The sequence below is a fragment of the Heterocephalus glaber genome, unplaced genomic scaffold, assembly GCF_053883595.1.
Source record: "Heterocephalus glaber isolate CG9 unplaced genomic scaffold, H.glaber_assembly_v1.0 deba00000546, whole genome shotgun sequence".
Taxonomy (NCBI): Eukaryota; Metazoa; Chordata; class Mammalia; order Rodentia; family Bathyergidae; genus Heterocephalus; species Heterocephalus glaber.
This window is the reverse complement of record NW_028258147.1, coordinates 9,530-153,708: the sequence shown is the minus strand read 5'-3', so window position 1 is coordinate 153,708 and position 144,179 is coordinate 9,530. Positions and strand designations below refer to the sequence as shown.

At 43.8% G+C, this 144,179-nt stretch overlaps 1 protein-coding gene and 1 long non-coding RNA gene across 4 annotated transcripts; both read right to left on the bottom strand.

Moving 5' to 3' along the window:
- Positions 1-2,306: 2,306 nt before the first annotated feature.
- Positions 2,307-7,465, bottom strand: Inmt (indolethylamine N-methyltransferase). 2 transcript variants are annotated; one of them, XM_004856283.4, is made up of 3 exons: positions 7,264-7,465; positions 5,809-6,016; positions 2,307-4,793 (listed from the first exon to the last, which is right to left on the bottom strand). In XM_004856283.4, exons 1-3 carry the CDS (start codon positions 7,415-7,417, stop codon positions 4,364-4,366), a joined length of 792 nt encoding a protein of 263 aa, XP_004856340.1. In that variant the 5' UTR covers positions 7,418-7,465; the 3' UTR covers positions 2,307-4,363. The 2 variants fall into 2 exon arrangements, with proteins under 2 accessions (XP_004856340.1, XP_021093283.1); XM_021237624.2 differs by having other exon boundaries at positions 2,307-4,790.
- Positions 7,466-31,372: 23,907 nt separating this feature from the next.
- Positions 31,373-114,267, bottom strand: LOC147829590 (uncharacterized). Of its 2 annotated transcripts, XR_015448677.1 has the most exons (16): positions 112,980-114,267; positions 112,669-112,763; positions 111,881-111,980; positions 111,388-111,450; positions 108,229-108,754; positions 106,810-107,789; positions 106,092-106,156; positions 39,825-39,925; positions 38,647-38,722; positions 38,336-38,430; positions 37,548-37,612; positions 37,055-37,117; positions 34,257-34,416; positions 33,916-33,975; positions 32,511-33,490; positions 31,379-31,857 (listed from the first exon to the last, which is right to left on the bottom strand). It is a non-coding gene; the product is annotated as an uncharacterized LOC147829590 (long non-coding RNA). The 2 variants fall into 2 exon arrangements; XR_015448678.1 differs by lacking the exons at positions 34,257-34,416; positions 106,092-106,156; positions 106,810-107,789; ... (3 more) ...; positions 112,669-112,763; positions 112,980-114,267 and having other exon boundaries at positions 31,373-31,857; positions 39,825-41,294.
- Between the last annotated feature and the right edge of the window lie 29,912 nt (positions 114,268-144,179).

Below are 144,179 nucleotides of genomic sequence, written 5' to 3'. Positions count from 1 at the left end.
GTGGAGTATGTACAGCCGCCACAGACTGCCCCAGTTCTCTCACCCTGGTGTTCTGGAGGCAGCTGTCCCATGGGATGGGGGTAGTGCATACTGGAGCTGGAGGTAGAGAGACTAGGTACACAGCTCTGAGAACAGGCTCTCACCCAGCTCTCACAGTTCCCACCAGGGATCACCTGGGAGAGGCCTGGGGTATGCAGGTGAGTACAGAACAGCCCTTGTGTCCAGCTTAGTCCTATGGGACCGGCTAGGACATCCTCCATTGGACATGGACTCCATCTGCAGAGAAAGGTGCTGCCTCCTCCCTGGGGCACTCAGGCTGAGGAAGAAATCCATCAGGAGGCTGGTGACCTTGATACAGAGGGTCCTGGTTTCTTGTTCCTGTCAGGCCTATGGTTCTCCTAGTTCTGGCATGGGAATGGCATGGATGAGGCAATGGGCCCTAGAAAAGTAGGCTTGGGGAGAAGCAACAAAGCCAGGGCCAGTCATACTTAACACAAAAAGAACATGGCCCAGACTGGCAGCTAGCCAGCCAGTTTATATCTAGACATCATAGATGACTTTTCATTAGAAAGTGGGGTCTGATCAGAAGAGTCCAGCCACTAGGGGCATGATGTGGAAAGATGGATCTCCCTGGCAACTCTTCCCTTCTCAGTCTGCTTCCTGGCTGCCTTGATGTGAGCAGATTTCCTCTGCCAGGGCCCTTGGCCAGGCTGAGTCTGCCCTGGAGCCAGACAATCGAGGACTATAAATGTGAGCCAAAATAAACATGTCCTCCTTTAAGTTGTAAGTGTCAACCATTGTGTCCCAGCAATGTGAAAGTGACTAAGACAGATTGTGCTACCAGAGGAGTGGGGTTGTTGCTGTGCCACTACCTGACTATATGGTTCAGAACCTTTTAGAAATTATTCACTGGATGAGTTTGGAAAGGTTTGGAAATGCTGGGTACAGAAGCAGCCTTAGACTGGTGTAAGACAAATCTCACAGCTTTTAAAGAGATTTGTAGAGAAATATGAGCAAAAAGATCATTTTAAAAGTTTTCAGTTGCACCACAAATGAAACAATGTGTAAAGCTTGAGCAGAGGAGAGCTTGGTTATTGAAAAGGTTAGTCTTAAAAGACTCCAAGTACTTCTCCTCAGAACAATAGGAAGGATGACTTGAGAGCATATGAGGAATCACTAAGACCTCACGCTTAAAGACTAAGAACCACAAAAGTAGGACTTTGTTTTGAGAACGCTGCCCCAGGGCACCCTACCCAAGAAGGCCAAGAGAGCCATCTAAGGATTTGGTTCTTTAGGATTCAGTTCACAGTGCTCAGCCATCCAGGCACTAAGAGCCTTGTGGGGCCATAAACCAAGGGGACCTGGCTACTACTGGAGCTGGCACCAGGTCTTGGTGTCATCCACATGGTGCTGGGTTTACAGACTTGCAGAATGCAAGCGTTACAGGGTCATGAAGGCTTCCACCCAGATTTCAGAAGAAGGTCTGGGAGGTAAGAGTGTGTGTCCTGAGAGCCCAGTGTGTGAAATTGTGAGAGTGAAGCCAAACATGTTGAGAGACACCAGTTGGAGATGCCAGGAACATGAGAGATCAGCTGAGGAAAGCAGCAGGCCGTGAGTAAAGCCACTGCAAGAGAGAGGCCACTGGGGCTTCAACAGGAAGTGCCATAGGGCCTCTGCAGGTGGTGTCATAGGGGCAGGGCCACGCAAGCCATTTGGAGTTCAAATGTCCCCACACTTCACCCCAGATGTTGGATAGTATAGAGGGCATACTTCCTTTCCTAACCTACAGTGCAGCTGGCGGGGCAGAAGAAGTGGCACAAGAGGTAGCACATGACAAAACTAAAGTCTGCAAGGTTTCTGGACTAACTGCGGCTTTCCTCTTAAGGACAAAGATCAAGAATTAAGTCTCTTTCCTCCATTTTACCACCTTAAATGTATGCATACTGCCTGGAGCTAGAACAGCCATTTTGTGACTATGAGGAAAAACTATGTTAATCACAGAGATGCTAGCTCTGTTGTCATTGAGTTACTAAATCACTACTTGACTATTATAAGAGAAGTTAATGGGGGAAAAAAACCAATGAAAGCATTAGAGATAAATCGTGTATTACATTCCGATGGCAGGAAACATCCTAGGAGGGTAGCAATTTAGTGAATTACTATACACAAGAGTCATGACACACAAATCTAAGTCCCCTACCTTGAAAATGAAAGCCACAATGGGACTATGTCCTTTTAAAGACTCTTGCACCCCCCACTCCCACCTCAACCCCATAGTTTCAACAGCATATTACAGATTCTGCTAGTACTTGGGGTGATCAATGTGCTTTATTAATGTGTGCAGAGAGTACAGGTTATCTTCATGTGGCCACAGGGCAGGCACACAGCACAGTCCCCATCCAGCCTGGCCACTTTAACATGCCAGCAGCTTCCACCAGCCCCTGGAGTCCTCCTCACAGCCTTCCACCCCCCTCTACTCTGCACATCAAGCTACCACAGGAGCCAGCACCCATGTTTGCTACTCTGTGTCTTTTGCCCATGCTTAGGTCAGCTCGTCCTCCACGGGAGGTCCCCACCCAGAAAGAAGGGCACACTTGTCCCTTCTTTTCCTTGACAGCCCCTCCCCGGGCATTGCCTGTCTGCAGCCTTGCAGAATCCAACCTGTATTGGAGAGAGAAACTTCATGTGTGCTCAGAATTCCATACCACAGCTCATTTCTGCACCTCTCTCCCCTGTTCCTGGACATGGGTTCTCAGGGTCACCATGTCTGCTGGTCCACTCTTTCTCTGCCTGTTGACCATTCTTCCATAAGTGTGCCTGGAGCCACCCTACCCCATGCCTCTCCAGACAAGTCCAGAGAGGTCTGCTGAGACCAGTTCTGAGCTGGGGTCTGTGTGATTCTGGGAGTGAAGCATGAGCAGGGAAGAAAGGAAGGCAGAGAGGGTGCTGGTTCAGGACCAAGCCTGTGCTAGGAGAGCTGCGGATGAGGGGACTCCCTGCCCTGCCAAGCCCTGGACATCTGGTACATGGGGTGGACCAGGAGTGGGGACACCTGGCTCCTCACTCCAACCCTGTATGTCTCTAGGTGAGTCCCCTGGCTTGCTTACTGGGCTATAAAAATGTGGAGAGGCCTTGGTAATTCTCAAAAGCTATTCCAGCTCTGACCCTTTGGAAAATTTGTGCCAATGTATCAATTTGTACAAAATCTTTTTCTTCTCCAAGCACTTTTGCATCTATGCCTGCCCCTAAAACTTTCCTGTAAGTTATTAGACCTTCTTCCTCCTACCCCACAGGTAGGGAACATGAGGTCCAGAGAAATGGCAGCACTGAGACTAGAACCCTAGCTCCATGACTCTTCTGAGGATGGCTGTGTCCAGCTCATCAGGGTGGATCCTACAGAGGTGAAGGTTGAGGGGGAAAGGGGAAGGTCTGGCAACAGGGAGTCAGGGGAGAGGACCAAGGAAGGGACTTCTTCCTCCAATTGTTCTGCCCAGGAGAAAGGGATACAGGGCACCTGTGGACAATTCATCACCCCAAGGGACACCTTTTGGCAATGTGTCCCAGCAGGAGACCCTTTCTGACTTGCACAAAGAGTCCTGTGTGCTAGGCACAGTCCTGAACCCTGGGCAGGACCTCTTTTACCTCTGGAGCTGGAAGTAGGGCTACAGAGGGTTTGCCAGATGACATACAGGACACCCGGGTAAATGTAAATTGCAGATGAGCAACAAAGAATATTAGAAGAAGTCTGTCCCACACAGTTTGGAGGACATACTTATCCTTAAAAAATGGTATTTCATTCATCTAAAATTCTATTAGCTCAACATCCTATATTTTTATTTGCTAGATCTCCCAGCCCTTATGTGGAGGCTGTGTTGTGTTTAGGCTGATGCAATCGGTTCATGAGAGCTGATGCTAAGATTTTTAGGAGTTTTATGAGCCAGAAGTTAAAATACTGGTAGCTTGAGGTCAACCACGGTGGGAGCATTTGCATCGCAGAAGTTGGCATCGCTGCAAAATCAGGGCTTTTGTCTATTAGACCTAGTTTTGAAACCCTCCCCAACATACTACTGTCAACAGGCCACTGCCCCTGTCTTTGCCATTCTGGGTAAAGATTGAGACTGTGTCTTGGGGGCTCTAGAGTTACACAGAGCCAGAGAGCTCAGGATATTAGAAGTGGAATATTCTACTCCTAGGATCCAAGGACAAGGTGTGTTAGAAACTTAGATATCTAGACAAGGATGTTAGAATCTCAGACCTGAGAGCGTAGAATGTGAGTGCTGAAAGCAGAGGCTGTTAGATGTGATCCATTTCCCACCTCTCTCATCACAGCTCAGGGCCTGGGACCCCTGGCTGACCCCTCAGCTCAGGGCCCGGGCCGCTTTCGGGCCACAATGAAGCAGATCCCCTTGTTGGGAGCTACACTGGCAGAGTAGGCCTGGGCACTGTGCAGGAGCTGCTTGATGTCAAAGCCGGCATCCTGGACAGCCTGCTCCACCTCCTCCTTCGTCATGGCCAGGCAGGAGAACTGATGCTTCCCCACCATGTAGGAGGAGATTTCGAGCGTGACGGTGGTCACCAGGTGGCCGCCTGGCTTGAGTAGAGAGGAAAGGTTGCACAGCGCGGCGCGGTAGGCAGCAAGGTTACAGCAGGCACACTCCATGGCCAGCAGGGTGACCACACAGTCAGCTGGTGGCAGCTCCACTGGGACCAGGGGGTTGCCCAAGTTGACATCACACTTGAGCACCCTTTTCACTGTGGCCCGGAGTTTCTCAGCCTTCTCCTGCCAACGGCTGCTGCAGAGAGAGCAAAAGTTTCAAAGGCCACATGTGGAAGCTGCCAGGAAGCCCCATCCATGTGACCAGCAGGTGGGAAACCTCTGCATCCCCACAGGATTGCTGTCCCTGAGTCCCTGAGTGACTTGAGAGCCAGCACTTCCTCGGTCTAGACCTCAGTTTCCCCAGTGCGAAAAGGTCAGGGACAGTGGACCACACACCTAGGAAGCTTCTCTCTAGTTCCTTGTGAGCCCTCTTCCCTTGATCCCCATGAGGGACAAAGAGCCCTAAGTGTGGTCAGGACATCAAAAACATCATTGGATGGATAGATGAATGAAAGAATTTGCCACTGATAATTTATGGATACAGTTATTTTAAAAATATAATATTGAGTGAAGAACAGCAAATCCTAGAAGATAACAGAGCAAGTTACCCTGGTAGAAAGTTCAAAGGTACCATTTAGACATACATAGACAAGTAATTCAAATTATTTTCAGAAAGCAAGGGAATGAGAAATGTATAATTCACATTAGTGATTTCCTGGGTAGGGGAGGAAGGGAGCAAGGGACACAAGAGAAACAAAAGTAAGTTCCAGTCTCTTGTGTCTGGGTGTCAGGTTGGATGCTGGGCACATGCGTCATATTGTCACAACAGGTAGAGATGATAAGGAGGAAGCAAGGCAAGGAAGAAGGGAGTGAGGGAGGAAGGAAGGAAGGAAGGACAGGAGAGGGAGGGAGGGAAGGAGGGAGGGAAGAAGAGAAGAAGGGAGAGGAGGAAAGTGAAGGAAAAAAAGGAGAGAGAGGGGAAGGATGGGCCCAATCACTAGTCTTCAGTGGCCATACCTGACTATACCACATCTCAGCATCACGCTGACTCCAACAAGGGGAGCTCATCTACTGTGTCCCCACCCCAAAACATTTGGTGCATCCTTGAGGATCCAGCTGTCTGGGAAATGTCAGGGACAGCTGAGAGCCCAGAGAGCCCTTTGAGGAAGGAGGATCCAGCACAAAGGGATTTCCCAAGCCCTGTCCCATACCTGTTCCCTTCCAGCTCACAGGCGAATTTCAGCACTGGGGTCCAGTCAAAGGCCCCCACATCCTTCCTCAGCCACTTCTGCAGCTCCTCCCTGTTGCGGTCCGTGAAGTCAGAGAGGGTGATGTCGCTGAAGGCCTCACAGGCAGCCAGCACTTGGTAGATGGTAGGGCCTGAGCCCACGTCGATCAGCGTTTCCCCTCGGAGGCCCCCTGTGATAATGAGAGGTCCCTGAGGCTGGTGCAGGCAGGCAAGAGAGATGACACCCAAGACAGTCTGAGGGGTGAGAAGGACATGCACCCTGATTTTACCCAAGGAGACACAGCTACAAGCATGATGGCCGTCACTGCCTGGCAGCTTCCTGTAGGCCAAGCCCATGCTCAATATCCTATTGCATTAATTTCCTTTCACAACCCAGAGCTACCCTACAGAGTGACTATTCTTCTTATTTCTGTGTTATGGATTAGGAAACCCAGTCTGGGAAAGGTTAAACAATTTGCTCAATATCTTTCAGCCAACAGATAAGCACTCATCTCTCCTGGACAGGAGCAGGAGCCCTGGGCCCTGTTTGGGAGCAGATCCATGGTAGAGCATTCTGAGCACTGCCTGGGGTAGTGGCCTTTCAGTTCCAGGCTGACTGGGGCTGGGCCTCTCTTGGATGTTCTGCCTGAATGGACTCCAGCAGCAGGGTGGAGGAAGAGGACCTGGGAAGACCCCAGGGGTGAGCAGAGGATCTTCTGGATGCTGGAATGAAGCTTGGCTTCCAGCACTTCATCAGGAGCCTGGGCTCAGGGCCATTGCTGCTCTCTGATTCTGCCTCCCTTCCTGCCTGTCCACTAGGCTCGCAGCCTCTCAGCACTCTCTTGCCCCAGGCTGCTGTTCCCCAGCCTAGTGCCCTGAGTGAGGATGTGGCTGCCCAAGTCAGAGGTACATGAGCTAACCCTGGGTTCCTGAGAGGAGGTAATTATCATCAGTCCACTAGAGATGGTTCAGCCAAGGCCTCTGGTGCTGAGGACCAGGCTTGTGGTTTATGTCGGGGCTGACACCCCATCCAGAATTCTTGTACCCCGCTCCTCCAGGCCCTCGTCACCACCATATCCAAGATACACAATGCAGATAAGCTGTGATCCAAAACCCACTGCAATCCACTGCTTGCCCTTGGCTCTCTCAGGTGGCAGAACAAGGCTGCACTTGCTGATGACCAGAAAGCCATCCCCATTTAACCCCAGCATGCGGGGCTTATGGAGAGCAGTTTTGGAACTGTGTGATGTTTTCTCTTCCTCTGCACATCCTGACTCCTGGACTGCACACAACTCCAAAGTAACTAGGAGACAGACCTGACTTCCAGAACCCCAAAGCCCCTGGAGGGGACCTGGCTCACCCAGGACATCTTTTTTCTGTCCCTCATGCAGCATCCCGGAAGAGAGGCTTAGAGTGGGGAAAGGCAATCTCTGCTCACCTGGGCCAAAGGTCTTGTGGAGACACTGCAGATTAAACTTGATCATCTCAGTCTCGGGCGAGGGGCCATGCTCAAATCTATAGTAGGTGTCTAGGTAGTCCTTGGGTAAGAAGTACTTCTGGTACTTATCGGGACCAGTGAAGCTGCCCTCCATGGTGGCCCTGAGTTCACTCTCCCTTCGGCTTCCCTTATAAATGTTCCGAGCTCCAGACTCCACCTCCCGGAATTTGGCACCTCCCGGAATTTGGCTCCTCCCTTGCTCCTCCCTTGCCAGACTGACCTTGAGCGTCCAGTTCTGGCAGGAGCAGAAGGGATATGAATACCCTCATCCCACTACCACACTGGCACGTCTTATCTGAAACAACTCCTCCAAAGCCAGGGCCATGGTGGCGACTGCAGACACGATGACCCTGCTTGCACTAGGGACTGGCACATGCCCATCTCAGGTAACTGGTAGTGCATACCAGCATGTGACCTGGGGCAGCTGTCAGAGTTCCCCACCTGCATTCCTGCTCCTCTGGGGAGCAAAGTCACTCTGGGGTCTCTGGGGGACCAAAGTCACTCCCTGGGTCACAGGTGCCATGGGTCTGAATGTACAGGGAGGTCCCCACCATGCTCTGGTGGTCAGCAGAGCCCAGTGACTCTCCTCAGTCCAGTCGGTGGACATAGCTCCATGGCCCCAGTCATGCAGGAGATAGATCAGAGTTCAGATTCAGGGTTGAGGAAGGGACAGGGCAGGATAGCTGGCTCCACATCAATGGGGAGGTGACTGTGAGGGCAAATACCAACTTGCAGGGCCTGGGGGTGTAGTTCAGTGGTGAAGTGGCTTCCTACCATGTGCAAGGCCACGGGTTTAATTCCCAGGAGTGCCAAAAAAAAGAAAAGAAAAAAAAGAAACTTTCAGGCTCCATGAACAAGAACAAGCGTGTCCAATCATAAGTTATGAACTGTCAGAGGGGCCATGGCTTCTGGCCAGTGACTCAACATGTGACTTTGGCTAAGTTACCGCCTGGGTTAACCTTAGTGTTGGCCTCTTCAGAATGGGAGTGTTTTGTAAAACTTTCAAGGCAGAGAAAAGCTCAGCCTCCATTTTTGGCACTAAAAATAGCTCTGACTTGGCCACAAACCAGACAGAAATGGATCTGCCACACTGGTGTTCAGGCCCACTGCCCTAGTAGTGGGTGGGACAAGAATGTTTAACCTAGCTTTAAGTAAACAGATGGTTCTGACTCCCTAGAGCCCAGCAACCAGCAGCCTTCACAGGGGTGGGATCACCCAGCAGTCGCTTGCCTGATTTCCAAGAGGTGGGCCAGGGACCATGGCTTCCAAGCAGGCAGGAACCTACAATGTTCATGTTACAAACTTCAAGAAGTAGCTTTCCTTCTCCCTTCCTTCCTTCTTTCCTTCCTTCCTTCCTTCCTTCCTTCCCTCCCTCCTTCTCTTTCTCCTCTCTCTCTTTCTCTCTTTCCCTCTCCCTCTATCTCTATCTCTCCCTCTTTCTATCTTTCCTGTGTGGCAATGTCTTCCTATGTAGCACAGGATGGCCTCAAATACAACATTCTCCTGCCTCAACCCTCCTGAGTCCTGGGGTTACAGGTATGCACCCAGCATGGCACAAGGAGTATTTAATAAAGGGACAGAGATGGATACTGAGGGAAGTCACAAGGTACCTGTATCACTCAGGGCTCTCCAGAAAAGCAAAACCATAGGAAATGAACATAGAAAGATATTTGTTTTAAGAAATTGGCTCATGTGTTTATGGAGGCTGAAAGATCAAACCTGCAGGGTGGGCCTGCGGACTGGAGGCCCAGAGCAGAGTCAATGTTAAGTACAAAGGCTATCTGTGCAGAATTCCCTCCTGCACTGGGAAAGTCATTCTCTAGCTCTGTTCAGGCCTTCACCTGAGTGGATGAGGCCCACACACATTAGAGAAGGCACCTGCTTTACTCAAAGTCCACTAATTCAAATGGAATCTCTTCAAAAGCATCCTCATAGAAAGGTCCAGAACAATGAATGACCACACATCTGGACACTGTGGCCCAGCCAGGTTGACACATAAATGAACCTTCACAGTAAACCAGGGCTATGGGCAGGGAAACCATTATCTTACTAGGACCAAGATAGAGCTGCATAGGGAGGGCCTCAGGCAACAACCGACAGCAAAGGAGCTGAAGAATAAATACCCAGCCCTGCCTCTCCTCCCTCCCCTATCCTGCCCAATATAGCTGAAACTTGGAATGGAGCCCACTGAGATGGCCTCCTGGGGCTCGCAGCAGCTGGAGAAGGATGGAGAGAGGATGCCCAGAGGGCACAGTGAAGCATCTCTTTTGCATATGAAATTGAACTGTGCACATGATTATGCCATCCAGGAAGCACCCAGAGACCCTGCAGTGGGTGGAGGCATCTAGGGTTCTGTGCAGAGGTGGGGAGATCATCTGTCCAGGATGATGCACCCTGCTGCAGCTGGATGCCCTTGGAAGGACGGGGACACCCTCCCCAGTCAAGGCCTGCAGCACCTCCTGCTGCCAAGTTCCTCCCCTGGACTCCATCCTACCTTCCTACCTGGCTGCACCCTACCTTCCTTACCCACCCTCACCTCCCTTTTCCATCCCAGCCCACATCTGAGTTCGGCCTGGCCAGAGGTCCCTCACTGCACTAGGATAATCTACCCAAAGCAAGTCTCTTAAGCATATATTCTAAAAAGATAGTTGTCAGCTTCAGGAGCATTGATGCTTTGAACCAGATAATTCTTTGGTGGGATGGGGATACTGAAGTCTTCACTATAGGAGTTTTAGCAACCCTGGCATCTACCCACTAAGTGCCACTGGATCCCAGTTGGCACTTGGGGCAACCCAAAATATCTCCAGGCATTGCCATATGCCCCCTGAGTGGCAAAATTGCCATTAGTTGAGGACCACTGTCCTACTGTTTGCCTTCATCAAGTTGACACATTCCATTCATACCAGGATGGCTTCAGTCCATTTGAAGAGTTTGTGCATCATTTGAGCCATCTTTCTACAGTGTGATCCTTTAACATCTTAAAGAAATTTCTAGCCAAGGGAACTTCTGCCATAATTTTCAACAAATATAAAACTACCTATCAAGAAAATGAGGCATTTGAAAAGTCAACAAGATATGAAAAGAATCAGTGTTCTATTCTGGAAAAACAATCATCACAGCACACCATGCTCTGTGTGACCTCTGTTATCTGTCATCCTGTTGATTTTGTGGGATGAAGAAACCAGCCCAGAAGAGGGAAACTGAAAATCTAAACAACATAGAGTTTAAATATGAACTCTGGTGAGTTGCCAACTTCATCTCACACCAAAGCCCAACAAAGTCAACACAGATGCAATCACTGCTGCAGCGCTACAAAGTCTCTCAGAGGAGAGAAATTCCTAAGCTTAGATATAAAAATATGAAAGAGAAAAAGAACAGATTCATCTTATCCTATCGTAGTGTCATGGGGAAGTGACTTCCAATTTGTTAGAGGTCAGATGTGCCAAGTTCATGACTGGATAACTGAAGAGTGGATATAAGGACAAAGGAGTTTAAGAGCAGGAGAAGTTTGTTGAAAGAAAGCTCTAGAGAGACAGAAGGGGTACCCAAAGTGAGCTGCTGAAGCTCTTTTTCTGGGTGTTTTATGCACAAAAAAGATCACTTATCAGGCCACTCTGTGCCAACTGAGGCCAACCTAAGGGGTTAGCTTAGCTAATATCGAAGCTTAGCTAATATTGATCCTATAGGGAGGTGAGGCATGTAGCAAAGGTATGTGGTGGACACCACTTACTTCAGCTTATCTATAACTTCTAATGTAGAATGATCAAGGGGTTTCTAATGCCTTGTGCATCTGATGCCCTATCTAAGATCACTGGACCAAGTGGTGCTGATTGGCATCCAGTCTATCTCTAGGGAGGCCTGCAGGCCTGGTTTTCTTCTAATTCATCTCCAGCCACAGTTTTGATGTGTCTTTTGCACTGACTCCTTTGAAAGCCTGATCCCTCTCCGACTGCCTGTTAATTTCTATCTAACTTTGCTGTCTATAATATTCCCCCCTCTGAAGAAGTGTTGCTATCTGCCATTAGGGAAGATGGGTGAAGATTATTGTAGCTTCTACATGCTGGAGGGGGTTGATGTAGTAGGTGAGAGTAACTATGCTTTTAACCCTCCCTCTGTCAAACCTGTTCTCCTTCTCAAATAGTCCTAGCCTGAGCCGATCACTCACCACTCATACCTCCCCCACTTTATAACTCTGTTGATAGGAAAAAGTTTTAAAGCTTAATAGATTAGCTATCAAAGTAGTTGTGGAAGCAAACTAGGTAGTGTATCCCTTTAAAAACTTGCCTTAGCCCATTGCTTCTGCTGTTTAAAGTAAAGGTCATATAGCTTCTTTGATTTGTAGCTCCACTATAGATAACATCCTAACTGAAGAACAAAGTGAGAATCCTTGAACAAACTTGTGAGACAGGTGCCTTAACTGTCATGTGTTTAGGGCTGTCATCAGTGGCAGAAACCATCTGTGTCTAACCATTAAACAGGAATTGGAACTTTATTTACTTAACAAAGACCACTAGGGATGAGATAATGATGGACAAAAGTATAAAATGTTTATAGTGAGTCGGAGACCAAATATTTAAAAAGCTATCAGTAAAAGACATATTTTTGATATAAAAGGATTTTATATGCTTGTCTTGTTAGAAGGACAAGACCAAAAGGCCTAGGTACATGAAGAAGGTGTGTGGAAGTGATTTATGAAGGAAATATATATGTTTACTTGTTGGTTTCCAGTTTGTTATAAAAGGTTTACAGGAATAGAGGTTTCATTCCTTCTGATTTTAATTCTACAAGACATCTCTGTTAATTGACTTACAAAAAGTTTTAAATAGTCTTATTTATAATTATAAACCTAAAATTATAAAGAGATTATAATTCCTTTGGGCTAAATATATTTGAGTGCACCCTAGTTTTAGAAATTGTCTTATATCTTTGTTTTTTGTCCAATTGTACAGCTGTTGTGTTTATAGATAAAGGTTATTAAGTTCAAGGCATGCTCCCCTTGGTGAACAAAGGAGCGGCCGCATGGAAATATTTTCCAGTCTTTGTTCACTAGGGGGACCTCAACAGTTTTCGTCTTACAACAGACTGACCCAATAGTTTTCATAGCCTTATAAAAGACTTACAGGAATAAATATTATTTAAATATATTACTATACTGTTTATATCAATTGTCATCAAAGGGATAAATTCTAAATATGTTATTATGGTGTGCTTACACTGGTCATTTTCAAAGGACTAAATATCCTGTTAAAAACAACAATAACAAGGTTTTATTTTTTCTAGTGTACTAAATGTATTTGTACTTTCTGACTGTACAGGTTTTCTAATATTTGTTTATGATAATAAGCTCTTTTCGGTTCAGGTATTTGCCTTTCCATACACTCTAGCTATTTATGATAACCGATACATATATGGGTTATTTTCTTTAGATGGTATCCTATCAAAAGATTATTTATTTATTTGTTTGTTTTTTAAAGATAATAATTTAGGTAAAAACTTTTGGTGTTTTTAAAAAATGAGTACGTTTAACAATGGCTATTTTATATCAAGATGGACATTTAAATGTGTTAAAAAGGTAAAGTCATCATAATTGTCATGTTAAAATATTATTTGTGGCTCTTTTTCTGTTAATATTCTACAGGAATTCAACAACTAAAAAACAACCATGACTGATAACAGTAAGAGCTCTCTATATTTTAAATTCCAAAATGCTTGCTATTCCGGTAAAACTATAATAGTTAAGTTCATTATTCTTGTTACGATGCTAATGCTATTGACCTTCTTTTCTGGATGTTCAACAACTAAAATTTGGAGACCAGAACTAAAAGGTAACTGGGCTATGAGGACAGCCGATATGTCAACAACATTCCAGGACATGAGGGAACCTTCTCTACAGGGTCCTACATCTTTGGTAAGTCACTCAACCTCCTAAACTGGGAGAGTGCTGGACACCAGAGGACAATATACTGTGTGCCAAAGGAGGGTCACCAAGAAAAATATCTCCAATGCTTTCACTGAAAGCAACTTGGTCAAGCAAGGCCATGACCCATCCAGACGGCTGACACTGACAGAGGAGCAGAGAGGCACTATGCATGGTTCCAAAGTAATGGCCTGGGGAGACTTAACTGATGTTAATAGATAACAAGAGGTTCATATTGATTGACATAGGTCTCACTTTAACTTGGTCTTAAACACCCAGCAGAAAAAATAACCAAAAGAGGTATAAAACAATGACATAATAATAAAGCTAGGCTTCAGAAAAATTAAGACATAGCCCACCCATTAAAATCTTTTGCTTCACTCATGACACAGCCATTTCAAAAAGACAAAACTTTGGGTACTAAATAGAAGCAAAAATCATTAATTAGCTACAAGTGTGTACAGATTCTTTTCAAAAAAATTAAAAGAAGTTCTTTATGGATACCCAATCCTAGAAACCACTGGTCTCCAGATCTCTCCTTTTAGATAAGTGTTTTTCTGATTCTGTGATACCTAATTAACTATTGTGTCGGGATCAAAAAAACCCAAAAAACCCCAAAAAACCATTAAGTAAGAGTATTGGGAAAAAAATCACCTGCTTGTCCGCCACAGTCAGGATAAGTTCTATACCAAGCAGCTACAAGATTTATTCCTTTTAAAATAATGTACATCCTTGTTCTCTGTTTATGATGGCGCTTCTCATTGTGCTCATATTTCCTGGATACCTACCCCTGTCTAAAAAGATCAAGCCTTTTATGTTACACTTGATCGCCTCAAGTTGGCCAGGGTCCTTGTGGAGGTTATCAGTTCTCTTTATTTTTAAATATATCTAGGAGGCTTCCAAAAACTGAGAGATACAGGAAGCAAACTGTCCTGGCCTTGAATTTAAAGAAGAAGTCAGGTTCATAGTAACACTACACTCATCGGTAGGTTGGCGTCCAAAAGACATTTGCTCAGTTACATACACCTTTTATATTCCAAACAAAGGATTATAAAGATTATATAAATTGTGTTTATCACTTTCCCACTCATTCTCTAAGAGCAAGGACATGACACAGAGGCCCTTAGATCAGGAGATATGATCTCTTCCATAACAGTCTCTTACTTCTATAACAAATGGGGCCCTAAACATCCAGCTGTCTCTGTAAAACCTATGTAAATAATAAATAAAAAATTACATGTCAAATGAAAAAAATTAAAACTCAATGGGCCAGATAGATATGCCCCCCAAGGTACTAATCAATGGCGGGGTATGTTTGGTTCCTGGAGCTCATGGCTCACCTGGCTATTACTACTCTTGGGACCCCTCAGTATTATCTGTTTAATTCTATGTTTTGGACTGTGCCTGGTTTGCTGTTTTCAAAATTTCTTGCAGGAATGATTGAGGATATTCACCAGCCAGACAGTCACAGAGTTCATCATGGCAGGGTGCCAGCCAGTACGGCAAAAGGAAGAGGTCCCCACTTGCCACCGGCCTCATGAGATCCAGGTCTAGCCCTGATCTTTGCCCCTGGTCAGCAGGAAGCAGCTCCAGAAGAAGAGACCTTCGCCCAACTATCATACAACAAAAGCCTGGAATGATAGGTCTCCCACCACCTCAGCAGCTGTTATGTATTGTAGCTGCCCTCTTCCTATGGTGCCTTGCCCCCTCCCCTGTGTGACGTCATGCCAAGATGGTTGCTCCCACCAAAGAATAAACCCTTCTTCCCAGCATGCCCCTGTTCCCACCTAGAAAGTAACCTAATACTCACTCACCTTCTACAACCTAGTGACATCACTGGCTCCTCCATTCCCTAGTCACTACCTCACTCAACCCCACCTCAGCCCCTACAAACCCCACCCCAGTCTCTATAAAAGACTCTCCCTGCCCTGGCCATATTGCTTTTGTCTCTCCTTTGTTCAGAGACAGCCCGGCAGATCTATTCCCCTAATAAAGGCTTGCTGTGGCCTCTTCTGGTCTTGGTCTTTGGCCCTTTTACCTGACACCATCTTAATTGTATATAAATCTAAAACTCGTAATATATACAAACTGTACTATGAGTCTTTTTTTTTTGGTTTTTCTTTCTTTTGGTACCGGGGATTGAACTCAGGACCTTGTGCTTATGAGGCAGGCATGGTGCCACTGAGCTAAATCCCCAGCCCTTCAAGCTCTGTTATGTACACGTAGCCACTCCTCAAATGATTGTGAACTGCACAATAAAAATGAACAACAATGTAAACTGCAGGCCTAATTTCTAACACTGACTCTCCCACCCTCAGCCATGATAGAACCCTAAATGTATTCCTAAACCTCAACCAAATCCCAACAAAAACCGCAACCCAAACTGCACCTTGCCCCTTTGTCCTAAGCCACTTCCTCACCCTAAATGTAGCGGAACTTTGAGGATGCAACCTCACTTCCTTGGTATTAGAACCCAACGAAGCTGGGTGCACTTCTGAAGCTGTCTCTCGTCCTGACCCCTTGGAGGGAGACAGTGGAGAGGGGAGGTTGAGATATGGCCATTTTCCCACTTTCCAAAGTTCTAGCCACAGAAAGGACCACAATCCGAGCCTTTTCCGACCTTGGCTCGGCTCTGGCTGCAGATGCGTCCAGCTAATGTTCAGGAGGAACCCACATGTGAGAGAGGCAGCCCAGTGCCTGTCCTGGCCATCAGCGCCAGCTGTGGCCTCTCATGGGAGGTGCTTCCCCTAGCACTCAGGGTATGTAAGGGACCTGCTTGGACAGGGGCAGGCTGTGAGGTGTCAGAGCTCTGTCCCACCGCCCCACCCCCCCACAGCCCCCACTTCATGGCTGGAAGTACAGCAAACATTGTGGACTGCTAGGATATGGATTGTTTTGGACTACTTTGCTTGGAGCCCAGCCCTGAGCACTCAGGTGCACGGAGTTTTGTGCCTGCCTCGCTCAGAAAGGATCATCAGTGTGAAGTGGAAAACCATGTTAGCATTAGCCTAGTGGGACAAAGTCAGCCAAGGCTAGGACAGTCACAGAGGGCTTGGGGTGGGGTCAGCTTTCCTCTACACCGAGGCACGGAGGACCACACAAGACACGACACTGTCTCAGAGAGGCAGGGTGGAAGAAAAGCCCGGGCCTCTGACTCTGCTGCTCACTCATCTCTTCCCAGCACCACTTCTCCCATTTTGGAAACCTGGTCCGAATGGCACCATCTACTGGACATTCCCCAAATCAAGATCAAAAGGGCCGGCTTGCAAGTGAACTCACCTGGAGCAGACATGAAGCCTCCCTTGTGCCTTTCCCTTGCTCAGGTGGAATATCTAGAGCCCCACAAGGCCGAAACAGATGGTGAGGGCCACAGCATTCTGGAAGGTTTCATGGCTTGTGGTTGGGCATTGGAATCCCCCAAATGGCCAGGATGTCTTTTCTATGTTCTGCAGGGAACTGGCAAGTGACTAACACTGCTGAGCTTTCCTCCTCCTAGCTCCGGCTCCACGTCCAGAACACCATGGGCCTGCTCTGCAGCCAGAGCCAGCACCAGAGAAGGAGCCTCCTCTGGAGACAGGAGAGAAGCAGAAGCCAGCTCCACAGCACTCCTGCCTCTCTGCTGCCGCTGATGAGGACAGGTCCTTGCAGAAGGTGCTCTTAGCCTTCTCTCCCAAGCTGCTGGCGGAGCAGCTGAACTTGATGGATGTGGTGAGCAGCTGAGCTCTGTGGGGTGGGGTGGGGTGGGGTGAGGGCCAGCCTTCCTTCTTGCACTGATCTCCTCAGGCTTGACATTCCCAGTTTACCAGATCAAAGTTCCTTCTTCTACCAACTGTATCACCTATACTTGTCTCTCAGCCCCAAGCCACTCCTGTCCTTGGGTGGAGGTCGACAGTAGAGGCAGGGCATTCACATGCCCACTTCACACAGTGACTATGATGTCAATTGAGATTGGACAATTGGGAAAAAGGGTGGGGACTCAGACCAACTAGCAGAGGAGGGTGTGCACTGAGGTGCATGCAGGACCATGTGTCACCTTGTCATCATTCCAGGAGACCTGGCCAGCCTTATCACTTTGTAGGCATTTTAGATTCATGGGTTCTACAGCAGACACCCACACAGAGCCCCCAGTCATAGCTGTCCCAGGAAATGTGCCACTGACCTGGGCAAAGGAGCAGAGGGCAGGTGAGGTTGGAAAGAAGACAATACCTCAGAATGAGCAGGACTGAGATGTCTGCTCATGCTGGAGGTGTGGGAGGATGGGCATGGGGAAAATGCCACTGATTTTCACATCAGTGCTAGGTCCTAGGTCATAAGTTGGACATCACTAGTGGGCAGCAGAGGAAAACTGGCTATTTGCAGAAGTCTCTGTCCATATCTGCAGCTTCCTGATCTCCAGCTCAGGCCATGGCCACCTGCCTGTGGATGGCTGAAGCCATTGACTATCTGGGGTGGCTTCTGCCCGTGTGATGCTGTCTTCCTCCACAGGAGCTGTTTAAGAATGTGGTGCCCTGGGACTGCCTGGGCTCCATCTGGACCTGGAGAAACAAAAAGGGCAAAGAACCGCTGGCGTCCACTGTTCAGGCCACTATCACACATTTTAATCACATGGCCAACTGCACGATCACCTCCTGCTTTGGGGGTCCCAGCACGAGGGCTGGAGACAGGGCCAGGGTGGTGGAGCACTGGATCCGAGTGGCCAAGCTAAGTGGTAAGAGAGTGCTGTCAATTTCCTCTGGACATCTACAATCTGCCTCTTTTCCTCCATCAGCTCTTGGGACTGTAGGCTCTTTTCTAAGATGTTCCATGATCCCTAGTGCCTCCTTGTCATGGGGACCCTGACCTCGACTCCTAGGTCATGTGGTGTGGTGGGTGCTGTCATGTGATCTAAGCTTCTTTGAGTTTCACTAAAATCCTCCTCCCTGAAAGATAGCCTGTTTAATAAATGGTGTTGGAACAACTGGATTTCAACCTGCCAAAGATTCAAACTAGACCCATACCTATCACCATGCACTAAACGAGCACCAGCTCCGGGCTCGTGGGTGTCCACACTCACGTGGCCGCAAGGCGGAAAGGGGCTCCTCTGCAGGCATGACCCGTTGCTTCCTGGGGCCCAGCCAGGCCGGGCTGGAACCACCCACACAGCCTCGGACCCAGCAACTCAGGGACCAAGGTCACCGCACGGTCTCGGTGTGTGCTCTGCCCTTCGGCACCCAGGGGAGCAAAGAGCTTCTGGAGTGCAGAAGCCCAGCAGAGGCGGCCCCCCTACAGCCCTCCTCCCTGATCAGGACAGCCGGGACACTGCCATGCAGAGGACCATGTGGAAGTCAGGAGAGCGGCTCAAAGTGCAGGCGAACAGGAAGAGAGGAAGCCAGGACCAGCGCGGCCCAGAATTCACTCTCCCTGTCAGATCAGGACAGCCACCGGTGTCCCTGAGAGGCCTTCGGGACAAGGAAGGAAGCACCTCTCACAGGACGCCGAAGGCCCTGGGCCACAGGAAGGCAGAGCGCCAGGGCAGCAAACAACTTACTTGAGACCCCCCCTGTGCCACTGCGGAGCTCAGCTGAGGCCCCCAGCAGAGCCCTCAGGGCAAGGATCCCAGTGGAGCATCACTGTGGCCCCAGGAACAAACCATCAGATAACAGGGAAAGGGCAGGGTCCTCCTATGCAGAGGAGTAAGGAGTGCTTGTTGGAGATGCTCTGCCCTCTGGGAAGCCTAGGTCCCCACCCTCACTCTGAGCTGTGCCAGCCCGGCATTCTCTTAGTTTTCCTGGAAGCTAAACTTCTTCCAAAAAAAAGTTAATCAAGAAATTTAAAGACCTAAATTTTACAAGCAAAAGTTCAGGGTGTGATATCTAAGGTCACTAGGGAAAAACCAGAAACCAGATACATCACTCCTAACTGCAAGAGAAAAGGAAAAGTCAGGTGTGGTGTTGCTTCCCACCAATCTCAGATCTCGGACACTGAGCAAGACCTACTCTCTCTCTCTCTCTGAAAAAGAAACAGTGAGGTGAATTACTTCTGAAGAAATAACTAAAAGCTTCAAGCCTACTTAGAGGAAGCAAGACAGAGAGGAAGACAGAATAAGGTGGTAGAAATAAGCACGAATATACGAACATATTCTCTTTATGTTACACATCCTCATACAATACTGGCAGAGCTGGGACCCCTGGCAACCTCAGCGTGTGATCTCAGCGCAGGGCTCTGCTGCCCTCTGGTGGCCGCTCGGTGTCACTGCACGCCCCGCCTGCTCTGGTCCCAGGAAGAGAGAGCTCCAGCTTGGGAAGCTGACCTGCAGGGATGCTTGCTCCTCCTCCTGCCCCCAAGGTCACCCTCCAATCCCTCTCCCTCGGGGACAGTTTAGAGCTACCTGTCCGCAGAGCCTCACGCACTCACAAGCCACCTCTGGGAGGTGATTGCCTCATGGGCATGGTACACCTGGGTTGTCAGGAGGTGGGATCTGGGCTGAGACAAATCACCTGGTTCAGGGCCTGGAAGCCTTCACCTCGCTGCCTCTGCTCCCTAGACTCTGCTTTCTGTCTGCCAGGCCCCTCTGCCATGCCGCGCTGCCTTTGAGCTGCTGACTAGGGACTGAAACCTCTACCAAGTGCGAGCCGAGATAAACCTCTCCTCGGTTAACTTGTGTGTGTCTGGTAGTGTGTCTCGGTGACCAAGTCACTAACCTCGAGGGCCTGCCCTTGACCCCTGCATGGCACGTGAGTGACACCTCTCAGGGGCAGGTCCAACCTTGGCTCTTGGGGAGGTTCTGGAGACGAGGTGGGGCAGTCCCCGGTGAGTCCTGGACGGGTCTAGGCCCCTGCCCCAGGTGTGTGGTCAAAAACAGTATGGTGTGTGGGTGCAGAAGTGGCTCTGCCTGTGTCCGACGCTCTCCACAATGCCCCGGCAGCTTCCCGGCTGGACCTGTGCCCACCTCAGCCTGAGGGTGTGGGCCCACCTGAGCCAAACTAGAGCTCCTGACCTGGCAAGACCCGTGGGGTCCTGATCCTTCCACGAGCTCTAGAAAGGCTCAATCGGTCTCTGGGAGGGCCTGACTCCCCTGCTGCTCAGCCACCACACAGCGCCCAGTCATGTCCTGTCCTCGTGGGATTTCTTCCACAGCTAGCAAGTGCGGTCCATTGTGACCTCACTGGTGTGTAGGGCTGTCTTAGTCTGCAAGCTGCAGTCCTTCTGCCCCAAGACCTCTGCTGCTTTGCTGATCTCAAGACACTGACAATATTGCTTGCTGTCTGCTCAGGGCCTGGTCGTCTCCATGGCAAAAGTCTTTGGCCATTCATACCCGTGTCCATCCGTTGCCTCAGCCTTTCTCTTCAGCCATGGCAAGTGTCCTAGCAGAGGTTCTTCAGCCTTAGTAAGTCCACTTTAGCTTGCTCCTTTTCTTCCTCATAGGCACAACAGGCATTGGGCTCTCCCATCCCAATAGCAGCATATGCATCCTTTTCAACTGGAATAAATTTTAAAGTGATTTTTTAAATAATGTCACCCGTAATTCATTCATTCATCTGTTATGGCCGAATTTGGGACCCATATCATTTAACCATATTTCAGGCTAAAAGTAAGAAATAAATTTGAAAGCCTTAAGTAACAAAAAGCTGGTTTGTTTGTTCAATTCTGACATCTGACTACAGGAAGGATTAAAAAACTTCCAGCATTCACTGTGTTGTTCTCCTTCCTCAGACCTGGCTCCACTTCTGGGTTCTTAGGCATACCTTCTCTTATCTATTCCAGGCTTCCCTCGGGCCGTAGCAGCTCTCAGATGATTTCCCAAGATGAGAAGACTCTCATTCCCATCATTTCAAATAACATTCTTCACGTTTGTTCTGATTGGGTTTGTGTAAAGGATTTATTCATAACCAACCTGTATAACCATGGAAATGACTATCCTCATTGGGTTTAATCCAAACAAAATCCCCTCCCAAATGTACACAATGGAGGCCTTGGGTTGAAGGTGGAGGTGTTCTCCCAAAATAAGCTGCGATGTTCCTACAACTGTGCATGACAAAAAGTGTCTGTTACAGGGTTCCAACTGTCCCTGGGTATAAACGTACACATCCCATCCTCTTCCTCAGACATTACGTTGCCTCAATCCTCACCCAATATAGTCCCAGCTTCCATTCTTTGTTGCATTTGTAATTCAAACATTTAGGTGTGAAACACATGTCATGTACACCCATCCTTGACATCCACACCTGATTCAGTCTGAGATCACCTAAGCTGAAATAGCCCTGATAGCCACACTATTCTTGATTATCACTATTAAATGCTTCTGTGAAATTAATATCTTCTGCTGATGCAGGTACAAGTGACCAAAAGAGAAATGAGGAAAGAAACACAGTTCAGAAACCCATCTGTGCACTCATTCCACAGTTATAAATACTTCAAGGACCAAACTACTACTGCAAACAAAACAGGGTATTGGAGCAAAACATTAAAATAAAGACTCATCATCAGTACTAACTCCCATTCTGCCCATCATAATGTGCATTACTGAAAAGAAAATTGTCTTCAATAAATTGTAAGGTTTTATGCTCTAAATATTTCATAGATTTCTTATAACACTTCTAGATCACTTATCAGAAATTCCATCCTTTTATGGAAACTACAGGTTATGGATTCTATCTGGATGTCACCCTCAAGCCCCTTGTACCCAGAGGTGAGGGCTTCCAGAGGGTGACTGGGTGATGAGGGTGCTACGCCAGGCTTGGTGTCAGGATGTGGGCCTGGTCGGAAGAGGTGGGTCAACGCAGGTGTGACCTGGGAGGGTGTATCTTGCTCCCTGGCCCACACTTTACCATGTGCCTCCTAGCCTCCACCAGGCAAGCAGCATTTCTATCAATGTGCACCTCTGACATGCCATCCTGCCATCCTGGAACTAGCTAACTATGAACTGAAATGTGAGCTGAAACAAACCTCTCTTCCCTTAATGTGTAGTGCTCAGTATTGTGTTCAGGGACAAGAAAGTGGGTGATACAGATGTTGGTACAAGAAGTCTGGTCACTGCAGCGACTGTACCTCACCAGGTGGTTCAGAGGCCTGTGGAAGTGGTCCACAGCAGTTTGGAAAGGTTTGGAGTTGCCAGCTGGAGAAGCAGCCCTAGAATGCTAGCATCTGAGCTTGATGGAAGATTCTGGCTGGAGCTCAGAAGACCAGAGTGCAGACAGATTGCAGATGAGAAAGGCCAGACTTAGGAGGTTTCAGTTGAGAAGAAAGATGCCAGTGGCAGTTGGATCCAGGCCATGTGTGTTGTGCTCCAGCAGAAAATATGACTGTATTGTGTTCATGTCCTGAGATTTGTGTGAGACTGATACTAAGGGTGGAAGAATCATTCATCTGATGGAGAAAATATCAAGGTAGCCTAAATATCAGGCTGTAGCATGGATGCTGCTTGCTACTTTGAGCCAGGTTTGTGCTGAAAATGAGGAGAAAAAGCCCATTTAAAAACATTTCAGTCCCCCCACCCCCCGCAAAGAAAGGCCTGTAAAGATGGAGCAATGGACAGCCTGGTGGATCAAAGATTAGCACTAAAAAAAATCCAAGTAATTTACAATAGGACTATGGAAAAGATGCCCTGAAGACATATAAGGAACCCACAAGGCCCAACCTTTCCAAGGCTCACAGTTGCAAAAGAGAAAGACTTTGTTTTGAGAGGAGAGCCCCAGGGCACCCAGCTTGAGAAGGGCCATCTCAGCGGGTTCCCTGGGATTCACTCAGTTCACGGTGCTCAGCCATCCAGGCCCATGGATGCTTCTGCAGCCATGATGCACAAACGCCTAAGGACTGCTTGGAGTCAGTGGTAGAACTTTGTGTCATCTACAGGGTGCTGTTTTCACAGGTATGCAGAACACAAGAGTTGAGTCAGGAAGGCTTCCACCCAAATTTCAAAAGAAGGCCTGGCAGGCCAGGCTGGGTGTCCCTGAGAGGGCAGTGCATGCAGCTGTGAGAGTTAAGCCAAAGGTGCACTGGAGAATCCAGGATGAGGGTGCAGTCAGGAATATGGAACACCTGCAGAAAGCCACACACCCAAACATGTAACCCTCATCTAATCAGGAAGGAAACATCAGGAAAACTTAAATTTAGGGACATTCTATAAGATATCAGCTCAGTCATCCTCAAAACTGTCAACTCATACAAAACGGAAAAAGGAAAAATTGTGAAAATATCAGTCAAGAGACATCTGAGGGAGGCAACAATGAAATGCAATGTGGCAGCCCGGACGGGACTGCAGATTGTTGTGGAGAGCAAGTGGTGAAGGTGGATCTTAGTTAGTAATTATACATCAATATTTGCTCACTCCTTGTACAGGATGTACTAGACTAATGGATGACATTAATAACAGGAAATGGAAGAACTGGGTGGCCATCTTAAATGCATATAAATCTAAAACTCATAATATATATGAGCTGTACTATGAGTTGTTGTTGTTTTGGCATTTTTGTTTTTTCTTACTTTTGGTACCAGGGATTGAACTCAGGACCTTGTGCTGGTGAGGCAGGCATGGTGCCACTGAGCTACATCCCCAGCCCTTCAAGCTCTGTTATGTACATGTGGCCAACTGCACGATCACCTCCTGTTTGGGGGTTCCAGCATGAGGGCTAGAGACAGGGCCAGGGTGATGGAGCACTGGAACCAAGTGGCCAAGCTAAGTAGTAAGAGGGTGCTGGCAATTTCCTCTGGATGTCTACAACTACCTCTTTTCCTCCGTCAGCTCTTGGGACTCTAGGCTTTTTTCTAAGATGTTGCATGATCCCTAGTGATACCTTGTCATGGGGACCATGGTTACCAGACCACTGTATGGCCGCTCCCAGGTAATGGGATGCTTCTGAAATGGCTCAGAACTGCTCACAGGAAAAGAGAAATGTGTTCCATCCACTTCACCACATGTGCTGCCAGGGTGGAGGATTCTGGCCTGGGAACACACTGCTCCCAAAGAAGAGTCAGTTTTGAGGACACCGTACATTCACTCCCAGCTAATGGGATGCTACCGAAATGGCTCAGAATCACTCACAGGCAAAAAGAGAATGGGTTCCACCCACCTTACTGCATCTCTCGCCAAGGGAGAATATTTTGGTATGTCGCAATGCCACTCTCGATGTGGAGGCTGCTTGCTGGCGACTGTACAGCCACTCCAAGCTAGTAGGATGCTTTGAAATGGCTCAGGATCTCTCACAGGAAAAAAGAGATTGCATTTAATCTGTGATACCACATCTCCTGCCACAGGGGATGTTCCTGGCCTGGCACTACACTGCTCCTGTAAAGGAAGTGCCTTTCGGTTTGACATAAGCCCGGTCTCAGCTAACAGGAAGCGTCCGAATTGATTCAGAACCTCTCAAAGTAAAAAAGAAATTGCATTTTATCTATCTTCCCACATCTCCTGGCCAGGGGAATATTGTGGGATGGTATCATGCTGCTACCTTAGTGGAGGCTGTTTCTGGGCCACATTATAGACACTCCCATTTAATGGGATGCTTCTGAAATGGATCAGAACCAATCACAGGAAAAAAGAGAATGTGTTCCTTCCACATTTCCACATCTCCTGCCATGGGGGAATATTTTGGGATGGCAGAATGAGACTCTCCAAGTGGGGGCATCTTCCTGGACAACATACTACCACTCCCAGCTAATGGGTTGCTTCTGAAATGGCTCAGAACTCCTCACAGGATAAAAAAGAATGTGTTCAATCTACCTTACCAAATTTCCTGTAATTGGGGAGGATTCTGGCATGGCTCCATGCTGCTCCCAAATTGAAGGCAGACACCTGGCCACAGTACTGAAGGTCACAGCTAACAGGATGCTTCTGAAATGGCTCAGAACAGCTCACAGGAAAAAAGAGAATGCGTTCCACCCACCTTACAACATCTCCTGCCACAGGGGAATATTTGGGGATGGCCAAATTGCGCTACTGCCATGGAGGCATCTTCCTGGCCAACATCTGCCACTCCCATCTAATAGGTTGCTTCCAAAATGGCTCAGAACCACTCACAGGAAAAATCAGAATGTGTTCAATCTATGTTACCAAATTTCTTGCAAAGGAGGAGGATTCTGACATGGCACCATGCTGCTCCCAGAGTGGAGGCAGACTCCGGGCCACCCTACTGATGATCACAGTTTATGGGATGCTACTGTAAAGGCTCAGAAACACTCACAGGAAAAAAGAGAAATCTTTTGACCTGCTATACCCCACCTCCTGGTATGGCAGAGTATTCTGGTCTGGCAATACCATGCTCCAGTAGTCAAGGCAGCTTGCTGTCCACAGTATGTCCAATGCCACCTAAAGGGATGCTTCCAGAATGGCTCAGAACAGCTCATGATAAAAAGCAGAATGCACTTGATCTACTTTACACATCTCCTGCCACAGTGGAGGATTATGGCATGGGCCCACTACACTACCAAAGTGGAGGTGGCTTCCTGGCCACCATATGGTCACTCCCAGAAATGGGATGCTTCCAAAATGGCTCAGAACTGCTCACAGGAAAAGAAAAAGAATGTGTTCCATCAACCTATTCACATCTCCTGCCACGGGAGAGGATTCCAGCATGGCACCATGCCACTCTCAAAGTGGAGGGAGCTCAACACCCCTCTGTCACAAATAGATCAACTAGACAAAAAATAAGCAATGAAATACTAGAACTCAATCAAACTCTTGAACAAATGAACTTAACAGATGCTTACAGAGTCTTCCACCCCACAAAATCAGAATACACGTTCTTCTCAGCTGCACATGGTTCATTCACAAAAATAGACCACACACTCACACATAGAACATGCTTAAGTAAATGCAAAGGAGTTGAAGTTGTCCCCTGTATATTATCAGACCATAGTGTGATGAAATTGGAGATCCACAGCAACAGAAACTCAAAAGGTTCATATCCACGTGGAAATTGAACAACACACTTCTGAATAACCAGTGGGTCACAGAGGAAATTAAAGAAGAAATCAGACAGTTCCTTCAATTAAATGACAATGACAATACAACATATTGTAATCTATGGGACACAATGAAAGCAGTCTTATGAGGGACAGCCATAGCAGTGAATACACATATTAGGAAAACAGAACAAGCCCAATATAACAACCTGATGCTGAACCTCAAGCTTCTAGAAAAAGAAGAACAGGACAATGCCAGAGCTCATAAAAGGGAGGAAATTTTAAAGAGCAGAGGAGAAATTAATACAAAGGAGACTAAGAGAATGATAAAAAAAATCATTGAAGCCAAGAGTTGGTTCTTCAAAAGAATCAACAAAATTGACAAACCCTTAGCCAACCTTGTAAGAGAAAGGAAAGAAAAGGCCCAAATGCATGCAATTAGGAATGAAAAGGGTGAAATTACAACAGACCCAGCAGAAATCCAGAGGATCATCAATACCTACTTCCAGAACCTATATGCCAATAAGATGAACAACACAGAAGAAATGGACAGATTCCTAGACACATATGAATTACCAAAGTTGAAAGAAGAAGACCTAAAAATTCTGAACAACCCAATATCAACCAATGAAATTGAAAATGTCATTAAAAACTTATCAACTAAGAAAAGCCCAGGCCCTGATGGCTTCACTGCTGAATTTTACAAGACATATAGAGAGGAACTGCTCCCACTACTGTTTAAACTCTTCAATGAAATTGAAAGGGAAGCAATACTCCCAAATTCATTCTTAGAAGCAAGCATCACCTTGATCCCCAAAGCAGAGAAAGACCCAACTGAAAAAGAGAACTATAGGCCAATCTCACTAATGAACATAGATGCAAAAATGCTTAAAAAGATACTGGCAAACAGAATGCAGAAGATCACCAAGAAGATCATACACCCTGATCAAGTGGGATTCATCCCAGGGATGCAGGGATGGTTCAATATATGCAAATCAATCAATGTAATACACTGTATCAATAGAGCCAAGGACAAAACCATATGATTATCTCCATAGACACAAAAAAGCATTTGACAAAATCCAACATGCATTTATGATAAAAACCCTACAAAAAATTGGAATAGATGGTCTCTACCTCAAACTGATGGACGCCATCTATGAAAAACCAACAGCCAATATCATACTAAATGGTCAAAAACTGAAATCCTTCACACTCAAATCAGGAACAAGACAAGGATGTCCACTATCACCACTCTTGTTCAATATAGTTCTGGAAACATTAGCCATGGCAATTAGACAAGAGAAAGAAATAAAAGGAATAAAGATAGGTAGTGAAGAAGTCAAATTGTCATTATTTACAGATGACATGATACTCTATATAGAAGACCCCAAGAACTCCACCAAAAGTCTTCTAGACTTAATAACCAAATTCAGTCAAGTAGCTGGTTACAAGGTCAACACACAAAAATCAATAGCTTTCCTCTACACCAATGACAGACTCACTGAGAGAGAAATAGGGCAAATAATTCCTTTCACAATACCATCCAAAATACTGAAACACCTAGGAATGAACCTAACGAAAGAAATCAAAGACCTCTTGTGTGAAAACTATGGCACTCTGAAAAAAGAGATTGAAGATGCTATCAGAAAATAGACAGACATCCCCTGCTCCTGGGTAGGAAGGGTTAATATAGTGAAAATGGCCATACTTCCAAAACTGCTATATAGATTTAATGCAATTCCAATTGAGATCCCAGCAGCATACTTCATGGACCTTGAGAAAACAATCCAAAAATTCATTTGGAACAAGAAGAGACCCAGAATGGCAAAAGCAATCCTAGGTAACAGAGACATGGCAGGGGGTATCACAATCACCAACCTTCAACTACATTATAAAGCTACTGTGATGAAAACAGCATGGTACAGGCAAAGAAACAGACCTGAGGACCAGTGGAACAGATCAGAAGATGCACAAACAATGCCGGACACCCTCAGCCATCTCATCTTTGATAAAGGAGCCAAACACCCTCACTGGAGGAAAGATAGCCTTTTTAATAAATGGTGCTGGAAAAACTGGGCTTCAATTTGCCAAAGATTAAAACTAGACCTATATCTTTTGCCATGCACTAAACTTAAATCAAAATTTGTTAAATATCTAAATACTAAAATAGAAACTCAACGACTTGGAACAGAGGTTAGGTAGAAACCTTGAAGACATCGGTGTAGGAAAAGATTTTATGAACAAAACCTCAGTTGCCTGTGAACTAGCACAAACAATCAACAAGTGGGATCTCTTCTTATTAAAAAGCTTCTGCACAGCAAGAGAAACCACCAGCAGTGTGAAGAGACAACCCACAATGTGGGGAAAAATCTTCACCCTCTCTTCCTCAGACAGAGGTCTACTATCTCGAATCTATAAAGAACTTAAAAAGATCAGACCTCCCAAATTTAAAGACCCAATCCAAAAATGGGCATCTGAAATGGACAGACATTTCTCAGACAAAGAAGTAGAAATAGCAAATAAATACATGAAAAAATGTTCAACATCACTGGTCATTTGAGAGATGCAAATGAAAACAATGCTGAGATTCCACTTCACTCCAGAAAGAATGGCTGCTATCATGAAATCAACCAATAACAAATGCTGGCGGGGCTGTGGGGAAAGAGGAACCCTTCTCCACTGCTGGTGGGAGTGTAGACTGGTGCAACCACTGTGGAAATCAGTATGGAGATACCTCAAAGAACTAGGACGGGAAGTCCCATTTGACCCCACTATTCCACTGCTGAGGATATCCCCCAAAGAATTTAAAGAATCATACCACAGTGATATATGTGCACCCATGTTCATAGCAGCACAGTTTGTAATAGCTAAAACTTGGAAACAGCCCAAATGCCCATCAACTGGAGACTGGATTAAGAAAATGTGGTTTTTTAATAAAATGGAGTACTACTCAGCCATAAAAAATGAGAAATTAGATACATTTATAGCTAAGTGGATGCACATTGAGGTGATAATCCTAAGTGAAATAAATAGGACACCCATGAATAAATACCGAATAGTTTCTCTGGTGTGAGAAACTGAAAGTGTAAATAAGGACTAAATGTATAATAGGTAATGTGAAATAGGAAGAAAAGGGGCAAAGGGGAAGGAAGTGGGAGGGATTGGGGAAAGGATAGAAGAGAATGGGATTAATATGAGAACATGGAAAAATAGGAACAAAATCTTTGTAAATAGGGAGGACTGGAGGGGTTGAAGGGAGGGCTGAGCAAGGGTGAAAAATAAGAACCAAGAGAGACTATGTAAAGGTGCAAATTTCCAATGATGAATGTCATTATATTGTATACCTAAAATGTACCAACAATTAGAATGAATAACTGACAACGCAAAATAGGAAGAAAAGCTCCAAAGTGGTAAGAGTAGTGGGAGGGTCAGGGGAATGGAAAGAAGGGAAAGGAAAAATGATGAGAAATGGAAAAAATGGAAATAAAGTCTTTGTAAATAGGGAAGGGTTGAGGGGGTGAAGGGAGGGCTAGGAATGGGGAAAAATAAGAACCAAGATGCATCATGTAAAGGTACAATTCCCAATAAGAAATGTAATTGTGTTGTATACCTACAATGTACCAATAAAAGAGTTTAATAAATAAATAAAAGAAGACCCAAAAAACTCAGCCAAAAGACTTCGAGAGTTAATTGACAGATTCCATAGAGTAGCTGGATACAAGGTCAACACTCAAAAAACAATAGCCTTCGTGTACACAAATAACAGACTCACTGAGAGAGAAATTAGGGAAACAATTCCTTTCACAATAGCATCCAAAAAATGAAATATCTAGGAGTCAATCTAACAAATGAAGCAAAAGACCTCTACACTGAAAATTACAGCACTCTGATAAAAGAGATTGAAGAGGATACAAGAAAATGGAAAGATATCCCTTGCTCCTGGGTAGGAAGAACCAATATAGTGAAAATGGCCATACTTCCAAAACTGCTATATAAATTCAATGCAATGTCCATCGATATTCCAACAATATACTTCACAGAACTAGAGAAAACAATCCAAAAATTCATTTGGAACCAGAAGAGACCCAGAATAGCTAAAGCAATTCTAGGCAACAGAGACATGGCTGGGGATATCACAATCCCCAACTTGAAACTCTACTACAAAGCTACTGTGATCAAATCAGCATGGTATTGGCAAAGGAACAGACCCGAGGATCAGTGGAATAGATTAGAAGATGCAGAAACCACTCCAGACATGCTCAGGCACCTCATCTTTGACAAAGGAGCCAATCACCATCATTGGAGGAAAGATAGTCTGTTCAATAAATGGTGTTGGAAAAACTGGATTTCAACCTGCCAAAGATTAAAACTAGACCCACACCTATCACCATGCACTAAACTAAGATTGAAGTGGATTAAAGATATAAATATTAAGACAGAAACACTAAACTTGCTGGAAGATGAGTTAGGTAGAACTCTTGAAGACATTGGCATAGGAAAAGACTTCATGAACAAAACCTCAGTAGCACGGGAACTAGTAGAAAGAATCAACAACTGGGATCTCATCTTATTAAAAAGCTTCTGCACTGCAAAAGAAACCACCAACAGAGCTAACAGACAACCTACAATATGGGAAAAAATTTTTTGCAGCTGTACCTCAGACAAAGGACTACTATCTAGAATTATATAAAGAAGTGAAAAAAATCAGACCCCCCAATTTGAAAGACCCAGTTCAAAAATGGGCATCTGAAATGAACAGACATTTCTCAGACAAGGAAGTAAAAGCAGCAAACAAATATATGAAAAACTGGTCAACATCACTCATCGTTTGAGAGGTGCAGATGAAAACAACACTGAGATTCCACTTCACCCCAGAAAGAATGGCTGCTATCAAGAAATCAACCAATAACAAATGCTGGCAGGGGTGTGGAGAGAAAGGAACCCTTCTCCATTGTTGGTGGGAGTGCAGACTGGTGCAACCGCTGTGTAAGTCAGTATGGAGATACCTCAAAGAACTAGGACTAGAGGTCCCATTGGACCCAGCTAGTCCCCTGCTGGATATCTTCCCCAAAGAATTCAAAGAATCATACCACAGTGATATATGTGCACCCATGTATATTGTGGCACAGTTTGTAATAGCTAAAGCTTGGAAGCAGCCCAAGTGCCCATCAACTGGAAACTGGATAAAGAAAATGTGGTTTATTCATAAAATGGAGTACTACTCAGACATAAAGAATGACAAACTAGAGTCATTGATAGCTAAATGGATGCATATCAAGGCCATACTCTTAAGTGAAATAAATAGAACACACATGTGTAAATGCCAAATAGTTTCACTAGTGTGAGAAACTGAGAGTGTAAACAAGGGTTAAAATGATTAAAATGAATAATTGATAATTTGAAATAGGAAAAAAGGTCCAAAGACGAAGGAGTGAAAGGAGGGGAAGGGGAAAGGAAAAGAGGGAAAGGAAAGACTATGAGAAAAGAAAAAAAAATGGAAATGAAATCTATGTAAATATGGAAGGGTGGAGGGTGTGAAGGGTGCACAGGTAATGAGGAAAAAATAAGAACCAAGATACATCATGTACAGGTACAAACACCCAATGATAAATGTAAATGAATTGTATACCTAAAATGTACCAATAAAAGAACTTAAAAAAAACTACTTCCTTGCTTAAAGACATGGGTCTTTCCAGAACTCCAAGGATAAAGCCTGCTAAGAGAATTCTTTCTCCCTTAAATGAAAATATGAAGAAGTTCTGAGGGTCAATAACTATAGTGATGAATATTTGGATACTATCAATAATTTCTACCTTCCTCTCTCTGACTGTGAGCATGAAAAGCACATTTGGCCATGAAGAATGGTCCAGCAATTCTACATGACAATGGGATGCAGCCTCATAGCCATTGAGAAGTCTCTACTGTTTTACCTCCACTGACATACATGTCAAACAGCAGGGAAAAGAAAAGTCCCTTCTCCAAATTTCATCAGAAAAAACTAAGATATTCCATGGCTGAAGATCTCACAAGACCTGATCATGACTCTGGCCCTCAGCAGCATTCATGGTGAAAAAACATCACATGGCCAGGTTGCACAGAGGCTCATTTTTTACCTTTCTAAGGAATATCATGCCCTGTAGCCAGGCTACATGCACAGAGGTCTCATCTATCATCAACAATCTCACCACAACAAACATTTTTTCATCACTGCAGATATCTGAAAGGAAGGCAAACCACACCGTGCTAAAACCTTATCCTTTGCTTTGCAAGAACACTGTGCTGTGCTCTGGCATCACCACTGGCACAAAGGCTTTCTCTTCACTCTGATACCAGAAGCAATTCGAGTGCAAAGCTCTCATCCTGAGACTCATTATCATCAACTACTGACCTGCAAAGAATTCTGTGCTTTCTCCTGGGCAGGGTGGTCCATCACAACACCACTGGACCAAAGAATAAGCACTCCAAGGATGTAGAGAACATCAACATTCATTTTACTTCACTATACATGAAGGAAAAATTCAGGGTCAGTGGATTGGCTCAGTTCTTCCTTCATTGCTCTCCTGGGCTCCAGAACCTAAAGCAAAGTCACAGCAACACCACTACACCACGACTCCACATCAGGGACCCCAATATCACTTAGTGAAGGCCATGGATATTCCCTGCCTATGCTGCAGTGAAGGTCCATGGCTGTCCTTATACAGATCCTGGTGATGTTCAGGGCTCACCATGAGCTGTGGACTCCCTCACTGGAAAAGAAGCACAAGAGATTCTACCCTTTGTGGTCTCCTCCGTGTCTACCTGTACAACTCTCATGTCATCCTATCATTCAGGTTCCATCACCACCACCGTGCTCCTCCCTCCTTCTTGTCAACAAACTAGCCATGCCATGGTAATGGATGCCTTTGAGGAGATACCTCCCAATTCACTCCAATCCCCATCTCAGGGACCCACTCTGTCACAGTGAGCTCATGCCCTGCTTACTCCCCTAGTGGGACAAGTATGAAATACACATCATCTCTCCTGGAAGGGAACCAATAGCATCTGATGCTTCCTCGTGACAGCAAGAAGGCACAGAGAACCACACTTGTCGATGAAGAGGGCAGAATCAGAGGTTCACCATCAATAGCCAATCTGTCACAGAAAAAAAGGCTACGATGCTGAATGTGGCACAAACTCTGAACCACTCAGTAGTCAAGACCTTAGAGGGTGCATGTCTAGGAAACATGCGAATACCTCATGCACACCCTCTTCACATCCATCTGAATACAGACCATCACTTGGTGCCCAATGAGGTACCGGCATGCTGATTCTCACCTGACACCTGCATGCAGTTCCAGCCATAGTCTGCTCATCTTCCCTTGAAGGAACCTGCAGAAAACATGGAGAAGACAAAGTCAGTGTTGAGTCAATGAGCATTTCAATTCCCACAAAAACCACTGACTCACACTGGAAATGTACCTGGCTGCTGGGATAACTGCATGAAAACAATCCTGTCCCCACAGTCAAACCTCTCCTAAGTGTACCCCTGCAGACTCTCCCGTGCTAGAGCCCCCCGGCTGGGACACAGCAAGCACCCAAACCTAGACACCATGTCTTCTTAAGTGCTCACTCTTTTACCATCCTTTTCACATAAGCTGTGCCAAGGGTCCCCTCCCAGAGAGTGGCATTGCTGTGGATTCCATCCTTCCTTACTTGAGCAACTTCAAATCAAGCAGTGGGTTACAAATGCCAAGCCACACCTTTGTCACTTACTCACACATGTGGAGGTGGCCTGGGCACAAGCCCACACTTACCTGGATGTCTGTATGCATCCACCTGATTATACTGTGCTGCTCACTGTGACAAGACTGTCCCTGTGAAAATGACACCAGAGAATACTGATTTAGTCCATGTGAGGATTGTGGAGGTCATTGTGTTAGACTGTGGCCCCTTTGCTTTAACACCTCAGTCTCAGGGGTGTTTCCTAGAAAAAATATGGTAAGAGAATTCTTTCTCACTTGAAGGTAACCTGCAGAAGTTCTAAGGCTCAATATTCATGGTGGATGTTAGCAAGAATCCTGGCCTCCCCATCCACCTAGCCAACATGAAAACTACATTATGGGTCAGTTCCCCTACATGAAAATGGGACACTTACCAGCAGCCACTGGGAAGATTTCACCTTCACTGGCACACAGGTGAATCAGTGGGGAAAAGCAAAGTGTGCCCAAGTGCCCTCCCACAATGTACATCAGTAAAGAAGAAGGTGTTGCATGGCTGAGGGTAGCAGCATCTCCCAAGACCTTTTGGCAGGATACCTGGTGATGAAACATGTTAATACCAGGTTAGCCAGAGGCTCCTTCTGACCTGGATACAGACATCTGGCCTAGTGATCAGCTTGTACCCATGGTGGTATTTCCCTGGCCTTCCGTAAGTGTACATCAGCCAACTTCTTGATCACTCTGTATCCATGAAGGGAAAAGGAACAAGACCATGCTAAAAGGATACAGCATGTTCTGCAAGCATACAATGTGCTCGATTCATTGACAACCACCACTAGTGTGGGAGGTTTCCACTCCACCGCATACCAGATTGAAACTGAGGGAAGACTATCATCCCAAGGCTCTGATCCTCATCAAGTGGGTGCCTGCAAGTTACCTGTGCTTCTTTCTCAGCAGTCTGGTACTCAAGCATGTCACTGCATATAGTAAGCAAGCAATCCCAGGACACAGGGACCTTGAACAGTACTTTCCCCGCCCTATACAAAAAGAAAACTCACACAGACTAGATTTCTGATTTGTTAGTCTTTTATACTTGAATTTATTCACACAAAATATGGTATCGGTTACACTCAGGGCCCCAACATGCTCCACTGAAGCCTAGGAAGATCCATTCCCTGTGCTGTGATGGAGGCCATACTTGCTGCTATCTGGATCCTGGTGAGGTTCCAGGGTCTGGCCTTTCCTGGCTGTGAGGTCTGGACCCGTCACTAGAAAACACACCTGAAAGACCCCATCCTGTACTTTATCCTATGCCCTTCTTTTTCTCCATCTGCACAATCCGCACATCATGGGATTACTCAGGTGTCCATCACCACTACAAGGGCCCTCATTTATGCACACTGAAAGCCAGAGAAGAGAAAATGGACACTCCTGAGTAGACACCGGACAAACTGTTACAATCTGTATCTCAGGGAACTACTCTAGGATAATTATCTGAATCCTTGCTTTTTCTCTACAATGCCTAGTTTGTTGTTGTTCTTCTTCTTTTTTTTGAAGCAAAAAATTTATTAGTACATTTCAGGTAAACATAATGATAGCATTTATCACAGGGAATTTGTACCTGTTCATGATGTATCTTCTTCTTTTTTTCCCATTCTCCTCCCCTCCCTCTACCTCTCTCCTTCTCCTTTATTAACAAAAGCTTTGTTTCCATTTTTTCTTCTATTTTCTTTTCTTTCTTTCTTCTTTCCTCTCCCCCTCCACCCTCTTTGGTTCCCCTTTACCATGCCCAGTTTAAAGGCACACTTTCGGCCTGGATTCAGTAGCACCTGACTCTACACCCTGATAGGAATGAGCCCCTTAACCTCACACTTGCCAAATAAAGGAGACTACCTCAGAGTTTCACTATCAACAATGAAAATCACATCTGAAAATAAGGTCTCTGATGTGTGAATGTGGGGTCAGCTCAGAACTCGACAGTCACAGTGACCTTCCCAGCATAAGAATCCAGTACATGACAACATCTCATTGGGCTGTTACCCTTATGCTAGCCACCTGGATATTGAAGATTGGATGGGTGCCAATGGGCTGTAATTTATACTTTTGTTTTTCCTTGGTTTGTTCAAGGTTTTTTCAACACACTCATTCAATTGATCACTTCCATTAACTTGAAAGCACCTACAGAAAACTGTCATTTAGCTCTCATCTTGCTCTTCCATGTCACTGACTCTTTCTGCCCCTCACCCAGAAACAGAAAGGCATCCTTCAGCTATGTGTTAATAGAGTCCTTAATTCTATGTAAATTGTATTCTCTGGCATGTCCAAATGTGTAATAGAGCCATCTGTAAATTTTTCAACGTTCACTGTTGTGTTGTAACACCACCATGTCTACATCCAACCATGATGCGGTGGATCCCTGAAATTGTACACGTTCAATATTCATTTCTGTCTCATACAAAATGCAGTATTGCATTCACTAGATATTTTCATCATGTCTCTCATTTCATCCATTAGTACTTGTAGCAAAACCTCAGTAACAAGGGTCAAGGACATCCTCATCACTCATCCCTGTATATGAAGATCTGATTTCCTGTGATGTGGTGAATGCCCACGTTAGCACTTATAGAGAGATCAGTCGTGTTCTACTTTACAAACTTATTTTGCTTGCTGTGATGTATTCACCCATCTATGGACTCTTGTCATAGACTTCTGATTTGGTATATGTCTCATTTGCACTTATACAACTCCAAATTCCCTATGTCACTTCATCATTTTAGCATCCACTTACGTTATCTAGATACTTGAAGGTGTCCATGGATAAAGCCTTGTAAGAGAGTGTTGTCTGTCTTCAGTGATACATGCAAACCTTCCAAGGACAATATTTCAGAGATGGACTCCGTGAAAATTACATAAATCTCTTCTCCACCAGTAGCAATACAAGCATATTACATCTATTACATTCCAGAAAAGATGCAATGACATTTGATGTATCCTTGTAATATTAAGATGATAATATGTTTTGAAAACATGTATCACCAGAAGTGGGGGAATCTAATAAAACCTAACACAGTCATAAAATGAATTGCTGAAAATGAGATGTCACTAGTGAGTGACTATATCATCCCAGACCAATACACTAGCCAAGACCTTAACATCTGAGCACCTAGTTAGGAACTTGCCAGGATTATAGAAGATCAAACAGCCTTCACTGGACTATGACCATTTTATCATTTACCTTGTTACTAGGGTGACTGCAACAACCATCTTTTCTGGATCACTGTGTTCTCTTGAAGGGCATCTGAATAAATACAAAGCCAGTTTAGCATAGAAGGTGCTGTGTCAGAACATGAGCCCACTCCCTTTTTAATGCCCATTGCTAAAGGACAGCTAAACTCCTCAGGATACTTGGATTCACCAAACAAAAAGAGTATTGTCAGAGAGCCCATACTTTGTCATCTCCACACCCTGGAAATTAACCTATGCTTACTGCAGTCCTAGAGTTCCACGATAATTTCTATTAACCAGTTCATAATCACTCCCTCAGCAGTCCTTGCTAAAACACCAATTTTCCCTATGGCATATAAAGGATAAACTCATATTTACTAGAACTGTGAAGGACAAAATTATTTCTTATAGGAGCAGTGACCACTAACTCTAGTAATAGTCAGGACACCCTCATCCCTTTCCTCTATGGATGAAGATCTGGTTTAGGGTACCTCAGCACTTACCTCATAACCCTCTATGTACTTTACTCACTCCCGTGGGTAGGATAATCACAGTGTCTTCAGAGGAACTTGAAAATCAAATCATAAAAAAAGATTTTGGAACCTATGTTATTCAAGGAAGACATTGACACATTCCCTTGGTCATGGCATTCAACATGACAAATCATATTCTTATCACAATTACATGGCTAAAGCTGAACACTGAGGTAAAAGCCTACTAAGAAATATCATCTTGTTTGGAAGAAACACTAGCAAAATTCCCATGGTCAATACTAGGGGATAGGAAATATGGTCAATTACCTGCATCCCTATACAATAACCTATCACAATCTCTAAATAAGTCCATAGTACAATCTCATATTTACAAAAAGCGTTACCAACAAATCCTATTTTGAACTGTGTTCTAAGCAGAGCTTACCACAGGAGTTCAAAAGCATCATTCATGATATAAATACCAAAAAATAAGAAATGCCTCTAATGATTTCAAGCCAACAAACCTGTACACTAGGATAAAACTTAATGGAATACCTGCCAAAAAGCCAGGGTAACTTTGTGTTAGATATCCCATCCACTTTACCAAGAAATCTGAAGGTTATTTGTTGGCATCTTGGTAGGGACAATTTCTTAATTACCAGGTTAGTCATAACATCTCATAAATTACCATTCTTAAGCTCAATCACTATAATTTAATAACTGTTGGAATCTTAGATAACACTTTGAGATGTGCGTTTAGGATGCAGCATCTTTCTCCTGAGGGGAGAAAAACAGGACAACTTTAAAATTTTGGTCACCTCCATCATCAGGGAAACCAACTGAAGTACTTAGATCTTTAGAACTTCAAGGTCAGAGATGTTGTTCTTCACACCATTTTCTCTTGGCTGGCTACCTGTAGAAAAAATTATGGTCAATACTGTGATGTGGATCAGTTGAATAACTTACATGGATCCCTACATATGCCTCCACACCTCCTAGGATTAAATTCAGAGTTTATCAAAACTGTATATAATAAGCTACTTGTTACTAGCAGTGGTAAACAGAATCATTCCTTTACTAAGTATGTACAGGAAACATGCTAAAATAAATGTAAGAACCCCACACTTACAATATCCCTCTTGATCATCATGGTCATGGGTTCAACAAACTGCCAGTGTTGGTCATCATGAGACTTACCACTGTATCTGCATGAAAATGTAAAAACACGGGTGACAAGTATATGTATGGTAAGACTTTTCTACTGGGACCCTTCAAATAACTTTCTTTATTGTCATTATTGCAAGATTTCATTTCTACCTGGACTCATCAACTCTACTTGTATTCTTGATTATTTTATGATGAACATCATTGTTCCAAACCTCATTATCTCATGACTGCTAATATTTAACTTGTTAACTACCATGATGCATAAATGCATAATAATAACCTGAGTACATGAAAGTCATTTGAAATTCCCAGGGTAAATTCTCTCTAAATGTAAGATAATGCAATAATATGGTTTCTAGAATATGAAATACTCCATTCCTTATCTACATACTTACATTTTTAAATCATATGATAAAAATTGTAGGGAAACAAACATCACTGACCCAGATATTTGATGATCTAATGGTCGGTCTGGCATGTGCTGTACATGAAAATATTTACTCTAACACAGAAATATCTCCTGATAATGAACTTTTTAAGTTCACTGTTAACCCTTGACAGGAATCAAGACACAACCTACCAGGAACTGTTAAATAGCTTCTATTACATCCATGATCACAGAACTCTGCCTGGATTCTTGTGGTTCTCCAAGGTCAAGGATAATGTCAGATAAGACAACATTTCTTTGTGGAATATCTGCCTAGTTCCTATGATTACTATAGTTGGGACTATGTGATAAATACCTGGATATGTGCAACCTCCTTACAGGGTTACACATTCTCTGAAATACAGAAAAGAAACTGCATGGTTTCAAGTGTTCCTAAGGATGTTATTATTCCTCACCTGAATACTGGCAAAGAAATCATGATGGCAAGTGGTAGGGAAACCATAACCACTTGCCTCATGTGATCTGAAGATCAGGTGGTCTGTGCTTTAGTTTTGGTCTACATCAGCACTTGTTTGCATAACAGCAATGTCTGCCATTAAAGGCTGATGTTAGATTAACTGTGATCTCATGATAGAAATCTGCAAAGGCTTTAGAAAATACATCTTAAGAATACTTGAGAAGGTAAAACCAGTAAGATTGCCAAGCTGTGCTGTGGTTTGGGCCTACATCAGAACCTACATGAAACCACCTACCTACATGGTGTGCTGACCAACAGTTGAAAGGGTTACTATAAGGTCTTGACAGAAATCTAAAAATCCCAGTGTTTGGTGCACATCTCATTGCATGTCTATACCTGCAAATAAAGAAAAATCCATGTTTACTGTTACAAATTTATTTTTTACCTATAAACATACTGCTCTACTTGGTGTTTCCAAGGAAACAGATTTACCACAGGATATACAAATTTATAGGACTGTCTTACAATATTCTCCCAAAAAGTCAAACCCAGAAAAGTGCAATAGATCTTTCCACATAATATTCCACATGAGTCCAGCCAGAGGCCTACAGCCCTCAGCAATGTCTCATGCAAGTTCATATCAAGAATCTGCACCAAAAGGCCCAAGGGCCAGTGGTAGAAGCTCAAAAGTCTATGCCGGCAGGGTGAACAATCTGTGCCAGAACACTGAGGGATCTGCACTGGAACCAGGGAGTGATGCTCAAGACAAAGGCAAAGACCAGCACCACCCACCCACCCACCCACTGAGGGAGCAACAGCAAGAAAAGCCACTGAGTTCCAGTTCCAACAAAGCTTCTCCTGGGAAATCAGCATCCAGCATTCCTCCCCTCCTATCCTCCTTTTATGGAGTTCTGGCAATAATCCTTAGGTGGGTCACCCACATGCAGAATCACCCTCAGTTAAGCTGAGTGTTCCCACTTAAGCTGGCCATTATTTCATCCGCACACATACCAAAAACAATTTCAGTAGAATTTCAACAGTATCATTAATTACCTTGATGTCTGGAAACAACATCTTTAATGAGAAATGTAACAGCAGCTCATCTCCATGTACTTGGAAAGAGCTTGATGGGAGAGCAAAAGACTTGAGAACACAAGTTCCAGTGTCACAGTTCTAATTTCATGGTTTCTCAGTGTTAGTCAAGGGTGTTATCTATCCTTCCTTATCACTTGCCTGGATACGTGGAAAGCTCTGTTAATAAACATGTATGTACACAGTGATGTCTTGACTGGAACCTAAGTAGATCCATGTGATAAATACATTTAAGGACACAATCTGTTCTATCAAGATACCAACAAATAACCTTGGTCCACTTTCATCATTAGGGAACCGTTAACACTCTTTGGATCCCATCAAAACTTCAGTACCAGCAACATTCTCAGAGTCATCGTATTCTCTTCACATAACACCTTCAATGATTAAATGGCCAATACTGTGGAAAAAATAGTATATCTTACCAAGACACATATAGTTATTAATAGGATTATTACTAAAGTCATTATATTTAAAGTCTAAATGCTAAGGAATAAAAAAAAAAGCATTATTTCCCAACTGACAATTTTTTTCCTGACACACAAAAAGCATGATAACACAAATATCACCTTGATTGCCTAGGTATCTGAAAATCAAATGGTCCATATATTTTTAAAGCCCACATCATCACTCAGAAACCAGCAAAATCTCCATGAAAAATCACTGAGAAGCCTCCCCAGCCCCAACCTCTGACTTTCCCCTCATCTTTGTAAAATATGAACACTCTCATGTAGGGAACGGGGGAAGGGGACATTACCAGAACCTCTGCAGTAAGTCCTAGTCGCCTGTGAGCCATGGCAGCACACGGCAAATTACAGGAAAGGTAGACAAATGAGACTGAGAAGAAGCTGAGCTTTGGGTCTGATCAGTGCTGCTCTGGGTGGCAAAGACAAAAACCGTCTAGCTTGCAGCACCTTTTATTCAGTACATGGGGAAACAAATGTAACAAGTGAAAAATAGAGTTCAGTACTTCACATTGGGATAAACAAGGTGTAACAAAAAGCTGGGGGGCAGTGGAAATCTAAGAACAATGAGGAATTATGCAGATGAAGATTTGGTTCCTCCCACAGGTGTGGTTTTGTCCTGGAGATTGCGGCATGGGGGGGAGGGGGATCACTGAGGTCTCAGTTGTGACCAGAGGCCAAAATGCAATTATGCCTGGAATGTCCTAGCTTGGCTGTATGGAGGAGAACTAGGCCTACTCAAATGATTTTTCACTAGAATTATGTAGCATTGCTCCCAAAACTCTCAGACAGTTATGATGCCCCTAACAATCCTTTGTCTCCTGTTACAGGCAGCAAATGCTCCAGTCAATCCTTAGGACCTAATGAGATCTGATTAGTGCATGCCTCTGCTACTCAGTGTTACACAGCCCTGGAATTGACCATTATGGGGGTATTTGCACTAAAGAAGTTAATAGATTTCACACTTGGGGCATTTCTTTTGGGAGAACCAGTTATTAAGCATTTACCAGAATATGCTGGTGCACATAGTAATAAATGAACAGGGAGAAGCACTATGAATACTGACAACCTTAAAATACACTATTTTTCTAAATTGTTATATATTTTATGAAAAGAAATGTTAGACACTTTTATTACAAATTTCTTAATATAATATTAATGCTGGTTAGGAACTTATAAATCTCATGTCAAAAGTTTATAAATGTGCTTACAAAGATAAGTATTAAATAATTCTTATTATATAATTGTTCAAAAAAATTAGATAAGTGTATATATATATATTACTAGAACTAGCATAGAAATCAGATACATAAATTTATAACATAGGTATAAATTTATAAAATCACTGATACAGGTTTGAACACACACACACACACACACACACACACACACACACCCCTTCATCCATTCATCCTAGTGATAGTCTTATTAGTAGTGGGTCTCTAGGTCTCAGACTTACTAAAATGTTTCTGATTTGAATCCAAAGAGCTGAAAACTCATAAGTTGAGTTGGAGATGCTTACAAGCCAGAAAAATCATGTTCTAGAATACATTAAGAGTAATAGCGATGCACAGAATGTATGAGAACCCCATTCATCAGCTGAAAAGGCCTCTGGGATTGGACAGAGTGGAAACAAAAAGGCCAGTTCAAATCACAAAGCCAAATCTCACTAAAAGGTCTTTCTTTTGAAGACTGCATTTAACTGACCAGTAACCTAGCAAGTAGTACATTTGTAGAATGCAGTTTAGCTGAAAAGCTGGTTTTATGAAGGAGTCAGTGACCACTGGAAGTAATCAATACGCCTGTCCCCATGGGCCATGACCTAAGTACATATGGATTTCAGACCCCTGCTTCTAGTTGCATACTGGTCATGCCTCCTGATTAGCTCTGACACACAAAGAGCTCTGAAATTATCTTTCCTGTTCTGACTATACAAACACAGCTGAACAAACTAAAAATCAGCAACTTTAATTAGATCTGCAAGAGCACTGAGGTCACATCACAAACTGCCACAGCAAAAACCAGACAGACATGCAAAGATAGAGAATCACAGTTTACCGGGACTGGAGACATATGGAGATAGAAACTGGTAGGAACAAATAAACAGCAATTGATGAACTGCTGAAAGCTGACTTCAGACTAACTCCAGAGTTAAAATCCACTGTACCCAGTTTTAGGGGAGCTCCTATACTGGTGTGGGTTTGGCCTTCAGAAGACCCACCAGGGGTGAGTAAAATATGAGAGACAATCTTCTCTTCTGTGAGCAGTGAAGAACAGAAGTAACCACTTTGAAATAAGCCCAGACAGTTCTACTTTCTCTAATGAGATTGTGTGCAAGGGAAGCTACTTTGCTACAGCCTTATCTGATGAAGAGGAAGAGCAACTAGACATTGTTAGTCATTCTAGATTTTCTGTCTTGCATAAGAGGAAAAAAAAGTTGAGAAAAGTTACTGATGGCTACAACTCAGGAACTCAAGTCCATTAAAAAACTGATATATAATTTTAAGGTGGAATGCTTCCCTTCCTCAAAATCTTATCCCTACACTGACAGAGCTCCTATATAAAAACAGTGGGTTACAAATGATACACCTAAGAGAGACATTCTATTTAAGAAGAGGTTCTTAGGAGACTTGGAGACAGCATGGAAGTGGCAAACAATGGGAAATTAGAGAAAAATGGAATCTTTGGTGCACAGTTATAAGAAACCTTAAACAGGAAACACCCAGGTCCTGGCCAGACTAATATCATCTTTGTACTGATAGCCTGACTGCCTCAGTGCCCAACAACAAAATTTTGGATATACTAAAGGCAAGAAGAAAATGTGATCTGAAGAAACAGAATGAGCATCAGTACTGGATTCAGATATAACACAGATTTTGAAATTGTCAGATAAGAAGCTTACAACAACTGTGATTGACATATTAAAGGTTTTATGGTATGCTAAAAAATTTATTTGGTCTTTGATCCCATTCCTGGCAAAGAATTTCAAAATCCCTTGGAACTTCCTCAGTTATGGGCATGTTTGTGTTAATGTTGATCTTAATGAAATGACTCATGATAGATGCCTAATTAGCTTCAAGATCAGGGCTGGTCACTAGAGAGACCAAACTCACGATTAGAAGGCTGGAATCCTGGGCCAGTCTGACCTCCATGAAGGAGAAAGCACTGAAGATTGAACTCAGTCACATGCCCAGTGGTTTACACGGTCATGCCTGTGTGATGACAGCCCATATGAAAAGTCTGGACACCAAGTGGAGCATCCCAAATCATGAACACACTGCGGTGCACAGACAATGCTACATCCAGATTCCATAGAAAGGATACAAGAGCACTGAATCCCGGCCCTTCCAGAACTTTTCTTGTGTGTTTCCTTCATAATAAAACTGTATCTGTAAGAACAGCATTTTCGGGAAGCTGCACTTGCGAGCCAGGCAGCAGAACCACTGACCTAATCCGCAGCAGTACAGCATTTGTAATGTGTTCTGTGAATCATTAGAGTGAATTATCAAAATTAGAGTGGTTATTGGGACTTCAAAATTTATAGCTTGTAAGTCAGAAGCATAGGAAATATGGGGACCACACTTGCTGTTGGCATCTAGAGTAAGAGGCAATCTTGGGGAGGGCTAAACAATTAACTTGTGAATTACAGATAGTGCCAGAATCAAATGGCAATGAATAGAGTTGAATCAGAGCAAGAAGCAATGGAAAAAGTAGAAAACATTTAAGAACACATGGGTAACAGAAGAATTAAAGTCAGTATGCTATAGAGAAACTTGTATATCTTTGTTGATTGTGGCACAAACTCAAAATAGCCAAGATATGGAATCAGTCTAGATGAAAATCAACAGATCAATGAAGAAAATATGATATGTACACACAATGGAGTGATATTCAGCCATAGAAGAAACAAAATTATGTCATTTGTGGGAAAATGGATGGAAATAAAGACCATCACATTAAGTGAAATAAGCCAGACTCAGAAAGATAAGCACATGGATTTTGTAAAAATGGACATGAAAGCAGGAGGGACACTACTTGACCAGAGAAAGGGAATAAAGAAGAGGAAGAAGTAGTTGTGAGGCAGGGTAATAGGGGGCTAGATATGATCAAAATATGTTATATGCCTGGATGAAAATCCCACAATGAAAACCAGCATTTTTTAAAACTACTATGCCTTAAAATTAATACCTATAAAAAAGAACAGTTCAGTAACATAATAAAAAAGAAATGGAAACTCTAACAAAGAATCAAAAGGAAATGGGAGATACAAAAAAACATTGTGGCAGAAATGAAGAATGCCTTGAAGGATGATCAGGTTAGAAATGACTGGGGAAAAGATCAGTGAGCTGGATGATAAGTCAATAGAAACTCCCTAGGCTGAAAGACAAAGAGAAAACAAAAGAATAAAGAAAACCCCAGAACATTCAAGAATTGTGGGACAATTACAAAAGGCATAACATGCCCATAATAGGAACTCTAGAAGAAGAAAGGAACATAAAAAATAACTGAAGTAATAGTAGCTCAGAATTTTCTAAAATGAAGGACACACACCAAATCTCAGGTTCAAGAACCTTTACAACAATTAGCAAGGTAAATACAGAAAAAATTATCAGTACACATATCAAATTCAATGTGTAAAAATCAAACACAAAGAAAATCTTGTAAAACGCAGGGAGATAAGACCTTAACTACTGAACGACAAAGTTAAGAATTACACCAGGGTTCTCAGAAATCATGTAAGCAAGAAGAGAATGCAGTAAAATATTTAAGGCGTTGACACAAATAACCCATCCACAGAATGCTAAAATTCTTTGTACGGCAAAAATTTCCTTCTGACATAAAGAAAAACATTTTTTTCAGATAACAATTGAAGAAATGTAATGCCAACAGATATTCTAGACAAGAAATGTTCCAATAAGTTCTTTAGAGATAGAAATCAAATATGACAAGAAAGAGACCAAGGAAGCAGAAAAGAAAGAAGGAATTAAGGAAGGTAGGAAGGAAGAAAGACAGGAGGGAGGGAGGAAAAAGATGGGGAGAGGAGGAGAGTAACAAGGGAAGGGAGAAAGAAAGGGCATTGGAGAGGAATAAAGGTAAAATAGAACATTTTATTCTTAATCCATTAGATAACTGCTCAAAGTACTAGTAGCAACAATATATTGGGTGCATATAATTTATGAATGAGTGGAATCAGTGACAGCAACAGTGGCAGGGATGGTGAAACTTTTATAGCTTTCAATGATACAAACAGCCTGCTGCAGCACAAGTGCCATAGGTTTGCCACCACTGGCATAGGGAGTAGTAGCACGGGGGAATTGAGAATGCTCTGCTCTAAGGTATCTATGTTAGCAGAGAAGCAGTATACTGTTATTTGAAACTAACAACTTAGACTTGGTGGTTTTAGATAAGTTGTAAATATACATTGCAAACTCTATGACAAGTACTAACATTTTTTTAAAATTTTTATTTATTTAATTTTTCTTTTTGGTCCTGGGGATTGAACTCTGGTCCTTGCACTTGTGCAACAGGTGGCAAAACCACTGAGCTAAATCCTTGTCCCACACTAACATTTTTAAAAGGTATAATTGATATGCTAAGTGAAGAGAGAAACTGTATTCATTAAAGAAACAAGGCAAGAAAAATGACAGAAGGACTACTCTCTAGAATATATAAAGAACTGAAAAGAATCTGACCCCCCAGATTCAAAGACCCAATTCAAAATGGGCACCTGAAGGGAACAGACATTTCTCAAAGAAGTAAAAGCAGCAAACCAATATATGAAAAAATGTTCAACATCACTCATCATTGAAGAGATGCAGATGAAAACAACACTGAGATTCCACCTCACAACACAAAGAATGGCTGCTATCAAGAAATCACCCAATCAAAAATGCTGGCAGGTTTGTGGGGAGACAGGAACCCTTCTCCATTGCTGGTGGGAGTGTAGACTGGTGCACCCACTGTGGAAATCAGTATGGAGATACCTCAAAGAACTAGGGCTAGAGGTCCCATTTGACCCAGATAGCCCCCTGCTGGGTATCTTCCCCAAAGAATTCAAAGAATCACACCACAGTGATATATGTGACCCCATGTTCCTAGCAGCACAGTTTGTAATAGCTAAAGCTTGGAAGCAGCCCAAGTGCCCATCAACTGGAACCTGGATAAAGAAAATGTGGGTTTTTTTAATCAAATGGAGTACTACTCAGCCATGAAGAATGAAAAACTAGAGTCATTGATAGCTAACTGGATGCATGTCAAGGCCATGCTCTTAAGTGAAATAAATAGAACACACATGTGTAAATACCAAATAGTTTCACTAGTGTGAGAAACTGAGAGTGTAAACAAGGGTTAAAATAAAACAATGAGTAATTGATAATTTGAAAGAGGAAAAAAGGTCCAAAGACGAAGGGGTGAAGGGAGGGGAAGGGGAAAGGAAAAGAGGGAAAGGAAAAACTATGAGAAAAGAAAAAATAAATGGAAAGGATGTCTATGGAAATAGGGAAGGGTGGAGGGTGTGAAGGGCCCACAGGTAATGAGGAAAAAAGTAAGAACCAAGATACATCATGTACAGGTACAAACACCCAATGATAAATGTAAATGAATTGTATACCTAAAATGTACCAATAAAAGAACTTAATATTTAAAAATTAACAAAGGAAAAAAAGAAAAACGAGGGAAGATTTTTAAAGAAATGAAAAACTGTCATGACTAGAAAACACAAGCGTGGTAGAGATTAACTGAACTATATCAATGATCATTTTTAATATGAATTACCTAAATATATCAATTTAAACGTAAAGACTGTCAGAGTATACTTTTGAAAAAAATTCAAGTGTAGCTTTTCTATTCTACATAATTCCATTTGACATAGTTAAAAGTGGAAGGATAGAGAAAGATGATATACCATGGCAACACAACCCAATGAAATCTGAACTAGCAATATCAATTTCAGACAAAGCAGACTTCAAGAAAGAATCAGGGATAAAGAATTGTACTGGATAAGGATAAATGGAGTCAGCTCTCCAAGAAGGCATAGTGAATCTTAACATATATGCACCTGAACAACTGATTATCAAAATAGGTGGGAAAAAAGATCATTAGAGCTACAAGAAGAAATAGACACATATGTTATTATAGTTGGAAACTTCAACACTCTTCAATCAGTAATTGATAGACACAGCTGAAAGAAAAAAATGGAAGTGCATAGTGGAAAGAAAGTCCACCATCAATTCATCGGATGTAACTGACATTTCATAAATACTTCATCCAACAAAGCAGAACACATTCTCTTGAAGCTCACAGGGAACATTTACTAAGACAGACCCCATTCTAGGCCACAGGACAGCTGCTAACAAATCGTAGTTTGTTCTTGTACTACAAGGAAATTAAGCTAGATATCAATAATAGAAACATAGCTAGAAAATTCCCAAAATATTTAGACTGTAACACACTTCCAAATGACATTTATCAGGAGAGTCTCAAGAAACATTAAACTATTTTAAAGTAAATGATGAGAACACAAATTATCAAAATATGTTGAAGGCAGCAAAACCAGTACATAGAGGAAAATTTATAACATTGAAAGAACAGTATTAGAAAAGAAAGAAACAGTAATCTAAGCTTCCACTTTAGGAAGCTACACAAATGAGAGCAATATAAAATGAATGCAAGGGCCAGGGATTTAGCTCAGTGGTTCCACCACCTGCCTCACAAGTGCAAGGTCCCAAGTTCGATCCCCAGTACCAAAATAAAGAAATAAATAAAATGAATGCAAACAAAAGAAAAAAACAATAAAAATTATTGCATAAATCAATACAATTGAAAAATAAAAAATTTTTTAAATGTTGCTAAAAGCAGAATATGATTCTTTGAAGATCAATGAAATCGATAAATCTTAAACCAGGCTCATCAAGACCAAGAGAGAAAGAGGTCAATTACTAATATCACAAACAAGAGAGGACATCAATACTGAGCCCATTGAAATGAAGAAGATAATTTAGAGTATTCTGAACAACTCTATGCTGTGAGAGACCAGAGAAGAGAGGCCTAACTGGCCTCTCTGAGCACAAAGGAGAAAGGCTGCACTCAGGGTGACTCCATATTGCGGGTTCCAGGGAAAAGCTAGAACACCTAAGATTAAGTTGTTTATCAGAGTATGTACTAGTGGATACTGGAAAGCAGATGAACCTTGTGCTACTTCGACTGCTTGTACCAGTGTTTAGGTGAATAAATACAAGAAGAGCCAGATGCTGGGGCTCCTAAGAGGCAAGAGCCCCCTGGCCACCCAAAGTTAAACTGATTCACGTCTCTTTGTCATTCATCCTTGCTTGCCCCCAGACAACCAGTCTATTTAACAAAAATAGATATCTGTTTTAGATACCTTCTAAACCTACCTGCAGTAGGTAGATTTTCCTTCTTCAGTCTTCCTTAACACCCTGAGGACACAGGAAGGGACACTACATGTTCCCTTTCATTCACAGATTTTAGTTTTGTTGTTTTTGTTTTCTCCTCTCATGGAGTGACAGGTAAGCTTTGTTAGTTTTCTGCAGTCATTATTGGCAACCACTATCTCTTCCTGTTCCCAGCCTGAACATAGTCTTGGATAATTACTACCATAATCTTTAATTAGTTGTTGTTTGGCACAATGAATGATCACTATTTCTTAAGCCTGAACTTTTTCCTACACATTCCATAGTAGAGTTATAACTGTCTCAAGTGTCTGCTTGGATCTTGATCATTTTTTAGGGCAAATGATCAATATTTGTTCTTATAGAAGTACTATTTTGTCCCTAACCTACTTCTTTAAGAATGAAATGTTTATGGATATTTTCCTTCTTGCACATTTCTTCACACTGGAAACTCTCAGAACTCTTGAAAATATGGATGCTTCTCCCACTTTTATGCTCTAGAGCACAGGTTAGCCAACTTTTCTTGTAAAGGGCCTTATCATAAGTACTTCTGCTTTTGTCAACTTCTATCTCAAATGACTCACTGTGTCTTTCTATTGTGAAAGCCATCCACAGGAGTTTACACAAAGGAGTCAAATTGAGCCTCAATAGCCCTAAACAGTAAGCTGCTCTAAACGTGCTGCCTCTGAACTTCTTTCTCTTCCTGTGTCACTTTACCTACCAGTGTTTTGTGGGTCACTTCCTACATAAACTGCCCTGGGATCTGGTATCTCAGGGTCAGTAACCCAAACTTAAGGTAACTGCAATAGAAAGATGAAACCTGCATTAACATGGTGAATAGATTTGAAACTAAGATTGATGGTGAAAGAAATTGTGAACACAAAATGAGAAGACAGATGTAAGAGTACGGAGAAAAGATAAAGCACTCCACACATATAAGGTGAGAACATTTATATTATGGTTGTCATTAGAGTCTGAACCAGAAAATTGCTGTATAAAACACTGCCAATTCAAAGCTACTCTTAATTAGGAAGGCAAGCAGTCATATGAACAATATAAAACAGATGATTGAAAAATAACAGCATCAAAGAACTATATAAGATTTAAGCTTCATGTTTCATATCTTTTTATGGATTTTTCTGTCAAATAAAGTTTGTAGAATAACAATGTCTCCATATAAGTTAGACAGATAAAAAAAGGTAACATTTGCAATAGTGATTTTGACCTATTTTGAAAGTGAGAAAAACATTATAGAAAGAGCTGACTTTTCTTTCAACATAACCTATCCTAATTTCCTTCCTGTTTTCCCAAACAAGATGAAACTCATTAAATTGCTGTCTATTCATGTTCATGGTTTTATGATTTTTCACCCCACATCCATGGCCCTATAAGCAATATACACTGTAAATTTTGTGATTTTAAAATTTACATAAATATGGTCATGCTGTTCAAATCATTCTGTAACTTGCTGTGATCACACATTACCACTGAGACCCATCCATGCTGATATATGTTAATTGAGTATACACACGTCTTTGGAGAGATCCTCCCTCTTCTATAGGATAAGTTATTTTGTGTGTCCTTTCATAAAATACATCAGGGATTCTCAAGTGGAGAAATTTTGGCCAGGGCAGTGTCTGGAGCCATTTGGGGGATGTGACACTGCCATCTAATGAGTAGAGGCCAGCGAAGCTGCTAAGCTTCCCACAGTGCACAGGACTGCTCCCACATTGAAGAAGCATCTGGTCCAAAATGTTAACAGTGCCGAGAAAAATCCGTGGTATAAATAGAAACCATCTATTCTACATTCCTGAAGAACTCCTGAAAATGGGGAAGTAACCCAAATAGACCATTCAAGCTGAGATAGTACACATTCTGCCTGATGGATCATCAGAACTGTGTCTTCCATGCACTAGAGAATGTTTGCTTCTTACACATGGATTTTCAACGGTTTTATGGATAACCACAATTGCTTATTATGGGGGGCTGTGTTTATGGGTATGTGTACTGTGTGTGTGTGTGTGTATTATGCTAGGAGAGAATACCCACAAGTTGGATCCTTTGTATTCTTCATATTGATAGGAAAATATAAGGAGAATTAAACTAGATTTAAGGTAGCAAAGAGTAACCATATTTTAGGATCTCATACATGGTGTTAAAAGATAATTTTTAAATGATAAAATCATGATTCTCCTATACAAAAATAAACATTTGTTAAAGATTTTACCCTGCTTATTAATTTGAAAAATGTTAAGGTATTAACCAGTTTAAAAGAGAATCCAAAGAATAGACACAAGGGCTAGGGATTTAGCTCAGTGGTTTTACTGTGTGCTGCAAAAGTGCAAGGACTCAGGTTCGATCCCTGGTACCAAAAAAAAAAAAAGACAAAGAATAGACACAAATACAGTGGACTCTTGACTTACAAACTCAATCGGTTTCCAAGGACTGGTTGTAACTCAAGTTGGTTGTAAGTCAATACAGCTGAGATCTGAAGTTTTACCTGGGTAAACACGATAGATAAAAAAGGCAGACTTAGGTCCATTAAGCTAATTAATCCAAGTTGTTCACATGTCAGGCCAGTCGTACCTTGAGGGTCCAATGAAGAAGGGAAGAATTTCTGACCCTAACCTGCACTATCCATGACCCTTACGAAAAGAACCCTAACACTGACGATCATACCCACACTCCATAAGTCAGATGCATGAATTGGCACCCTAAACGGAAACATACTACCAAGCCTAACCCAATCCTTAAGCCTCAGGACGAAATCACAATAACCAGGTACTTGACATTAGACATTATTCCTCATCCTCCCCATGAACTTATGCTAAAACTAACTTTCCAAGCCAAACTGGAAGACACAGGAGTTTCAATTTCGATTTTATCTATTACACTGACCATAACGTTAACAGTAGCCCTAAGCCTACCAGAACCCAAAATCATTCTCAGTTACTGCAATTTCTGCACTCTCCATGACAGTTATGAAAAGATGTATCCTCACACCAACAATCATACCCACACGCCAAACGTCAGGTGCATGAATTGGAACACTGAACCTAAACCTACTCTTAACCCGAACTCTAAGCCTAAGCCGCAGGAACAAATCACAAGGCCCACGTGCTTGCCATTTGACATAATCGCTAACAATCCCCAAGAAACTTATGCAAACACTATCATTCCAAACCACATTGGAAGACCCAGGCATTTCAAATTCAATGCTACCTATAACCCTGAGCCAAACCTTAACTCTAGCCCTCACCCTAGCTGAACCCTAAGTCATTTTCAGGTACTGCTCATTCTGCAATACACATAACCATAACGAAAAGAAGAACCCTAACCTTAACAATCATAACCACACTGCAAACATCAGGTACATAAATTGGTACCCTAAACCTGCACCTACTCCTAACCCTAACCCTAACCCCAGGGCGCAGGACCAAATCACAATACACAGGTGCTTGACATGTGACCTTCTCCCTCCCCGACCCCACGAATTCGCACTACTCCTAACTTTCCAACCCACACTGGAGCAAACAGGCATTTCAATTTCAATGCTATCTGTCATCCTGACCCTAACCCTAACCCTAACCTTAGCCCTAACCCTACCAGAACAATAAGTCGTCCTCAAGTACCGCTATTTCTAAACTATCCATGACCCTTACGAAAAGAAGAACCCCAATCCTAACAATCATCCCCTCACTCCAAACGTCAGGTACATGAATTGGAACCCTAAACGTGAACCTACTCGTAACCCAAACCCTAACCCTAAGGCTCAGGACCAAATCAGAATACCCAGGTTCTTGACATGTGACGTTAGCCCTCCCCCTCACCACGAATTTGCACTAATACTAACGTTCCAAGCCACCCTGGAAGACACAGGCATTTCAATTTCAATGCTATCTATCACCCTGACCCTAACCCTAACCCTAGCCCTAACCCTACCAGAAAAATAAGTCATCCTCAAGTACCGCTATTTCTGCACTATCCATGACCCTTACCAAAAGAAGAACCCTAATCCTAACAATCATACCCACACTCCCAACGTCAGGTACATGAATTGGTACCCTAAACCTGAACCTACTCCTAACCCTAACCCTAAGGTGCAGGATCAAATCACAATAACTAGGTAGTTGATATGTGACCTTATCCATCAGCGTCCCGACGAACTTGCGCTACTAGTAACTTTCCAACCCACAATGGAAGACACAGGCATTTCAATTTCAATGCTATCTATCACGCTGACCCTAACCCTAACCCTTCTAGAACAATAAGTCATCCTCAAGCACCGCTATTTCTGCACTCTCCATGACCCTTACCAAAGGAAGAACCCTAACCCTCACAATCAAACCCACCCTCCAAACGTCCAGCACATGAATTGGTACCCTAAACATGAACCTACTCCTAACCCTAACCCTAACCCTAAGGCGCAGGACCAAATCACAATACCCAGGGGCTTGAAAGGTGACCTTATCCTACCCTGTCCCCACGAACTTTCGCTAATACTAACTTTCCAACCCACACTGGAAGACACAGGCATTTCAATTTCAATGCTATCTATCACCCTGACCGTAACCCTAACCCTAGCCCTAACCCTACCAGAGCAATAAGTCATCCTCAAGAACGGCTATATCTGCACTATCCATGACCCTTACCAAAGGAAGAAACCTAACCCTAACAATCATACCCATACTCCAAACATAAAGTACATGAATTGTTACCCTAAACCTGAACCTACTCCTAACCCTAACCCTAAGGTGCAGGACCAAATCGCAATACTCAGGTGCTTGACATGTGACCTTATCCCTCCCCATCCCCACGAAATTGCGCTGCTACTAACTTTCCAACCCACACTGGAAAACACAGGCATTTCAATTTCAGTGGTATCTATCACCCTGACCCGAACCATAACCGTAGCCCCAACTCTACCAGAACAATAAGTCAACCTCAAGTACCGCTATGTCTGCACTATCCATGACCCTTACCAAAGAAGAACAGTAACCCTAACAATCATACACACACTAAAATCGTCAGGTTCATGAATTAGTACCCTAAACCTAAACCTACTCCCAACCCTAACGCTAACCCTAAGGCGCAGGCCCAAATCGCAATAACCAGGTGCTTCACATGTGATGTTAGCCCTCCCTGTCCCCACGAACTTGCGCTACTACTGACTTTCTAGCCCACACTGGAAGACACAGGCATTTCAATTTCAATGCTATCTATCACCCTGACCCTAACCCTAACCCTAGCCCTAACCCTGCCAGAACAATAAGTCATCCTCAAGTACCACTATTTATGCACTATCCATGACCCTTAGCAAAAGAAGAACCCTAACCCTAACAATCATACACACACGAAAATCGTCAGGTATATGAATTAGTACCCTAAACCTAAACCTACTCCCAAAACTAACCCTAACCCTAAGGTGTAGGACCACATCACAACACAGGTGCTTGACATGTTACCTTATCCCTCCCCATCCCCACGAACTTGCGCTACTACTAACTTTCCAACACACACTGGAAGACACAGGCATTTCTATTTCAATGCTATCTATCACCCTGACCCTAACCCTAACACTAGCCCTAACCCTACCACAACATTAAGTCATCCTCAAGCACGGCTATATCTGCACTATCCATGACCCTTACCAAAGGAAGAAACCTAACCATAAAAATCATACCCATACTCCAAACGACAAGTACGTGAATTGTTACCCTCAACCTGAACCTACCCCTAACCCTAACCATAACCCTAAGGCACAGGATCAAATCGCAATAGTCAGGTGCTTGACATGTGACCTTATCCCTCCCTATCCCCAGGAACTTGCGCTGCTACTAACTTTCCAACCCACACTGGAAGACACAGGCATTTCAATTTCAATGTTATCTATCACCTTGACCCTAACCCTAACCCTAAGGCGCAGAGCAAATCACAATACACAGGCGCTTGACATGTGACTTTATCCCTCCCCTTACCCACAAACTTATGCTAATACTAACTTTCCAACCCACACTGGAAGACACAGGCATTTCAATTTCAATGCTATCTGTCACCCTGACCATAACCCTAACCCTAACCCTACCAGAACAATAAGTCATCCTCAAGTTCCACTATTTCTGCACTATCCATGACCTTTACCAAAAGAAGAACCCTAACCCTAACAATCACCCCACACTCCAAACGTCAGGTACATGAATTGGTACCCTAAACCTGAACCTACTCCTAACCCTAACCTTAACCTAAGGCGCAGGACCAAATCACAATACACAGGTGCTTGACATGTGACCTTATCCCTCCCCTTCCCTACCACCTTGCACTAGTGCTAACTTTCCAACCCACACTCGAAGACCCAGGCATTTCAATTTCAGTGCTATCTTTCACCCTGACCCTATCCCTATCCCTAGCCCTTACCATACCAGAACAATAAGTCATCCTCAAGTACCACTATTTCTGCACCATCCATGACCCTTACCAAAAGAAGAACCATAACCTTAACAATCATCCACACACTCCAAACGTCAGGTACATTAATTGGTACCCTAAACCTGAACCTACTCGTAACACTAACCTGAAGCCTAAGACGCAGGACCTAATCACAATACACAGGTGCTTCTCATGTGACCTTATCCCTCCCAGTCCCCACCAACTTGCAGTAATACTAACTTTCCAACACACACTCAAAGACACAGGCATTTCAATTCCAACGCTATCTGTCACCCTGACTATAACCCTAACCCTAACCTTAGCCCTAAAGCTACCAGAACAATAAGTCACCCTCAAGTACTGCTATTTCTGCACTATCCATGACCCTTACCAAAAGAAGAACCCTAACCCTAACAATCATGCCCACACTCCAAAAGTCAGGTACATGAATTGGTACCCTAATCCTGAACCTACTCCTAAAGCTAACTATAACCCTAAGGTGCATGACCAAATCACAATACACATGTGCTTCACATGTGACCTTATGCCTCCCCGTCCCCACGTCCTTGAGCTAAAACTCACTTTACAACCCACACTGGAAGACACAGGCATTACAATTTCAATGCTATCTATCACCCTGACCCTAACCCTAACCCTAGCCCTAACCCTACCAGAACAATAAGTCATCCTCATGTACCGCTAATTCTGCACTATCCATGACCCTTACCAAAAGAAGGACCCCAATCCTAACAATCATCCACACACTCCAAACGTCAGGTACATGAATTGGTACCCTAAACCTGAACCTACTCCTAACCTTAACCCTAACCCTACAGGCTCAGGAACAAATCACAATACCCAGGTCAGTGACATTTGACCTTAGCCCTCCCTGTACCCACGAACTTGCACTAATACTAACTTTCCCACACACACTGGAAGACACAAGCATTTCAATTTCAATGCTATCTGTCACCCTGACCCTAACCCTAACCCTAACCCTAACTCTACCAGAACAATAAGTCATCCACAAGTGCCGCTATTTCTGCACTATCCATGACCTTTACCATAAGAAGAACCTTAACCCTAACAATCATCCCCACACTCCAAATGTCTGGTACATGAATTGGTACCCTAAACCTGAACCTACTCCTAACCTGTGGGGGGCCTTGCCCCCCCCCAGTACTATTGAGTGCCTTTTACGGGCATGTCTAAGCATGCTGCAAGTCTACCCGGCAACAAGGAAGTAGCCCCAGTACCCTCCCCTTGCTCCCTCCCTCTAGCCCTATGGTATATATGCTGCAGCAGCTTCCGCAATAAAGGAGACTTGATCAGAAACCTGTCTTGTCTCCATCTCTCGTGTCCCCTGTCCTTTGTCATTTTCACCCACCCTCTAGGGTCTCCGTTGACTTGCCCGCGGGCCGGGACAAGTGGCACCCGACGTGGGGCCAGAGAACGGGGGGATCCAGTGAAGAACGCTGCTCGGGGGCCCAATAAAATAAAATAGAAAAAAGAGGATTGCGTCTGACGTGAACCTGCCGTCTTTCCTGCACCTCGGTGAGTTGAGCAGCGATTATGGGACAGGGCATTAGCCAGCATGAGTTATTTGTACAAGGTCTTAAAGAAACTTTACAGGCACGAGGGGTAAAGGTTACAGTCAAACAGTTGTTAAAATTTTTTGATTATATTAGAGATCTCTGCCCTTGGTTTCCCACCGAGGGTACCATTGAGGAGAGGTGATGGCAAAGAGTAGGGGAGGACCTTAAGGATTATTATGCTACTTGCGGACCAGGAAAGGTCCCGATCACTGCATTTTCTTATTGGAATCTTATTAATGACATTATCTCTCAAAAAACCAAAGATCCGGTGGTGGCTCAAGCCATCCAGGTCGGGGAGATAGCTCTCCGATTGGAGGAAGGATCGATCACTCTCCCTCGGAGTGAGGAGTTTGTAAATACCCTGCGGGATGCCAAGATGGCGCCGAGGCCCGAGCCCCTGCGGGACCGGACTCCTTCAAAGGATGAAGGAGAAGACTTGATGTCTTTTGATAGTGACGATGACTCAGACAAGAAAAAACAAAATGTTATTGATGAGGGTTTACAGGCGGGCTCTGCCTCTTCCAAGCCTTTTAAAGAAAAGCTTCGGCGCTCCTCAGCTTCCGCCTCTGCTCTTTCAGCCCCTGCCTCTGACCCCGCCCCGCCTGTTAAGGAGGAACCAGCCTTGTAGCCTTCCCTCCGACACTTCAGAAACCCCCCCTTCCCACAGAACGGTCCGGGGAAGGCTGACTGGACCAATCTTGAGGAGGAGGCAACCAGATATCACAATCCTGATTGGCCACCCGTAGTTCAATGTCCGCCTCCTTATCTTCCAGAACCCAACACTCCCATTGCACCTGCTTTGGCATGCCCTGTTGTTGATCCCCAAAAGGAACTCTGGGACAAGATAAAATTTCTAAAAGAACAAATAAGATTAGAAAAGGAACATCAAGAACTTATTGCCCAGCTCAAAGGCTTAAGAACAGGCAAAGCCCATGAAAATGTCCGTAGAGAGGACAAATTTAAGCCAGGACCCCCCATTAGAGGGGCGGCCCCTAGGGTGCCATCCGGGTCGGGAGTATCCCTAAAACTTGAAAATGCGGAATCCTGTGGGACCAAAATGACTCCATCTTGGAGCCGTCTCCTTTGTTCTCTCAAATTTGTGCTTAAACTAGGAATTCACCACTTGAAATTCCTGAGTTTATTACCCAACCACCTGTGTGCCCGGGGAAAGAGCGTTCCGGGCACACTATCTGTAGGATAAGCAGTTAATGAGCTGACTGTCCACACAAGATAGATGCGGCCATTAGTTAGTGGGTCTGCTAACGATCAGTATGTAACAACCGGCCGTTAATCTTTGCCCCTTTCTCCCTCACAAAAACCAATACGTAATCCCCTTCGACCCCCAAAGCCTAGCCAACCAAAACCCTACACTTCATATGTATTAAGTATTAACCAATCACCTGGCTACTAATAACCAAAGCTTGTTGTATTCTCAATAAAAACCCTGCTAGTTTGGGACTCAGGGCTCTCAATCTCGATCCGCTGTGTCAGTGACAATTGAGAGTCCCTGCTTAAGCTTGAATAAACGACCCTTGTGTGCTTACATCGGAAACGGCCTCCTGGTGGTCTTTGGGACTTCACAATCTGGGCACAACAAGCCTTTCCTGTAACTGAAACTACTGACACACAGGGACAGGCATGGAGACACCACAGTGGTTTCGATTTTAAGGTTATTAAAGAACTTAAAACGGCCGCAGCTCAATAAGGGGCCATTGCACCTTACACAATGGCCATTTTAAAATCGGTGACAAAAAATTGACTTCTCTCACTGATATCCGACAGGGGCCTGATGAGCTCTTCGCGGATTTTGTTCACCGCCTGCTCACAACAGCGGGTCGGATTTTTGGGAGCGCAAAAACCGGGACAGATTTTGTTAAACAACTTGCTTTTGAAAATGCTAATGCTGCTTGCCAGGCCGCCATCCGCCCTTATAAAAAGAAAACTGATCTCTCAGGTTACATTCGCCTTTGCTCAGAAATTGGGACCGCCTACCAACAGGGACTTGCCAGGGCTGCCGCCATGCAGGGTTACACTGTCAAACAGTTTTTGTCGCGCCGCCCGGGTAACAAATGTTTCCGGCGAGACAACGGGTCATTTTGCCAAGGAATGTCAGGCCCCTAGGGCGTCGGCCCCTAGGGCCACACCTCCGGGGCCTTGCCCTTGCTGCAATAAAGGGAGACATTGGGCAAATGAATACAAGTCCAAGACTGACGCTCAAGGCTGGCCCCTCCCGCTTGTCCATAACCCGGACCAGGGAAACGGGAAAGGGGGCCAGCCCCGGGCCCCCGCACCCAAACAAATTTACGGGGCACTCAATTTTGCTCCAGCAAACAACAATCCATTTCAGACCTCTTCAGAACAACAACGGGAAGTGCCAGACTGGACCTCAGTTCCACCGCCCACACAGTATTGACTCCAAAAATGGGGGTACAGGCCCCCCCGACAGGGGTCTTTGGACCCCTACCTAAAGAGACCTTTGGGCTTGTAATAAACAAGAGCAACAGCACTATGGATGGGCTGCTGATCTACCCGGGGGTGATTGATAGTGATTATTCCGGAGAGATTAGAGTTATGGTTTCTTCCCCCAAAGTCATTAACACCATTCAATCAGGCCGAAGATTTGCTCAATTGTTACTCCTTCCCCTTCTCTCCACCTCTAATAAGGCTCTTAACAACGCCCGAGGCAGCCAGGGATTCGGCTCATCCGATGTCTACTGGTCGGAGATGCTTTCAGCCCAGAAGCCTCTCATGACCTTGTGGTTGGATGGGAGACAATTTTCTGGATTGGTAGACACTGGTGCTGATGTAACTATCATCAAGGGAAAAAATTGGCCTCAGGCATGGCCATTAAAAGACACCCTCACCCATCTCAGGGGTATAGGTCAGAGTCAAAATCCTAAACAAAGTGCCAAAGATCTGACCTGGAGAGACCAAGATGGTAATCAGGGCACCATTCAACCTTATATCATCTCAGGGTTACCCATTAATCTATGGGGGAGAGACCTATTATCACAAATCGGGATGATTATTTCTAGCCCTAATGAAATTGTCACTATGTAGATGTTTAAAAATGGGTACATTCCAGGCAAAGGGCTAGGTAAACACTCTACAGGTATTGTGCAGCCCATTGAGCCAGTCCTTTGTAGCTTCAGCTATTCAGGCCGTATGTAAATCTTGGACCCAAATGTATGTTATACACTATATGGATGTCACACATTACCCTAAATTTGGAAATCTTAAATATATACATGTCAACATTAATACATATAGTGGATTTGTATTTGCCACCCTACAATCCGGGGAGGCTACTAAACATGTAATTGCCCACCTTCTAGTTGCCTTCTCAGTACTTGGATGTCCACAGCAAATTAAGACAGACAATGGTCCAGGCTATACCCGTTCTGGCTTCTCAAAGTTTTGCAAACAATTAGAAATAACACACATAACGGGAATCCCATATAATCCACAGGGACAAGGCATTATAAAAAGAGCCAACCTCACACTCAAAATTACATTAGATAAAATAAAAAGAGGGGAATGGTACCCTATCAAGGGGTCACCTAGAAACCTGACATCACATGCACTATTTATTCTTAACTTCTTAAATTTGGATGCCAAAGGATTATCTGCAGCCAACCGTTTCTGGCAACCAGAGACGCAAAAACAATTTGCCTCTGTGATGTGGAGAGACCCCCTGGACCACTCATGGCATGGGCCTGACCCCGTACTCATCTGGGGCCGAGGGTCAGTGTGTGTTTACTCCAAGGAAATGAAGTCAGCCAGGTGGCTTCCAGAATGCTTAGTAAAACAAGTTGATAAGCGTGTTGATGATGCCGATGATCCAACATTGTCCAATTTCAACCAGTTAATAATGGTGTCTACAATTACAATCTAATAATCATCAAGAGTATAGTATAATTCAATTTGGCTAGTTATATTTGGGTGCACCCTAATTTATACACTGTATCATATGTTTGTCTATTGTCTGTTGTTTGTGTTCGTACAGTTGAGTTCAATGTTTCCCTTCCTCTTCAAAGGATATTCGCCTATTGTTAAATTGACTTATAGATGAATATTATTAAACTAAAGACATGCTTTTCTTCCCAGGTTTTTAATTGATCAAAGTACCACTGAAATTTATTTTATGAAAGTGACGTGCATTGTCACCCACACGCAACAATCAAATTGCAATTAACAGTTATAAAATAAAAAGATATATATTCTTAATTGTTTGTCAAAACGATTATAGATGGGAACTCCCTTTGATGAATATAGAAGTGGCCACCCAGAAAATGATTATTCTGGTCTTAATTCATTAAAGGGACCCCCTAGTAAATTTTATATTATATAATCTTATGGGAGACATATCACAATGAATATTACCTAAATATGTTATAAATTGATTGTATTGGTTGTCCTTGATATTTAAGCACTGAATATGTTGTTACAAAATGTTTATATTGGTTAAGTTCTGAATATGTTATTGTAATATGCCCACATTGGTTATCTTCAAAAGCTTAATCAGGTTAGCCTAACCCTCTTATCTACAGCCCAGCCTTGTTTACATCGCAGGATGAAATTTTGCTTACAGGTTAAGAAGGTGACATCCCTGATTCTGTTGCATGGTCTGTTGCTGTTCCTGGCATCGACAACAAAAAGTGGATTTCAACCAGTTAACAAACAACAATTGCTCATTGCCCTGTATGGTAACCCCTGTGACTGTGCTGGGGGTTCTGGCAGGGCTGCACCCACAAGTTACACTCGTAGTACTGATTGCAGTGACAAGATTGCCTACTTAGTTTATGAGGCCGCATTAGTGGGAGGATATAACCAAAAATGGAAATGTGTCACTAAGCCCAAAATCATACCCACTGTCAATGGCAAACCAGGGCCATGCCCTGCCAGTTGTGTCATGGCCGCAGAGATGCATTCTACCTGTTACACTGAAGCCCAACAATGTACATATTCTGATGGAAAAATATATTTGACTGCTGTTCTACAAAGAACTTACAGGGGCTCCGTCAGAGGTGACTGGGATTTTCCCAGCCCCACTGGATATTCTAAATTTGGCCAAGCCTCCTGTAATGGCGGTCTCGGCAAAGATGTCTGCTGGCCGCCACAGGCCCCAATCCATATATCTGATGGTGGTGGGCCTTCAGATCAGCTCAGGGAGGAGCGAGTGCAAAAACAACTTGAGACTATCATCCAAGAGATGTATCCCTCCCTAAATTATCATCCACTGGTCCTTCCTAAACCTCGAGGCCCAGACCCTGACGCCCAAACCCTGAGTGTCCTAGAGGCCACTTATCATTTGATCAATACATCTAACCCAGCCTTTGCTGCGGATTGTTGGCTATGCTTGACTCTTGGCACACCCCTGCCCCTCGCCTTGCCAGTTGTCGACCAAACTAATTATGCCTCAGTTTGCTATCTAAATATGGGCCACAACAATAGTTTCGATATACGTGTTGGAGTCCAAAATTTCTCTCTCTGCTCGGTAGTGCTTAATGGCCCTGCCGCCATTTGCCCTGCCCCGGGTCACGTGCTCGTCTGTGGAGGGAGCTTGGCATTCACCTCCCTCCCCACTAATTGGACTGGGCTGTGCGTGGTGGCGACTGTCCTCCCGGACATCTCCCTCATTCCAGGAGATGAGCCAGTGCCCTTGCCCAGCTTTGACTATATTGCTGGGCGACATAAAAGGGCCGTCTCACTGGTCCCCCTGCTCGTGGGGCTAGGGGTGTCCGGCGCCCTTGCCACTGGCTCTGCTGGCGTCGGAGTGGCGTTACATTCCTATGTCAAATTATCCAACCAATTGATTAATGATGTTCAAGCTCTCTCCAACACTCTTACAGATATACAAGATCAGATTGATTCTCTGGCTGAGGTGGTCCTTCAAAATAGAAGGGGTCTGGACCTCCTCACGGCGGAACAAGGAGGGATCTGCATAGCCCTAAATGAATATTGTTGTTTCTATGCCAATAAATCTGGGATCGTCAAGGGAAAAATTCACGAACTTCAGGAAGATTTAAACAGACGACGACAAGAATTCATTCAAAATCCCCTCTGGACTGACCTCAATGGTTTCCTCCCTTATCTTCTCCCTTTGCTGGGACCCTTATTGGGTCTACTCTTGCTCATTTCTTTTGGGCCCATACTTTATAACAAAATCATGGCCTTTCTTAGAGCCCAAATAGAGGCGATAAAAACAGCGCCCATACAGGTCTACTATAATAGATTGGCAATGGCTGACCAGGACGAATGTCGGACCATCGATTAGGTCCTTGCCGTGGCGAAGTGTTCTCACCCCGCCTGGTGAGAGGGCTGGCAAGCCAATGACGGGCAACTGAGCAAGTGTGCCATGCAATAAAAAGCCCTCGTGTGCCGCCTAAGACAGGTGCCAGAGCCTTGATTCTCTGGTTAACCGATGACGGGTAAGGTGCACGGTGCAGACACGTATGTTGCTCTGACCCAAGACAGGCTCAGCCCCCACAGGCTTGGCTCTCCTGATGCCTTTCTTATAATTATAATTTTAAAGGGAGGACATGAGGGGGGCCTTGTCCCCCCGCCGCCGCTAGTACTCTTGAGTGCCATTTACGGGCATGTCTAAGCGTGCTGCAAGTCTACCCGGCAACAAGGAAGTAGCCCCAGTACCCTCCCCTTGCTCCCTCCCTCTAGCCCTACGGTATATAAGCTGTAGCAGCTTCCACAATAAACGAGACTTGATCAGAAACCTGTCTGGTCTCCATCTCTCGTGTCCCCTGTCCTTTGTCATTCTCACCCCCACTCTAGGGTCTCCGTTGAATTACCCGCGGGCCAGGACACTAACCCTAACCCTAACCCTAAGGTGCAAGACCAAATCACAATACACAGGTGATTCACATGTGACCTTATCCCTCCCCGTCCCAACGTCCTTGTGATAAAACTAACATTCCAAATCACACAGGAAGACACAGGCATTTCAATTTCAATGCTATCTATCAAACTGACCCTAACCCTAACCCTAGCCCTAAGCCTACCAGAACAATAAGTCATCCTCAAGTACCGCTAATTCTGCACTATCCATGACCCTTACCAAAAGAAGAACCCTTACACTAACAATCATACCCACACTCCAAACGTCAGGTACATGAATTGGTACCCTAAACATTTACCTACTCCTAACCCTAACCCTAACCCTAAGGCGCAGGACCAAATCACAATACACAGGTGCTTCATATGTGACCTTATCCCTCCACGTCCCCACAAACTTGCGCTAATAATAACTTTCCAAAACACACTGGAAGACACAGGCATTTCAATTTCAATGCTATCTGTCACCCTGACCCTAACACTAACCCTAAGCCTAGCCCTACCCCTACCAGTACAGTAAGTCATTCTCAAGTACCGCTATATGTGCACTATCCATGACCCTTACCAAAAGAAGAACCCTAACCCTAAGAATCATCCCCACACTCCAAAGGTCAGGTACATGAATAGGTACCCTAAACCTGAACCTACTCCTAATCCTAACCCTAACCCAAAGGCGCAGGAACAAATCACAATCCCCAGGCGCTTATCATGTGAACTTATCCCTCCCCGTCCCCACCAACTTGCGTTGATACTAGCTTTCCAACACACACTGGAAGACACAGGCATTTCAATTTCAATGCTATCTGTCACCCTGACCCTAACCCTAACCCTAACCCTAGCCCTAACACAACGAGAACAATAAGTCATCCTCAAGTACCGCTATTTCTGCACTATCCTTGACCTTTACCAAAAGAAGAACCCTAACCCTAAAAATCACCACACACTCCAAAAGTCAGGTACGTGAATTGGTACCCTAAACCTGGACCTACTCCTAACCCTAACCCTAACCCTAAGGTGCAGGACCAAATCACAATACACACGTGCTTCACATGTGACCTTATCATTCCCGGTCCCAACGTCCTTGTGATAAATCTAACATGAAAACCCACAGTGGAGGACACAGGCATTACAATTTTAATGCTATCTATCACCCTGACCCTAAAACTAACCCTAACCCTAACCCTACCAGAACAATAAGGCATCCTCAAGTACCGCTATTTCTGCACTATCCCTGACCCTTACCAAAAGAGGAACACTAACCCTAACAATCATGCCCACACTCCAAACGTCAGGTACATGAATTGGTACCCTAAACCTTTACCTACTGCTAACACTAACCCTATCCCTAAGGGGCAGGACCAAATCACAAAACACACGTGCTTCACATGTGACCTTATGCTTCCCGGTCCCAACATCCTTGCGATAAATCTAACATGAAAACCCACACTGGAGGACACAGGCATTTCAATTTCAATGCTATCTATCAGCCTGACACTAACACTCACCCTAGCCCTAACCCTAACAGAACAATAAGTCATCCTCAAGTACCGCTAATTCTGCATTATCCATGACCCTTACCAAAAGAAGAACCCTATTCCTAACAATCATGCCCACACTCGAAACGTCAGGTACATGTATTGGTATCCTAAACCTGAACCAACTCCCAAACCTAACCCTAAACCTAAGGCGCAGGACTAAATCGCAGTACACAGGTGCTTCACATGAGACCTTATCCCTCCCCGTCCCCACCAACTTGCGCTAATACTAACTTTCCAACCCACACTGCAAGACACAGGCAATTAAATTTCAATGTTATCTATCACCCTGACCCTAACCCTAACCCTAGCCCTAACCCTACCAGAAAAATAAGTCATCCTCAAGTACCACTATTTCTGCACTATCCATGACCCTTCCAAAAAGAAGGGCCCCAATCCTAACAATCTTCCCCACACTCCAAACCGCAGGTACATGAATTGGGACCCTAAACCTGAACCTACTGCTAACCCTAACCCTAAAGGCTCAGGAACAAATCACAATACACAGGTGAGTGACATGTGAACTTATCCCTCCCTGTACCCACGAACTTGTGCTAATACTAACTTTCCAACCCATACAGGAAGACACACGCATTTCAATTTCAATGCTATCTATCACCCTTACCCTAACCCTATCCCTAGCCCTAACCCTTCCAGAACAATAAGTCATCCTCAAGTATCGCTATTTCTGCACTATCCATGACCCTTACCAAAAGAAGAACCCTAATCCGAACAATCACACCCACACTCCAAACGTCAGGTACATGAATTGGTACCCTAAACCTGAACCTACTCCTAACCCTAACCCTAAAACTAAGGCGCAGGACCAAATCAGCATTCCCAGGCGGTTGACAAGTGACCTTATCCCTCCCCGTCCCCCCGAACTTACGCAAATACTAACTTTCCATCCCACAATGGAAGGCACAGGCATTTCAATTTCAATGCCATCTGTCACCCTGACCCTGACCCTAACCCTAACACTAGCCCTAACCCTACCAGAACAATAAGTCATCCTCAAGCACCATTATTTCTGCACTATCCATGACCCTTCCAAAAACAAGGACCCCAATCCTAACAATCATGCCCACACTCCAAACGTCAGGTACATGAATTGGCACCCTAAACCTGAACCTACTACTAACCCTAACCCTAACCCTACAGGTTCAGGAACGAATCACAATACATAGGTGAGTGACATGTGAACTTATCCCTCCCTGTACCCAAGAACTTGCGCTAATACTAACTTTGCAACCCACACAGGAAGACACACGCATTTCAATTTCAGTGCTATCTATCACCCTTACTCTAACCCTAACCCTAGCCCTAACCCGAACAGAACAATAAGTCATCCTCAAGTACCACTATTTCTGCACTATCCATGACCGTTACAAAAAGAAGGACCACAATCCTAACAATCTTCCCCACACTCCAAACCGCAGGTACATGAATTGGCACCCTAAACCTGAACCTACTCCTAACCCTAACCCTAACCCTACAGGCTCAGGAACGAATCACAGTACACAGGTGAGTGACATGTGAACTTATCCCTCCCTGTACCCAAGAACTGGTGCTAATACTAACTTTCCAACCCACACAGGAAGACACACGCATTTCAATTTCAGTGCTATCTATCACCCTTACCCTAACCCTAACCCTAGCCCTAACCCTACCAGAATAAGTCATCCTCAAGTACCGCTATTTCTGCACTATCCATGACCCTTACCCAAAGAAGAACCCTAATTCGAACAATCACACCCACACTCCAATCGTCAGGTACATGAATTGGTACCCTAAACCTGAACCGACTCCTAACCCTAACCCTAAAACTAAGGCGCAGGACCAAATCACCATTCCCAGGCGGTTGACAAGTGACCTTATCCCTCCCCGGCCCCCCGAACGTACGCTAATACTAACTTTCCAACCCACACTGGAAGACACACGCATTTCAATTTCAGTGCTATCTATCACCCTAACCCTAACCCTAACCCTAGCCCTAACCCGGTCAGAACAATAAGTCATCTTCAAGTGCCACTATTTCTGCACTATCCATGACCCTTACAAAATAAGGACCCCAATCGTAACATTCTTCCCCACACTCCAAACATTAGGTACATGAATTGGCACCCTAAACCTGAACCTACTTCTCAGCCAAACCCTAACCCCACAGGCTCAGGAACAAATAACAATACACAGGTGAGTGACATGTGACCTTACCCCTCACGTCCCCACCAACTTGCGCTAATACTAACTTTCCAACCCACACTGGAAGACACAGGCAGTTAAATTTCAATGCTATCTATCACCATGACCCTAACACTAACCCTAACCCTAGCCCTAACCTTAGCCCTGACCATACCAGAACAATAAGTCATCCTCAAGTAAAGCTATTTCTGCACTATGCATGACCCTTACCAAAAGAAGAACCCTAATCCTAACAATCATGCCCACACTCCAAACGTCAGGTACATGTATTGGTATCCTAAACCTGAACCTACTCCTAACCCTAACCCTAAAACTAAGGCGCAGGACCAAATCACCATTCCCAGGCGGTTGACAAGTGACCTTATCCCTCCCCGTCCCCCCGAACTTACGATAATACTAACTTTCCAACCCACAATGGAAGGCACAGGCATTTCAATTTCAATGCCATCTGTCACCCTGACCCTGACCCTAACCCTAACCCTAGCCCTAACACTACCAGAACAATAAGCCATCGTCAAGTACCACTATTTCTGCACTATCCATGACCCTTCCAAAAAGAAGGGCCCCAATCCTAACAATCAGGACCCAACCTCCAAACGTCAGGTACATGTATTGCTATCCTGAACCTGAACCAACTCTTAACCCTAACCCTAACCCTAAGGCGCAGGACTAAATCGCAGTACACAGGTGCTTCACATGAGACCTTATCCCTCCCCGTCGCCACCAACTTGCGCTAATACTAACTTTCCAACCCACACTGCAAGACACAGGCAGTTAAATTTCAATGCTATCTATCACCCTGACCCAAACCCTAACCCTAGCCCTAACCCTACCAGCACAATAAGTCGTCCTCAAGTACCGCTATTTCTGCACTATCCATGACCCTTCCAAAAAGAAGGGCCCCAATCCTAACAATCTTCCCCACACTCCAAACGTCAGGTACATGAATTGGTACCCTAAACCTTTACCTACTGCTAACCCTAACCCTATCCCTAAGGGGGAGGACCAAATCACAAAACACACGTGCTTCACATGTGACCTTATGCTTCCCGGTCCCAAGATCCTTGCGATAAATCTAACATGAAAACCCACACTGGAGGACACAGGCATTTCAATTTCAATGCTATCTATCAGCCTGACCCTAACACTAACCCTAGCCCTAACCCTACCAGAACAATAAGTCATATTCAAGTACCGCTAATTCTGCATTATCCATGACCCTTACCAAAAGAAGAACCCTATTCCTAACAATCATGCCCACACTCGAAACGTCAGGTACATGTATTGGTATCCTAAACCTGAACCAACTCCTAAACCTAACCCTAAACCTAAGGCGCAGGACTAAATCGCAGTACACAGGTGCTTCACATGAGACCTTATCCCTCCCCGTCCCCACCAACTTGCGCTAATACTAACTTTCCAACCCACACTGCAAGACACAGGCAATTAAATTTCAATGCTATCTATCACCCTGACCCTAACCCTAACCCTAGCCCTAACCCTACCAGAAAAATAAGTCATCCTCAAGTACCACTATTTCTGCACTATCCATGACCCTTCCAAAAAGAAGGGCCCCAATCCTAACAATATTCCCCACACTCCAAACGGCAGGTACATGAATTGGGACCCTAAACCTGAACCTACTGCTAACCCTAACCCTAAAGGCTCAGGAACAAATCACAATACACATGTGAGTGACATGTGAACTTATCCCTCCCTGTACCCACGAACTTGTGCTAATACTAACTTTCCAACCCATACAGGAAGACACACGCATTTCAATTTCAATGCTATCTATCACCCTTACCCTAACCCTATCCCTAGCCCTAACCCTTCCAGAACAATAAGTCATCCTCAAGTATCGCTATTTCTGCACTATCCATGACCCTTACCAAAAGAAGAACCCTAATCCTAACAATCACGCCCACACTCCAAACGTCAGGTACATGAATTGGTACCCTAAACCTGAACCGACTCCAAACCCTAACCCTAAAACTAAGGCGCAGGACCAAATCACCATTCCCAGGCGGTTGACAAGTGACCTTATCCCTCCCCGTCCCCCCAAACTTACGCTAATACTAACTTTCCAACCCACAATGGAAGGCACAGGCATTTCAATTTCAATGCCATCTGTCACCCTGACCCTGACCCTAACCCTAACACTAGCCCTAACCCTACCAGAACAATAAGTCATCCTAAAGTACCACTATTTCTGCACTATCCATGACCCTTCCAAAAAGAAGGGCCCCAATCCTAACAGTCTTCCCCACACTCCAAACGGCAGGTACATGAATTGGCACCCTAAACCTGAACCTACTCCTAACCCTAACCCTAACCCTACAGGCTCAGGTACGAATCACAATACACAGGTGAGTGACATGTGAACTTATCCCTCCCTGTACCCACGAACTTGCGCTAATACTAACTTTCCAACCCACACTGGAAGACACACGCATTTCAATTTCAGTGCTATCTATCACCCTTACCCTAACCCTAACCCTAGCCCTAACTCTACCAGAACAATAAGTCATCCTCAAGTACCGCTATTTCTGCACTATCCATGACCCTTACCAAAAGAAGAACCCTAATCCGAACAATCACACCCACATTCCAAACGTCAGGTACATGAATTGGAACCGTAAACCTGAACCTACTCCTAACCCTAACCCTAAAACTAAGGCGCAGGACCATATCACCATTCCCAGGCGGTTGACAAGTGACCTTATCCCTCCCCGTCCCCCCGAGCTTACGCTAATACTAACTGTCCAACCCACAATGGAAGGCACAGGCATTTCAATTTCAATGCCATCTGTCACCCTGACCCTGACCCTAACCCTAACCCTGGCCCTAACCCTACCAGAACAAGAAGTCATCGTCAAGTACCACTCTTTCTGCACTATGCATGACCCTTCCAAAAAGAAGGACCCCAATCCTAACAATCATGCCCACACTCCAAACGTCAGGTACATGAATTGGCACCCTAAACCTGAACCTACTCCTAACCCTAACCCTAACCCTACAGGCTCAGGAACGAATCACAATACACAGGTGAGTGACATGTGAACTTATCCCTCCCTGTACGCACGAACTTGCGCTAATACTAACTTTCCCACCCACACTGGAAGACACACGCATTTCACTTTCAGTGCTATCTATCACCCTTTCCCTAACCCTAACCCTAGCCCTAACCCTTCCAGAACAATAAGTCATCCTCAACTATCGCTATTTCTGCACTATACATGACCCTTACCAAAAGAAGAACCCTAATCCGAACAATCACACCCACACTCCAAACGTCAGGTACATGAATTGGTACCCTAAACCTGAACCTACTCCTAACCCTAACCCTAAAACTAAGGCGCAGGACCAAATCACCATTCCCAGGCGGTTGACAAGTGACCTTATCCCTCCCCGTCCCCCAGAACTTACGCTGATACTAACTTTCCAACCCACACTGGAAGACACACGCATTTCAATTTCAGTGCTATCTATCACCCTTACCCTAACCCTAACCCTAGCCCTAACACTACCAGAAAAATAAGTCATCCTCAAGTACTGCTATTTCTGCACTATCCATGACCCTTCCAAAAAGAAGGGCCCCAATCCTAACAATCATGCCCACACTCCAAACGACAGGTACATGAATTGGCACCCTAAACCTGAACCTACTACTAACCCTAACCCTAACCCTACAGGCTCAGGGACGAATCACAATACACAGGTGAGTGACATGTGAACTTATCCCTCCCTGTACCCACGAAATTGCGCTAATACTAACTTTCCAACCCACACAGGAAGACACACGCATTTCAATGTCAGTGCTATCTATCACCCTTACCCTAACCCTAACCCTAGCCCTAAAACTTCCAGAACAATAAGTCATCCTCAAGTATCGCTATTTCTGCACTATCCATGACCCTTAGCAAAAGCAGACCCCTAATCCGAACAATCACACCCACACTCCAAACGTCAGGTACATGAATTGGTACCCTCAACCTGAACCTACTCCTAACCCTAACCCTAAAACTAAGGCCCAGGACCAAATCACCATTCCCAGGCGGTTGACAAGTGACCTTATCCCTCCCCGTCCCCCGAACTTACGCTAATACTAACTTTCCAACCCACATTGGAAGACACACGCATTTCAATTTCAGTGCTATCTATCACCCTTACCCTAACCCTAACCCTAGCCCTAACACTACCAGAACAATAAGTCATCCTCAAGTACCGCTATTTCTGCACTATCCATGACCCTTCCAAAAAGAAGGGCCCCAATCCTAACAATCTTCCCCACACTCCAAATGGCAGGTACATGAATTGGCACAATAAACCTGAACCTACTCCTAACCCTAACCCTAACCCTACAGGCTCAGGAACGAATCACAATACACACGTGAGTGACATGTGAACTTATCCCTCCCTGTACCCACGAAGTTGCGCTAATACTAACTTTCCAACCCACACTGGAAGACACACGCATTTCACTTTCAGTGCTATCTATCACCCTAACCCTAACCCTACCCCTAGCCCTAACCCTACCAGAACAATAAGTCATCCTCAAGTACCGCTATTTCTGCACTATCCATGACCCTTACCAAAAGAAGAACCCTAATCCGAACAATCACACCCACACTCCAAACGTCAGGTACATGAATTGGTACCCTCAACCTGAACCTACTCCTAACCCTAACCCTAAAACTAAGGCGCAGGACCAAATCACCATTCCCAGGCGGTTGACAAGTGACCTTATCCCTCCCCGTCCCCCCGAACTTACGCTAATACTAACTTTCCAACCCACAATGGAAGGCACAGGCATTGCAATTTCAATGCCATCTGTCACCCTGACCCTGACCCTAACCCTATCCCTAGCCCTAACACTACCAGAACAATAAGTCATCCTCAAGTACCACTATTTCTGCACTATCCATGACCCTTCCAAAAAGAAGGGCCCCAATCCTAACAATCTTCCCCACACTCCAAACCGCAGGTACATGAATTGGGACCCTAAACCTGAACCTACTGCTAACCCTAACCCTAAAGGCTCAGGAACAAATCACAATACACAGGTGAGTGACATGTGAACTTATCCCTCCCTGTACCCACGAACTTGTGCTAATACTAACTTTCCAACCCATACAGGAAGACACACGCATTTCAATTTCAATGCTATCTATCACCCTTACCCTAACCCTATCCCTAGCCCTAACCCTTCCAGAACAATAAGTCATCCTCAAGTATCGCTATTTCTGCACTATCCATGACCCTTACCAAAAGAAGAACCCTAATCCGAACAATCACACCCACACTCCAAACGTCAGGTACATGAATTGGCACCCTAAACCTGAACCTACTACTAACCCTAACCCTAACCCTACAGGTTCAGGAACGAATCACAATACATAGGTGAGTGACATGTGAACTTATCCCTCCCTGTACCCAAGAACTTGCGCTAATACTAACTTTGCAACCCACACAGGAAGACACACGCATTTCAATTTCAGTGCTATCTATCACCCTTACTCTAACCCTAACCCTAGCCCTAACCCGAACAGAACAATAAGTCATCCTCAAGTACCACTATTTCTGCACTATCCATGACCGTTACAAAAAGAAGGACCACAATCCTAACAATCTTCCCCACACTCCAAACCGCAGGTACATGAATTGGCACCCTAAACCTGAACCTACTCCTAACCCTAACCCTAACCCTACAGGCTCAGGAACGAATCACAGTACACAGGTGAGTGACATGTGAACTTATCCCTCCCTGTACCCAAGAACTGGTGCTAATACTAACTTTCCAACCCACACAGGAAGACACACGCATTTCAATTTCAGTGCTATCTATCACCCTTACCCTAACCCTAACCCTAGCCCTAACCCTACCAGAATAAGTCATCCTCAAGTACCGCTATTTCTGCACTATCCATGACCCTTACCCAAAGAAGAACCCTAATTCGAACAATCACACCCACACTCCAATCGTCAGGTACATGAATTGGTACCCTAAACCTGAACCGACTCCTAACCCTAACCCTAAAACTAAGGCGCAGGACCAAATCACCATTCCCAGGCGGTTGACAAGTGACCTTATCCCTCCCCGGCCCCCCGAACGTACGCTAATACTAACTTTCCAACCCACACTGGAAGACACACGCATTTCAATTTCAGTGCTATCTATCACCCTAACCCTAACCCTAACCCTAGCCCTAACCCGGTCAGAACAATAAGTCATCTTCAAGTGCCACTATTTCTGCACTATCCATGACCCTTACAAAATAAGGACCCCAATCGTAACATTCTTCCCCACACTCCAAACATTAGGTACATGAATTGGCACCCTAAACCTGAACCTACTTCTCAGCCAAACCCTAACCCCACAGGCTCAGGAACAAATAACAATACACAGGTGAGTGACATGTGACCTTACCCCTCACGTCCCCACCAACTTGCGCTAATACTAACTTTCCAACCCACACTGGAAGACACAGGCAGTTAAATTTCAATGCTATCTATCACCATGACCCTAACACTAACCCTAACCCTAGCCCTAACCTTAGCCCTGACCATACCAGAACAATAAGTCATCCTCAAGTAAAGCTATTTCTGCACTATGCATGACCCTTACCAAAAGAAGAACCCTAATCCTAACAATCATGCCCACACTCCAAACGTCAGGTACATGTATTGGTATCCTAAACCTGAACCTACTCCTAACCCTAACCCTAAAACTAAGGCGCAGGACCAAATCACCATTCCCAGGCGGTTGACAAGTGACCTTATCCCTCCCCGTCCCCCCGAACTTACGATAATACTAACTTTCCAACCCACAATGGAAGGCACAGGCATTTCAATTTCAATGCCATCTGTCACCCTGACCCTGACCCTAACCCTAACCCTAGCCCTAACACTACCAGAACAATAAGCCATCGTCAAGTACCACTATTTCTGCACTATCCATGACCCTTCCAAAAAGAAGGGCCCCAATCCTAACAATCAGGACCCAACCTCCAAACGTCAGGTACATGTATTGCTATCCTGAACCTGAACCAACTCTTAACCCTAACCCTAACCCTAAGGCGCAGGACTAAATCGCAGTACACAGGTGCTTCACATGAGACCTTATCCCTCCCCGTCGCCACCAACTTGCGCTAATACTAACTTTCCAACCCACACTGCAAGACACAGGCAATTAAATTTCAATGCTATCTATCACCCTGACCCTAACCCTAACCCTAGCCCTAACCCTACCAGAAAAATAAGTCATCCTCAAGTACCACTATTTCTGCACTATCCATGACCCTTCCAAAAAGAAGGGCCCCAATCCTAACAATATTCCCCACACTCCAAACGGCAGGTACATGAATTGGGACCCTAAACCTGAACCTACTGCTAACCCTAACCCTAAAGGCTCAGGAACAAATCACAATACACATGTGAGTGACATGTGAACTTATCCCTCCCTGTACCCACGAACTTGTGCTAATACTAACTTTCCAACCCATACAGGAAGACACACGCATTTCAATTTCAATGCTATCTATCACCCTTACCCTAACCCTATCCCTAGCCCTAACCCTTCCAGAACAATAAGTCATCCTCAAGTATCGCTATTTCCGCACTAACCATGACCCTTACCAAAAGAAGAACCCTAATCCTAACAATCACGCCCACACTCCAAACGTCAGGTACATGAATTGGTACCCTAAACCTGAACCGACTCCAAACCCTAACCCTAAAACTAAGGCGCAGGACCAAATCACCATTCCCAGGCGGTTGACAAGTGACCTTATCCCTCCCCGTCCCCCCAAACTTACGCTAATACTAACTTTCCAACCCACAATGGAAGGCACAGGCATTTCAATTTCAATGCCATCTGTCACCCTGACCCTGACCCTAACCCTAACACTAGCCCTAACCCTACCAGAACAATAAGTCATCCTAAAGTACCACTATTTCTGCACTATCCATGACCCTTCCAAAAAGAAGGGCCCCAATCCTAACAGTCTTCCCCACACTCCAAACGGCAGGTACATGAATTGGCACCCTAAACCTGAACCTACTCCTAACCCTAACCCTAACCCTACAGGCTCAGGTACGAATCACAATACACAGGTGAGTGACATGTGAACTTATCCCTCCCTGTACCCACGAACTTGCGCTAATACTAACTTTCCAACCCACACTGGAAGACACACGCATTTCAATTTCAGTGCTATCTATCACCCTTACCCTAACCCTAACCCTAGCCCTAACTCTACCAGAACAATAAGTCATCCTCAAGTACCGCTATTTCTGCACTATCCATGACCCTTACCAAAAGAAGAACCCTAATCCGAACAATCACACCCACATTCCAAACGTCAGGTACATGAATTGGAACCGTAAACCTGAACCTACTCCTAACCCTAACCCTAAAACTAAGGCGCAGGACCATATCACCATTCCCAGGCGGTTGACAAGTGACCTTATCCCTCCCCGTCCCCCCGAGCTTACGCTAATACTAACTGTCCAACCCACAATGGAAGGCACAGGCATTTCAATTTCAATGCCATCTGTCACCCTGACCCTGACCCTAACCCTAACCCTGGCCCTAACCCTACCAGAACAAGAAGTCATCGTCAAGTACCACTCTTTCTGCACTATGCATGACCCTTCCAAAAAGAAGGACCCCAATCCTAACAATCATGCCCACACTCCAAACGTCAGGTACATGAATTGGCACCCTAAACCTGAACCTACTCCTAACCCTAACCCTAACCCTACAGGCTCAGGAACGAATCACAATACACAGGTGACTGACATGTGAACTTATCCCTCCCTGTACGCACGAACTTGCGCTAATACTAACTTTCCCACCCACACTGGAAGACACACGCATTTCACTTTCAGTGCTATCTATCACCCTTTCCCTAACCCTAACCCTAGCCCTAACCCTTCCAGAACAATAAGTCATCCTCAACTATCGCTATTTCTGCACTATACATGACCCTTACCAAAAGAAGAACCCTAATCCGAACAATCACACCCACACTCCAAACGTCAGGTACATGAATTGGTACCCTAAACCTGAACCTACTCCTAACCCTAACCCTAAAACTAAGGCGCAGGACCAAATCACCATTCCCAGGCGGTTGACAAGTGACCTTATCCCTCCCCGTCCCCCAGAACTTACGCTGATACTAACTTTCCAACCCACACTGGAAGACACACGCATTTCAATTTCAGTGCTATCTATCACCCTTACCCTAACCCTAACCCTAGCCCTAACACTACCAGAAAAATAAGTCATCCTCAAGTACTGCTATTTCTGCACTATCCATGACCCTTCCAAAAAGAAGGGCCCCAATCCTAACAATCATGCCCACACTCCAAACGACAGGTACATGAATTGGCACCCTAAACCTGAACCTACTACTAACCCTAACCCTAACCCTACAGGCTCAGGGACGAATCACAATACACAGGTGAGTGACATGTGAACTTATCCCTCCCTGTACCCACGAAATTGCGCTAATACTAACTTTCCAACCCACACAGGAAGACACACGCATTTCAATGTCAGTGCTATCTATCACCCTTACCCTAACCCTAACCCTAGCCCAAAAACTTCCAGAACAATAAGTCATCCTCAAGTATCGCTATTTCTGCACTATCCATGACCCTTACCAAAAGAAGAACCCTAATCCGAACAATCACACCCACACTCCAAACGTCAGGTACATGAATTGGTACCCTCAACCTGAACCTACTCCTAACCCTAACCCTAAAACTAAGGCCCAGGACCAAATCACCATTCCCAGGCGGTTGACAAGTGACCTTATCCCTCCCCGTCCCCCGAACTTACGCTAATACTAACTTTCCAACCCACATTGGAAGACACACGCATTTCAATTTCAGTGCTATCTATCACCCTTACCCTAACCCTAACCCTAGCCCTAACACTACCAGAACAATAAGTCATCCTCAAGTACCGCTATTTCTGCACTATCCATGACCCTTCCAAAAAGAAGGGCCCCAATCCTAACAATCTTCCCCACACTCCAAATGGCAGGTACATGAATTGGCACAATAAACCTGAACCTACTCCTAACCCTAACCCTAACCCTACAGGCTCAGGAACGAATCACAATACACAGGTGAGTGACATGTGAACTTATCCCTCCCTGTACCCACGAAATTGCGCTAATACTAACTTTCCAACCCACACTGGAAGACACACGCATTTCACTTTCAGTGCTATCTATCACCCTTACCCTAACCCTAACCCTAGCCCTAACCCTACCAGAACAATAAGTCATCCTCAAGTACCGCTATTTCTGCACTATCCATGACCCTTACCAAAAGAAGAACCCTAATCCGAACAATCACACCCACACTCCAAACGTCAGGTACATGAATTGGTACCCTCAACCTGAACCTACTCCTAACCCTAACCCTAAAACTAAGGCGCAGGACCAAATCACCATTCCCAGGCGGTTGACAAGTGACCTTATCCCTCCCCGTCCCCCCGAACTTACGCTAATACTAACTTTCCAACCCACAATGGAAGGCACAGGCATTTCAATTTCAATGCCATCTGTCACCCTGACCCTGACCCTAACCCTATCCCTAGCCCTAACACTACCAGAACAATAAGTCATCCTCAAGTACCACTATTTCTGCACTATCCATGACCCTTCCAAAAAGAAGGGCCCCAATCCTAACAATCTTCCCCACACTCCAAACCGCAGGTACATGAATTGGGACCCTAAACCTGAACCTACTGCTAACCCTAACCCTAAAGGCTCAGGAACAAATCACAATACACAGGTGAGTGACATGTGAACTTATCCCTCCCTGTACCCACGAACTTGTGCTAATACTAACTTTCCAACCCATACAGGAAGACACACGCATTTCAATTTCAATGCTATCTATCACCCTTACCCTAACCCTATCCCTAGCCCTAACCCTTCCAGAACAATAAGTCATCCTCAAGTATCGCTATTTCTGCACTATCCATGACCCTTACCAAAAGAAGAACCCTAATCCGAACAATCACACCCACACTCCAAACGTCAGGTACATGAATTGGTACCCTAAACCTGAACCTACTCCTAACCCTAACCCTAAAACTAAGGCGCAGGACCAAATCAGCATTCCCAGGCGGTTGACAAGTGACCTTATCCCTCCCCGTCCCCCCGAACTTACGCAAATACTAACTTTCCATCCCACAATGGAAGGCACAGGCATTTCAATTTCAATGCCATCTGTCACCCTGACCCTGACCCTAACCCTAACACTAGCCCTAACCCTACCAGAACAATAAGTCATCCTCAAGCACCATTATTTCTGCACTATCCATGACCCTTCCAAAAACAAGGACCCCAATCCTAACAATCATGTCCACACTCCAAACGTCAGGTACATGAATTGGCACCCTAAACCTGAACCTACTACTAACCCTAACCCTAACCCTACAGGTTCAGGAACGAATCACAATACATAGGTGAGTGACATGTGAACTTATCCCTCCCTGTACCCAAGAACTTGCGCTAATACTAACTTTGCAACCCACACAGGAAGACACACGCATTTCAATTTCAGTGCTATCTATCACCCTTACTCTAACCCTAACCCTAGCCCTAACCCGAACAGAACAATAAGTCATCCTCAAGTACCACTATTTCTGCACTATCCATGACCGTTACAAAAAGAAGGACCACAATCCTAACAATCTTCCCCACACTCCAAACCGCAGGTACATGAATTGGCACCCTAAACCTGAACCTACTCCTAACCCTAACCCTAACCCTACAGGCTCAGGAACGAATCACAGTACACAGGTGAGAGACATGTGAACTTATCCCTCCCTGTACCCAAGAACTGGTGCTAATACTAACTTTCCAACCCACACAGGAAGACACACGCATTTCAATTTCAGTGCTATCTATCACCCTTACCCTAACCCTAACCCTAGCCCTAACCCTACCAGAATAAGTCATCCTCAAGTACCGCTATTTCTGCACTATCCATGACCCTTACCCAAAGAAGAACCCTAATTCGAACAATCACACCCACACTCCAATCGTCAGGTACATGAATTGGTACCCTAAACCTGAACCGACTCCTAACCCTAACCCTAAAACTAAGGCGCAGGACCAAATCACCATTCCCAGGCGGTTGACAAGTGACCTTATCCCTCCCCGGCCCCCCGAACGTACGCTAATACTAACTTTCCAACCCACACTGGAAGACACACGCATTTCAATTTCAGTGCTATCTATCACCCTAACCCTAACCCTAACCCTAGCCCTAACCCGGTCAGAACAATAAGTCATCTTCAAGTGCCACTATTTCTGCACTATCCATGACCCTTACAAAATAAGGACCCCAATCGTAACATTCTTCCCCACACTCCAAACATTAGGTACATGAATTGGCACCCTAAACCTGAACCTACTTCTCAGCCAAACCCTAACCCCACAGGCTCAGGAACAAATAACAATACACAGGTGAGTGACATGTGACCTTACCCCTCACGTCCCCACCAACTTGCGCTAATACTAACTTTCCAACCCACACTGGAAGACACAGGCAGTTAAATTTCAATGCTATCTATCACCATGACCCTAACACTAACCCTAACCCTAGCCCTAACCTTAGCCCTGACCATACCAGAACAATAAGTCATCCTCAAGTAAAGCTATTTCTGCACTATGCATGACCCTTACCAAAAGAAGAACCCTAATCCTAACAATCATGCCCACACTCCAAACGTCAGGTACATGTATTGGTATCCTAAACCTGAACCTACTCCTAACCCTAACCCTAAAACTAAGGCGCAGGACCAAATCACCATTCCCAGGCGGTTGACAAGTGACCTTATCCCTCCCCGTCCCCCCGAACTTACGATAATACTAACTTTCCAACCCACAATGGAAGGCACAGGCATTTCAATTTCAATGCCATCTGTCACCCTGACCCTGACCCTAACCCTAACCCTAGCCCTAACACTACCAGAACAATAAGCCATCGTCAAGTACCACTATTTCTGCACTATCCATGACCCTTCCAAAAAGAAGGGCCCCAATCCTAACAATCAGGACCCAACCTCCAAACGTCAGGTACATGTATTGCTATCCTGAACCTGAACCAACTCTTAACCCTAACCCTAACCCTAAGGCGCAGGACTAAATCGCAGTACACAGGTGCTTCACATGAGACCTTATCCCTCCCCGTCGCCACCAACTTGCGCTAATACTAACTTTCCAACCCACACTGCAAGACACAGGCAGTTAAATTTCAATGCTATCTATCACCCTGACCCAAACCCTAACCCTAGCCCTAACCCTACCAGCACAATAAGTCATCCTCAAGTACCGCTATTTCTGCACTATCCATGACCCTTCCAAAAAGAAGGGCCCCAATCCTAACAATCTTCCCCACACTCCAAACGTCAGGTACATGAATTGGTACCCTAAACCTTTACCTACTGCTAACCCTAACCCTATCCCTAAGGGGGAGGACCAAATCACAAAACACACGTGCTTCACATGTGACCTTATGCTTCCCGGTCCCAAGATCCTTGCGATAAATCTAACATGAAAACCCACACTGGAGGACACAGGCATTTCAATTTCAATGCTATCTATCAGCCTGACCCTAACACTAACCCTAGCCCTAACCCTACCAGAACAATAAGTCATATTCAAGTACCGCTAATTCTGCATTATCCATGACCCTTACCAAAAGAAGAACCCTATTCCTAACAATCATGCCCACACTCGAAACGTCAGGTACATGTATTGGTATCCTAAACCTGAACCAACTCCTAAACCTAACCCTAAACCTAAGGCGCAGGACTAAATCGCAGTACACAGGTGCTTCACATGAGACCTTATCCCTCCCCGTCCCCACCAACTTGCGCTAATACTAACTTTCCAACCCACACTGCAAGACACAGGCAATTAAATTTCAATGCTATCTATCACCCTGACCCTAACCCTAACCCTAGCCCTAACCCTACCAGAAAAATAAGTCATCCTCAAGTACCACTATTTCTGCACTATCCATGACCCTTCCAAAAAGAAGGGCCCCAATCCTAACAATATTCCCCACACTCCAAACGGCAGGTACATGAATTGGGACCCTAAACCTGAACCTACTGCTAACCCTAACCCTAAAGGCTCAGGAACAAATCACAATACACATGTGAGTGACATGTGAACTTATCCCTCCCTGTACCCACGAACTTGTGCTAATACTAACTTTCCAACCCATACAGGAAGACACACGCATTTCAATTTCAATGCTATCTATCACCCTTACCCTAACCCTATCCCTAGCCCTAACCCTTCCAGAACAATAAGTCATCCTCAAGTATCGCTATTTCTGCACTATCCATGACCCTTACCAAAAGAAGAACCCTAATCCTAACAATCACGCCCACACTCCAAACGTCAGGTACATGAATTGGTACCCTAAACCTGAACCGACTCCAAACCCTAACCCTAAAACTAAGGCGCAGGACCAAATCACCATTCCCAGGCGGTTGACAAGTGACCTTATCCCTCCCCGTCCCCCCAAACTTACGCTAATACTAACTTTCCAACCCACAATGGAAGGCACAGGCATTTCAATTTCAATGCCATCTGTCACCCTGACCCTGACCCTAACCCTAACACTAGCCCTAACCCTACCAGAACAATAAGTCATCCTAAAGTACCACTATTTCTGCACTATCCATGACCCTTCCAAAAAGAAGGGCCCCAATCCTAACAATCTTCCCCACACTCCAAACGGCAGGTACATGAATTGGCACCCTAAACCTGAACCTACTCCTAACCCTAACCCTAACCCTACAGGCTCAGGTACGAATCACAATACACAGGTGAGTGACATGTGAACTTATCCCTCCCTGTACCCACGAACTTGCGCTAATACTAACTTTCCAACCCACACTGGAAGACACACGCATTTCAATTTCAGTGCTATCTATCACCCTTACCCTAACCCTAACCCTAGCCCTAACTCTACCAGAACAATAAGTCATCCTCAAGTACCGCTATTTCTGCACTATCCATGACCCTTACCAAAAGAAGAACCCTAATCCGAACAATCACACCCACATTCCAAACGTCAGGTACATGAATTGGAACCGTAAACCTGAACCTACTCCTAACCCTAACCCTAAAACTAAGGCGCAGGACCATATCACCATTCCCAGGCGGTTGACAAGTGACCTTATCCCTCCCCGTCCCCCCGAGCTTACGCTAATACTAACTGTCCAACCCACAATGGAAGGCACAGGCATTTCAATTTCAATGCCATCTGTCACCCTGACCCTGACCCTAACCCTAACCCTGGCCCTAACCCTACCAGAACAAGAAGTCATCGTCAAGTACCACTCTTTCTGCACTATGCATGACCCTTCCAAAAAGAAGGACCCCAATCCTAACAATCATGCCCACACTCCAAACGTCAGGTACATGAATTGGCACCCTAAACCTGAACCTACTCCTAACCCTAACCCTAACCCTACAGGCTCAGGAACGAATCACAATACACAGGTGACTGACATGTGAACTTATCCCTCCCTGTACGCACGAACTTGCGCTAATACTAACTTTCCCACCCACACTGGAAGACACACGCATTTCACTTTCAGTGCTATCTATCACCCTTTCCCTAACCCTAACCCTAACCCTAGCCCTAACCTTAGCCCTGACCCTACCAGAACAATAAGTCATCCTCAAGTACCGCTATTTCTGCAGTATGCATGACCCATACCAAAAGAAGAACCCTAATCCGAACAATCACACCCACACTCCAAACGTCCTGTACATGAATTGGTACCCTAAACCTGAACCTACTCCTAACCCTAACCCTAAAACTAAGGCGCAGGACCAAATCACCATTCCCAGGCGGTTGACAAGTGACCTTATCCCTCCCCGTTCCCCCGATCTTACGCTAATACTAACTTTCCAACCCACAATGGAAGGCACAGGAATTTCAATTTCAATGCCATCTGTCACCCTGACCCTGACCCTAACCCTAACCCTAGCCCTAACCCTACCAGAACAATAAGCCATCCTCAAGTACCACTATTTCTGCACTATCCATGACCCTTCCAAAAAGAAGGACTCCAATCCTAACAATCTTCCCCACACTCCAAACGTCAGGTACATGAATTGGCACCCTAAACCTGAACCTATTCCTCACCCTAACCCTAACCCCACAGGCTCAGGTACAAATAACAATACACAGGTGAGTGACATGTGACCTTACCCCTCACGTCCCCACCAACTTGCACTAATACTAACTTTGCAACACACACTGGAAGACACAGGCACTTAAATTTCAATGCTATCTATCACCCTGACCCTAACCCTAACCCTAACCTTAGCCCTGACCCTTCCAGAACAATAAGTCATTCTCAAGTAAAGCTATTTCTGCACTATCCATGACCCTTACCAAAAGAAGAACCCTAATCCTAACAATCATGCCCACACTCCAAACCTCAGGTACATGTATTGGTATCCTAAACCTGAACCTACTCCTAACCCTAACCCTAACCCTAAGGCGCAGGACTAAATCGCAGTACACAGGTGCTTCACATGAGACCTTATCCCTCCCCGTCCGCACCAACTTGCGCTAATACTAACTTTCCAACCCACACTGCAAGACACAGGCAGTAAAATTTCTATGCTATCTATCACCCTTACCCTAACCTTAACCCTAGCCCTAACACTACCCGAACAATAAGTCATCGTCAAGTACCACTATTTCTGCACTATCCATGACCCTTCCAAAAAGAAGGACCCCAATCCTAACAATCATGCCCACACTCCAAACGTCAGGTACATGAATTGGCACCCTAAACCTGAACCTACTATTAACCCTAACCCTAACCCTACAGGCTCAGGAACGAATCACAATACACAGGTGAGTGACATGTGAAGTTATCCCTCTATGTACCCACGAACTTGTGCTAATACTAACTTTCCAACCCACACAGGAAGACACACGCATTTCAATTTCAGTGCTATCTATCACCCTTACCCTAACCCTAACCCTAGCCCTAACCCTTCCAGAACAATAAGTCATCCTCAAGTACCGCTATTTCTGCACTATCCATGACCCTTACCAAAAGAAGAACGCTAATCCGAACAATCACACCCACACTCCAAACGTCAGGTACATGAATTGGTACCCTAAACCTGAACCTACTCCTATCCCTAACCCTAAAACTAAGGTGCAGGACCAAATCACCATTCCCAGGCGGTTGACAAGTGACCTTATCCCTCCCCGTCCCCCGAAACTTACGCTAATACAAACTTTCCAACACACAATGGAAGGCACAGGCATTTCAATTTCAATGCCATCTGTCACCCTGACCCTGACCCTAACCCTAACCCTAGCCCTAACCCTACCAGAACAATAAGTCATCCTCAAGTACCACTATTTCTGCACTATCCATGACCCTTCCAAAAAGAAGGACTCCAATCCTAACAATCTTCCCCACACTCCAAACGTCAGGTACATGAATTGGCACCCTAAACCTGAACCTATTCCTCACCCTAACCCTAACCCCACAGGCTCAGGAACAAATAACAATACACAGGTGAGTGACATGTGACCTTACCCCTCACGTCCCCACCAACTTGCACTAATACTAACTTTGCAACACACACTGGAAGACACAGGCACTTAAATTTCAATGCTGTCTATCACCCTGACCCTAACCCTAACCCTAACCTTAGCCCTGACCCTACCAGAACAATAAGTCATCCTCAAGTAAAGCTATTTCTGCACTATCCATGACCCTTCCAAAAAGAAGCGCCCCAATCCTAACAATCTTCCCCACACTCCAAACGTCAGGTACATGAATTGTCACCCTAAACCTGATCCTACTCCTACCCCTAACCCTAACCCTACAGGCTCAGGAACCAATCACAGTACACAGGTGAGTGACATGTGAACTTATCCCTCCCTGTACCCACGAACTTGTGCTAATACTAACTTTGTAACCCACACAGGAAAACACACGCATTTCAATTTCAGTGCTATCTATCACCCTGACCCTAACCCTAACCCTAACCTTAGCCCTGACCCTACCAGAACAATAAGTCATCCTCAAGTAAAGCTATTTCTGCACTATCCATGACCCTTACCAAAAGAAGAACCCTAATCCTAACAATCACACCCACACTCCAAACGTCAGGTACATGAATTGTCACCCTAAACTTGAACCTACTCCTAACCCTAACCCTAACCCTACAGGCTCAGGAACGAATCACAATACCGAGGTGAGTGCCATGTGACCTTAGCCCTCCCTGTACCCACGAACTTGCGCTAATAGTAACTTTTCAACCCACACTGGAAGGCACAGGCATTTCAATTTCAATGCTATCTGTCACCCGGACCCTAACCCTAGCCCTAACCTTAGCCCTAACCCTACCAGAACAATAAGTCGTCCTCAAGTACCGCTATTTCTGCACTGTCCATGACCCTCACCAAAAGATGAACCCTAACCCTAAGAATCATACACACACTAAAATCGTCAGGTACATGAATTGGTACCCTAAACCTGAACCTACTCCTAACCCTAACCCTAACCGTAAGGCTCATGACCAAATCACAATACCCAGGTGCTTGACATGTGACATTATCCCTCCCTGTCCCCACGAACTTGCACTAATACTAACTTTCCAACCCACACTGGAAGACACAGGCATTTCAATTTCAATGCTATCCATCACCCTGACCCTAATCCTAACCCTAGCCCTAACCCTAACTAACAGTGCCAAATTCTAATAAACAGGTACTTAAAATTCTACTCTATCCCTAACCCTCATCATGAATTACACTATTACTAACTTTCCATCCCACACTTGAAGACACAGGCATTTCAATTTCAATGCTATCTATCACCCTAACCCTATCCCTAAGCCTGACACTTACCCTTCCCTAACCCTAAGTCATTTTCAGGTACCTCAATTTCAGCCCTATCCATGACACTTACTAAAAGAAGAACCCTAACCCCCAAAATCATACCCACACTCCAAACATCAGGTACATGAAATGGAACCCAAAACCAAAACTTATCCTATCCCTAACCCTAAGCACCAGGAACAAATTCCAATACCCAGGTACTTGAAATTCTACATTATCCTTAACCCTCACCATGAACTTACCCTAATCCGAGTGCGTTCCATTCGCCTTACCACATCTCGTACCATGGTGGAATATTTTGAGATGGCACAATTCTGCTCTCAAAGTGGAAGCGTCATCCTGGCCATTGAACCACCACTCCAAGCTAACAGGTTGTTTCCACAATTGCTCAGGACCTGTCACAGGAATAATGAGTTGGTTTTCAATCTGTGATACCACATCTCCTGCCACAGAGGAGGTTTCTGTCCTGGCACTACACTGCTTCTGTAATGGAGTTGCCTTCCAGTTTGACATAAGCCCGATCTGAGCTAACGGGATGCTTCTAAATTGACTCAGAACCTCTCAAAGTAAAAAAGAGAGTGTGTTCTATCTAACTTACCACATCTCCTGCAAGGGGGAATATTTTGGGATGGCACCATGTCACTACCTTATTGTAGGCTGTTTCTGAGCCACATTATGGACACTCCCATTTAATGGGATGCTTCTGAAATGGCTCGGAACCTCTCACAGTAAATAAAAAAGAGATTTCGTTTTATCTACCTTAACACGTCTCCTGCCACAGGGGAGGATTCTGGCAAGGCATCACTCCACGCCCATAGTGGAGCAGACTTCAGGCCACCTTACAGCCACTCCCAGCTAATTGGATGCTTCCAAAATGGTTCAGAACCACACACAGTGAAAAAGAGAATGTGTCCCATCCATCTTACCACATCTCCTGCTACAGGGGTGTATTTTGGAATGGCACAATGATGCTCTCCAAGTGGAAGCATCTTCCCAGCCACCGTTCTGCCACTCCCAGCTAATGAGTTGCTTCCAAAATGGCTCAGAACCACTCACAGGAAAAAACAGAATGTGTTCGATCTATGTTACCAAATTTCTTGCAATGAGGGAGGATTCTGACATGGCACCATGCTGCTCCCAGAGTGGAGGCAGACTCCGGGCCACCCTACTGATGATCACAGCTTATGGGATGCTTCTGAAAGGGCTCAGAAACACTCATAGGAAAAAAGAGAAAGCTTTTGACCTGCCATACCACATCTCCTGCTATGGCGGAGTATTCTAGCCTGGCAATACCCTGTTCCAGTAGTCAAGGCAGCTTCCTGGCCACTGTACGTCTGATGCCAGCTAATGGGATGCTTCCATAATGGCTCAGAACAGCTCGCAGTAAAAAGAAGATTGTATTCGATCTACTTTACTGCATCTCCAACCACAGTGGAGTATTCTGGCATGGCACCACTCCACTCCCAAAGTGGAGGTGGCTTCCTGGCCACGGTATGGCCACTCCCAGAAATGGGATGCTTTCAAAAAGGCTCAGAACTACTCACAGGAAAAATGGTAATGTGTTCCATTCACCTTACCACATGTCCTGCCATGGGGGAATATTTTGGGATGGCACAATGCTGATGTCCTAGTGGAAGTGGCTTCCTGTCCCCCATACCACTGGACACAGCTAATGTGTTGCTTCCAAAATGGCTCAGAACCACTCACAGGAAGAAACAGATTCAGTTCCATCTACCTTGCCACATTCCTGCCAAGGGGGAGGATTCTGGCAAGGTACCACACTACTCCCATAGAGGAGGCAGATTCCGGGCCACCTGTTCAGCCACTCCCAGCTAACGGGATGCTTCCAAAATGGCTCAGAAACCATCATAAGAAAAAAGAGACTGCGTTCCATCTGCCATACCACAACTCCAGCCACGGGGGAGGATTCTGGCCTGGCCCTACCCTGCTCCATTAGTGGAGGCGGCTTCCAGGCCACCTCCCAGCTGCTCCCAGCTGCTCCCAGCTAATGGGATGCTTCCAAAATGGCTCAGAACTGCTCACAGGAAAAACAAGAATGCTTTCCATCCACATTACCACATCTGCCACAGGGGAATATTTTGGGATGGCACAATGCCTCTCCCATAGTGGAGGTGGCTTCCTGGCCACCCTACTCCCACTCCCAGCTAATGGGTTGCTTCTGAAATGGCTCAGAACCACTCACAGTAAAAAAGAGAATGTGTTCGATCTACCTTACCAAATTACCTGCAATGGGGGGTTTCCAGCATGGCACCATACTGCTCCAGTAGTGGAGGCAGACTCTGGGCCAACGCACCGATGATCACAGCTAAGGGGATGCTTCCAAAAAGGCTCAGAACCACTCACAGGAATAAAGAGAAAGCGTTCCTTCTGCCATACCACATCTCCTGCCATGGGAGAGGATTCTGGCCTGGTACTATCCCACTCCAGTAGTGGAGGCAGATACCAGGCCATCCTTTGGATGATCCCAGCTAATGGGATGCTTCTGAAATGGCTCAGAACAGCTCACAGGGAAAAAGAGATTGCATTCAATCTGTGATAAAACATCTCCTGCAGCAGGGGAGGATTCTGGCCTGGCACTACCCTGCTCCAGTAGTGGAGGCGGATTCCGGGACACCATAAGGCCACTCCCAGGAAATTTGATGCTTCCAAAATGGCTCAGAACCATTCACAAGAGAAAAGAGAATGCATACAGTCCACCTTAAAACATCTCCTGCCACAGGGGATTATTTTGGGATGGCACAATGCTGCACCCAAAGTGGAGGCATCTTCCTGGCCACCAAACCACCACTCCCAGATAATAGGTTGCTTCCGAAATGGCTCAGAACTGCTCACAGGAAAAAAGAGAATGCATTCGATCTATGTTACCAAATTTCCTGCAATGGGGGTGGATTCGGGCATGGCACCATGAAGCTGCCATACTGGAGGCAGACTCCGGGCCAAGGTACTGATAATCATAGCTAACGGGATGCTTCTGAAATGACTCAGAACCTCTCAGAGGAAAAAGGAGAAAGCTTTTGATCTGCCATACCACATCTCCTGCCACGGCAGAGGATTCTGGCCTAGCACTACCCTGCTCCAGCATTGGAGGTGGCTTCCTGGCCCAAGTACATCCAATCCCAGCTAATTGGATGCTTTTGAAATGGTTCAGAACAGTTCACAGTAAAAAAGAGATTGCATTCAACCTACCTTACCACATCTCCTGCCACAGCGGAGGATTCTGGCATTTCACCACTCCACTTCCATAGTGGAGGCAGCTTCCAGGCCACCGTATGACCACTCCCAGCAAATGGGATGCTTCTGAAATGGTTCAGAACCACTCACAGGAAAAGAGAATGCATTCCATCCACCTTAACACATCTTCTGCAATGGGGGAATATTTTGGGATGGCACAATGCCACTGCCGAAGTGGAGTCATTTTACTGGACACCATACCACCACTCCCAGCTAATGGGTGGATTCTGAAATGGCTCAGAACTGCTCATGGGGGAAAAAGAGAATTCATTCGATCTACCTTATCAAATTTCCTGCAATGGGGGAGGATTCTGGATTGGCACCATGCCGCTCCCATATTGGAGGCAGATTCCGGGCCACTGTACCGATGACCAAAGCTAATGCGATGCTTCTGAAATGGCTGAGAGCCACTCACAGGAAAAAAGAGAATGCATTCCATCCACCTTACCATATCTCCTATGACAGGGAATATTTTGGGATGGCACAATGCAGCTCCCATAGAAGAGGCAGCTTCCTGGCCACAATATGGCCACCATCAGCTAAAGGGATGCTTCCAAAGTTTCTCAGAACGAATCACAGGAAAACAGATATAACATTAGATCTGTGATACCATATCTCCTACCACAGGGGAGGATTCTGTCCTGGCACTACCCCGCTTCAGTAGTGGAGGTGCATTCTGGTCCACCATCTGATCACTTCCACCTAATGGGATGCTTCTGAAATGGCTCAGAACTACTCACAGGAAAAAAGAGAATGCATTAATTCTACTTTACCAAATTTCCTGCAATGGGGGAGGATTCTGGCAAGGCACCATGCCACTCCCATAGTGGAGGCAGACTCTGGGCCAAGGTACCGATGATCAGAGCTAACAGGATGCTTCTGTAATGGCTCAGAACCACTCACAGAAAAAAAGAGGATGTGTTCCATCCACATTACCACATCACCTGCCACGGGGAATATTTTGGGATCCCAGAATGCTGCTCCCATAGAGGAAGCAGCTTCCTGGCCAAAATATGGTCACTCCCAGCTAAAGGGATGCTTCTGAAATTTCTCAGAACCAATAACAGGAAAAAAGAGATTGCATTCGATCTGAAACAGCACATCTGCTAAAGTGGAGGATTCTGGCCTGGCATTACCCCACTTCAGTAGTGGAGGTGGATTCCGGGACACCATATGGCTGCTCGCTCTAAATGTGATACTTCTGAAATAGCTCAGAACCACTCACAAGAGTAAAGAGAATGTGTACAGTCCACCTTAAAACATCTCCTGCCACGGGGGATTATTTTGGGATGACACAATGCTGCTCCCGAAGTGGAGACATCTTCCTGGCCACCGAACCACAACTCCTAGCTAATAGGTTGCTTCCAAAATGGCTCAGAACAGCTCACAGGAAAAAAGAGAACGCATTCATTCTATCTTACCAAATTGCTGCAATGGGAGTAGATTCGGGCATGGCACTATGCTGCTCCCATACTTGAGGCAGACTCTGGGCCAAGGTACTGATGAGCACAGCTAATGGGATGCTTCTGAAATGGCTCAGAACCACTCACAGGAAAAAAGAGAATGTGTACAGTCCACCTTAAAACATCTACTGCCACCTGGGAATATTTTGGGATGCCACAATGCTGCACCCTTAGTGGAGGTGGCTTCCTGGCAACCGTACTGCTGCTCTCAGGTAATGGATTTCTTCTGAAGTGGCTCAGAACCACTCACAGTAAAAAGAGATTGTGTCCAATATACCATACCACATCTCCTGTCACAGGGGAGGATTCTGTCCTGGGACCATGCTGCTCCCTTAGTGGAGGCAGATTCCAGGCCACGGTACAATCACTCCCAGGTAATGGGATGCTCCCAAAATGGCTCAGAACCAATTACAAGAAGATGAGATTTTGTTCAATCTGTAATACCACATCTCCTGCCCTCGGGGAGGATTCTAGCAGGGCACCACGCTGCTCCCATAGTGGAGACGAATTCCAGACCACTGTATGTCTGCTCTAAGCTAATGGAATTCTGAAATGGCTCTGAACAGCTCACAGGAATAAAGAAAATGTGTTCCAATGAACATAACACATCTCCTGCCACGAGGTAATATTTTGGTATGGCAAAATGCCGGTAAGAGTGTGGAGGTGGCTTCCTGGCCACTGTATGGCCACTCCCAGCTAATGGGATGCTTCAGAAATGGCTCAGAAAAGTATCACAAAAAAAAAGAGATTGTGTTCAATCTGCCATACCACATCTCCTGCCAAGGGAGAGGATTCTGGCCAGGCACTACCCAACACCAGGAGTGAAGGTAGATTCCAGGCCACCATATGGCCTCTCCCAGCTAACAGGATGCTTCCAAAATTTTTTATAACCTATCACAAGAAGAAGAGATTGTGTTCAATCTGTCATACCACATCTCATGCCATGGGGGAGGATTATGGCCTCACACTACCTCGCTCCAGTAGTGGAGGCTGATTCTGTGCCACTGGACGACCGTTTGCAGCTAATGGAATGCTTCCAAAATGGTTCAGAACCGCTCACAGGAAAAAAGAGAATGTGTTCCATCCACCTTATCACATCTCCTGCCACAGGGAAATATTTGGGGATGGCACAATGCTGCTCCCAGAGTGGAGGCGGCTTCCTGGCCACTGTATACCAGCTCACAGCTAATGGGATGCTTCCAAAATGGCTCAGAAAATATCACAGAAATAAAGAGAAGGTGTTTGATTCACCTTACCACATCTCTTGCCATGGGGGAATATTTCAGGATGGCACCATGCCACTCCCATAGTGGAGGGGGATTTCGGGCCACTGTACGGCCGCTCCCAGCTAATGTGATGCTTCTGAAATGGATCAGAATGGCTCACAAGAAAAAAGGGAATGTGTTCCATCTACCTTACCAAATATCCTGCCATGAGGGAGCATTTGGCATGGCACCATGCCACTCCAATATTTGAGGTGGCTTCCGGGCCACCATACCAATGATCACAGCTAATCAGATGCTTCCAAAATGGCTCAGAAACACTCACAGGAAAAAAGAGAATTTGTTCCATCCACCTTACCACATCTCCTGCAACAGGGAAATATTTCAGGATGTCACGACGCTGCTCTAATATTGGAGTTGGTTTCTGTGCCGAAGTTCGGCCACTCCCATCTAATGGGATGCTTCCAAAATGGCTCAGAACCACTCACATGAAAAAGGAAATGTGTTCCACCCACCTTACTACTTCTTCTGCCACAGGGGAATATTTCAGGATGGCACCATGCTGATCCCATAGGGGAGGGGGATTCCGGGCCTCTGTATAGCCGCTCCAAGCTAATGGAATGCACCCAAAATGGTGCAGAGCCACTCACAGGGAAAAAGAGAATGTGATTGATCTACCTTAGGAAATTTCCTGACAGAGGGGAGGATTCTGGGTTTGCACCACCCTGCTCCTGTAATGGAGGTGCCATCCGGGTTAACATAAGGCCACTCCCACCTAATTTAATGCTTGGGTAATGGCTCAAAATCGCTCACAGGAAAAAAGATATTGTGTTGGATCTAACTTATCACATCCTCTCACACGGGGAAATATTTTGGGATGGCACCACCCCGCTCCTTTACTGGAGGTGGCTTCCAGGTCAGGGTATGCCCACTCCCAGGTAATTGGATGCCTCCAAAATGGCTCAGAACCACTCAAAGGAAAAAAAAAAGATTTCATTCGATCTACCTTATAACATCTCCTGACACAGGGGAGGATTCTGGCCTGTCACCACACCACTCCCATAGTGGAGGTGGCTTCCGGCCCACTGTACGGAAGCTCCCAGCTAATGGGATGCTTCCTAAATGTCTCACAACTGCATACAGGAAAAATGAGAATGTGTTTGGTCCACCTTTCCACATCTCCTGAAATGGGGGTATATTTCTGGATGGCACCACGCTGCTCCCTTAGTGCAGGGGGCATCCAGGTGAACATATGGACACTCCCAGCAAATGGGATGCTCCCAAAATGTCTCAAAACCCCTCACAGGAAAAAAAGAGAATGCATTAGATCTACCTTACCAAATTTCCTGCCATGGGGGAGGATTCTAGCATGGCATCATGCCACTCCCCTAGTGGAGGAGGATTCTGGGCCACCGTATGTATTCTCACAGCTAATGGGAAGCTTCTGATATGGCTCAGAACCACTCACAGGAGAAAAGAGAGTGCATTCGATCCACCTTAGCACAGCTCTTTCCATGAGTGAATATTTTGGAATGGCACCACGCCACTCCCATAGTGGAGGGGGCTTCTGGGCCAACACACTGCCTCTCCCAGGTAATGGGATGCTCCCGCAAGGGCTCAGAACAGCTCACAGGAAAAATGAGAATGTGTTCTATATACCTTACCAAATTTCCTGACATGGGGAAGGATTTGGCCTGGCACTATGCTCCTCCCACAGTGGAGGCATCTTCTGGGCCACCGAACCAATGCTCACAGCTAATGGGATGCTTCCAAAGTGGCTCAGAGCTACTCACAGGATAAAAGAGAATGTGTTACATCCACCTTACCACATCTCCTGCCATGGGGGAATATTTCTGAATGGCACCGTGCCCCTCCTGTAGTGGAGGTTGAATCCTGGCCACGCTATTGCCCCTCCCAGCTAATGGGATGCTTCCGAAATGGCTCAGAACTGCATACAGGAAAAATGAGAATGCGGTCGATCCAACTTACCACATCTCCTGCCACGAGGGTATATTTCGGGATGGCACCATGCCACTCTCGTATTGGAGTGGGCCTCCGGGCCACTGTATGGCTGCTCGCAGCTAATTGGATGCTACTAAAATGGATCAGAACCACTCACAGGAAAAAAGAGAATGCGTTAGATCTATCTTACCACATTTTCTGCCATGGGGGAGGATTCTGGCATGGCACTATGCCAGTCCCATAGTGGAGGCAGATTTCAGGCCACCGTATCGGTGCTCACAGCTAATTGGATTCTTCCAAAATGTCTCAGAAACGCTCACAGGAAAAAAGAGAATGCATTCCATGTACCTTACCACATTTAATGCAACAGAGGAGGATTCTGTGCTGCCACAACCATGCTCCAGTAATGGAGGTACATTCCAGGTTGCCATAAGGCCACTCCCAGCTAATTGGATGCTTCTGAAATGGCTCAGAACCACTAACAGGAAAAAAATATTGCTTTCAATCTAACTTACCACATCTCCTGGCACAGGGGAATATTTCGGAATGGCAAAACGCTGCTCCCGTAGTGGAGATGGATTCCGGGCCACCGTATAGCCGCTCCCAGCTAATGGAATGCTTCCAAAATGGCTCAGAACCACTCACATGAAAAAAGAGAATGCATTCGATCTACCTTACCAAATTTCCTGCCATGCAGGAGGATTCTGGCATGGCACTATGCTGCTCCCATAGTGGAGGCGGCTTCTGGGCCACTGTACCTTTGATCACAGCTAATTGGTTGCTTCTGAAATGGCTCAAAATAACTCACAGGGAAAAAGAGAATGCGTTTCATTCACCTTACCACATCTCCTTCCTTGGGGGAATATTTCCGGATGGCATCATGCCTCTCCTGTAATGCAGTCCTCTTCCAGACCACCATACAGCCACTCCCAGCTAACGGGATGCATCTGCATCTGAAATGGCTCAGAACCACTCACAGAAAATAAGAGAATGGGTTCGATCTACCTTGCCACATTTCCTGCCATAGCGGGGGATCCTGGGCTGGCACCACCCTGCTCCCATAATGGAGGCACATTCTAGTTTGCCATAAGCCCGCTCCCAGCTAATTAGATACTTCCAAAAAGACTCAGAATGACTCACAGGGAAAAAGAGAATGCATTCGATCTAGCTTACCCCACCTCCTCCCACAGGGGCAGATTCTGCCCTGGCACCACCCCGGTCCCATAGTGGAGGTGGCTTCTGGGCCAACTTACCGATGCTCACAGCTAATGGGATGCTTCTGAAATGGCTCAGAACCACTCACAGGAAAAATGATAATGCGTTAGATCCACCTTATCACATCTCCTGCCACAGGATATTTCGGGATGGCACCAGTCTGCTCCCAAACTGGAGGCAGGTTACGTGCCACTGAGGGGCTGCTCACAGCTAACAGGATGCTCCCAAAATGGCTCAGAACCCCACAAAGGATAAAAGAGAATGCATTTGATACATGTTACCACATCTCCTGTCACAGGGGAGGATTCTGGGCTGGCACTATGCTGCTCCCATAATGGAGGTGGATCAGGCCTGCCATTCCAATGCTCACAGCTAATATGATGCCCAGGAAATGGCCCAGAACCCTCATCAGAAATGAGAATGCTTTCTGTCCACTGTACTATATCTCCTGCCATGGAGGTTGAGTCTGGGGTGGTGCCACTCCACTCCCATAAGGTATGTGGCCTCTGGGCCATCATTTGGCCATTCCTAGCTAATGGGATGCTTCTGAAATAGCTCAAAACCACATAAAGGAAAAAAGAGAATGTACTCAATCCACACCATATCTCCTGCCACGGGGAGGATTCTGGGCTGGCACCACGCTGCTCCCATAGTGGAAGTGGCTTCCGGGTCACTGTACCTATGTTCATAGCTAATGGGATGCTTCCAAAATGGCTCAGAATTGCTCAGAGGAAAAAAGAGAATGTGCTCCACGCACCTTAACACATATTCTGGCATGTGGGAATATTTTGGGATGGCACCATACTGCTCACATACTGGAGGGGGCTTCCAGGCCAACATATGGCCGCTCCCAGCTAATGGGATGCATCCAAAATGTCTCAGACCCACTCACACTAAAAAAGAGAATCCGTTCAATCCACTTTACCACATCTTCTGCCACAGGGGAGGATTCTGCCCTGGCACCATGCCAGTCCCACAGTGGGGGCGGCTTCCAGGCCATTGTACCAATGCTCACAACTAATAGGATTGTTCTGAAATGGCTCAGAACCATACACAGCATAAAAGATAATGTATTAGATCCATCTTAGCACATCTTCTGCCCCAGGGGAATATTTCAGGAGGGCACCAGCCTGCTCCAGATGTGGAGGCCACTTATGTGCCAACAAATGGCCACCCCCATATAATACAATGCTTCCAAAATGGCTCAGAACCAGTCACAGGAAAAAAGAGATTGCTTTCAATCTACCTTACATCTCCTGCCATGGAGGAGGATTGTGGCAAGGCACCTTACTGCTACCATAGTGGAGGTGGATTCTGAGCCACCATACGGCTGCTCCCAGCTAAAGGGATGTTTCAAAATGGCTCAGAACAGCTCACAGGAATAAAGGGAATGCATTTGATATGCCTTGCCACATTTTCTGCCATGGGGGAAGATTCTGGCCTGGCAACACCGTGTGCCCATAATTGAGGCACATTCCAGGTTGACATAAGGCCTCTCTCATCTAATTGGATGCTTCCAAAATGGCTCAGAACCACTCACAGGAAAAAAGACAATGCATTTGATCTACATTACCACATCTCCTGCCAAGGGGGATGATTCTGGCATGGCACCAAGCTGCTCCCATATTGGAGGTGGCTTCCAGGCCGCAGTATGGCCTCTCCCAGCTAATGGGATGCTTGTGATATGACTTGGAACTGCTTGCAGGCAAAAAGAGAATGCTTTTGGTATACCATATGACATCTCAAGCCACGGTGGTTAATTCTGGGTTGGCCCCATTCTGCTTCTGTAATTGAGGCAGCTTCCGTGGCACCATACAGCACTCCTAGGTAATGGGATGCTTCCGAACTGTCTCCAAACCACTCAAAGGAAAAATGAGAATGCGTTCGATCCACCTTATCACATCTCCTGCCATGGGGGAATATTTCTGGATGGCACCATGCCGCTTCCGAAGTGGAGGGTGATTCTGGGCCACTGTACGACCGTGCCCATCTAATGGGATGCTTCCAAAATGACTCAGAATGTGTTGGGAGCAATGCTACATAATTCTAGGGATAAATCATTTGGTTAGCCTAGTTCTCTTGCCTACAGCCCAGCTACAGAATAACTCCAGTTTGGCCTCCGGTCACAACTGAGACTTCAGTGATCCAGTGATGCTGTGATTCTCCAGGACAAGAAACATCCTGGGAGAACAAACATCTGCTCAGTTCCTCATTGTTCTTGGACTGATTAACATCTTGTTTGCCGGAGATGTACTGAACTCTCTGCAAGCCTTCCGTTACACCTTGTTTATCCCAATGTGAACTATTGAACTCTCTGCAAGTCATCTGTTACATTTGTTTCTCCCGATGTACTGAATAAAAGGTGTGGTAAGCTGGGGGCTTTTATCTTTGCTGCCCAGAGCAGCACTGATCAGACCCAAAGCTCAGCTTCTTCTCGGTCTCATTTTTCTACCTTTCCTGTAATTCGCCGTGTGCTGCCGTGGCTCGCAGGAGACCAGGACTAACTGCAGAGGTTCTGGTAACGTCCCCTTCCCCTGTCCCCTACAAGAATGGATCACAGGAAGAAAGAAAATGTGATTGATCTACCTTACCAAATTTGCTGCGACAAGGGTGGATTCTGGCATGGCACCATGCCACTCCTATAGTGGAGGCAGCATTTGGGCCAATGTACCAATGATCAGAGTTAATGGGATGCTTCCAAAATGGCTCAGAAACACTCACAGAAAAAAAGAGAATTCGTTCCATCCATCTTATCACATCTCCTGCCACGGGGAATATTTTGGGATGGCACCATGCTGTTCCCTTTGTGGAGGTGCCTGCCCGGCCAATGTAGGGCCGCTCCCAGCTAGTGGGATGCATCTGAAATGGCTCAGAAATACAGGAAAAAAGATATTGCATTGGATCTAACTTACCACATATTCAGGCACAGAGGAATATTTTGGGATGGCACCACCCCACTCCTGTACTGTAGGCGGCTTCCAGGCAAGGGTATGGCAGATACCAGCTAATTGGATACTTCCAAAGTAACTCAGAACTGCTCACAGGAAAAAAGAGATTGTGTTCAATCTACCTTAACACATCTCCTGCCATGGGGGAGGAATTTGGCCTGACACCACTCTGCTCCCATAGTGGAGGCCAATTCCAGCCCACCGTATGGATGCTCCCAGCTAATGGGATGCTTCTGAAATGTCTCAGAACCACACACAAGAAAAAAGAGAATGTGATCAGTCCACCTTGCCACATCTCCTGCCATGGGGCTACATTTCTGGATGGCACCACGCTGCTCCTGTTAGTGCAGGGGGGCATTGGGCCACCGTATGGCTGCTCCCAGCAAATATGATGCTCCCAAAGTGGCTCAGAACCACTCAGAGGAAAAAAGAGAATGCATTTGATCTATCTTACCACATTTCCTGCCATGGGGGAGGATTCTGGCCTATCACCACACTGCTCCAATAATGGAGGTGGATTTGGGGCCACTGATGGCAGCTCCTATCTAATGGGATGGTTTGGAAATGGTTCACAAGCACTCACAGGAAAAAAGAGAATGTGCTCGATCCACTTTACCACATCTCCTGCCACGGGGGAGGATTCTGGGATGGCAGCACACTGCTCCCATACTCAATGTGGCATCCGTTCTGCCATATGGCTGCTTCTACTTAGTGAGATGCTTCGGAAATGGCACAGAATCACTGACAGGAAAAAAGAGAATGTGTTTGGTCTACCTTACCTTATATCCTGCAACCAGGCAGGATTCCTGGCGGGCACCAGGCCACTGCCATAGTGGAGACAGTTTCTGCACCTCGATGTGACCACTCCCAGCTAATAGGATGCTTCAGAAATGGCTCACAAGCACTCACAAGAAAAACAGAATGTGTTCCATTCACCTTACTACATCTCCTGCCACAGGAGAGGATTCCAGGATGGCACCATGCTACTCCCAAAGCGGAGGGAGCTCAACACCCCACTGTCACAAATAGATAGATCAACTAGACAAAAAATAAGTAATGCAATAGTAGAACTCAATCGAACTCTTGAACAAATGAACTTGACAGATGCTTACAGAGTCTTCCACCCCACAAAATCAGAATACACATTCCTCTCAGCTGCACATGGGTCATTCTCAAAAATAGACCACATACTCACACATAGAACACGTTTAAGTAAGTGCAAAGGAGTTGAAGTTATGCCCTGTATATTATCAGACCATAGTGCAGTGGAATTGGAGATCCATAGCAAAAGAAACTCAAAAAATTCATATCCACACTGAAATTGAACTCACTTCTGAATAACCAATGGGTCACAGAGGAAATTCAAGAAGAAATCAGTTCCTTGAATTAAATGACAATGACAATACAACATATCAGAATCTATGGGACACAATGAAAGCAGTCTTATGAGGGACATCCATAGCACTGAATACACATATTAGGAAAACAGAACAAGCCCAATTAAACAACCTGATGCTGAACCTCAAGCTTCTAGAAAAAGAAGAACAGGACAACCCCAGGGCTCATAAAAGGGAGGAAATTATAAAGATCAGAGCAGAAATCAATGCAATGGCGACTAAGAGAATGATACAAAAAAATCAATGAAGCCAAGAGTTGGTTCTTCGAGAGAATCAACAAAATTGACGAACCCTTAGCCAACCTTGTCAGAAAAAGGAAAGAAAAGGCCCAAATCCATGCAATTAGGAATGAAAAGGGTGAAATTACAACAGACCCACCAGAAATCCAGAGGATCATCAATACCTACTTCCAAAACCTATATGCCAATAAGATGGACAACACAGAAGAAATGGACAGATTCTTAGATACATATGAATTACCAAAGTTGAACGAAGAAGACCTAAAAATTCTGAACAACCCAATATCAATGAATGAAATTGAAAATGTAATTAAAAATTTATCAACTAAAAAAAGCCTGGGCCCTGATGGCTTCACTGCTGAACTCTACAAGACATTTAGAGAGGAACTACTGACACTACTGTTTAAACTCTTCAATGAAATTGAAAGGGAAGCAATACTCCCAAATTCATTCCTGGAAGCCAGCATCACCTTCATCCCCAAAGCAGAGAAAGACCCAACTGAAAAAGAGAACTATAGGCCAATCTCACTAATGAACATAGATGCAAAAATCCTTAATAAGATACTGGCAAATAGAATGCAGAAGATCACCAAGAAGATCATACACCCTAATCAAGTGGGATTCATCCCAGGGATGCAGGGATGTTTCAATATCCACAAATCAATCAATGTGATACACTATATCAATAGAGCCAAGGACAAAAACCATATGATTATCTCCATAGAGGCAGAAAAAGCATTTGACAAAATCCAACATGCATTTATGATAAAAACCCTACAAAAAATTGGAATAGATGGTCTCTACCTCAAACTGATGGACGCCATCTATGAAAAACCAACAGCCAATATCATACTAAATGGTCAAAAACTGAAATCCTTCACACTAAAATCAGGGACAAGAAAAGAATGTCCACTATCACCACTCTTACTCAATATAGTTCTGGAAAGAGCCACAACAATGAGACAGGAGAAAGAAATAAAAGGAATAAAGATAGGAAATGAAGAAGTCAAATTGTCATTATTTGCAGATGACATGATACTCTATATGGAAGACCCCAAGAACTCCACCAAAAGTCTTCTAGACTTAATAACCAAATTCAGTCAAGTAGCTGCTTACAAGGTCAACACACAAAAATCAGTAGCTTTCCTCTACACCAATGACAGACTCACTGAGAGAGAAATAGGGCAAATAATTCCTTTCACAATAGCATCCAAAACACTGAAATACCTAGGAATGAACCTAACGAAAGAAATCAAAGACCTCTTCTGTGAAAATTATGGCACTCTGAAAAAAGAGACTGAAGATGTTATCAGAAAATGGACAGACATCCCCTGCTCCTGGGTAGGAAGGGTTAATATAGAGAAAACAGCCATACTTCCAAAACTGCTATATAGATTTAATGCAATTCCGATTGAGATCCCAGCAGCATACTTCATGGACCTTGAGAAAACAATCCAAAAATTCATTTGGAACAAGAAGAGACCCAGAATAGCAAAAGCAATTCTAGGTAACAGAGACATGGCAGGGAGTATCACAATCCCCAACCTGCAACTCTACTACAAAGCTACTGTGATAAAAACAGCATGGTACTGGCAAAGAAAAAGACATGAGGACCAGTGAAACAGATTAGAAGATGCAGAAAGAACGCCAGACACACCCAGCCATCTCATCTTCGATAAAGGAGCCAAACACCCTCACTGGAGGAAAGATAGCCTCTTCAATAAATGGTGCTGGAAAAATTGGGCTTCAATTTGCCAAAGATTAAAACTAGACCTGTATCTCTTGCCATGCACTAAACTAAAATCAAAATGGATTAAAGATCTAAATATTAAAATAGAAACTCTGAACCAGTTGGAACAGAGGTTAGGTAGAACCCTTGAAGACATCGCTGTAGGAAAAGATTTTATGAACAAAACCTCAGTTGCCAGTGAAGTAGCACAATCAATCAACAAGTGGGATCTCTTCTTATTAAAAGGCTTCTGCACAGCAAGAGAAACCACCAGCAGTGTGAAGAGACAACCCACAATGTGGGAAAAAATCTTCACCTGCTCTTCCTCAGACAAAGGTCTACTATCTCAAATCTATAAAGAACTTCAAAAGATCAGACCTCCCAAATTTAAAGACCCAATCCAAAAGTGGGCATCTGAAATGGACAGACATTTCTCAGACAAAGAAGTAGAAATAGCAAATAAATACATGAAAAAATGTTCAACATCACTGGTCGTTTGAGAGATGCAAATGAAAACAATGCTGAGATTCCACTTCACTCCAGAAAGAATGGCTGCTATCATGAAATCAACCAATAACAAATGCTGGTGGGGCTGTGGGGAAAGAGGAACCCCGCTCCACTGCTGGTGGGAGTGTACACTGGTGCAAGCACTGTGGAAATCAGTATGGAGATACCTCAAAGAACTAGGACTGGAAGTCCCATTTGACCCCACTATTCCACTGCTGGGGATCTTCCCCAAAGAATTAAAAGAATCATACCACAGTGATAATATGTGTGCCCATGTTCATAGCAGCACAGTTTGTAATAGCTAAAACTTGGAAACAGCCCAAATGCCCATCAACTGGAGACTGGATAAAAAAAATGTGGTTTTTTTAATAAAATGGAGTACTACTCAGCCATGAAAAATGAGAAATTAGATACACATAGCTAAGTGGATGCACATTGAGGTGATACTCCTAAGTGAAATAAATAGGACACACATGAATAAATACCAAATAGTTTCTCTGGTGTGAGGAACTGAAAGTGTAAATAAAGACTAAATGTATACTAGGTAATGTGAAATAGGAAGAAAAGGGGCAAAGGGGAAGGAAGTGGGAGGGATTGGGGAAAGGATAGAAGAGAATGGGATTAATATGAGAACATGGAAAAATAGGAACAAAATCTTCATAAATAGGGAGGAATGGAGGAGTTGAAGGGAGGGCTGGGCAAGGGTGAAAAATAAGAACCAAGAGAGACTATGTAAAGTTGCAAATTTCCAATGATGAATGTCATTATATTGTATACCTAAAATGTACCAATGATTAGAATGAATAATTGATAACGCAAAATAGGAAGAAAAGTTCCAAAGGGGTAGGGGTAGTGGGAGGGGCAGGGGAAAGGAAAGAAGGGAAAGGGAAAATGCTGAGAAATGGAAAAAATGGAATAAAGTCTTTGTAAATAGGGAAGGGTAGAGGGGGTGAAGGGAGGGCTAGGAATGGGGAAAAATAAGAACCAAGATGCATTATGTAAAGGTACAATTCCCAATGAGAAATGTAATTGTGTTGTATACCTACAATGTACCAATAAAAGAATTTAATAAATAAATAAAATAAATAAATAAATCAATAAAAGAAGACCCAAAACTCAGCCAAAAGACTTCGAGACTTAATTGACAGATTCCGTAGAGTAGCTGGATACAAGGTCAACACTCAAAAAACAATAGCCTTCGTGTACACAAATAACAGACTCACTGAGAGAGAAATTAGGGAAACAATTCCTTTCACAATAGCATCCAAAAAATGAAATATCTAGGAGTCAATCTAACAAATGAAGCAAAAGACCTCTACACTGAAAATTACAGCACTCTGATAAAAGAGATTGAAGAGGATACAAGAAAATGGAAAGACATCCCTTGCTCCTGGGTAGGAAGAACCAATATAGTGAAAATGGCCATACTTCCAAAACTGCTATATAAATTCAATGCAATGCCAATCAAAATTCCAGCAATATACTTCACAGAACTAGAGAAAACAATCCAAAAATTCATTTGGAACCAGAAGAGACCCAGAATAGCTAAAGCAATTCTAGGCAACAGAGACATGGGGTATCACAATCCCCAACTTGAAACTCTACTACAAATCTACTGTGATAAAATCAGCATGGTACTGGCAAAGGAACAGACCCGAGGATCAGTGGAATAGATTAGAAGATGCAGAAACAAATCCAGACATGCTCAGGCACCTCATCTTTGACAAAGGAGCCAATCACCATCATTGGAGGAAAGATAGTCTGTTCAATAAATGGTGTTGGAAAAACTGGATTTCAACCTGTGAAAGATTGAAATTAGACCCACACCTATCACCATGCACTAAACTAAGATTGAAGTGGATTAAAGATATAAATATTAAGACAGAAACACTAAACTTGCTGGAAGATAAGGTATGTAGAACTCTTGAAGACATTGGCATAGGAAAAGACTTCATGAACAAAACCTCAGTAGCACAGGAACTAGCAGAAAGAGTCAACAACTTGGATCTCATCTTATTAAAAATCTTCTGCACTGCAAAAGAAACCACCAACAGAGCTAACAGACGACCTACAATGTGGGGAAAAAAATTTTGCAGCTGTACCTCAGACAAAGGACTACTATCAAGAATTATATAAAGAATTGAAAAAAATCAGACCCCCCAAATTAAAAGACCCAATTCAAAAATGGGCATCTGAAAAGAACAGACATTTCTCAGACAAACAACTAAAAGCAGCAAACAAAAATATGAAAAACCGGTCAACATCACTCATCATTCGAGAGGTGCAGATGAAAACAACACTGAGATTCCACTTCACCCCAGAAAGAATGTCTGCTATCAAGAAATCAACCAATAACAAATGCTGGCAGGGGTGTGGGGAGAAAGGAACCCTTCTCCATTGTTGGTGGGAGTGCAGACTGGTGCAACCACTGTGGAAGTCAGTATGGAGATACCTCAAAGAACTAGGGCTAGAGGTCCCATTGGACCCAGCTATTCCCCTGCTGGGTATCTTCCCCAAAGAATTAAAAGAATCATACCACAGTGATATGTGTGCACCCACGTTTATTGTGGCACAGTTTGTAATAGCTAAAACTTGGAAGCAGCCCAAGTGCCCATCAACTGGAAACTGGATAAAGAAAATGTGGTTTATTTATAAAATGGAGTACTACTCAGCCATAAAGGATGAAAAACTAGAGTTATTTATAGCTAAATGGATGCATATCAAGGCCATACTCTTAAGTGAAATGAATAGGACACACATGTGTAAATCCCAAATAGTTTCACTAGTGTGAGAAACTGACAGTGTTAACAAGGGTTAAAATGATTAAAATGAATAATTGATAATTTGAAATAGGAAAAAAGGTCCAAAGACGAAGGAGTGAAAGGAGGGGAAGGGGAAAGGAAAAGAGGGAAAGAAAAAACTATGAGAAAAGAAAAAAAAATGGAAATGAATTCTATGTAACTAGGGAAGGGTGGAGGGTGTGAAGGGTGCACAGGTAATGGGGAAAAAATAAGAACCAAGATACATCATGTACAGGTACAAACACCCAATGATAAATGTAAATGAATTGTATACCTAAAATGTACCAATAAAAGAACTTAAAAAAACCCTACTTACTTGCTTAAAGACATGGGTCTTTCCAGAACTCCAAGGATAAAGCCTGCTAAGAGAATTCTTTCTCCCTTAAATGAAAATATGAAGAAGTTCTGAGGGTCAATAACTATAGTGATGAATATTTGGATACTATCAATAATTTCTACTTTCCTCTCTCTGACTGTGAGCATGAAAAGCACATTTGGCCATGAAGGATGGTCCAGCCATTCTACATGACAATGGGATGCAGCCTCATAGCCATTGAGAAGTCGCTATTGTTTTACCTCCACTGACATACATGTCAAACAGCAGGGAAAAGAAAAGTCCCTTTTCCAAAGTTCATCAGAAAAAACTAAGATATTCCATGGCTGAAGATCTCACAAGACCTGATCATGACTCTGGCCCTCAGCAGCATTCATGGTGAAAAAACATCACAAGGCCAGGTTATGTACAGGCTCATTTTTTACCTTTCTAAGGAATACCATGCCCTGTAGCCAGGCTACATGCACAGAGGTCTCATCTATCATCAGCAATCTCACCACAACAAACACTTTTTCATCACTGCAGATATCTGAAAGGAAGGCAAGCCACACTCTGCTAAAATCTTATCCTTTGCTCTGCAAGAACACTGCGCTGTGCTCTGGCATCACCACTGGCACAAAGGCTTTCTCTTCAGTCTGATACCAGAAGCAATTTGAGTGCAAAACTGTCATCCTGAGACTCATTATCATCAACTACTGACCTGCAAAGAATTCTGTGCTTTCTCCTGGGCAGAGTGGTCCATCACAACACCACTGGACCAAAGAATAAGCACTCCAAGGATGTAGAGAACATCAACATTCATTTTACTTCACTATACATGAAGGAAAAATTCAGGGTCAGTGGAGTGGCTCAGTTCTTCCTTCATTGCTCTCCTGGGCTCCAGAACCTAAAGCAAAGTCACAGCAACACAACTACCCCACGACTCCACATCAGGGACCCCAATATCACTTAGTGAAGGCCATGGATATTCCCTGCCTATGCTGCAGTGAAGGTCCATGGCTGTCCTTATACAGATCCTGGTGATGTTCAGGGCTCACCATGAGCTGTGGACTCCCTCACTGGAAAAGAAGCACAAGAGATTCTACCCTTTGTGGTCTCCTCCGTGTCTACCTGTACAACTCCCATGTCATCCTATCATTCAGGTTCCATCACCACCACCACGCTCCTCCCTCCTTCTTGTCAACAAACTAGCCATGCAATGGTAATGGATGCCTTTGAGGAGATACCTCCCAATTCACTCCAATCCCCATCTCAGGGAACCACTCTGTCACAGTGACCTCATGCCCTGCTTACTCCCCTAGTGGGACAAGTATGAAATACATGTCATCTCTCCTGGAAGGGAACCAATAGCATCTGATGCTTCCTCATGACAGCAAGAAAGCACAGAGCACCACACTTGTCGATGAAGAGGGCAGAATCAGAGGTTCACCATCAATAGCCAATCTGTCACAGAAAAAAAGGCTACGATGCTGAGTGTGGCACAAACTCTGAACCACTCAGTAGTCAAGACCTTAGAGGGTGCATGTCTAGGAAACATGCGAACATCTCATGCACACCCTCTTCACATCCATCTGAATACAGACCATCACTTGGTGCCCAATGAGGTACAGGCACACTGATTCTCACCTGACACCTACATGCAGTTCCAGCCATAGTCTGCTCATCTTCCCTTGAAGGAACCTGCAGAAAACATGGAGAAGACAAAGTCAGTGTTGAGTCAATGAGCATTTCAATTCCCACAAAAACCACTGACTCACACTGGAAATGTACCTGGCTGCTGGGATAACTGCATGAAAACAATCCTGTCCCCACAGTCAAACCTCTCCTAAGTGGACCCCTGCAGACTCTCCTGTGCTATAGCTCCCCGGGCTGGGACACAGCAAGCACCCAAACGTGGACACCATGTCTTCTTCAGTGCTCACTCTTTTACCATCCATTTCACCTAAGCTGTGCCAGGTGTCCCCTCCCAGAGAGTGGCATTGCTGTGGATTCCATCCTTCCTTACTTGAGCAACTTCAAATCAAGCAGTGGGCTACAAATGCCAAGCCACACCTTTGTCACTTACACATGTGGAAGTGGCAGGACCTCATTGGTGGCCTGGGCACAAGCCCACACTTACCTGGATGTCTGTATGCATCCACCTGTTTATACTGTGCTGCTCACTGAGACAAGACTGTCCCTGTGAAAATGACATCAGAGAATACTGATTTAGTCCATGCAAGTCTCCTTCCACCAGCACATTTGAGTATTGTGGAGGTCACTGTGTTAGACTGTGGCCCCTTTGCTTTAACACCTCAGTCTCAGGGGTGTTTCCTAGAAAAAATATGGTAAGAGAATTCTTTCTCACTTGAAAGGAAACCTGCAGAAGTTCTAAGGCTCAATATTCATAGTGGATGTTAGCAAGAATCCTGGCCTCCCCATCCACCTAGCCAACATGAAAACTACATTACGGGTCAGTTCCCCTACATGAAAATGGGGCACTTACCAGCAGCCACTGGGAAGATTTCACCTTCACTGGCACACAGGTGAATCAGTGGGGAAGAGCAAAGTGTGCCCAAGTGCCCTCCCACAATTTACATCAGTAAAGAAGAAGGTGTTGCATGGCTGAGGGTAGCAGCATCTCCCAAGACCTTTTGGCAGGATACCTGGTGATGAAACATGCTAATACCAGGTTGGGCAGAGGCTCCTTCTGACCTGGTTACAGACATCTGGCCTAGTGATCAGCTTGTACCCATGGTGGTATTTTCCTGGCCTTCCATAAGTGTACATCAACCAACTTCTTGATCACTCTGTATCCATGAAGGGAAAAGGAACAAGACCATGCTAAAAGGATACAGCATGTTCTGCAAGCATGCAACGTGCTCGATTCATTGACAACCACCACTAGTGTGGGAGGCTTCCACTCCACCACATACCAGATTGAAACTGAGGGAAGACTATAATCCCAAGGCTCTGATCCTCATCAAGTGGGTGCCTGCAAGTTACCTGTGCTTCTTTCTCAGCTGTCTGGTACTCAAGCATGTCACTGCATATAGTAAGCAAGCAATCCCAGGACACAGGGACCTTGAACAGTACTTTCCCCACCCTATACAAAAAGAAAACTCACACAGACTAGATTTCTGATTTGTTAGTCTTTTATACTTGAATTTATTCACACAAAATATGGTATCAGCTACACTCAGGGCCCCAACATGCTCCACTGAAGCCTAGGAAGATCCATTTCCTGTGCTGTGATGGAGGCCATACTTGCTGCTATCTGGATCCTGGTGAGGTTCCAGGGTCTGGCCTTTCCTGGCTGTGAGGTCTAGAAAACACACCCAAAAGAAGCCATCCTGTACTTTACCCTATGCCCTTCTTTTTCTCTGTCTGCACAATCCGCACATCATGGGATTACTCAGGTGTCCATCACCACTACAAGAACCCTCATTTATGCACACTGAAAGCCAGAGAAGAGAAAATGGACACTCCTGAGTAGACACCGGACAAACTGTTACAATCTGTATCTCAGGGAACTACTCTAGGATAATTATCTGAATCCTTGCTTTTTCTCTATAATGCCTAGTTTGTTGTTGTTGTTGTTCTTCTTCTTCTTTTTTTTTTTGAAGCAAAAAATTTATTAGTACATTTCAGGTAAACATAACAATAGCATTCATCACAGGGAATTTGTACCTGTTCATGATGTATCTTTCTGCTTCTTTTTTTCCCATTCTCCTCCCCTCCACCTCTCTCCTTCTCCTTTATTTACAAAAGCTTTGTTTACATTTTTTCTTCTATATTCTTTTCTTTCTTTCTTCTTTCCTCTCCCCCTCCCCTCCCTCTTTTGTTCCCCTTTACAATGGCCAGTTTAAAGGCACACTTTCGGCCTGGATTCAGTAGCACCTGATTCTACACCCTGATAGGAATGAGCCCCTTAACCTCACACTTGCCAAATAAAGGAGACTACCTCAGAGTTTCACTATCAACAATGAAAATCACATCTGAAAATAAGGTCTCTGATGTGTGAATGTGGGGTCAGCTCAGAACTCGACAGTCACAGTGACCTTCCCAGCATAAGAATCCAGTACATGACAACATCTCATTGGGCTATTACCCTTATGCTAGCCACCTGGATATTGAAGATTGGATGGGTGCCAATGGGTTGAAATTTATACTTTTGTTTTTCCTTGGTTTGTTCAAGGTTTTTTCAACACTCATTCAATTGATCACTTCCATTAACTTGAAAGCACCTACAGAAAACTGTCATTTAGTTCTCATCTTGCTCTTCCATGTCACTGACTCTTTCTGCCCCTCACCCAGAAACAGAAAGGCATCCTTCAGCTATGTGTCAATAGAGTCCTTAATTCTATGTAAATTGTATTCTCTGGCATGTCCAAATGTGTAATAGAGCCATCTGTAAATTTTTCAATGTTTACTGTTGTAACACCACCATGTCTACATCCAACCATGATGCGATGGATCCCTGAAATTGTACAGGTTCAATATTCATTTCTGTCTCATACAAAATGCAGTATTGCATTCACTAGATATTTTCATCATGTCTCTCATTTCATCCATTAGTACTTGTAACAAAACCTCAGTAACAAGGGTCAAGGACATCCTCATCACTCATCCCTGTATATGAAGATCTGGTTTCCTGTGATGTGGTGAATGCCCACGTTAGCACTTATAGAGAGATCAGTCGTGTTCTACTTTACAAACTTATTTTGCTTGCTGTGATGTATTCACCCATCTATGGACTCTTGTCATAGACTTCTGATTTGGTATATGTCTCATTTGCACTTATACAACTCCAAATCCCCTATGTCACTTCATCATTTCAGCATCCACTTACGTTATCTAGATACTTTCAGGCTTCCATGGATAAAGCCTTGTAAGAGAGTGTTGTCTGTCTTCAGTGATACATGCAAACCTTCCAAGGACAATATTTCAGAGATGGACTCAGTGAAAATTACATAAATCTCTTCTCCACCAGTAGCAATACAAGCATATTATATCTATTACATTCCAGAAAAGATGCAATGACATTTGATGTATCCTTGTAATATTAAGGTGATAATATGTTTTGAAAACATGTATCACCAGAAGTGGGGGAATCTAATGAAACCTACCACAGTCATAAAATGAATTGCTGAAAATGAGATGTCACTAGTGAGTGACTATATCATCCCAGACCAATACACTAGCCAAGACCTTAACATCTGAGCACCTCGTTAGGAACTTGCCAGGATTATAGAAGATCAAACAGCCTTCACTGGACTATGACCATTTTATCATTTACCTTGTTACTAGGGTGACTGCAACAACCATCTTTTCTGGATCACTGTGTTCTCTTGAAGGGCATCTGAATAAATACAAAGCCAGTTTAGCATAGAAGGTGCTGTGTCAGAACATGAGCCCACTCCCTTTTTAATGTCCATTGCTAAAGGACAGCTAAACTCCTCAGGATACTTGGATTCACCAAACAAAAAGAGTATTGTCAGAGAGCCCATACTTTGTCATCTCCACACCCTGGAAATTAACCTATGCTTACTGCAGTCCTAGAGTTCCATGATAATTTCTATTAGCTAGTTCATAATCACTCCCTCAGCAGTCCTTGCTAAAACACCAATTTTCCCTATGGCATATAAAGGATAAACTCATATTTACTAGAACTGTGAAGGACAAAATTATTTCTTATAGGAGCAGTGACCACTAACTCTAGTAATAGTCAGGACACCCTCATCCCTTTCCTCTATGGATGAAGATCTGGTTTAGGGTACCTCAGCACTTACCTCATAACCCTCTATGGACTTTCCTCACTCCCATGGGTAGGATAATCACAGTGTCTTCAGAGGAACTTGAAAATCAAATCATGAAAAATGATTTTGGAACCTATGTCATTCAAGGAAGACATTGACACATTCCCTTGGTCATGGCGTTCAACATGACAAATCATATTCTTAGCACAATTACATGGCTAAAGCTGAACACTGAGGTAAAAGCCTACTAAGAAACACCATCTTGTTTGGAAGAAACACTAGCAAAATTCCCATGGTCAATACTAGGGGATAAGAAATATGGTCAATTACCTGCATCCCTATACAATAACCTATCACAATCTCTAAACATGTCCATAGTACAATCTCATATTTACAAAAAGCGTTACCAACAAACCCTATTTTGAACTGTGTTCTAACCAGACGTTACCACAGGAGTTCAAAAGCATCATTCATGATATAAATACCAAAAAATAAGAAATGTCTCTAATGATTTCAAGTCAACAAACCTGTACACTAGGATAAAACTTAATGGAATACCTGCCAAAAAGCCAGGGTAACATTGTGTTAGATATCCCATCCACTTTACCAAGAAATCTGAAGGTTATCTGTTGGCATCTTGGTAGGGACAATTTCTTAATTACCAGGTTAGTCATAACATTTCATAAATTACCATTCTTAAGTTCAATCACTATAATTTAATAACTGCTGGAATCTTAGACAACACTTTGAGATGTGTGTTTAGGATGCATCATCTTTCTCCTGAGGGGAGAAAAAAAGGACAACTTTAAAATTTTGGTCACCTCCATCATCAGGGAAACCAACTGAAGTACTTAGATCTTTAGAACTTCAAGGTCAGAGATGTTGTTCTTCACACCATTTTCTCTTGGCTGGCTACCTGTAGAAAAAATTGTGGTCAATACTGTAATGTGGATCAGTTGAATAACTTACATGGATCCCTACATATACCTCCACACCTCCTAGGATTAAATTCAGAGTTTATCAAAACTTTATATAATAAGCTACTTGCTAGTAGCAGTGGTAAACAGAATCATTCCTTTACTAAATATGTACAGGAAACATGCTAAAATAAATGTAAGAACCCCACACTTACAATATCCCTCTTGATCATCATGGCCATGAGTTCAACAAACTGCCACTGTTGGTCATCATGAGAATTACCACCATATCTGCATGGAAATGTAAAAACATGGGTGACAAGTATATGTACAGTAAGACTTTTCTACTGGGACCCTTCAAATAACTTTCTTTATTGTCATTATTGTAAGATTTCATTTCTACCTGGACTCATCAACTCTACTTGTATTCTTGATTATTTTATGATGAACATCATTGTTCCAAACCCATTATCTCATGACTGCTAATATTTAACTTGTTAACTACCATGATGCATAAATGCATAATAATAACCTGAGTACATGAAAGTCATTTGAAATTCCCAGGGTAAATTCTCTCTAAATGTAAGATAATGCAATAATATGGTTTCTAGAATATGAAATACTGCATTCCTTATCTACATACTTACATTTTTTTAATCATATGATAAAAATTGTAGGGAAACAAACATCACTGACCCAGATATTTGATGATCTAATGGTCGGTCTGGCACGTGCTGCACATGAAAATATTTACTCTAATACAGAAATATCTCCTGATAATGAACTTTTAAAGTTCACTGTTAACCCTTGACAGGAATCAAGACACAACCTACCAGGAACTGTTGAATAGCTTCTATTACATCCATGATCACAGGACTCTACCTGGATTCTTGTGGTTCTCCAAGGTCAAGGATAATGTCAGATAAGACATTTCTTCGTGGAATATCTGCCTAGTTCCTATGATTACTATAGTTGGGACTATGTGATAAATACTTGGATATGTGCAACCTCCTTACAGGGTTACACATTCTCTCTGAAATACAGAAAAGAAACTACATGGTTTCAAGTGTTCCTAAGGATGTTATTATTCCTCACCTGAATACTGGCAAAGAAATCATGATAGCAAGTGGTAGTGAAACCATAACCACTTGCCTCATGTGATCTGAAGATCAGGTGGTCTGTGCTTTAGTTTTGGTCTACATCAGCACTTGTTTGCATAACAGCAATGTCTGCCATTAAAGGCTGATGTTAGATTAACTGTGATCTCATGATAGAAATCTGCAAAGGCTTTAGAAAATACATCTTTAAGAATACTTGAGAAGGTAAAACCAGTAAGATTGCCAAGCTGTGCTGTGGTCTGGGCCTACATCAGAATCTACATGAAACCACCTACCTACATGGTGTGCTGACCAACAGTTGAAAGGGTTACTATAAGGTCTTGACAGAAATCTAAAAATCCCAGTGTTTGGTGCACATCTCATTGCATGTCTATACCTGCAAATAAAGAAAGATCCATGTTTACTGTTACAAATTTATTTTTTAACTATAAACATACTGTTCTAGTCAGTGTTTCCAAGGAAACAGATTTACCACAGGATATACAAATTTATAGGATTGTCTTACAATATTCTTCCAAAAAGTCAAACCCAGAAAAGTGCAATAGATCTTTCCACATAATATTCCACGAGTCCAGCCAGAGGCCTACAGCCCTCAGCAATGTGTCATGCAAGTTCATATCAAGAATCTGCACCAAAAGGCCCAATGGCAGGTGGTAGAAGCTCAAAAGTCTATGCCACCAGGGTGAAAAATCTGTGCCAGAACACTGAGGGATCTGCATTGGAACCAGGGAGTGACACTCAAGACAAAGGCAAAGACCTGCACCCCCACCCACCCACCCACTGAGGGAGCAACAGCAAGAAAAGCCACTGAGTTCCAGTTCCAACAAAGCTTCTCCTGGGAAATCAGCAGCCAGCATTCCTCCCCTTCTATCCTCCTTTTATGCAGTTCTGGCAACAATCCTTAGGTGGGTCACCCACATGCGGAATCACCCTCAGTTAAGCTGAGTATTCCCACTTAAACTGGCCATTATTTCATCCACACACATACCAAAAACAATTTCAGTAGAGGAATTTCAACAGTATCATTAACTACCTTGATGTCTGGAAACAAGATCTTTAATGAGAAATGTAACAGCAGCTCATCTCTGTGCACTTGGAAAGAGCTTGATGGGAGAGCAAAAGACTTGAGAACACAAGTTCCAGTGTCACAGTTCTAATTTCATGGTTTCTCAGTGTTAGTCAAGGGTGTTATCTATCCTTCCTTATCACTTGCCTGGATACCTGGAAAGCTCCATTAATAAACATGTATGTACACAGTGATGTTTTGACTGGAGCCTAAGTAGATCCATGTGATAAATACATGTAAGGACACAGTCTGTTCTATCAAGATACCAACAAATAACCTTGGTCCACTTTCATCATTAGGGAACCATTAACACTCTTTGGATCCCATCAAAACTTCAGTACCAGCAACATTCTCAGAGTCATCATATTCTCTTCACATAACACCTTCAATCATTAAATGGTCAATACTATGGAAAAAATAGTATATCTTACCAAGACACATATAGTTATTAGTAGGATTATTATTAAAGTCATTATATTTAAACTCTAAATGCTAAGGAATAAAAAAACAGCATTATTTCCCAACTGACAATTTTTTTCCTACCTGACACACAAAAAGCATGATAACACAAATATCACCTTGATTGCCTAGGTATCTGAAAATCAAATGGTCCATATATTTTTAAAGCCCACATCGTCACTCAGAAACCAGCAAAATCTCCATGAAAAATCACTGAGAAGCCTCACCAGCCCCAACCTCTAACTTTCCCCTCATCTTTATAAAATATGAACACTCCCATGTAGGGAACAGGGGAAGGGGACAATACCAGAACCTCTGCAGTAAGTCCTAGTCACCTGTGAGCCATGGCAGCACACAGCGAATTACAGGAAAGGTAGACAAATGAGACTAAGAAGCTGAGCTTTGGGTCTGATCAGTGCTGCTCTGGGTGGCAAAGACAAAAACTGTCTAGCTTCCAGCACCTTTTATTCAGTACATGGGGAAACAAATGTAACAAGTGAAAAATAGAGTTCAGTACTTCACATTGGGATAAACAAGGTGTAACAAAAAGCTGGGGGGCAGTGGAAATCTAAGAACAATGAGGAATTATGCAGATGAAGATTTGGTTCCTCCCTGGTGTCTATCACAGGAGTGGTCTTGTCCTGGAGATTGCAGCATCCGAGGGGATCAGTGAGGTCTCAGTTGTGACCAGAGGCCAAAATGCAATTATGTCTCGAATGTCCTAGCTGGGGTGTAGGCAGGAGAACTAGGCCTACTCAAATGATTTTTCCCTAGTATTATGTGGCATTCCTCCCAACACTCTCAGACAGTTATGATGCCCCTAACAATCCTTTGTCTCCTGTTTACAGGCAGCAAATGCTCCAGTCAGTCCTTAGGACCTAATGAGATCTGATTAGTAAATGCCTCTGCTACTCAGTGTTACGCGGCCCTGGAATTGACCATTATGGGGCTATTTGCACTAAAGAAGTTAATAGATTCCACACTTGGGGCATTTCTTTTGGGAGAAAAAGTTATTAAGCATTTACCAGAATATGCTGGGGCACAAAGTAATAAATGAACAGGGAGAAGCACTATGAATACTGACAACTCAATCTTTTTGTTTCTCATGAACTTCTTGCAACTTTTGTAGATGAAAGAATGTCAGTTTGCTCCACATATGCGTTAAAATACACTATTTTTCTAAACTGTTATATATTTTATGAAAAGAGATGTTAGACACTTTTATTACAAATTTCTTAATATAATATTAATGCTGGTGAGGAACTTACAAATCTCATCAAAAGTTTATAAATGTGCTTACAAAGATAGGTATTAAATAATTCTTATTATATAATTGTTCAAAAAGATTTAGATATATATATATATAGACCTAGCACAGAAATCAGATACATAAATTTATAACATAGGTATAAATTTATAAAATCACTGATACAGGTTTGAACACACACACACACACACACACACACACACCTTCATCCATTCATGCTAGTGATAGTCTTATTACTAGTGGGTCTCTAGGGCTCAGACTTACTAAAATGTTTCTGATTTAAATCCAAAGAGCTGAAAACTCATAAGTTGGGTTGGAGATGCTTACAAACCAGAAAAATCAATGTCTAGAATACATTAAGAGTAATAGCAATGCACAGAACGTATGAGAAACCCATTCACCAGCTGAAAAGACCTCTGAGATTGGACAGAGTGGAAACAAAAAGGCCAGTTCAAATCACAAAGCCAAATCTCACTAAAAGGTCTTTCTTTTGAAGACTGCATTTAACTGACCAGTAACCTAGCAAGTAGTACATTTGTAGAATGCAGTTTAGCTGAAAAGCTGGTTTTATGAAGGAGACAGTGGCCACTGGAAGTAATCAATACACCTGTCCCCATGGGCCATGGCCTAAGTACATATGGATATCAGACCCCTGCTTCTAGTTGCATACTGGTCATGCCTCCTGATTAGCTCTGACACACAAAGAGCTCTGAAATTATCTTTCCTGTTCTGACTATACAAACACAGCTGAACAAACTAAAAATCAGCAACTTTAATTAGACCTGCAAGAGCACTGAGGTCACATCACAAACTGCCACAGCAAAAACCAGACAGACATGCAAAGATAGAGAATCAGTTTACTGGGACCAGAGACATATGGAGATAGAAACTGGTAGGAAAAAATAAACAGCAACTGATGAACTGCTGAAAGCTGACTTCAGACTAACTCCAGAGTTAAAATCCACTGTACCCAGTTTTAGGGAGCCTCCTATACTGGTGTGGGTTTGGCCTTCAGACGACCCACCAGGGGTGAGTAAAATATGAGAGACAATCTTCTCTTCTGTGAGCAGTGAAGAACAGAAGTAACCACTTTGAAATAAGCCCAGACAGTTCTACTTTCTCTAATGAGATTGTGCACAAGGGAAGCTACTTTGCTACAGCCTTATCTGATGAAGAGGAAGAGCAACTAGACATTGTTAGTCATTCTAGATTTTCTGTCTTGCATAATAGGGAAAAAAAGTTGAGAAAAGTTACTGATGGCTACAACTCGGGAACTCAAGTCCATTAAAAAAACTGACATATAATTTTAAGGTGGAATGCTTCCCTTCCTCAAAATCTTATCCCTACACTGACAGAGCTCCTATATAAAAACAGTGGGTTACAAATGATACACCTAAGAGAGACATTCTATTTAAGAAGAGGTTCTTAGGAGACTTGGAGACAGCATGGAAGTGGCAAACAATGGGAAATTAGAGAAAAATGGAATCTTTGGTGCACAGTTATAAGAAACCTTAAACAGGAAACACGCAGGTCCTGGCCAGACTAATATCATCATTATACTGATAGCCTGACTGCCTCAGTGCCCAACAACAAAATTTTGGATATACTAAAGGCAAGAAGAAAATGTGATCTGAAGAAACAGAATGAGCATCAGTACTGGATTCAGATATAACACAGATTTTGAAATTGTCAGATAAGAAGCTTACAACAACTGTGATTGATATATTAAAGGTTTTATGGTATGCTAAAAAATTTATTTGGTCTTTGATCCCATTCCTGGCAAAGAATTTCAAAATCCCTTGGAACTTCCTCAGTTATGGGCATGCTTGTGTTAATGTTGATCTCAATGAAATGACTCATGGTAGATGCCTAATTAGCTTCAGGATCAGGGCTGGTCACTAGAGAGACCAAACTCATGATTAGAAGGCTGGAATCCTGGGCCATTCTGACCTCCATGAAGGAGAAAGCACTGAAGATTGAACTCAGTCACATGCCCAGTGGTTTACACGGTCATGCCTGTGTGATGACAGCCCATACGAAAACTCTGGACACTGAGTGGAGCGTCCCAAATGATGAACACACTGCAGTGCACAGACAATGCTACATCCAGATTCCATAGAAAGGATACAAGAGCACTGAATCCCGGGCCTTCCAGAACTTTTCCTGTGTGTTTCCTTCATAATAAAACTGTATCTGTAAGAACAGCATTTGCGGGAAGCTGCACTTTCGAGCCTGGCGGTAGAACCACTGAGCTAAATCCCCAGCAGTACAGCATTTTTAATGTGTTCTGTGAATCATTAGAGTGAATTATCAAAATTGGAATGGTTGTTGGAACTTCAAAATTTATAGCTTGTCAGTCAGAAGCATAGGAAACATGGGGACTACACTTGCTGCTGGCATCTAGAGTAAGAGGCAGTTTTATGGAGGGCTAAACAATTAAACTGTGAATTACAGATGGTGCCAGAATCAAACTGCAATGAGTAGAATTGAATCAGAGCAAGAAACAATGGAAAAAGTAGAAAACATTTAAGAACACATGTGGAACAGAAGAATTACAGTCAGTATGCTACAGAGAAACTTGTATATCATTGTTTATTGTGGCACAAATTCAAAATAGCCAAGATATGGAATCAGTCTAGATGAAAACAGATCAATGGTTGAAGAAAATATGATATGTACAAACAATGGAGTGTTATTCAGCCATAGAAGAAACAAAATTATGTGATTTGTGGTAAAAGGATGGAAATAAAGACCATCACAATAAGTGAAATAAGCCAGACAGAGAAAGAAAAGTACATGGACTTTTTCAAAAAGTACGTGAAAGCAGGAGGGACACTACTTGACCAGAGAAAGGGAATAAAGAAGAGGAAGAAGTAGGTGTGAGGCAGGGTAATAGGGGGCTAGATATGATCAAAATATGTTATAGGCCTGTATGAAAATCCCGCAATGAAAACCAGCCGTTTTAAAAACTACTATACCCTAAAATTAATACCTATAGAAAAGAACAGTTCAGTAACATAATCAAAAAGAAATAGAACCTCTAACAAACAATCAAAAGGGAGCGGGAGATACAAAAAAACATTGTGGCAGAAATGAAGAATGCCTTGAAGGATGATCAGGTTAGAAATGACTGGGGAAAAGATCAGTGAGCTGGATGATAAGTCAATAGAAACTCCCTAGGCTGAAAGACAAGGAGAAAACAAAAGAATAAAAAAAAAAAACCCACAACGTTCAAGAATTGTGGGACAATTACAAAAGGCATAACATGCCCATAATGGGAACTCTAGAAGAAGAGAGGAACATACAAGATAACTGGAGTAATGGTAGCTCAGAATTTTCTAAAATGAAGGACACACACCAAATCTCAGGTTCAAGAACCTTTACAACAATAAGCAAGGTAAATACAGAAAAAATTATAAGTACACGTATCAAATTCAATGTGTAAAAATCAAAAACAAAGAAAATCTTGTAAAAAGCAGGCAGATAAGACCTTACCTACGGAACGACAATGTTAAGTATTACACCAGCATTCTCAGAAATCATGTAAGCAAGAAGAGAATGCAGGAAAATATGTAAGGTGTTGAAACAAATAACCCATCCGTACAATGCTAAAATTCTTTGTACGCCAAACTTTCCTTCTGACATAAAGAAAAATGTCTTTTTCAAATAACAACTGAAGAAATGTAATGCCAACAGATATGCTAGACAAGAAATGTTCCAATAAGTTCTTTAGAGATAGAAATCAAATATGACAAGAAAGAGACCAAGGAAGCAGAAAGGAGAGAAGGAATTAAGGAAGGTAGGCGCAAGAAAGACAGGAGAGGGGGAGGAAAGGAGGTGGGGAGAGGAGGACAGTAACAAGGGAAGGGAGAAAGAAAGGGCATGGGAGAGGAATAAAGAAAGGTAAAATAGAACATTTTATTCTTAATCTATTAGATAACTGCTCAAAGTAATAGTAGCACCACTATATTGGGTGCATATAATTTATGAATGAGTGGAATCGGTGACAGCAACAGTGGCAGGGATGGTGAAACTTTTATAGCTTTCAATGATGCAAACAGCCTGCTGCAGCACAAGTGCCATAGGTTTGCCACCACTGGCATAGGGAGTAGTAGCACGGGGGAATTGAGAATGCTCCGCTATAAGGTACCTATGTTAGCAGAGAAGCAGTATACTGTTATTTGAAACTAACAAGTTAGACTTGGTGGTCTTATATAAGCTGTAAATATATATTGCAAACCCTATGACAAGCACTAACTTTTAAAAAAATTTTTATTTATTTAATATTTCTTTTTGGTACTGGGGATTGAACTCTGGTCCTTGCACTTGCGCAGCAGGTGGCAAAACCACTGAGCTAAATCCTTGCCCCACACAAACATTTTTAAAAAGTATAATTGATATGCTAAGTGAAGAGAGAAAATGTATTCATTAAAGAAACAAGGCAAGAAAAATGACAGAAGGACTACTCTCTAGAATATATAAAAAACTGAAAAGAATCTGACCCCCCAGATTCAAAGACCCAATTCAAACATGGGCACCTGAAGGGAACAGACATTTCTCAAAGAAGTAAAAGCAGCAAACAAACATATGAAAAAATGTTCAACATCACTCATCATGCAAGAGATGCAGATGAAAACAACACTGAGATTCCACCTCACACCACAAAGAATGGCTGCTATCAAGAAATCATCCAATCGCAAACGCTGGCAGGGTTGTGGGGAGAAAGGAACCCTTCTCCACTGCTGGTGGGAGTGTAGACTGGTGCAGCCACTGTGGAAATCAGTATGGAGATACCTCAAAGAACTAGGGCTAGAGGTCCCATTTGACCCAGATATTCCCCTGCTGGGTATCTTCCCCAAAGAATTAAAAGAATCATACCACAGTGATATATGTGACCCCATGTTCATAGCGGCACAGTTTGTAATAGCTAAAGCTTGGAGGCAGCCCAAGTGGCCATCAACTGGAACCTGGATAAAGACAATGTGCGGGTTATAAATAAAAACCATAAAGAATGAATGAAAAACGAGAGTCATTTATAGCTAAATGGATGTATATCAAGGCCATGCTCTTAAGGGAAACAAACAGGACACATATGTGTAAATACCAAATACTTTGGCTAGTGTGAGAAACTGATAGTGTAAACAAGGGTTAAAATGATTAAAATGAATAATTGATCATTTGAAATAGGAAAAAAGGTCCAAAGACGAAGGGGTGAAGGGAGGGGAACAGGAAAGATAAAGAGGGAAAGGAAAAACTATGAGAAAAGAAAACATAAATGGAAATGATGTCTATGTAAACAGGGAAGGGTGGAGGGGGTGAAGGGCACACAGGTAATGGGGGAAAAAAATAAGAACCAAGATACATCATGTACAGGTACAAGCACCCAATGATAAATGGAAATGAATCGTATACCTGAAATGTACCAATAAAAGAACTTAAAATTTAAACATTAACAAAGAAACAAAAGGAAAACGAGGGAAGATTTTTGAAGAAATGAAAAACTGTCATGACTAGAAAACACAAGCACGGTAGAGATTAACTGAACTATATCAATGATTATTGTTAATCTGAATTACCTAAATATACCAATTTAAATGTAAAGACTGTCAGAGTATACTTTTGAAAACAATTCAGGTATAGCTTTTCTAGTCTACATAATTCCATTTGACATAAGTAAAAGTGGAAGGATAGAGAAGGATGATATACCATGGCAACACAACCCAATGAAATCTGAACTAGCAATATCAATTTCAGACAAAGCAGACTTCAAGAAAGAATCAGGGATAAAGAATTGTACTGGATAAGGATAAATGGAGTCAGCTCTCCAAGAAAGCATAGTAAATCTTAACATATATGCACCTGAACAACTGATTCTCAAAATACGTGGGAAAAAAGACCATTAGAGCTACCAGAAGAAATAGACACATACGTTATTATAGTTGGAAACTTCAACACTCTTCAATCAGTAATTGATAGACGCAGCTGAAAGAAAAAATGGACGTGCATAGTTGAATGAAAGGCCACCATCAATTCATCGGATGTAACTGACATTTCATAAATACTTCATCCAACAAAGCAGAACACATTCTCTTGAAGCTCACAAGGAACATTTACTAAGACAGACCCCATTCTAGGCCACAGGACAGCTGCTAACAAATCGTAGTTTGTTCTTGTACTACAATGAAATTAAGCTCGATATCAATAATAGAAACATAGCTAGAAAATTCCCAAAATATTTAGACTGTAACACACTTCCAAATAACATTTATCAGGAGCGTCTCAAGAAACTTTAAAATATTTTAAAGTAAATGATGAGAACACAAATTATCAAAATATGTTGAAGGCAGCAAAACCAGTGCATAGAGGAAAATTGATAACATTGAAAGCATAGTGTTAGAAAAAAAGAAACAGCAATCAAAGCTTCCACTTTAGGAAGATACACAAATGAGAGCAATATAAAATGAATGCAAGGGCCGGGGATTTAGCTCAGTGGTTCCACCACCTGCCTCACAAGTGCAAGGTCCCAGGTTCGATCCCCGGTACCCAAATAAAGAAATAAATAAAATGAATGGAAACAAAAGAACAAAAGAACAATAAAATTTAGTGCATAAATCAATACAGTTGAAAAATAAAAACAATTTTAAATATTGCTAAAAGCAGAATATGGTTCTTTGAAGATCAATGAAATCGATAAATCCTAACCAGGCTCATCAAGACCAAGAGAGAAAGAGGTCAATTACTAATATCACAAACAAGAGAGGACATCAATACTGAGCTCGTTGAAATGAAGAAGATAGTTAGCAGTATTCTGAACAACTCTATGCTGTCAGAGACCAGAGAAGCGAGGCCTAACTGGCCTCTCTGAGCACAAAGCAGAAAGTCTTCACTCAGGGGGACTCCATGTTGCAGGTTCCAGGGAAAAGCTAGCACACCTAAGATTAAGTTGTTTACCAGAGTAAGTACTAGTGGATATTGGAAAGCAGATGAACCTTGTGCTACTTTGATTGCTTGTACCAGTGTTTAGGTGAATAAATGCAAGATGAGCCAGATGCTGTATCTCCTAAAAGGCAAGAGCCGCCTGGCTGCCCAAAGTTAAATGGATTCACGTCTCTTTGTCATTCATCCTTGCTTGTCCCCAAGTCAAGAAGAACAAAGTACCAGGTCTAGGTCCCAGTAGAAGGCTTGACATGGCCAGTGGGGTGGGGGGTGTTGGCTACACTATGTCACAAATTGGATAATTTAAATGAAATGGACCAATTCCCTGCAAGATACAATCTACAATATATATAGGAGAAACAAAACGCCAGAAACTAGAAACAACCAGATGATATCAATAAGTGAGCGGATGAACAACCTTTAGTACATTCATACAATGGAATATCACGAAGCAATGAAAAAAGCAATAACAACATCAAAAGAGGGGCTGGTATGTAGTGTAGTGATAGCCTGCTTGCCTAGTATGTCCAAGGCCTTATGTTCAATCTCCAGGACTGAGTATTAGCAACCATACAAAAGGAAATATACATGCAAAGAAGCCAGGTGTGGTGGCACATGCTGTTAACTTCGGGTACTTAGAAGGATGCGGCAAGAAGACCACATGTTCGAGACCAGCTTGAGTAACTTGGTGAGATCAGATCTCAAAATAAAATTGAAAAGGGTTAAGAATGAAGTTCAGTGCTTCCTGTATTCAACTTCCAGTGTGTGTGTGTGGGGGAAGATGCATGGAGAAGCCTTCCGTACATATTCCTAATTGAAAGTATTTGGCCTAAAAATCCTCCCTACTGTATTACTCCAACTGAATGACATCTGGAAAAGGCAAAATTACAGGCACTTGGGCTAGGGAGTGAGCTTAGAGCTCAGTGGTAGAGCACTGCCTACCATGCTGGAGGACCTGTGTTCAATTCCTTGCAGTGCGAGGACACATATATAGATGTAGATGTAGATATAGATATAGGTATACACTAGAAAGCATCAGGTGTCACCAGGTTATTAGGTTATTAGGTTTGGGGGCGAATGGGAGGGGAGGTGTAAATATATGAAGAACAGGGAAGTTTCAGCGTAAAGAAATTATTCCATACAATACTATTAGGATGGATATATAACATTATGCATCTGTCAAACTTCATAGAATTACACAACACAGCGTGAACCTTAATGTAAACTATAGTCTTTACTTAATAAAACATATAAAAGTGTTGGTTCCTTAACTGTATCAAATGTACCACACTAATGCAAGATGTTAATATTAAGGGGAACTGTGGAGAAGAAAATCTATGGGAACCCTGTACTATTGACTCAAATTTCTGTAAAACTAAATTCTAAAAACCAGTCTATTAATTTTAAAAAAATAGCTATCACTTTTAGATACCTTCTAAACCTACCTGCAGTGGTAGATTTTCCTTCTCCGGTCTTCCTTATCAACCTGAGGACACAGGAAGGGAACACTACATGTTCCCTTTCATTCACCGATTTTAGTTTTGTTGTTTTTGTTTTCTCCTCTCCTGGAATGGCAGGTAAGCTTCGTTAGTTTTCTGCAGTCATTATTGGCAACCACTATCTCTTCCTGTTCCCAGCCTGAACATAGTCTTGGCTAATTACTACCATAATCTTTAATTAGTTGTTGTTTGGCACAATGAATGATCACTATTTCCCAAGCCTGAACTGTTTCCAACTCATTCCATAGTAGAGTTATAACTGTCTCAAGTGTCTGCTTGGATCTTGATCATTTTTTAGGGCAAATGATCAATATTTGTTCTTATAGAAGTACGATTTTGTCCCTAACCTACTTCTTTAAAAATGAAATGTTTATGGATATTTTCCTTCTTGCACATTTCTTCACACTGGAAACTCTCAGAACTCTTGAAAATATGGATGCTTCCCCAGTTTTATGCTCTAGAGCACAGGTTAGCCAACTATGCTTGTAAAGGGCTTGATAATAGGTACTTCTGGTTTTGGCAACTTCTATCACAAATGACTCACTGTGTCTTTCCATTGTGAAAGCCATCCACAGGAGTTTACACAAAGGAGTCAAATTGAGCCTCAGTAGCCCTAAACAGTAAGCTGCTCTACACGTGCTGCCTCTTAACTTCTTTCTCTCCCTGTCTCACTTTACCTACCAGTGTTTTGTGGGTCACATCCTACATAAACTGCCCTGGGATCTGGTATCTCAGGGTCAGTAACCCAAACTTAAGGTAACTGCAATAGAAAGATGAAACCTGCATTAACATGGTGAATAGATTTGAAACTAAGATTGATGGTGAAAGAAATTGTGAACACAAAATGAGAAGACAGATGTAAGAGTACTGAGAAAAGATAAAGCACTCCACAGATATAAGGTCAGAACGTTTATATTATGGTTGTCATTAGAGTCTGAACCAGAAAATTGCTGTATAAAACACTGCCAATTCAAAGCCACTCTTAATTAGGAAGGCAAGCAGTCATATGAACAATATAAAACAGATGATTGAAAAATAACAGCATCAAAGAACTACATAAGATTTAAGCTTCATGTTTCATATCTTTTTATGGATTTTTCTGTCAAAGAAAGTTTGTAGAATAACAATGTCTCCATATAAGTTAGCCGGATCAAAAAAGGTAACATTTGCAATAGTGTTTTTGACCTATTTTGAAAGTGAGAAAAACATTATAGAAAGAGCTGACTTTTCTTTTCAACATAACCTATCCTAATTTCCTTCCTGTTTTCCCAAACACAATGAAACTCATTAAATTGGTGTCTATTCATGTTCACGGTTTTATGATTTTCACCCCACATCCATGGCCCTATAAGCAATATACACTGTAAGTTTTGTGATTTTAAAATTTACATAAATATGGTCATGCTGTTCAAATCATTCTGTAACTTGCTGTGATCACACAACATTACCACTGAGACCCATCCATGCTGATGTATGTTAATTGAGTATACACACGTCTTTGGAGAGATCCTCCCTCTTCTATAGGATAAGTTATTTTGTGTGTCCTTTCATAAAATACATCAGGGATTCTCAAGTGGAGCAATTTTGGCCAGGGCAGTGTCTGGAGCCATTTGGGGGGATGTGACACTGCCATCTAATGGGTAGAGGCCAGCGAAGCTGCTAAGCTTCCCACAGTGCACAGGACTGCTCCCACATTGAAGAAGCGTCTGGTCCAAAATGTTAACAGTGCCGAGAAAAATCCGTGGTATAAATAGAAACCATCTATTCTACATTCCTGAAGAACTCCTGAAAATGGGGAAGTAACCCAAATAGACCATTCAAGCTGAGATAGTACACATTCTGCCTGATGGATCATCAGAACTGTGTCTTCCATGCACTAGAGAATGTTTGCTTCTTACACATGGATTTTCAATTGTTTTATGGATAACCATTATTGCTTATTTTGGGGGGTTGTGTTTATGGGCATGTGTACTGTGTATTATGCTAGGAGAGAATACCCACAAGTTGGATCCTTTGTATTCTTCATATTGATAGGAAAATATAATGAGAATTAAACTAGATTTAAGGTAGCAAAGAGTAACCATATTTTAGGATCTCATACATGGTGTTAAAAGATAATTTTTAAATGATAAAATCATGATTCTCCTATACAAAAATAAACATTTGTTAAAGATTTTACTCTGCTCATTAATTTGAAAAATGTTAAGGTATTAACCAGTTTAAAAGAGAATCCAAAGAATAGACACAAGGGCCAGGGATTTAGCTCAGTGGTTTTGCTGCCTGCTGCACAAGCGCAAGGACTCAAGTTCGATCCCTGGTACCCCCAAAAAACCCAAAAAAAAAACAACGAATAGACACAAATACAGTGGACTCTTGATTTACAAACTCAATCGGTTTCCAAGGACTGGTTGTAACTCAAGTTGGTTGTAAGTCAATACAGCTGAGATCTGACTATTTACCTGGGTGCACACTATAGATAACAAAAGGCAGACTTAGGTCCATTAACCTAATTAACCCAAGTTGTTTGTATGTCAGTCCAGTCGTACCTTGAGGGTCCAATGTATAGGGAAAAAACAGTGAAATGAATGTGCAAATTGAGGCAAGATTGGCTTTTCCATCATAGGAGAGAGAGACTGAGCTTCTCTCCTCTGTCGGACAGGAAATAATTTGGTATTTATAAACAATAAATGCTTTGCATTTCTATCTATTATCAATCATTTACAGAGTTGTAAAACAGCTCCCAAAGAACAAGATAACCCAATAGGGAGTACGACTTCTTTTCCTGTAAAGGCATAAATTTAAGAATGTATAGCCCAAACTTCAGAATATATACAACCTACTATTGTGATTATCTTGTGTAAGCTGTGAAGCAAATACAGGATTTCCACTACCCCCAAGAGTATGGATGTTTCTTTTGTCAGTCATCATGGGAAGAACACATTCCAGGGCAGTAAAACAATGCCAGGCCCAGGTTGAGACCATTTGGAGAACTTCCTTCTCTAAGATGGGAAAAATTGGACCTCAGTCCCAAAGTAGGGAGGTACCCAGAGTCGCCTGTCTCTTGCCTCCCTGATCTGCCTCCCTACCATAGGATGGATGTGGGAATGAGGCAGGGTGTCATAGGTTCAGTTTGGATGTGTCAGTTCTAAACCTATCTAATTCTCCTGGATGTTGTAAATTATTCTGTTTTAAGTTTCTTTTCCTTGATTTTCAAGATAAAGTGGATGATTTTAGCACATTTTAGGTATGAGGAATTTGGAGAAGGAATGACTTTGCTTGGAGACCATAATAGGATGAATCATCAGTGGTCATCAGGGGAAGACAGTGATATCCAGCAGCATTACTGCCCAGAAGAAAGACGAAAAGGCAGGGGTCAAAAGTTACTGGGCCTAAATATTCATTAGGCACTAACCTGGGGACATCAGAAACAGGGAAATAATTTGAGGAAGGACAGTTTTCTGCAGTTTTGCTGATTTGAGCTTACACCATGGAAGCTGGGCTCGAATCTGAAGTATGCCTTTTGCTGTCAAAGATTATTAAAGTCTGAGACTCGTGGTACTGGTTGTGGGAACATTTTATAAACCAGAAAGATTGAAAATGCAATGATAAAGGTGATACGATAAACGGGTGTGTTTCTTCAGTTGTAAAATTCAGTTCCTAATTTGGTCTAGAAATGGTGAACAAACTCATATTGAATAGGTAACAAGACAATCAACAGCAAGAAAAAAAATCAAGATCATGATGATTCAGTCTTCCAGAGGATTTAATCACCTGCCATTGGAATTACTATGCTTAAAACACCTTCTGCAGAATTCTTTGCATAAGCCTATTAGAGACAGTTCATGAAATGTGCTTCTCATTTTGTGCAACCTATTCAGATATAGGTTTGGCTTTATACTCATAAGTCCAAGACCACAGAAATTCACTCTCTTATTTGATTTAGTAAGAATTAGTATACTAAGCCTAAATTTTACACTTCTCAGCCTAAATGTCAAGGACAACTGTAGGTACATGATTAGCCCCCAGATGGAATTTGCATCAGAAAGGCAGCATGCCTGATAGAAAGGTCTGGAACCTTGGTCTTAAATTGCACCCTGGCACCTACTAATTGAAAAATCTTGAATAATTTGAATCTCAATGGGTTTTTATTTAATTTTATTAAAATGAAGGGTTTAACCAGATGATTTGTTTTTTGTTTTTTGGGGGGTTTTTTTGGTACTGGAGATCAAACTTGGGACCTTGTGCTTGCAAGGCAGACAGTGGAACCACTGAGCTAAATCCCTGGTCCCTAACCAGATGATTCTTAATGGTTCATCTAGCTAAAGTTTCTTCGATTTTATAAAGCAGTTGTCCAGAATTCTTCCAGTTTTGCATGTGGCAGAGGAACAGACGTAACATATGGAAAGATAAGAGCCAAGAACTCTGACTTTTTCTCCACAAAGTTACTGACTAAACATCACAGTGTTTGTATCTGATTTTTTAAGTGACTTCAAATTTTGTCTTTTGTTCTCTTTACATCCATAGCTTTTTCACATAGAGTAAACTAGTTAAATTAAGTCAAATAATAATAAGGAAATAATTGACATCTATTAAAACTATTAAAAATCAGGAAAATACGTATGTTGGAAAAGCTATAGAAAAACTGCAGCACACACCCATGCTGATGTTACTGGCAAAACAGTTTAAGGAGACATTTTGAATATACTTATCAAGTATCATAAACTTGTTTGACTTAAGAAACCCCCTATTCCAAATTTATATTTAGGATTGCTCTATTTCTCCAATTCTAAGTTTCAACTTTAGAATTTAATATCAATTCAATAATTTTTAAAAAGGAAAAACCAAATATACTAAAATATTACTTGATACACAATAAAAGAATATGTATACCTTGGAATAAAAGAAGTATGAAAATTTTAAAGGAGAAAAATCCATATACAAAAATATACTCAAAGCAGACTTAGCTTTTGTTTCTTTGCTTTTTTTTTTTTTCTTTTTGGTACCGGTGATCGAACTCTGGTCCTTGTGCTTGCGTAGCAGGTGGCAAAACCACTGAGCTAAATCCTTTGCCCAAATTAACCTGGGAAGTTGGATTGGTTTTGTTTTGTTTTGTTTTGGTACCAGGGATCAAACTCGGGTCCTTGTGCTTGCACAGCAGGTGGTGAAACCACTGAGCTAAATCCCCGGCCCTCTTTGCTTTGTTTTTTGAGATAGGATCTTGTGATGTAATCTCAAACAGCCTTATACTTACTATGTCGCTCAGACTGGCGCTGCAGTCTCCAAAATCCTCCTGTCTCAGCCTCCTGATTCTAGGATTATATGCACCCCTCTGTGTGACATAGAGCAGAGTTATTTATAATTTCAAAAAATAGCACTGGCATCTAGTAATAAGAAAATGATTAAATAAAACATGCAATATACAAATACAGTGGATGCAACACAGCTCTTAAAAATTCTACAAAAAAGTGAAAAAGGAGGCATAGTTCCAAATTATTGTTACAAAATCTGTAAAATGTATAAGTGCATAAAATACAGTTTTATCAACTTAGCAATATGTTCATATGGATAAAAATATTAAAATATTTCAAACAAATGAGAAATTATGTCACTGAGATACTGGAATTGCATATACGTGTGTATTTTTAAATGTCTTTCACATAGTTAAAATGTTTCAATCACAAGTAAAAGTTCTTACAAACACTCATGTTTGTATTATACATATTTAAAGTGTACAACATGATGTTTTCACATATAGTCCACCAAAAATGATGTATACATACTTCAGAAAAAAAAATATAAATATTTTAATACTCAATTTATTGAGACATCGTGAGATTAATGTAAGTTACCTTTGGCCTCTACCATTACAAGAGGTGCTCAAAGTGGTGTCTGTGCGCTTCCAGACATTTATTAGTATGGCAAACTGCTGGTTTTTACTGTTTGTAGTGCTTTTAAAACATTTAAAATTGTCGTTTTGGACTTACATCCTAATTTCAATGTTATCCTCACCATCAGGACTTCTACCATGCACCGCTACTTCAAAAATTTTTATTAATCTTTCAGATATTTGTAGTGCATCTATGAGTTGATTTTATCAGAGGGAGGGAGTTTCTTATCTCTTGTATAATTAATGGAGGATTTCATACGACTTGATAATTATTGGTTTCCCCTTAAAAATATTACACACTATTACACACATGTACAGTGAGAGTCTTGTGAGTTCTCTACCCTGTGACGCTCAACCAAAGCCTTATATAATTTTTCCTTTTTAATTTTTTTATTCTTTCTGAGAACCTTTGACATTTTTTTACCATTGATTTTTTTTTTTTTTTTTTTTTTTGGTACCAAGAATTGAACTCAGGACCTTGTGTTTGCCAGGCAGGTGCAGCACTGTTGCGTTAACCCCTGGCCCCTACCTTCGAAATTTAAAACATTGGTTGCTTATACCCTGGTCCTGGATAGATTTGTCAGTTTTACTTTGGCTAGGGCTAGGTGTTTTCAAACCGACCATTGAATGTTTTCCCTCAACTTTAAAAAAACTTCCGTTTGTTCTGGAATCTTTTAAACATGCCAATAACCCATACACTGGATGTCTACTCTGTGGCTCTACCTGCTTTTTCTAAGCCTGCTAGGACATAGTCTTGGGGAAAACCCCCCTCTCTCTGAGTCTGAACTATCCCAGTACAGCTAGCCCCTCATGTCTGCGGAAAGCTGCCCCACCTGGAGAGTGGTTCGCCATGGCAGCCAGTCACTTTCCTCCCTTCCAACCAACAGCCAAACCAAATGAACGAACAGAAACGTGAGGAGGCAAAGCCCACAAATCTTGTTCAGTACAAAGGGCCCTGGAGGACTGGGCCTCAATCACATTTTTTACATACGTCAGTTTTAGAAACCTCTCACAAGACTGAGACTCCACCGCCGCAGTCAGGCACCGCAGCTGCTCCAGAAGGTACTGCTAACGGTCGCCAAGTGCGCGCCAGTTGGGAAGTTCCCGGATGTTCTTACGACACCTGTGACGCCCGGATGTTCTTACGACGCACGCCCATTGTTGTGCAGGTACCTAAGAGTGCGCATGTGCAGGAAGTAGTACTGAAGGAGGCGCAAAGTGTGCCTTGACATCAACGCGTAGAGTCCTACAAGTTCAACTAGGCTGTAAGAGAACTTCAATAGTGGGCATTTTTTATGGCACTTAATCTGCCTGATCCAAGACCCCACCCAGGACCACACACTGCAATTTGCTATGGTGTCATTTTTCATTTTTCTTTATTAAGTTTTATTAGTACATTATTGCAGTATATAATGATTGAATTCCTCGTGGGGAGTTGGTACATGTACATTACACATCTTAATTCTTTTTCCATTCCTTTCCCTTCATCCATTTTCTCCTCCATTCATCTCTTCGTTCCCTTCCCTTTTGCAAAAGATCTATCTCTCTGATTTTTATTTTATTTTCCTCTTTATTTATATTTTGGGTTTCTCATATAAGAGAAACCATGTCATATTTAAGCTTGTATGTCTGATTTATTTCACTTAACGTTATGGTCTCAAGGTGCATCTATTTTCCTACAAATTTCCTACCAAGTTTCCTTCTAGATAATCCTTCTATATGACATAGTAATAATATGCCACTTGTGTAAAGACCATATTTTCTATATCCATTCATGCCTTGATGGACATAAAGGCTGCTTAGAAGATTTCTCTCTTATGAGTTGTGCTGCCATAATCAGTTTTTCAGTTTGTCTTTAATGACATTCACATTTTGAGGTTGTTCTGTAGCATTTGGGATCCAACCCAGAGCTTCATCCATGCTAGGCCAGTGCTCTACCACTGAGCTAAATCTCCAGGTCTGGCATTGACATTTTTTAAGAAGACAGGGTGGTTGTTTTGTATAATGCGTCTATCTATTCTGTGTTATCTCAGAATCAGGTTATGAATTGGTGGTAAAAGTTCATACGTGGTGAGGTTTGCATCCCTGTGGCTGTGTTGTCTCAGAAGGCATGTCATAGGACTTGGTGTTGACTAATCTTTTGGTTGAGGTGGTTGTCAGGTAAAAGGGCCGAAGACCAAGACCAGACCAGGCCACAACAAGCCTTTATTAAGGGAATAGATCTGCCGGGCTGTCTCTGAACAAAGGAGAGACAAAAGCAATATGGCTGGGGCAGGGAGAGTCTTTTATAGAGACTGGGGTGGGGCTTGTAGGGGCTGAGGCAGGGTTGAGTGAGGTAGTGACTAGGGAATGGAGGAGCCGGTGATGTCACTAGGTGGTAGGAGGTGAGCAAGTATTAGGTTACTGTCTAGGTTGGAACAGGGGCATGCTGGGAAGAAGGGTTTGTTCTTTGGTGGGAGCAACCATCTTGGCATGTATTGGGTGACAATTTAGGCAACATATTTTCTTAGGAACAGGATGGGATGTGTACATTTATGCCCAGGGAAAGTTGGAACCCTGTAACAGACACTTTTTGTCATGCATAGTTGTAGGAACATCCCAGCTTATTTTGGGAGAACACCTCCACCTTCAACCCAAGACCTCCAACCTGTACTTTCAGGAGTGGATTTTCTGAGATTAAACTAAATAAGGACAGTCATTTCCATGGTTATACAGGTTGGTTATGAATAAATCATTTACAAAAGGTCAGTCAGAACAAATGTGAAGAATGTTATTTGAAATGATGGAAATGCATATCTTCTCATCTGGGGAAATCATCTGAGAGCTGCCACGGCCCAAGGGAAGCCTGGAATAGATAAGAGAAGGTATGCCAAAGAACCCAGAAGTGAAGCCAGGTCTGAGGAAGGAGAACAACACAGTGAATGCTGGAAGTTTCATTCAGTTCACAGTGCTCAGCCATCCAGGCACATGGTTGCTTCTGCAGCCATGATGCACAAAGTCCTAAGGACTGCTTGGAGCCAGTTGTAGAACTTTGTGTCATCTACAGGTTGCTGTTTTCACAGGTATGCAGAATGCAAGAGTTGAGTCAGGAAGGCTTCCGCCCAAATTTCAAAAGAAGACCTGGCAGGCCAGGCTGGGTGTTCCTGGGAGGGCAGTGCATGCAGCTGTGAGAGTTAAACCAAAGGTGCACTGGATAACCCAGGATGAGCATGCAGTCAGGAACATGGAACACCTGTGGAAAGCCATGCACCCAAACATGTAACCCTCATCTAATCAGGAAGGAAACATCAGGATAACTTAAATTTAGGGTCATTCTAAAAGATATCAGCTCAGTCATCCTCAAAACTGTCAGCTCATACAAAATGAAAAAAGGAATAATTGTGAAAATATCAGTCAAGAAGCATCTGAGGGATGCAACAATGAAATGCAATGTGGCAGCCCAGACGGGACTGCAGATTGTTGTGGAAAGCAAGGGGTGAAGGTGGATCTTAGTTAGTAATTCTATATCAATATTTGCTCACTACTTGTACAGGATGTACTAGACTAATGGACGACATTAATAACAAGAAATGGAAGAACTCGGTTGCCATCTTAATTGTATATAAATCTAAAACTCGTAATATATATAAGCTGTACTATGAGTTGTTGTTGTTTGGTATTTTTGGTTTTTCTTTCTTTTGGTGCCAGGGATTGAACTCAGGACCATGTGCTTGTGAGGCAGGCATGGTGGCATTGAGCTAAATCCCCAGCCCTTCAAGCTCTGTTATGTACATGTAGCCACTCCTCAAATGATTGTGAACTGCACAATAAAAATAAACAACAATGTAAACTGCAGGCCTAATTTCTAACACTGAACATCCCACCCTCAGCCATAATATAACCGTAAATGTATTCCTAAACCTCAACCAAATCCCAACAGGAAATGCAACCCAATCTGCTCCTTGCCCCTTCGTCCTAAACCACTTCCTCACCCTAACTGTAGTGGAATTTTGAGGATGCGACCTCACTTCCTTAGTACTGGAAGCCAATGAAGCTTGGTGCACTTCTGAAGCTGTCTCCCATCCTGACCCCTTGGAGGGAGACAGTGAAGAGGGGAGGATGAGCTGTTGACGTTTTCCCACTTTCCGAAAGTCTAGCCACAGAAAGGACCACAATTCGAGCCTCTTCAGACCTTGGCTCGGCTTTGGCCGCAGATGTTTCCAGCTAATGTTCAGGAGGAACCCACATGTGAGAGAGGCAGCACAGTGCACATCATGGAAATCTGCACCAGCCGTGACCTCTCATGGGCAGTGCTTCCCCTCGCGCTCAAGATATGTAGGGGGCCTGGTTGGACAGGGGCAGTCTGTGAGGTGTCAGAGCTCTGTCCCACCGCCCCACCCCCCACAGCCCCCACTTCATGGCTGGAAGTACAACAACACTCCAGACTGCTAGGGTACGGACTGTTTTGGACTACTTTGCTTGGAGTCCAGCCCTGAGTGCTCAGGTGCATGGAGATTTGTGCCTGCCTCGCTCAGAAAGGATCATCAGTGTGAAGTGGAAACCCATGTTAGCATTAGTCTAGTGGGACAAAGTCAGCTAAGGATAGGACAGTCACAGTGAGATTGGGGTGGGATCAGCTTTCCTCTACACCAAGGCACAGAGGACCACACAAGACACGATGCTGTCTCAGAGAGGCAGGGTGGAAAAAAAGCCCAGGCCTCTGACTCTGCTGCTCACTCATCTCTCCCCAGCACCACCTCTCCCATTTTGGAAACCTGGTCTGAATGGCACCATCCACTGGACATTCCCCAAATCAAGATCAAAAGGGCTGGCTTGCAAGTGAACTCACCTGGAGCAGACATGGAGCCTCCCTTGTGCCTTACCCTTGCTCAGGTGGAATATCTAGAGCCCCATGAGGCTGAAACAGATGGTGAGGGCCACAGCAGTCCGGAAGGCTTTCATGGCTTTTGGTTGGGCATTGGAATCCCCCAAATGGCCAGGATGTCTTTTCTATGCTCCACAGGGAACTGGCAAGTGACTAACACTGCTGAGCTTTCCTCCTCCTAGCTCCGGCTCCATGTCCAGAACACCATGGGCCTGCTCTGCAGCCAGAGCCAGCATCAGAGAAAGAGCCTCCTCTGGAGAAAGGAGAGAAGCAGAAGCCAGCTCCACAGCACTCCTGCCTCTCTGCTGCCGCTGACGAGGACAGGTCCTTGCAGAAGGTGCTCTTAGCCTTCTCTCCCAAGCTGCTGGCAGAGCAGCTGACCTTGATGGATGTGGTGAGCAGCTGAGCTCTGTGGGGTGGGGTGGGGCCGGGGCCATCCATCCTTCTCACACTGATCTCCTCAGTCCTGATATTCCGATTACCAGATCAAAGTTCCTTCTTCTACCAACTGCATCACCTATACTTGTCTCTCAGCCCCAAGCCACTCCTGTCCTTGGGTAGAGGTCAACAGTAGAGACAGGGCACTCACATGCCTGCTTCCCACAGTGACTATGATGTCAACTGAGATTGGACAATTGGGAAAAAGGCAGGGAGTCAGACCAACTCTCCGAGGAAGGTGTGCACTGAGGTGCATGCAGGACCATGTGTCACCTTGCCATCATTCCAGGAGACCTGGCCAGCCTTATCACTTTGTAGGCATTTGAGATTCATGGGTTCTACAGCAGACACCCACACAGAGCCCCCAGTCATAGCTGTCCCAGGAAATGTGCCACTGACCTGGGAAAAGAGCAGAGGGCAGGTGAGGTTGGAAAGAAGACAATATCTCAGAATGAGTAGGACTGAGATGTCTGCTCATGTTGGAGGTTTGGGAGGATGGGCACGGGGAAAATGCCACTGATTTTCACATCAGTGCTAGGTCCTAGGTCATAAGTTGGACATCACTAGTGGGCAGTGGAGGAAAACCGGCTATTTGCAGAAGTCTCTGTCCATATCTGCAGCTTCCTGATCTCCAGCTCAGGCCATGGCCACCTGCCTGTGGATGGCTGAAGCCATTGACTATCTGGGGTGGCTTCTGCCTGTGTGATGCTGTCTTCCTCCACAGGAGCTGTTCAAGAATGTGGTGCCCTGGGACTGCCTGGAGAAACAAAAAGGGCAAAGAACCGCTGGTGCCCACTGTTCAGGCCACTATCACACATTTTAATCATGTGGCCAACTGCACGATCACCTCCTGCTTTGGGGGTCCCAGCACGAGGGCTGGAGACAGGGCCAGGGTGGTGGAGCACTGGATCCGGGTGGCCAAGCTAAGTGGTAAGAGGGTGCTGGCAATTTCCTCTGGACATCTACAATCTGCCTCTTTTCCTCCGTCAGCTCTTGGGACTGTAGGCTCTTTTCTAAGATGTTCCATGATCCCTAGTACCTCCTTGTCATGGGGACCCTGACCTTGACTCACAGGTCATGTGGTGTGGTGGGTGCTGTCATGTGATCTAAGCTTCTTTGAGTTTCACTAAAATCCTCCTCCCTGAAAGATAGCCTATTTAATAAATGGTGCTGGAACAACTGGATTTCAACCTGCCAAAGATTCAAACTAGACCCATACCTATCACCATGCACTAAACTAGCCCCAACTCCGGGCTCGTGGGTGTCCACACTCACGTGGCCGCAAGGCGGAAAGGGGCTCCTCCGCAGGTGTGACCCGTTGCTTCCTGGGGCCCAGCAAGGCCGGGCTGGAACCACCTGCACAGCCTGGGACCCAGCACTTCAGTGACCACGGTGACCGCGTGGGAACGGGCGCCCCCGGCTGGCTGTGCGGGCTTGCTGCGTGCTCTGCCCTTCGGCACCCAGTGGAGCGAGGAGCTTCCAGGGTGCAGAAGCCCAGCAGATGCGGCCCCCCTACAGCCCTCCTCCCGGACCAGGACAGCGGGGACACTGCCACGCAGAGGACCGTGTGGAAGCCAGGAGAGTGGCTCAGAGCGCGGGCGAACAGGAAGGGAGGAAGCCGGGACCAGCGCGGCCCAGAATTTACTATCCAGGTCAGCCCAGCGCAGCCACCAGTGTCCCTGAGAGGCCTTCGGCACAAGGAAGGAAGTGCCTGTAGTAGGAAGCTGAAGGCCCTGGGCCACAGGAAGGCACAGGGCCAGGGCGGCGGATAGCTCACTTGAGACACCCCTGTGCCACTGTGGAGCTCAGCTCAGGCACCCAGCGGAGCCCTCAGGGCAATGATCCCAGCAGGGCGTCACTGTGGCCCCAGGAACAAACCATCAGATAACAGGGAAAGGGCAGGGTCCTCCTATGCAGAGGAGTAAGAAGTGCTTGTTGAAGATGCTCTGCCCTCTGGGGAGCCTAGGTCCCCGCCCTCGCTCAGAGCTGTGCCAGGCCAGCATTCTCTCAGTTTTCCTGGAAGCTAAACCTCTTCCAAACAAAAGTTAATCAAGAAATTGAAAGACCTAAATATAACAAGCAAAAGTTCAGGGTGTAATTTCTAAGGTCACTAGGGAAAACCCAGAAACCAGATAAATCACTCCTAACTGCAAGAGAAAAGGAAAAGTCAGGCATGGTGGTACTTCCCAGCAATCTCAGATCTCGGACACTGAGCAAGACGTACACACTGTCTTTCTCTCTCTTTCTCTCTCTCTCTGAAAAAGAAACTGTGAGGTGAATTACTTCTGAAGAAATAACGAAAAGCTTCAAGCCTACTTAGAGGAAGCAAGAGAGGAAGACAGAATAAGGTGGTAGAAATAAGCACGAATATACGAACATATTCTCTTTATGCTAGGCATCCTCATACAATACTGGTTGAGCTGGGGACCCTGGCAACCTGAGCGTGTGATCTCAGCGCAGGGCTCTGCTGCCCTCTGGTGGCTGCTCGGTGTCACTGCATGCCCCGCCTGCTCTGGTCCCTGGAGGAGAGAGCTCCAGCTTGGGAAGCTGACCTGCAGGGATGCGCGCCCCTCCTCCTGCCCCCAAGGTCACTCTCCCATCCCTCTCCCTCGGGGACAGTTTAGAGCTACCTGTCCGCACAGCCTCACGTACTCACAAGCTGCCTCTGGGAGGTGATTGCCTCATGGGCGTGGTACACCCGGGTTTTCAGGAGGTGGGATCTGGGCTGAGAGAAATGGCCTGGTTCACGGCCTGGAAGCCTTCATCTCGCTGCCTCTGCTCCCTGGACTCTGCTTTCTGTCTGCCAGGCCCCTCTGCCATGCCGCACTGCCTTTGAGCTTCTGACTAGGGACTGAAACCTCTACCAAGTGCGAGCCGAGATAAACCTCTCCTCGGTTAACTTGTGCTTGTCTGGTAGTGTGTCTCGGTGACCAAGTCCCTAACTTCGAGGGCCTGCCCTTGACCCCTGCACGGCACGTGAGTGACACCTCTCGGGGGCAGGTCCAAACTTGGCTCTTCGGGAGGTTCTCCAGATGAGGTGGGGCACTCCCCGGTGAGTCCTGAACGGGTCTAGGCCCCTGACCCAGGTATGTGGTCAAAAACAGTACGGTGTGTGGGTGCAGGAGTGGCTCTGTGTTGGGAGCAATGCTACATAATTCTAGGGAAAAATCATTTGGTTAGCCTAGTTCTCTTGCCTACAGCCCAGCTACAGAATAACTCCAGTTTGGCCTCCGGTCACAACTGAGACTTCGGTGATCCAGTAATGCTGTGATTCTCCAGGACAAGAAACATCCTGGGAGAACAAACATCTGCTCAGTTCCTCATTGTTCTTGGACTGATTAACATCTTGTTTGCCGGAGATGTACTGAACTCTCTGCAAGCCTTCTGTTACACCTTGTTTATCCCAATGTGAACTATTGAACTCTCTGCAAGTCATTTGTTACATTTGTTTCTCCCGATGTACTGAATAAAAGGTGTGGTAAACTGGGGGCTTTGTCTTTGCTGCCCAGAGCAGCACTGATCAGACCCAAAGCTCAGCTTCTTCTCAGTCTCATTTTTCTACCTTTCCTGTAATTCGCCGTGTGCTGCCATGGCTCGCAGGAGACCAGAACTCACTGCAGAGGTTCTGGTAATGTCCCCTTCCCCTGTCCCCTACAGCTCTGCCTGTGTCCAACACTCTCCACAATGCCCTGGCAGCTTCCTGGCCGGACCTGTGCCTACCTTAGCCTGAGGGTGTGGGCCCACCTGAGCCACACTAGAGCTCCTGACCTGGCAAGACCCGTGGGGTCCTGATCCTTCCACGAGCTCTAGAAAGGCTCGATCGGTCTCTGGGAGGGCCTGGCTCCCCTGCTGCTCAGCCACCACACAGTGCCCAGTCATGTCCTGTCCTCGTGGGATTTCTTCCACAGCTAGCAAGTGCGGTCCATTGTGACCTCACTGGTGTGTAGGGCTGTCTTAGTCTGCAAGCTGCAGTCCTTCTGCCCCAAGATCTCTGCTGCTTTGCTGATCTCAAGACACTGACAATATTGCTTGCTGTCTGCTCAGGGCCTGGTCGTCTCCATGGCAAAAGTCTTTGGCCATTCATACCCGTGTCCATCCATTGCCTCAGCCTTTCTCTTCAGCCATAGCAAGTGCCCTAGCAGAGGTTCTTCAGCCTTAGTAAGTCCACTTTAGCTTGCTCCTTTTCTTCCTCACAGGCACAACAGGCATTGGGCTCTCCCATCCCAATAGCAGCATATGCATCCTTTTCAACTGGAATAAATTTTAACGTGATTTTTTTAATAGTGTCTCCATAATTCATTCTTCTCTTATGGCCGAATTTGGGCCCCATATCACTTAACCATATTTCAGGCTAAAAGTAAGAAATAAATTTGAAAGCCTTAAGTAACAAAAAGCTGGTTTGTTTGTTCAATTCTGACATCTGACTACAGGAAGGATTAAAAAACTTCCAGCATTCACAGTCTTCTTCTTCTTAATCAGACCTGGCTCCACTTCTGGGTTCTTAGGCATACCTTCTCTTATCTATTCCAGGCTTCCCTTGGGCCATAGCAGCTCTCAGATGATTTCCCCAGATGAGAAGATATGCATTTCCATCATTTCAAATAACATTCTTCACATTTGTTCTGATTGGCCTTTTGTAAATGATTTATTCATAACCAATCTGTATAACCATGGAAATGACTGTTCTTATTTATTTAAATCTGAAAAAATCCACTCCTGTAAGTACAGATTGGAGGTCTTGGGGTGAAGGTGGAGGTGTTTTCCCAAAAGAAGTGGGATGTTCCTACAACTATGCATGACAAAAGTGTCTTTTACAGGGTTACAACTATCCCTGGGCATAAATGTATACATCCCATCCTCTTCCTTAGAGAATATATTGCGTAAATCCCCACCCAATACAGTCCCTTAGACTGTTGAATTATTAAAGTAGAAGAGGTGTCTGATTTGGGAGATGCTTCTGAGAATCTCTAGGACCTCTTGGCTACATATGGACAAGGAGTAATTAAAGACCCCTGAGGATTTTAGCTGGAGGTTCTGGGTGGGTGGTAAGACTGCCAACTGGGAGACGGAATTTAATAAGAGCAAGGCAGGGGTAAAGTTAAAGAGATTGATATTTGCCATGCTGTAATAAAAGACCCTATGGAGAGTCCATGGGGAACAGGAACCAAAAAAAAAAAAAAAAAAAGGCCCGTAACTGCAATGGGGGAAAAGGTACCTTTATAGTGGAGAAAGCTGGAAGACACCACCTCAACCAAAAGATTAGTCAACACCAAGTCCTATGACATGCCTTCTGAGACAACACAGCCACAGGGATGCAAACCTCACCACGTATGAACTTTTACCACCAATTCATAACCTGATTCTGAGATAACACAGAATAGATAGACGCATTATACAAAACAACCACCCTGTCTTCTTAAAAAATGTCAATGCCAGACCTGGAGATTTAGCTCAGTGGTAGAGCACTGGCCTAGCATGGATGAAGCTCTGGGTTGGATCCCAAATGCTACAGAACAACCTCAAAATGTGAATGTCATTAAAGACAAACTGAAAAACTGATTATGGCAGCACAACTCATAAGAGAGAAATCTTCTAAGCAGCCTTTATGTCCATCAAGGCATGAATGGATATAGAAAATATGGTCTTTACACAAGTGGCATATTATTACTATGTCATATAGAAGGATTATCTAGAAGGAAACTTGGTAGGAAATTTGTAGGAAAATAGATGCACCTTGAGACCATAACGTTAAGTGAAATAAATCAGACATACAAGCTTAAATATGACATGGTTTCTCTTATATGAGAAACCCAAAATATAAATAAAGAGGAAAATAAAATAAAAATCAGAGAGATAGATCTTTTGCAAAAGGGAAGGGAACGAAGAGATGAATGGAGGAGAAAATGGATGAAGGGAAAGGAATGGAAAAAGAATTAAGATGTGTAATGTACATGTACCAACTCCCCACGAGGAATTCAATCATTATATACTGCAATAATGTACTAATAAAACTTAATAAAGAAAAATGAAAAATGACACCATAGCAAATTGCAGTGTGTGGTCCTGGGTGGGGTCTTGGATCAGGCAGATTAAGTGCCATAAAAAATGCCCACTATTGAAGTTCTCTTACAGCCTAGTTGAACTTGTAGGACTCTACGCGTTGATGTCAAGGCACACTTTGCGCCTCCTTCAGTACTACTTCCTGCACATGCGCACTCTTAGGTACCTGCACAACAATGGGCGTGCGTCGTAAGAACATCCGGGCGTCACAGGTGTCGTAAGAACATCCGGGAACTTCCCAACTGGCGCGCACTTGGCGACCGTTAGCAGTACCTTCTGGAGCAGCTGCGGTGCCTGACTGCGGCGGTGGAGTCTCAGTCTTGTGAGAGGTTTCTAAAACTGACGTATGTAAAAAATGTGATTGAGGCCCAGTCCTCCAGGGCCCTTTGTACTGAACAAGATTTGTGGGCTTTGCCTCCTCACGTTTCTGTTCGTTCATTTGGTTTGGCTGTTGGTTGGAAGGGAGGAAAGTGACTGGCTGCCATGGCGAACCACTCTCCAGGTGGGGCAGCTTTCCGCAGACATGAGGGGCTAGCTGTACTGGGATAGTTCAGACTCAGAGAGAGGGGGGTTTTCCCCAAGACTATGTCCTAGCAGGCTTAGAAAAAGCAGGTAGAGCCACAGAGTAGACATCCAGTGTATGGGTTATTGGCATGTTTAAAAGATTCCAGAACAAACGGAAGTTTTTTTAAAGTTGAGGGAAAACATTCAATGGTCGGTTTGAAAACACCTAGCCCTAGCCAAAGTAAAACTGACAAATCTATCCAGGACCAGGGTATAAGCAACCAATGTTTTAAATTTCGAAGGTAGGGGCCAGGGGTTAACGCAACAGTGCTGCACCTGCCTGGCAAACACAAGGTCCCTGGTACCAAAAAAAAAAAAAAAAAAAAAAATCAATGGTAAAAAAATGTCAAAGGTTCTCAGAAAGAATAAAAAAATTAAAAAGGAAAAATTATATAAGGCTTTGGTTGAGCGTCACAGGGTAGAGAACTCACAAGACTCTCACTGTACATGTGTGTAATAGTGTGTAATATTTTTAAGGGGAAACCAATAATTATCAAGTCGTATGAAATCCTCCATTAATTATACAAGAGATAAGAAACTCCCTCCCTCTGATAAAATCAACTCATAGATGCACTACAAATATCTGAAAGATTAATAAAAATTTTTGAAGTAGCGGTGCATGGTAGAAGTCCTGATGGTGAGGATAACATTGAAATTAGGGTGTAAGTCCAAAACGACAATTTTAAATGTTTTAAAAGCACTACAAACAGTAAAAACCAGCAGTTTGCCATACTAATAAATGTCTGGAAGCGCACAGACACCACTTTGAGCACCTCTTGTAATGGTAGAGGCCAAAGGTAACTTACATTAATCTCACGATGTCTCAATAAATTGAGTATTAAAATATTTATATTTTTTTTTCTGAAGTATGTATACATCATTTTTGGTGGACTATATGTGAAAACATCATGTTGTACACTTTAAATATGTATAATACAAACATGAGTGTTTGTAAGAACTTTTACTTGTGATTGAAACATTTTAACTATGTGAAAGACATTTAAAAATACACACGTATATGCAATTCCAGTATCTCAGTGACATAATTTCTCATTTGTTTGAAATATTTTAATATTTTTATCCATATGAACATATTGCTAAGTTGATAAAACTGTATTTTATGCACTTATACATTTTACAGATTTTGTAACAATAATTTGGAACTATGCCTCCTTTTTCACTTTTTTGTAGAATTTTTAAGAGCTGTGTTGCATCCACTGTATTTGTATATTGCATGTTTTATTTAATCATTTTCTT

Excerpts from the sequence above, each read along its gene's own strand:
- Inmt (XM_004856283.4), bottom strand. The coding sequence starts at position 7,417 with ATGGAGGGCAGCTTCACTGGTCCCGATAAGTACCAGAAGTACTTCTTA. Across the intron at positions 6,017-7,263 it reads CCACAAGACCTTTGGCCCAG|GGGGCCTCCGAGGGGAAACG; the intron begins GTGAGCAGAGAT and ends TCATTATCACAG. Across the intron at positions 4,794-5,808 it reads TGTGAGCTGGAAGGGAACAG|CAGCCGTTGGCAGGAGAAGG; the intron begins GTATGGGACAGG and ends CTCTCTCTGCAG.